At 45.0% G+C, this 144179-nt stretch overlaps 1 protein-coding gene and 4 long non-coding RNA genes across 6 annotated transcripts in view; 1 reads left to right on the top strand and 4 right to left on the bottom strand.

Moving 5' to 3' along the window:
• Positions 1 to 936: 936 nt before the first annotated feature.
• LOC129604377 (uncharacterized) lies at positions 937 to 23393 on the bottom strand. Its single transcript, XR_008695194.1, has 3 exons — positions 17626 to 23393; positions 3347 to 3413; positions 937 to 3243 (listed from the first exon to the last, which is right to left on the bottom strand). It is a non-coding gene; the product is annotated as an uncharacterized LOC129604377 (long non-coding RNA).
• Positions 23394 to 24496: 1103 nt separating this feature from the next.
• On the bottom strand, positions 24497 to 30511 carry LOC129604336 (uncharacterized). Its single transcript, XR_008695130.1, has 2 exons — positions 25736 to 30511; positions 24497 to 25339 (listed from the first exon to the last, which is right to left on the bottom strand). It is a non-coding gene; the product is annotated as an uncharacterized LOC129604336 (long non-coding RNA).
• A 221-nt stretch (positions 30512 to 30732) lies between these two features.
• On the top strand, positions 30733 to 60014 carry ajap1 (adherens junctions associated protein 1). The gene is made up of 6 exons (XM_029155898.3): positions 30733 to 31554; positions 44969 to 45720; positions 53035 to 53122; positions 53225 to 53467; positions 54316 to 54450; positions 55239 to 60014. Exons 1-5 carry the CDS (start codon positions 31526 to 31528, stop codon positions 54386 to 54388), a joined length of 1185 nt encoding a protein of 394 aa, XP_029011731.1. The 5' UTR covers positions 30733 to 31525; the 3' UTR covers positions 54389 to 54450; positions 55239 to 60014.
• On the bottom strand, positions 50209 to 83048 carry LOC114858534 (uncharacterized). Of its 2 annotated transcripts, none has more exons than XR_003786402.3 (5): positions 82838 to 83048; positions 72987 to 73167; positions 72757 to 72895; positions 71728 to 71816; positions 50209 to 50822 (listed from the first exon to the last, which is right to left on the bottom strand). It is a non-coding gene; the product is annotated as an uncharacterized LOC114858534 (long non-coding RNA). The 2 variants fall into 2 exon arrangements; XR_003786401.3 differs by having other exon boundaries at positions 71728 to 71819.
• Positions 83049 to 88290: 5242 nt separating this feature from the next.
• The window catches only part of LOC114859381 (uncharacterized), a 68944-nt gene continuing 13055 nt past the window's right edge, over positions 88291 to 144179 (bottom strand). Inside the window, exons 2-3 of the long non-coding RNA XR_003786517.3 lie at positions 91016 to 91126; positions 88291 to 89667 (exon numbers count right to left, since the gene is read on the bottom strand). This is a non-coding gene — a long non-coding RNA (uncharacterized LOC114859381). The remainder of the gene's footprint in view (positions 89668 to 91015; positions 91127 to 144179) is intronic.

Consider the following 144179-nt stretch of genomic DNA (forward strand, 5'->3'; position numbering starts at 1 on the left):
AATCAGCAGGTCTCCTACGCAATTAGCCTACTCTGCCATCCTTTAAGGTTTTCCTTCAGTTTTCCGTTAATGCTGTAATGATATTCTGTGAACTTGCATATTAAAAGTCGCCTAGCTATTAATTACTATGCAGGGGCGATCAATTCAAATGACTCATAGCTTAGAGAGTTATTGCTAGTTGGCCTTGTAAAACATATTTATTTTAAAATGGGCCTCAACATCCAGTTGATGAGAGCTTGCTGTGTGCATACAGAAGTGATTGACTATGTTAAGTAGCCAGGGAGATGTGAAAGGGTTTTTCACTAATTCTGATCATTCAGCGCTCACCTGTGACACATTTGATTACATTAATTACATTGACCTTTGTAATCCACAGGCGAAATGGGCCAATTTTGCATTGTTGGATAACTTTTCTTTATGGAGTAAATCCTATCTGCTGTAACAGCACAGACCAAAGTAAATCCAATAAATCAACACAGCCCTGTTAGCACTGATGAAGCAGCAGCAGGTTTCAAACATAGCAACATCGTCTGTTTGTGTCTAGTTGCAGCCATGTTTGATTGCTGTTCCACTTTATTTTTTATTTAATTATATACGTTGTCAAATTTTCTCTGCATATGGGCAATAAAAAGTTAGAATCATCTTGAATCGGTGAGAAACAATAATTCAATTACGCCTTGTGTTGAGGGCAGGTACACTGATGGAGAACGCATGTTTCTCTCCAGAGCTGCTTTATTAATATGTAAAGCTCATGTAAATGCAGGCTCTGCCACTTGTCACTTGAGGGGGAGCAAGAGCACCATCACAGTGGCTTTTTGCATCTGCTGCAGCTCCTTTTATTCCAGCTTTAGTTGGAGCACTGGCAGTGATATTATTTATTCCCCTCATTTAATTCCCACCCACCCACACACTGTGAAAAGGATAAGACCCACGCATAAGAAGCACAAGGGTACATAGCAACCTTCAACCAAAATTCAACAATTTGTGGCGAAATTGTGAGGACACATAATTAATTTAGCATGAAATCGTTTTCTAATGTGCAATAATGCATTTTCCTTCTGGTAACGCAATAGATGAACATAATCAATTCTCCATCCAACGCTTCCAGTTGCAGATCAGGATTAGTACCAGTGGTGAAACCTAAGCACCTATTGTTACACTTGCACATCAGCTGCTTCACCCAAACAACACCTGCCATTACACAATGCTAAGTCAGACAGTTATTACACAAGTCCCTGAGTATAGAACTGATGGATCTCATCATTTACAGAGTGGGGGGCTGATAATGTCCTACTTTTTCACATTTAGCATGCATGACCATTTAAAATATTACTTATATTATTGTCATTATATTTATATATTATTATACTGTATCTGATGGCAGTAATTACACATGACTGATAAAACCATATTTTGTTAAAGCTCATCAGCAAACAACATTAATTTGTATTACTCAGCTCTGTGGTGGCTTTGAACGGTAAAAAACAGGTCAAACCCACACATCACTTTTTCTCTACAGTATATTAAAGGAAAAAGTCCAGTTATTGCAGTTTTAACGTTTTCATTGTTTAACTCCGGCTTGTGATAAAGCTGTAGTCGTGAACAGAAAGTGGTGAGATCTTGGAAAAGGTTACATTGCTAAAAATAAAACAAACAGGGCAAGAAACACAGGTGGTAACATCTTATTCCACGTAAACAAGCTCACTGTTTATTAAGACTTATTTAGAGGAGAAGACCTTTGTCACAGTTCCAAATCAACTTTGACCCAACTAAGTTTCATGTCTGCAGATGTCCCAACATGTAACGCATGTATTCAGGTGGAACTAAAGCAGATAGAACTTACTCTTCAAATTATTACAGAAATGGATTTTGTTTATGTCTGTGAAAGACACAATTCATGGAGCATCAGTGAGGTGAAGAATTTACTCTTGATATTGAGATCTAATCAAATTTTATATGCAGATCTGAGGTAGGTAGTTATTCATGTCAAATGGGCTTTGTGTAATTATTCAGTGCATGATGTCCTGTCTCTGTGTGAGTAGGTGCCAGCTCCTCTTGCCTGTGAGGTTAACAGTGACGTGAGCTGTTGTCTCTGTTCACTGAGCCTTGTGTGTGTCAGCGTGTGAACCAGTTAGAACCAGCAGACAGCACAAGTCCTAACACTCTGCCCTCCTTGGCTTATAGCATGAGAGTGTATAATTGCTTTATCAAACTGTATTTTCCTGACACATGACGCAGTGTCTTCACATCACATCACACTCCCACAGCCAGAAAAGGTTTTAGTGATACATCATAAGATGACAAGTGCTTCACTGAGGGATCATTTTCTTCTCTCTGCAATATCCATACAATTATATATAAGTAAATGTTATGAGGCTAACAGCAACGACCTCACCGAAAGGTTGTTTTTTAAACAAACCAGTCAATTACTATATATATACTGTGTATATATATATAAGTTCTCCCACTTACAAATCATGGAGGGTTCTGAAATTCACGTTGTAGGTGTGGGACAGAATTAAAAAAAAGTTTTTAAAGTTCTATTTTGGTCTCATCTGACAACATGATCTTCGCCCAGGTCTCCTCTGGATCATCTAGATCAGGGGTGTCAAAGTGATACCGGCGAGTGCCGCTGCCCTGCTGCTTTTCCACCTCTCCCCGCCCGAGCTCCTACTGATTACCTTGACCAGATGTGTTCAGTCAATGACAAGCTGGAAAAGTCAACTGACATGCCTGATCAAGGTAATCGGCAGAGAGAGCTGGAAAACTAGCAGGGACACCAGCCCTCGAGGACTGGCGCTCGACACATGTGATCTAGATGTTCTTTGGCAAACTTCAGGTGAGCCTGGACATGTGATGACTTAAGCAGAGGAACTGCCCGTGCCATGCATGATTTGAAATCATGACGCCGTAGTGTTCTACTGACAGTGACCTTTGAAACTGTTGTGCAAGCTCTCTTCATATCATTGACCAGCTCCTCCCTTGTAGTTCCAGGCTGATTCTTCACCTTTCTCATCATCAGTGATACCCCCGCGTTGAGATCTTGCATGGAGCCCCAGTCCGAAGGGGATTGACAGTCGTCTTTAGCATCTTCCATTTTCTAATAATTGCTCCAACAGTTGATCTGTTTTCACCAAGCTGCTTGGCATTAGCCCTTTCCAGCCTTGTGGAGGTCCACAATGTTGTCTCTGATGGCTTTTGACAGCTTGGTCTTGCCCATTGTAGTAGTTGGTGTCTGGCTGACTGTGGGGTAGACAGGTGTCTTTAAAGAGCTCAGATAGGTGCTACTAATTTAGCTTATTGAGTGGAGAAGAGGTGGACATTTCTCAGATGTTGAAATACTTACGTTCCACAGTATAAGACAAATATATATGTATTTGGGGTAACAAGTGAAAAGTGGTACATAGCAACATCTGGAGAGAAAGAAAAAAAACAGTATTACAAAATTAAAATTAAATTAAAAAGGGTAGATTCTGTTTGCAAGCTGGCATGGTCAAGTGAGAAGACTAGGTTTCAAGATATGAGGTACGCTGTTGGGTCGTTAAAAGTGAATTAGCGGGAACGGTAAAATGACTGAAAGGTATTCATTTCATATTACTACTAAGTTCAGGTAAAGTTGCTTTTTTACGTAGCATAACAACCCATCCAGAACCAGTCTCTCCACAATTACTCAACCCCATGAATAATTTGCTTCCTACAAATAATTACTGTAATACATGCTACAATTCGATCTTGATCTTGAAACTAGAAACCTTTACCCTGTACATTTCTGCTGATCCTCTGGGCCAGCCCTCAGACAAGCAATACATTACCAAACGCCTACATAGAAACAACATGACAAGGTTAAATTAAGACTGTTGGACTTATCCCCTAAAGGGTGAACCTTAATTAAGGCAAGTAGAGGCGGATCAGTAGGTCAATTTATGTTTTGTTGTCCTCCAACTGTGCTGCTCAGCTGTGAGGCTGTTTCCTTTTACTGTAACTGTTTCAGCTAGTACAAACATTATATATTTAACTTCACTTTGAGAGATTTCAGATTTGAGTGCACCCAAAGATTTCCATGTCTTTCAAAAATGTTAATAATTGTTTCCCCATGAACAAAACACTTGAATCAAACCATTTCCAGGAAAGTTTTTAAGTGTATTACTTTTTTACATTCAGAAACATTGATTGCATGCCCCTGAGTAATATTTAAGGTAGGACTTAATACTTGACTATGAATCACTTAATGATTTGAAAGACCTTAAAGGTAACATGAAAATCGGTCTCTGGAGAAGTTCAGATACCATTAGAAGTTCCACAAAATCATGGCTGAATGACAATGCTCTTTAATAATGTCAAAGATTCACTCTTGTGAAGGGGTTTGCAGAGTCATTCTCTGATCTTAGTGCCGTAATAGCCACAATGAGAAATGGATTTTTAAATACAGATTATAGAGGTGCTGTGATAAATCCAGAGTCACAATTCAGCTGGGAAACTTTCACCTCTATGCAACCTGCAACTAAGTGGGGAAGATTGATTTGCTATAAAAAGGGATCACATAGTCTGTCAGGTTCTTTCATCCCACTGATCAGACTGCATGAGTATAGGATTCTTTCTTCAGGTTCACTGGACACGTTCACGGATGTTTGACAGAGTTGATACGCTCTCTGTTCCTAAAAGCAGACTAAGCAAGTTCTAACATAGGCACCTTTTATCCTCTTTTCTGGGCCAGTGTCAGGGTCAACAGAAAGGAACCTCAGTCTGCACATCTGTCAAATACTTGCATTCACATTTTGACAACTGAGACCGAGACTTAGTATTTCTGCAGTATGCATATCAGCTAAATCTAAATCTAAATCTAAAACATCTAAACTGGGACCATGGGAGCCTTTATGATTCAGTACCCCTGAGCTACAGCCTTGGGGGCCTTCACTGGAATCTTCAAGGCAAAAAATGTGAAAAGGTTTTGGTTCGGTATCCAAACTAAAATTATAATGTTTTTTAGCATTTACTTCAAAATAGTTATTTTGAAATGTATTGATGTCATTACAGTTTCATTATTAAATAGAAACTCTAGCCATGGCATTTACTTTGTTATTGTCACAAAAACACTGCCCTCTTGGACAAAAACAGATTTGTATGCTTTAGAGATGTCCGGTATAAATTCTACAATTAAATTTAAGAATTTAAGGGTGTCTTCAATAATGTAGTAAAAGTGCAGTTCACTTCTTTGCTGGCTAACAAAACCATCCACTGTGAATAAAGCCATTTGTTCAATTCTTTATGAGTGATGGGAAAGAAAGCGGAAACTGCCAGAGACTATAGGCTTATGATAAATGAAATAAGCTGAATGCATTTCCATTTAAAGCAGACAGAGATGCAAAGAGACAATTCAATAAAACTGACCCTCAGAGGTTTGCCTCAGTGAAAATGGAGACACCATTAATAGAAGAGGTTAACGTTCTAGAAGCAATTATAAGGAAACACAATTGTAACGGTCATACCTAAGCATCATAATGCGATAAGGTGAGGTGGAATATGCTGATAGGATGGAAAGTACATTTTCAAGGTTACAAGGGAACATTAGGTAGAACTCAGAGGAGATAGTAAAAGGAAAATGTACCAAGTGGACTTCAAAAGAATCAAAGATTATCAAGGTGAGTCCCTGTGCAGGGAGGACAAAATAATTACTTGTCATTAAAACACGCATTACAACCAAGAAATAAGCAAACACTGTTGATAACTGAACTTCATTTGTGTGGCTCTGTTTAATGGATTTTGTGGCACTGATAAAAATGTGTGGTGTTCATGAAGAATTAATTAGCCACCTACGGCTGAGAAGGCCACGCTAAAAAACAAGCTACAAAACAACCGGGTCTCTTGTTGGTAAAGGAGTGTTTATGGTGCTTTAAAAGAGTCACGCTTTTAACAACCTCTTCCCTTATCACTTTATTACATGTCACCCTGCACAGAGAAAAAGAAAGGTTCCTTAGGGAAAGTTAAGTTATGGCCTTGTTCTACTGGGCACAAAGTATATGAAGCAAACTGAAATATTCCTCAAATTAATTATCCGTATGGTCACATTTAGGTATTTGATGTCGGTGTATTTGTGGCCTGCTCTTTTGCAGAGGATGGGACCTGCCATGAGCTTAATCATGACAGAAACAACAATAACAATTACACAACAGTGTCAAAATGTCCACGACATGTATTAGAGTTCAGGATCCTACAGTATAACCTAATCCTCATTTGAACTGGTAATCTGAGACATCTGACAAAAACACCATATTAACAACTGACACAACTCATCTAACTGCAGTAGCAATTCATCAATTTTGTCCACACAGAGTAAAGGCAAAAATGGAATACTTAAAAGGTTAAAGTGATTTCCTTTATTCACAAATGTGTCCATTTGAGAATCTTAGCACCATATCAATTAAAGTCCCAAAATTAACCAAGTTGTAAAAACAGTTCTGCTTCACATTGCTAGTGGAGCAGATAAGGTTAGCAGATCGGAGGGTATGATGTTAGATACAGCTAAGCTCAAGGCTGTGTCAAAGTTGGACTAAGCAGTATTTACAGCCAACAGTATTTACTGTAACAGCCAACATGGAAAGACATCTGACCATAGATCTGGTTTATGCAGAGATACACACCAATATCTAAAATATTACACTTTGTATTATTTAGCATTGTCTTGACTTTAGCTACAGTAACCATGTGTGATGGCTTGAACCAATATATCATTGCACAAGCTGTAAAAGCAGTGCTCAGTGAGTACGGTGGATGTGGATCAGAAGGTTAAACTGGTCCTTCACTTACCACAGAGTAAGTAGTTCAATTCCCGATTGGATCGCTCTACACATCCTTAGGGTAGACATTAAACCCCCAGCTGCTCCTTGTGTGTTTACATCAGTTGTGAGTTTCCCTGGATAAGTATCTGCCCAGTGACTAAATGTAAATGAAATGCTAAACAACAGAGCAAAAGATTAAACTGTAGTAATTGAACAGGGATGGGGATGTTTTAAATACGTTTCTTACAATACCTTTTTCTGCAGCCACAATAGATCAATACTGTGATCCAGTCTAAGATGACAGGACTTGATAAACTTAAGAGGGATGAATGTTTAATGGTGAAAAGTACCTTTGCAGTAATTCTGATTAATATTCAATGCACAGCCTTTTCAAAATATTTATAATTATTTATAATTAAGTTATAAAAACGTAATCTTGATTCTAATGACAAACAATAGTTAGTAAGAGGAAGCAGTCGGTGTTTGTTGACAGTGTATGATGCCAAAGTGTTATTGTATTCCGACACTTGAATTAGACTTTGACGTGTAGTACATAATGTATGCTGCAGTGAAGTCAAGCAGAAAGGCGGGCACCAAAACAGCTAAAAACAAGGACGCAATAGCACAGAGGGCGAATTCCTCCACAGTTGGCTGTTCCATGGCTCAGGGCTCAGGCAAACATCTGTTGAATGTATTAAGTTCTAAAAGTGAGCCAATTACCAGAGAGAAACACAGCCCCTGGTCAGGCTGTCTTCAGCATATTTCTGGTCAGCTGTTGATGACTGCCGCTTTGCTTCTATCTCCCTCCCTCCTGCGGGTGTGATTGGCTGAGTCTGGTCCAAGGACGGAGATGTGGAGAGCTACAGCGGCAATAAAAAGCCAACCTGACTGACTCATGTTGTTTATAAAGGAATCCATGCAGGAGTGGGAGTGAGTAGGTGGACCTCTTTGTGTGTGTGTGAGCGCGCGCACTAGCTTTGTGTTTAATCTCTGGAAGCTATTTAACATTGATATATTCATATTCGGATCTGTGCTTCCAACTGCTGGGGTGTTTTAAGACTCTTCCCTCTATATAGGTGGCTTGATCCGGAAGGAGGAGGCAATTATTTTTGATTGGACGCAGATAAAAGGCTTTGCTAAATGGATATGTGCCAGGTCTGCTCTGCATTGTACCCAGTTGTTTGGTGGTGTCAACGCTGGATTATACGACAACAGGTCTCTATCTAACAAGACTGTTATGTAGTTAGGAGTCTATTTAAAGTTCCTACAATGGTGTTATACACGCTAAAAAAATATATGTCTGGGTCTGGGTTGAACAGCACCCAACGTGCACATCTAGAACAGAGATATCTATTGGCCTGGTTTCACAGAGACCAACAAAGGTAAAGTATAAACTTACAGTACTCACTGCTTGTGCAGGTCAGAATCGCGTTGGCGGCCATTTTAACTCCGGCTCAGCAACGTCCCCTTACAGACATGACATCCTCCAGTCCTGACCACTTCTCTGCAGAGACGTATATGACAAACTAATAAACAACTTCTCTCCAAGCTACAAATGTCCAGAATGGTACAGTTCTATAAATAAAAAGTCCCGAATCACGTCCCAACGTCCAAATATGTGCGTTTCGGATTCTGATCATCTAATTTCCACACAAAGCTAACTACAGTAGCAACAGGCTACTGTTGCTAGCTATCGGAAAAAACAGGAGTTTACAGGCGAACGTTTCTCATTTTCGTTTTCTCGCCTTTTTTATAGTTGAACAACCAATAAATACATGGGCGCATTAAAAGCCATTAGCTTTATTACCTTTTTCAGACATGTCGCTTTTCTTTTCCCCAGGTTGATAACTGCTCTTTTGCATTTAGGCACTATTTTAAACATAGGAATTTTCGAATTCCTTACGAGAATTTATATCTATATGCCAGAATTGAAGTAACAGATTGCAGTTTTAACTGCTGCTGCCATGGATCTACACAAGAAAAATGTGTTTGCATCAAAACAAGACAAGAACGGTGCTGTGGCAGGTAAATCTTGCTAACCTTTACCTTGTTACAATTGTATAGATTGTTTTAAATTTAAATTTTTCTGTGTCCTTGATAGTACAATTCTCAGTCAACATCTGAGAGGAATTCTCACACTGCTACTTCTCCTCCAGCATATTCTTGGGCCATCTGGTGTACGTTGACTGTTCTTGTGACATTATCCACATAGATGAAAAGGGAAATCTATGTTAATTTTCACAAGGCGGCAAGAAAGCCTGAGCCATGGAGCTGTGTTGAACCGCCACAAGAATCTGTTTATTTGTGAAGGAAATTCATCAAGTAAAGGCCCGTGGAGAATTATTCTGGTGTTAAATATACCTCATGATGCCCAGCGCTATTTACAGGTTTTAAAGAATACACCGGACTGTGAATGCAACCTACATTTGGCCCCCTGGGTTGGGTGTTTGATTAGCAGCTCCTTGTTTTCCCTTCTAGTTAGTGGTGCGATGTGCAGCAGCAGTGCTTCTCCTCGTACTAGCCCAGCAGACCTCCAGGTGGCTTCCCTCGATGCTTCACTCCATTTCTTGTCTCCACAGGCTACTTCATTATTGTGACAGCGGAGATCTATGCTTACTCTGCTGTATATTTCACCAGCACATCGCTGCATGTTTACCATCTACTGTAGGGTCACAACACTGTCTTAGCTTTATTCTACTTAAGTGAAAACAAATTGACATGAGCTTAAGCTGCACATTATTCTATGCACAAACCATATTCTTCTCGTTGCTTTTCTTTCCTCTAAACAGGAACTTTGCACAGCTACGTTTCCAAATTCCAAAAATGTCGACAAATATCTGAGCTTGCGGAGCACTGAAAGCCAGAAATGTCAACACTTTGTCGTAAAACGGCATTTGATGTACACATCTTACGCCCGCTCAACACACAAGTCAGCGTGCTTTGATTCTACTTCCCCGTAAGCATTTCACCCCTCTTTTATGGCTGTTGAGTGAATTTTTTCCACTGAACCTCCAAACTCCCAGCAGGAGGGGTTCTGTATTCCTTGAGAACACAGTCTGACAGTGATCTGTCAAAGGAGCGTTCAGCCTGATTCAGTACTGTATGTCGAGCACCTCCCATAATCCAGTGGCTATGAGACGGCATGTGCTGAAGCGGCATTTGAAGTCAGATTGAGCTTTTGCACAGCTCAGTGACTCTGCAGTGCAGGTCAGTAGACTTGCATCTTCAAACATTTGACTTGTGTCATTATTTTATATATTATTCTCCTCAAGACAGATGAATGAGAGCAATCTCCTTCAGTCCTGCAGCAGACAGACATCCCCTTAAAGCAAAGCTGTAATTAAACATTTGCTGTGTGACTGCACTGACAGGCTGTCCGGTCTGGCCTATTACCTACACATATAATCAGACACACCGGGCTCGTCGGATTCAGCAACATCCTCCTTGTTTCTTCATGTTGCCTCCGCTGGAATCCGCTGACATTTCTTTGTTTGTGTCAAGCAGACGCCCCAATCCAACTGTGCGCAACTTCCATGGGGGTGTCTGTCAACCATATCAAACTCAATTATTCCCAGTGAAGTCAGATACTTATGCCTCCACCAAAAAAGTAATTTCACACCAATTAAAAACTGCAACAGCAGAATCTGCAATCCGGTTCTGCCGACCCCTTCAATCCTGCCCGCAGCTCTGACGATGTGATACATTGAGGTCAGTCGCTAGCTGAACATAATGATCATAATGGATCTGTTGATTTTTTTCCCACAGGATAAAGTGACGAAATGGGGAAGGAACGATATTAAGAAAATCCACAGTATGTGACAGTGGGGCGTCTATAGGGAAAACAGATTGAGGAGGGGGAGGTTTCAGGAGAATAGAGAGCAGAGTGTGAAGAGACATAAACACACAGCAGCTGTTGAAGGCTATCGGTGAGATAATTAAAAGCAGCATAATACCTGTCCCTGCCCCATTGGTTTTTATAGCAAGTGTTAAACTGCCAGATTATATTTAATGGAAATTGGGTTGTCACTGTGGCCTGAAGAGGTGAAGCAAAAATTAGCAAAGGTTAGTGATTCAACTCAATAGGGCTGTGTCGTCATTAAAACCACCGTTAAAACAACATGGATGTGCATGGGAGGAAGTGTTAGTGTCTCTGCATCCATTATGACACTAAACTCGTTGGGCTCCAAAAATCCTTTTATTATGTTGTGCCAGCGGGACGTAGCCTCTTATCAAATCTCACATCCCATTGGACCTGTTACCGGGGATTTTCTCTGTGGGAATCTTATTATTGATGGTTTTCTCATTTGAATAATTTTGCAATAACAAGAAAATGAATTTCCTGTGTTCTTTGCCTGGTAGCATCGGAGCAGCTAAAAAGTGTATCAGTAGTTTTAATAGCTTGCCTGTGGTTGTTGTTGCATCACTTTGAACACAGTCTGGGAAACTATTTGAATCTTGTCTACTTGAAGATAAACTATAGCTAATAAGGGTATTTGTATTCCACTGTCACAATGGTTTTATTTGCTCATTATTAAATGCATAGTTTTCAAACATGTGTCCCTTGTTGCTCCTGTAAACCTCAATCTGTCTATTTGATGGGTTTAAATCAAAAAACACATCTCACACACTCCGTATAGGTTTTGTCACGGAGGAAAAGAACACACAGCTTTGGATTGAAACTAAGTCTCGTAAAATGATTGAAAGCAAACATAAATCAATGAAACACAGAGCGGTTCAGGCATATGCACTTAAATGAAGCATCAAACTGTCCCCAGTTACTGTAAAAGTAAACATAAAGTAGTGCTGGAGACCTGACTGAGGCCTGAGGTCAGTCAATATTTGGGATTCTGCATTGGGAACTATTAGAGGCCATTGCAAGTTTCTATCCGCTCAACATAAAACTGATGAGAGTGAGTGACGTCAAAGCGCCAGAGCATGACGGACATTAAGCTTCTGTGCAGATGAAGTGACTGACAAATGCCATCTCTGAAGAGCAGCAGACCCAATGTTCAACGGGTGTGTGGCTTGTACCATTAAGGCCAATGCTAATGACGACTCAGATGGAAAACTGCTAAATAAAAAATTACGCACTGGTTCAGTGCTTGACCTCCTGCGGTTTCTGAAAAGGCCTGTGAGAGGAGTCTACACTGTAAATATGTAATAAGATCATCAACTTCTCAGATGGATTAGCAGTTTTCTCACTAACAGAACCCAACAGCAGAGTTGTGGCAAACAATCTTGCATTTGAATTAGTTCCACCCAGTGGTGATGTGTCCTCTGTATCTCATACACACATGATTAATGCAAGGAAAATAACCATATAAAATCTGATATTCTTACAAAACAATAAGTTCTAATGATATTGCACAGACAAACAAAGACTCTGGAACAGTTTGGCACCGGATTTAGGGAAATGAATATAACTATAGGCTCAGCATGTGCCTGTGAGTTTCTAACTAATAAAACAAGTCATGCATATGCAATAGGTTTGTTTTTTGTCAAAAAGACAGTGGCTTATCTTGATACTAAGTCCTATAAATTATTCAGACAGTGATGCAGTAAACATGTATTAAGGTCAGAAATAGCAATACAAACCTTCAAATGAAAAGATTAGCAGAGATTTAAAAAAATAAGCATTTTCTTTTACCTATAACAAACTCACGCATAAACAGGAAATAAACCATCACCGGTTAATGTTAGAGCAAAATCTGTGTGTGGAGTTCCTTGCTCTGTGTATTACTGTGTCAGCCCATCTTGATATAGCGGAGATGATATGAACCGAGGAGACGTTTCACTAATTAACCAGCCACGAAATGTGGGCTTCAGAGCGCCGCGCCTGTCTGTGTTTGATCGCTCTCGTTCTCTCACAACCAGGTAGCTCCACCACAGCGAGTGCACTTGTTGTGGATTTGTATTGGCTAATTAGATTTTACTTTCCTTCCTCCTCAAACACGGGGAAGTTGTTAGCGCGCGGACAGGGTGTCCTCCTCCTTGGCGTGAAAGCGCTCGCACACGATACATCACCGATTACTGTTTTGGGTGATAGCGAAAGAGAAGTCCTCTAAAGAAGCACAAAACTGTTTCAAAGTTGTCAAAAGTAATTTCAGGCCCTGTCAACAAGCCGACACCGCTGCAAACAACGAAGAGTATCGAGTCAGCAGAAAATGAGGGATGAGACTTGAGGTGTGTTATCATGACCTTCTGTTTGGTCTGTCTCAGTGCTCAGCTGGTGGGGAAACACAGTGTGCACGCAGTTTGTTGTGGGAGTGTGTTCGTGGACTGGAAAGCTGCCGATGAAGGTGTCCATTAAAACACCCCAGGCTCTGCTTGGGCCATTGTTGAACAAGTAAGATAATAAATTTTTCTGATGTTTCCAAAAACAACATCAACCGAAAACGGGACAAAAATCAATGTGGACACACCGGCGCGACGTGGGTAAGTTGGTGGGATCGCTCTTGCGTAACAGGAAAAATGTTTTCAGCAGAGAGCGAACTATTGCATTAAGGAAAGTTAGACTACGACCATTACAGGAGCACTGGTCCAGAAAAAAGTTCTGTGGACGCAGAGCTAATAGCTAATGGTGACTGTGAGCAGGGGATACAGGGTGAGGAGCGAAAAAGTTGAAGAAGCAGGTCGGGGGGGGCGAGAGGTCTTGTTGTTTTTCGTGCTTCTCCGAAGACCTTTGGAAATGAGTTGCGTGGCCTTTAAAGCCGTGCACGTGCACAGGCATGTGGAGACACTGCACACATTCCCTCCAATTAGTCACATTTTAGCACAATAGCATTTAAAGCCATGCAACGCACCAGAAGTCACAGTGGGTTCAGTGACTGGCCCGGGGACAGATATGGCAAATACTATATAAGCTGTTCTACCTGTCATAAACTATTCACCATCAAACAACTTGAAGAGCCTATTTGGAGGTGCGGTTCTGTTTAGCCTCCCTTCAGCCTGTTATTAATATTATGTGTATTAATATTACACGCATACATTGCGGATGGAATTATCTTCACACTCATGAATATTCCAACAAGGTTACGTAGAGGTTTCCGAGCTATCTTCCACCAGATCTGACTGTTCTCATCAGCCAAACTCTCAGTAGAGATAACACACAACATCAACGTCACAGTGAAACAAAGAAGACAAAGACACAAATACAGCTCCAGAAAGACGCCGCCGCTGCGATTTTTACTGTCAGCGAAGCACATTAGCGATGTATGGAAAAAAAAGGTGCCAAGTGTAATATTCTAACAATCTAAATGCATCGTCTGTTCATAGTAACAAAATAAGCTGGAGACACTTCAGACAGACAACGGGGGGAGGGTTCTGAAGGAAATCAGATTAAATTGGCGTCTTTTGTTGATTCAAATTCATGTAAACATCTCAGCACAAATTTAGACACTGCTGGAAGAATTGTAAAGCTGCGCACGAGCGCTTATCAGAACGTTCTATCAGCTCGAATTAAGACGACGTCGTCACAACAGACCACAGTGAGAGGCCTCCATAGACCGAACTCGGTGACACTTAGACCAACGTGTCAATCAGAATACTGTAAAAGAAGTAATTAAAGCCAGGACATTTGCCTCACACAGTAGCTGCTATGTAAATACTCCCCCTCACCTCCGTGGGGCATTTAACGTCTTTTATCTCATTACCTATTCACAACTTTACTTTTTAATTTTTACTGCATTTAGTAGCATCAGACCAGCGTTTACACAGAGAAAAATAGATCAGCTTTATGTCTGACTTTTGCAATTAGCATGTTAATAGTCAGGGACAGACATTTACGATAAACACTGCTGAAGATAAAAGCAGAACTAAAAGAAAAGCGGTGTCTGGACTGAGCCTTAGATGATGAATACAACTCCAAATGAATGCTAATGCTGCTTTGAATATTCCAGATGTGCAAACCTGTTTGCCGAGCATCCAGTCACATTAACCTGCAATACAATCTCAGCAAAAGGTCAGGGACTCAAAATAAAGCTTAATTTGATGATTTTGTTATGAAGTGGTGTTGAGTTTGGGTCGAAAGTGCACTAAAGAATTTTAAGGACATAAAAAAGAAAATTGCACGCAGTTCAATTGCCAGTGAAAAATTTGAGTGTATTCCTTATTTATCATCCTTAAAAAGAGTAAAGAATCAAATTTATAAAAAGGGACGTAATTCAAATCAGATAAAAAAAAAAAAAACCTGATCTGAGGCAATATGAGTTACAGGAACTTATATTAAAAAAATCCATGCTTAAAATGCTTCTGATGACCTTGTGAAATTGTAATAAAAACATATTAAATGAAGTTTTCCGTAACAAGCTACAGTAAGTACATGTGCTGGTTTAGTGCATTAAATACTGGCTCCACCCACTCTTCCAACACTCATAACTACATCCACGCACAAGTCTGCAGCAGCGTCTTCAGTGCTGAAGCCTCACATGCAACAGGAGCAGAGAATAACCAGCAGCAACACCGTGGCCTTTAATCCACATACAGCACTCAAACCATACCTATGAACAGGCTGTCGGAGCCCTTCTGCTTTACCTGACATGTGAACTTAATTATCATCTGAAATAAACAGTCTTTTTTTCATCACGAAGCCCGTTAATTGGTGCCCCAAAGACATTTTTGGTCTCAGCTTTAGAACCAAAGGTTGTAGCTATAGATGATAATCACCTCCTCTCGCATCGTATTCGCACCCAAAGCTGACAACGTGGAAAAGTCGCTCCTGTTTTCTTTGCACATCTGTCCAATTAAAGAAAACCATGGATGACAAGTGCATTGTTGTGACCCAAGCAACATCGATAAGAAGCAGCTTGTACAGGAGCTCTGGTTCCCGGCTTCCTTAACAAACCCAGCCTATACTTAAAAGCTTGGTTTTTAATATGCTTTTGATCCTGTGCCCCTCACGAAAGTCTTTACGTTTCTAAAAGTGGGCAAATGGTGATGTGTGTCCTCCTCTTAATGAGCGCACCACACACATTATTCTCCTATGAATATTGCTCTCAGGCTGCTTGACCTGTGCAAAATAACGCCGCGGTACTCAGTCATAAAGTGATGGTAATGAGCGAATTTAATCACAGCTTTCGGCCTTTAACCGAACACGTGATGGAAATTTTAAAGTGAGCTGTTGGCCTTGGAGGAGGCGTGAAGACAAGTGCAATACCTCCGTAAACCGTATCATATTAACGGCATCATAGTGGTCAGTGAGTGCCCAGTCGCTGTCTGCATCGGATCTGCAAGATGAGTCCCATTAAAGTCCAATATAAGGCTCAGCAGACTGTGGATGCAGATTTACATAGTTACTCTCTTTATGATTTTAGCAGCTGGTTTATGGAAATGTAACCCCTCATTGTTGAAGGTTAACTTATTCCACTCAGGTGATCTCCTCGGGTCGATCGCCACCGCAGCGAGGCGGTAACACAACCGACTCTGGATTCACGCCGTGCCCATTACGCGCTCCCAGCCACACTCCCTCTAAACACAGCGTGCAGTGGACGTAGCTGACCCGAGGTCAGGCGATATGAGCCAGGACGCGCGGCCGGGCTGATGGCGTCCCACCCCTGAGCCCGGTTCTGCTCCAGCTCTGATGCTGCTCAAGTGGGATTTGTTTGCTTTTCTATAGAAAGCTATACAGTTGTGTTTACTTTGTAAAGCGCCTTAAGATAAATGGACTGAGTTGATGATAGCGTCTAATTTGTTCTTGGACCTATCGTGGGCTTTGTCTTGAGGAACCATCATCATGTGACGCCTTAAGTCAATGCGTCATTGATGCACACAACGATAAACGCGGCGCAATTCCGTTAATTGGGGCTTAAACCAAGAGTGAATAAATGTATCTATGTATCTAGAGGGTGGATATGCGAAATGTTCAACAGCTAACAATAAACAGGCCCCATGAAAGTGGCAGAACAGCAAAGCGAATGTGAATGATGGAAGCAAGATGAGAAGGAGAACTCGGAGCAAGCTGTGACAGTTCACACTTATTTTGCTTCAGAGTGTTGTATTTCAAGATCATTTCCACCTCTCTCTCCCCCTCTCTCTCTCCCTCTTCAACTCATCAGCACATTTGCATTCCTTTTGCGAAAGTTTGGCAGCCACTGACAGCCTTCTAATTCTGTTGTGAAACATCACTGTCTAAATCAAATGTGTGTTTTCTCCGTGCCGGAGCCCTGGCGCAGGACGCAGCAAGTGGGAGACTGACTCTTATATCACCAAATACCACTGACATTGACTCATGCGCAGGATGATCAATACCCGTCGAGCTTTCGCAGGACTTAAAACAAGGAAAATGTATGGAACGCTGTGTCATGTTGACAGCCGGCGGCGTGTGAGTGCTTACAGATGAGCCCGTCCTCATTAAGACAAAGGATTAGAATAATGAGCCGGGCTTTTCACTGGTGACACCTCAACAGGCCGACCCACTAAATTCAGCGCAATTATGAAAGGTGCACTTAATAAAATTTGAATGGGCCTGTGCACAAAATGGAATAATTCATGCGGCTGCTCCTGCAAGGCTTGTTAATGACGCTTTTTATCACCTGATGTGCTACGGAGATGTTGAACTTTCTAAACAGGCGCCGCTGCGATGGGGAGCCAGTCTCAGGGCCCTCAACCAGTCACCGTGCACCTGCTTTGGTGCTTTCAAAGCCAAAGTAAACACTCACGGGCTTCACGTCGAGCTGCTATGATGCATTGGAATGGCAATTTTGACGACACTCGTATGATTAAATAAATAAAATCTGAACCATCACCTCGCAGCCCATGGGACAAACCATGGTGCACACCTACTTCCTGTCCGACGGATTAATATGAAGAAAAGCTGTTAGAATAATGGATGAATGCATGAATAAACACTCACCTCTCGGATTCACACGTGTACCTCTGTGACCGCACTGACTGGTTTGCACAGTTTGTGCAGTGAAGAGAACCAGACCTTGTTTAGCCCACACCTGAGCGTGAGTGGCAGCTTTCACGCCGGGCGCTGCAAGGGAAAACACACCGGGGCTTGTTTCAACCACAACAAACAGTTTGGGTGTGAAAGCGCAGCAATGCGTCGCCAACAGACAGGTGAGGAGCCGTCGCGTGAGGCTGGGCGTGCAGAACGCAGCGTCTGATTGGAGCATAAATTCCCTGCAGACTCAGATCAGTCTCATGTCCTGTGTTCTTCGTGGGCACGTTTTTTTTAACAGTCGCTTCGCTTTCTCCAAAGCAGAACAAACAGCCACTAAATACGTGCGTTTGATGCTGCGGGTTCTAATCCGGGGGAGTTCTGTCTGTTTGACTGTAATTGTGACTGATCACCCAGAGGCGTAAACGCTACCGTTTTTATTGTTGCTCCGTTCCGGCGCCGAGCCCGAAGAATCACAATTCATTTATAAAGTACATGTCTGTGCCGGTGTCAGCGGACTCTAAATTTAGGCCCAACGCCGCTGCGTAATTTAAACAAATGGTTCGGGGCACCATCAATTGGGCATCATGGGGGCTTGAAAAGTCGTGTATTTACTCTAATATTTCACTTTTCCGCTGCGTTGAATCAGCCCCCTCCCAGCGCTCTACAAGAAAAAGTGCGAGGAAATTGAAGGCCGAGGCTGTTATGTGTAAGAATCCCCACACCACACTTCTTGATTTATTTTGTTTGTGCTCCCTCAACTCCTTCCCCTCGCTCGCTCGCCCGTCTCTCCTTTCCCGCTCGCTCGTTCTCCCTCTCCCAATGTCTTTCTCGCTCTCCCTCCACAATTATCTCTTATAGCCTGTGAGGTGATTAATGGCTTTCATTTGACGTCCTCTCCTACCCTTCGCCAAGCACCAACAAATAAAAGCGGAGCCCAACACACAAATTGTCCCTCAGAAGAGCCGTAAAACTGGGGGAAATACGGGGGCTGCGAAGACAATGAAGCAGAGAGATCTGGCCTTTGGAAAGAAAAACATTTGCCAAGGAACGGCCCGGAACGATTTCCTCTGTAGCCTCTCTCCCCAGAGAAATCCCCCCACTGCTAATCTACAGTTATTACTACTGCCAACGGCAGTCTCCAAATTAAAGAAGGGGAAGGGGGATGAAAAAACACAGATCCTTATCGTTCTCTGCTGCTGCTTTCATAGAGTTTGCCTTTTGTGCTCCGCAAGCAGCGGCGCGCGGCTCCCCGTCACCTTCCAGCGAGAGGACGCGGTCCACTCGGACTCGCGGCCGCTCTTCGAAGGAGCGTTTCTGTGTTGAAACCTGGATTTATGGCCCGCTGCCGTCTCTGCCAGCCACCGGCGCCATAAAAACCCTGCGACGGGCAAAGACTCGGCCCTCGGAGAGTTTGCTCATATGTTCGAAGTCTGCGAGAGGTCTGCGCCTTGAGAGGATTGAATGTGTTTGAAAGACTTTGGAAATCACTGCCAGGGATATACTGCACCCGACGCCAAGATCCTGGCAGCGCAATTTATTACATGAAAAATTAAAAAGGACAAAAAAAATGACTCTATCCTCACGCTGAGAATTTTAGGCAGATAATGTTAAGAACGAACTAAAAGCCCTGTTGGGCCTAAATAAAGCCTCAGTGTGATTAGCTTGGGAACTTCCAGTTTAGTTTGTCAAGATGAATGAGATGAGATACTTCAGGAACCCCTGGAATAAAGCACCATTCATTTCTCTAATAGACATCTGTCTCACGATTTGCATATTTGGCACGCTACTAACAGCTGGAACGGATCATGAACATCTCCCTGTCCAGCACCGGGGTCAGGAAATGTTCAGGAATAGTGAGTAGGTCAAAGCTTGAGAGCTACAACTCATAATTCAATTTCAACTTGAGGCAGGAAACACCTAGAAATGAAAACTCTGTCATGTGAGTTGACAGATTACACCACCGGCTAAATCTAAAACACAGTCTTCCTGCCAGTTCTGACAGCGCTGGATTCAACTCTTTTGACACCGCTTCTCTTAAACAACTGCCACGACAATTTAAGTCACATTTTGCACCCTCTGCCTTAAAAAGCAGGCGAACGCGCACAACTCTCCCACTTTTCCTTTCTCCGTTGGTTTTCTGGTTATTAAAATGGGGGTTAAGTCTAAAACCCACTTTCCTAACATGCACCAGTGAGGTCTGAATTGAAAGCACAACCCTCCACTTTCTCATCCTGAGGTGGGCCCTTTCCTTTTCATTCCAGGCCATTTTCAGCAGTCTTATCCATGAGGCTTGGTGGGAAATGCCAGCCAATGACATTCAGCTCAGCAAAGGGTACATCAGTCCATCTGCTTTGCAGTTCGCAGCTGTCTGACCACTTACCCAACCCTGTCTGGGCATCATTACCGTATGTTGGCCTGTTCCTTCTGACAAGCGGACCCTATGTGAGACAAATACAAAGGGAGCCCCGAGGTCAACCGGGGAGCGGGGGAACCAATGAGGGAAAGGACAGATCTAATGCTACACTCACACACCAGCGCCAGCGTGATGATCTAAGAGTCCTGACATACTGTCGCCTTAACAGCAGGTAGTAACCAGTGTGATGTAATCTCTATCTTATGAGAAAGGACACAATCAGGGGACAACAGCTTACTTAAAGTTGCAGGAATTCAGTCCAATTACTGAGCTCCAGTCCAATTAGCGAGTGCTAAATTAAAACCCGCACCACGGCGGCGGCGGCGTTCGGCAGAAGTGGATCTGCAATCGGCAAAGTGCGAGGGCGCAACGCGGCGCTTTACATTAAGAGGGAAGCGAAAGCAGCGAGTCAGTGAGGGGAGATATAAATCATTCAAATCACCTGTCGAGAAACCTCAAAGGAATTTATTACCAAGTGCGGAATGGGAAGGTGGCAGCAGGGGCGTCCGGGCGAGCTCTACAAACCTCTCAATAAACGGGCGTATTTTTTCAGAGAGTCGTTAGGAGCGGCACACGCTCCTGATTTTAAACAGATGCATCGAGGATAAATTAAATGCCACAGCGAGGGGACAGAGTGGAGCGGGAGGAAGGAGGACGTGAGCTGAGGCAATATCGCGGGGTGATTAAAACGGCGTCTCTGCCAATGGTTACGCTGGGAGGACGGCACATAAGGAGGAACACGGGGGTGAAGGAGGACGACAGGAAGCAGCTTCGGTCCACATTTGATATTGTTCTATTCGTGTTTTGGCACAGTGCTGATTTTAAGTGCTTCATAACGAGCTCTTATGAATTTCCGCCCGTCTGCCTCCCGCTCGGCCCCCGGATTTAACTAATGCGATTGGAGCCGGTGACGAATCTCGGTGGATCCGTGACCCTCGTTTCACCGGCGACGGCAGAAACCCGCAAAGACGACGGGGCGTCCCGGTGAAAAAGGTGCGGAGACGAGACGGGGCGAGATGAGATCAAAGCAGCGGGCCGGGGCCTCAGACGCCCACAGCGAGAGCGGCCCACGTCTGCATTCACCCGCGAGGCGCAGCGGGCGCTGGGACGGGAAGAGCAAATTATTATGTTTGTACAGCAAAATCCTTTGAATTGCAGATGAAAGCAAGTAAAACCTATTAACAGCCTCATAATACACTGCTCTTATCAAAAGCCACTATTCAGCCGCTGGCGGACAATAGTGCGGCCGGATCCGTTTCACAGATGATTGTTGCTTTTGCTCCGAGGGTCCAGTTCTTCCCAGACGTAAATGTCATATTTGCGTAGCTTGAGAAAAAGAAAAGAATGGAAAAAGTTCACTGCCAGAGTGTTTTTAATCCATGGGCTGACATTTTTTTTTTTTTATTGCTCAGCAGCGATGTGATTTACACCATCCCAGTAGCGCAGCCGGAGGAGTAATGCCATCAATTTGCCCTAATTCAGTTTCAGTGCGAACCTCTCACACTGGGCAAAGCCGTTCCCTCTGATCGTCTCACTGCTTAAGTGGCCGGCAGTGAAGAGTGGGAGTGTGCGGCACAAAGCTCAGTGTCTCAAAGTGTCATCATGGCACCGATTTAAAGCCACTGGACGGGACCGTGGGCGCTGATGGTTCGGTAGCAGTCGAAGTGAACGCGGTCCGTGCTTGTGGCACTGGAGCCGACGCTACGCGGGCTGTTTGCGCTTCCACAGTGGAATCGCATAGGAAATTAGCCGCATGAAGTGATTTGCGGCTCCAGAGGGAGCTGCTGAAGGCCCAAAGGGACGGAGTCTCCGCCGCTGTCGATTAAGAGCCGAGACGAACAGGAGGCTGAAGACGTATCCAGAGCGGACGCCGCTGCTCGGCAGCTTCGGCTCCGTCTTCACAGCGAAGCACTAACAAACCAAAACTACTGCAAAGCATCGAACGAACGGAAGCTGGAGCTGCGTCACTGCACTGAGAGGATGATGATGAGGACAAAGTACTGCAAACATCTCCCATATCCAGAAGTTGATCATCTGCTGGTGAACTAAATTTCTTATAATTTACAGCAGGAACCGTCACCTCTTTTTACTGGCCGTATTTTAGATGAATCTGTGGTCTGGATCATTCTCAGCCAGTCAAAGTTAGCACTTTATCGGCTTTTCCGCCCAGAATGCCTGGATTCGGCAGCAACTAGTCCTCTGAGCTCCCTCCCTCTCTCTCCATAGATATCTCATCCTACTTAATACCAAAGCCAACCATGTGTGATATTGGCTCTGCTGACTTTCCAATAGCCACAATCCACCCACTGCACTTCAGCAGCATTTTTCTTCCCCAGTAGTCAGGAAGCAGTGGTGACTCCGAGTCAAATTTTCTCACGAGAGGGGACCATTTTTCCTGCGTGACAGCGACGCGCAGGTGACTTGAAATAAATCAAATTAGCCTTTGTGGCCGTGCCGGTCATCACGCTCTGTTTCCTGTGATGGAGGTGAAGAGCTCCTCTGTGTGACCTGTGTTCTACCTCACCACAGAGACGCCTGTGCAGGCTGCTATGCCTTATTATAGGGGAGTTAGACCTTACTGATGTTCCTTTTGCATTAATACCCAGTTAAAGCTCACTGCACTCGGAAGTGTTCCACATTCCTCTGAACGACTGATCAAACAGGAAGTCCTCCTGTCTGGACGGGATTTCTTATGGACGTCCAGTCGCCGGCTTGAAGCTGATGCAACTGTTCCCTTCAGGCTCTCATCCGTCCGTGCCACAACTTCCTACATCGCGTGCCCCCGGATCGCGGGTCTGGGCTTCCGTCGGCGCCGCCGACCAATCAATTAGCGCGTCGCTTCCAGCGCGGTGCCGCTGCGTCGCTGTACGCCGTGCCCCGCGTCTGCCTCTTATCCGTCGGCGTTGGGCTTGTTTCCATGGCGATGACTCCGGTGCTCCCACACTCGACTTCCAGGTGGGCACCGCCGGGGTGACAATGCTCCGCTGAAGAATTTCTCATCATTACAGCTCCTCAGACAGACTAAAGGGAGACATTCTAGCGGCGAATCAACCGTCCTTGAGTGCGCTCCAATAAACTCCCATTGATATGGCTGAAAGGCGCCGGCGCCACATTCGAGGAACCGCGTCGCCTTTATGCCCGCGACTCTGCGTGTTAAGCCGCATAAAACAGTCAAAGCGGAGGGAAACGTAGTGGGACGGCGCTTTGACTGTTCGATGGATGAGACGCGGTGACATAATGGCTGACGCCGGATGCCTCAGCATCCTCTGGGCCGGGGGGATGTGCCGCTTAACCAGAATTTAGCCCCCACGGTTAACACAAATTGAACATTTCCTCAAGGTCAGCTCCCCAGAATTCACACTGCTGCACCCCCCTCCCCCTCCCCCTCCCCCCTCCCCCTCCTCATGCCTCTGCTGACAAAGCTTAAATTCGTACTTATTTATCCGTCTTCCCTTGTGTGATGCAGCTAAATGCACGGCAGCCACTAAATCCATGCACTAGCGCGGTGACGCGTTCTTGGGCCTGGGAGACGGCAGGTAGTTCCGTTCACAGCCGTGCAGCTCCTCAATTAACAAATCGAGCTTGATTTAATGTTCCTGCCACACTCTAATCATGTAAAACGCTCCTTCCCCGGCGTTGGGGTGATTTATCAGGCGCCAATCTTCCCCACTTCCGCCCCACCCAGGACACCAGGCGTCTCAAACTCAACTTTGCCGTCAGCTTTGAAGTCGAAACTCAAGGCTGTCAGTCTGCGCTTGTTTCCCCTTTGCAGGTGACGTGTGAAATGTTTATGCGAGAGCAGATGAGGGAGTTGAAAGTAGTGTATCAGGCTGACACTAGTCGTTACCGACAGGCAGAGTAGGCGAATGGGTTCATTTTTTAAATGTGCGATTCCTCTCCTCCTCCTTCAGCATTCATCTTCAAGTTATCTGTCAAGGCTTAATCTGCCATTTCTCCCTCACACGTGTCCTCCCGGAGTCTGCGGCAACAATATAAACACATTTTGTTCTCATTTGCACACCAAATAGGCCGTGTAAACCGAGCTGAATGCGAGTTGAAATGTCGCTTTCCTGTGAAACGCGTGGATTTGACGGTTCTCCATAAATAGCCCACCGGCCTCGGCCGCGGGTCTGGACGCTGGCAGGTCACCGTGGGTCCCGCCGTGCGCGCGTGGGCCTGTAGGACACGGGAGCGCGTGTCCGACGTGCAGCTCGGAGCCAGAGTCGCGCTGAGCGCACGTGGAGCGGCGCAGCCTCGGATGGCGGAAGATCAATGGAGGTGGATAATCCACAGATGCACCGTAGCTGCTGCCCCGCGCACACGGTCACGAGACCCCGCGGGCGAATAATGTCACGGAAGCAATGTCAAAAAAAAATAAACCTACAAATGAGTCTGACATGGCTGGAAAATTATGAGTTCATACAATTCTCTTTGAGTTACTATTTTACTCAGCTCCCAGAGTTTATTACAGCTCACTTTTTGAAGTTATCACGCCATTCAATGGTCATTATGAGTGGTTATCAGCCCATACTGTACGTATGGGCCGGTAGGTCCCACCTACCTACTGGCAGCGGTAAATAGGTGCAGTAGGTCGTCGTCCATAAGATTGATCACGGCTCGGATGATTTAACCAGCAGAGTCAGTAGGGGCGCTGTTGAGCGGTTGTTGTTCAGACGGGAGGATCGAAGTTTGTGATTTTGATTTATTAGCGAGCATAACTTTGCAAATAGCTAGCGGTATTGTGTTAGCTAACCGTAACCTGAACCCCCCACTCGTTATCCAGCCCTAACCCTAACCACAATAACCTCTAAAGCTGCTGAACGTAGCAACTTAGCTAGCTGCTAGCTGTTAGCGAGTAGGCAGAGCAGGCACCTACTGGCCCGTACGAATGGGCTGATAAGTTCTGATCAGCCCATTCGTTATGGCTGATAACAAGCGGGTGGGCCTCCTCTACTGTATCATTTTCAAGTGCCGCTGTGTTACATAGACGAGTGTCAGTCCTCCGTCGGCCCCTCTTTTTCTCGCTGCATCTGGGGCCCGTCGCGTCGCTCCACACCTGTCCGCGGCAGATCCACCCGACTGCGCCCGTCGTCGGCCGACTCGCGGCGCAGCTGTTCCTCGTTTGCTCCTCAGCCGAGCCGGTGACGGCGGTGACAGCGTCCCATGTGTCTCTGCCTGATTGTATACGTTGTGTAACGAACGGAGCGAGGGACTGAAATAGTGCTGAACCGTCACCACAGACTTCCTGTCGCCTCGATTTCTAAGGCCCTGAAAGGTAAAGAAAGTGAGCTTGTCAGCATCTCAACTCACATTTATCATATTAATCAGCTGCTCACATACTGTACAGAGATTTTTATGGTTTACAACCATTAAAATTATTATGTGTCAGAAATTAATGCAAACCGTGAAATACGAGGCTGACTTGCTGTAGTTGTTGTTTACTCATATCCAGATGCAGCATTATAGGTAGTTCAACTATAATTTGCTAGTTTTGCTTGTTTAATGTTTCGACTGTTTCCATTAATGTCCCTACAGGTACAAACACTGACTCTACTGTTGTATACTGTATACTGTATTCTGTCAGTGTACTCGTGTCCAAATACTTGCTCTAGCGTGGCCATTTTACTTCTTCCATATACAAATACTACACTGATAAGTACGTACCTGTGCTTGTGACTGGAGCGGTTGTAGTTTTAAGTGTATTTGATGTGATGCCGTTATCCAGGAGGGAGCTGCCTCCTGAACTGTACTCTGACAAGAGAGCAGAGGTAAATGAAAATGAATAGGAGCCACGAGGCGAAGCTTCGAGGGAGTATTACCAAGAAAATATTTAAGGTGAAGTATTTCCCCCTCGCTGGACTGTCAGAGAGCTCCATTTAGTCGTACAGACCACTGAGTGGGCACCAGACGATGCAGGTAATGCCTCTTGTTATGTGAAGCAGTCGTAGGAGTCTTGCCTTCAGACAGGACGACTCTTTGGGTGAAACGGTGGGAGGCACATCCATCAAGTCCACTCCGCTGAGTTGAATTTCCTCAGTCGTTAGTGATGAGCAAACCCTGATTCGCAAATAAGCGCCCAAGCTCACTTTTTAGGACTAAACCCCCAGCACCAGTAGATAAAAGCTTAAAGACTATACTTCACCCAATCACCCTTCCACACTTCAGCAGATTTAAAGCAGCTTTTAAAGCAGATACTAACGTTCTGAATAATAACTTTATTCGGTGTTAAGACCAGGAAATGGACAGAAAGGCCATTCAATGTCCTCTGACCTGTTTACATCGCTGTTCTCCATAAACGTCATGCGATGAAAAAATAAAGACCTTATCCCTATGAAGTTGCTCAGCTGCCACTGAAATGTTCATCCAAATGACGTTGCCATAGTAACACATCAGCTTTTTCAGTCTCATGCTCTAGATTTTCGGCGGATGAGATGTAGTGAATATGTCAGATTTCTATGACATGCTGTTTGGTTACCATGGCAAATGACGACATCAGAGGTGCAGACGTGGGCACATGTGACGGGTGGATCAGCTTAAACTAAGGACTCTTTCATCTCGCCTGACTGCTTACACAGAGCACGCGCCACGCAGTACGAAGCGGCGCACAAGCGGCCGTTATTCCGTGTGACATTTCCGACGAAATAATACAGTAAATCAAATTAAATGAAAGCCCGGAAAGGTCATCTGTTACACACGCCACGGCGTTTGCTCCTGACGCTTGTGTTCAGAACCATCCAGCCGTGAGCACGAGCTGAGGAATCAGAAAGGTCTGCGACCGCAAGAAGCGCGACAACACGCCGCGGTCACGCGACGCACGTCTCTGCAGGTGGCGCGCGGCGCGGAATAACTCCGAATCTGTGCTGACATCAGCAATTATGCTTTAACGAATGAGCCATTCATTCATTATTCATCATCTTCCAATGAAAGGTTGGACACAGAAAAGTTGGATCGACAGAAAAGGCTTCTCCACTTCAATAAACTCAGGTCCGTGAAGCGTGTGAGCGGCCGCAGACCGTTTAGGATTGGCTGACGTTTTTGAACTAGATATCAAACACCAGCAGACACGTTTAGCTAAATAAAATGATAGTAAGGACCAACATTACACCATGGTGTAAGCTTCCAGTATCAGCATTGAGGCCTCAAAAGGTCCTTGGCTCTACTTTATACTGCTCAGAACATGGGGCAGCTCGTAATACTGTTACATGAATACAAACCTAACTGTCTGTCCATAGAAATACATGGAACTCCGTGTTTAACTCAGCCTTAGATTACTAGTGTATGATCACAGTGTACACACAGTAGCTCCTCTGAGATGAACTAAAAGTAAATGGAAAAGCTGGTAGACTTTTTAAAACGAGTCCATACAGACGGAGAATTAACTCAAGTACATTAAGTTTTATAACAACCCGGCCGGTATCATCATTCTGCTGTACAAGAGCTGTGAATTACCCAAAACCACTTATGCTGCAAGATCATCACACTGTATAATTCTACCAACAGTTGCCGTTTGTGTGAACACATGTAATAAATGCCGTTTAGTTCACTTTGTTCACAATTCACAACAATAGTCATCTCAAAGTTTAAGAACTTACAGAAAACTAGAGAAGTCCCAGCTTTTTGTTGTTGCTTACTATTCGTTTAGTAATTATCAAGAAAATATATGACTTAAATAATGATGCTGAAAGTGTTTTCGTTGTGTTTCTTATGCAACCCAAACCTGGAACATGCAACCTGTACTTTTATTTTTTTTCTAACTCACGCTCGGCCAGTGAACGCACGTGAACGCACCTTCGTTAGCTCGGCACACTTGAAGTGTTCCCGCGGCCGCCGTTCAGCGCGTCTCCAGCCATCTTAGCAGATACGCGGCGACACTCAAATCCCTCTTCCTTTCCATTCGCACTCTCGTGGCGGGGTGTTAATGGCTTACACAACAGATGTTTGCTATGCTGCGTTCACGTCCACGTCCACGTGAGCTCGAGCCGCCCGCCGCTTTGGACACGCATGACGACCTGTGTCTGGAGCACAAAGCGGTCCGCACGCGCGAGCGGGAGAGAGCACGCACGCAAACATGCCACGCGGAGACATGTGCGGGAGAGGACGTGTGAACGAGGACGCGAAGAGATGGAGGAAGTGACAGAGAGAAAGAGAGCAATGACAGCTTCCATCTGCCGGGGAGCGGCCTCAGACAGAGGTATCCACTCGGATCAGGATGTATGCATACACACTAATGCAGTAATCACGGTGTTTGACACAAGTGCCCTTCAAGGCAACAATTAGTGGAGGAGGAAAGTTGCCTCATCACGTGTGGAGCAGTCAATTTCAAAAACAGCTGCAATTCATCTGATTGCGAGACGAGCGTCTGCGTAGCACAACGGCGCGCTCATCAACGCGACCCATGAAGAGCGCGAGCGCGAGCCCGCCACAGCTACGAGGCGACATCAAGCCCGAGGCGGCGGGGAGGTGAGCGTGCGGGCGCGTGAGCGCATGTCGGGCCCACGTGGGGCTCACGCGAAGCCTCTGCACCGCACTCGGCTGCAACAGGCGCGTTCATTGGTTTGACGCTTCGACCCAGAGGTGTGCGCGCGCGCGCGCGTGTGTGTGTGTGTGGAGGGGTGATCCCTAATGTTTTCACATCTCACTGTGTGGCCACATCAGCACATTCATTCCAACATAATGGGATTATGCGTTCTGTTGACGGTGGAGGTGTGCAGAAAAGTAAAAAAAAAAAAAAAAAAAAGCAAAAAGCAGGATGACAGCTTAATAGCGTTTTCATGTCGTGTCATGAGGAAACGACGGTAGAAAGCACAATAACGTTTGCATCCAGCTGGTGAATATAACCAGAAAACAGAATTAACCAGCGCTTGTGCAGTTTTCACCATGCTGACGTGAGGGATCCTGACAAGACTTTTCTACATTCTGAGATCACTTCACATCTGTTTATTCTGTACCACACTCACTGGACGCTTTATTTGGAACAGCTGCACTATCTAACACAGCAGCTCATAAATTCTGCCTTTAAATGCTTAGAATGTAATCTATATACTCTTTATATTATATTTCCTGAAATTTCTATACAGAACTATATATATTGGCAGGGATGGAAATACTTGAGTGTATTCTATTGAGAGGATTATAATAAGAACATAGAGTAATGCACTCAAATGTGACTCATTTACCTACAGTGCGATGACCTCAAAGCTGAACGTACAGCGCTGTAGAATCACCAGCCGCGTGAAGGCTGAGAAATTCTAACCTTGTACGCGCAAAGTAGAAATTCCTGGCACATCTTCACCTACTATCGAGGTGCAAGCACGAGGGAAAATAAACTGAGAAGATGAAATCTCCAGCAACACTTGCAAATCATCCAAAAACTGTATTAAAGCCGTGTAGATGCGGATGTGGCTGGACTGACATGCAGCGTGCAGGTGTGGCCGGTCCACGCGTCCTCCGCTCTCCCGGCGCCTCCCGTCCGGATCCGTCTCTGCTCTTAACCCGACTCTGACCTACTTCACCACGGATACGACCCCAAGTCGCACTAATGACGGCATCTGAGCTGAGATGTTCTGTTCTTCCCGCTGCACGTTACACAAATAGATTTGGTGGCATTTGAAGAGAGCTTTGCTGTTTTTTTCCTCATGCAGCCATTTTTAAAACATGACACTTAGGGGTTGTGGACACACACACACACGCACACGCGCACACACACACACACACACACCTGACATTATCTTTTAGCTCTGGACCAAAAAGCACAAACCTGGCAAACATTTTTTTAACTTAACTTTATCTGATTTTATATACAGTAAAAAGGGACACAACACAAAGCATCAAATCGATAAAACAACATTATGTGTTTGAGTGATGAAAAACTGATGATTGACAACAAGAGCAACATTTCCTTTCACTTTAAATCTCATTCATTTCTCTCTGGCAGGGTTTAGTGTGCAGCTAATGAGCGACCACGTTCTCGCCGCACGGGGCGTCTGCACCCGCGGACGCAGGATCCACACACACTATCATCTCATCTCATGCTTGCGCTAAGCACTAAACAGCTGCACCCGCCACTTGGCCACCAGAGGGTAACAGCCCACCTCCGCTGCCTGCGCACGCTGGTGCTTGCGCCGCGGCGCAGATCCTGAACACCGCGTCCACCGCAGCGCACGTGGCCTCCTTCAAAATGACCCGGAAACCAAAACATAATCATTTACAACGTCATTAAGCACTTTACTCGCTGTGGCTTTAATTTAGTTTGTAATGTCTGATCCCAGTTTTTTTTTTTCTGGCAGCAGATTGGAAATGCCCCAGTACAGTACTGGTGGTCTGTTGTAGCAGCTGTTACTGGTTACTGGTATTATCTAGCTTTAATGGGCGATAAATGGGCACTAATTAAGCTGCTTCAAATGCGGATGACGGACGCAAACCCCCCCCTACCTATTCAGTATATGCTTCAGGCACCTTCTACACATTTGTGTGGACTGGGGCCACTCGCGCCTCGCTCCTACGTCGCCCCACGGCCACCGGACAGCGCTGCCCCCCCCCACTGACACGCGCGCGTGTGCGCCCGTATGACGCGAGGCACTCCGGCACATGGCATTTTTGGCTTTAAAATGACGTCACGGCAGCGTGGGGCTCGGCAGGCAGGTCGTTCGTCAGTCTGAGAGGAGAGGAGCATCAGGAGGAGACGGAGCAGCCTCATCTCCTCTGTGATGGCAAGCTCCCGTCGCTGCTCTGTCCAGCAGCTCTCAAACAACTCGGAGCCCCGCGCGTCCTCGCCCCCGTCGCTCCCCCGCTTCCCCCTTTTTTCAGTTGCGCCTGTTTTTTTGTTTTAAACTTTACGCTCTCTCTCTCTCACCCCTCCGCGCCTCCCGAGACGCGACGATGAGGACCCCCCGCCAGCGGTGACCTGTCTCCTTGTCTCCTCCGTGCTCCAGAGAGCCGAGCATCCTCCACGCCGACTCTTTCTTTTTTCCAACAATGTAGGAGAAGGCGCGCTGTCATTCCAGGCGCGACGATGCAAACTGCGTGCCGCGTCTTTTCCGTCCGTGCGCCGCAGCCCCGTCGTTCCAGCCGGGGCGAAACGAGAGATTTGCGTCGAGGCAAAGTTTGAGGGCGGCTCTCTCGGTCCCCCGCTCACCTGGCCGCCTGCAGGCGCGCGCCCCGCTCCCATCGAGCTGATCAGGAGGAAGAGCATCGCCGACAGAGCAACTGGCGAGCAACTTCAAAGAACCCCTGACTATTGCGTTGGTATATTTTGAGTAGGATTTGGCACCGGCATTGGAGGAATTCGATGTGCGCAACGTTGACGGATATGGCTTAAACGATGTTCGCGTTAATGACAGCTGGAGGAAGGTCCGTCACTTGAGTGTTTTGATCAGCTATTGTCGACTTTGGCGGAGAACCCATCTAAATGGGAGGATACCTGGAGGACTGAGTCGGATTCGGCAGTCGAGAAAAATGTGGATAAAACGGAGCGTTGCGCGCAGGTAAGACGCGAAGCATTTGGAGACGTTGCGCGTAATTAGACGGTTCTGATAAAATGAGAATTGTTGTCGTTGTTTCGTGTTGTTTCACCGTCAACGTTGCCGTTCGACAACGCGTGTCCAGGTTTTTTTTTTTTAACCTGCGCCACGGCAAGTTATGAGACTCTGCTGGAATTGACGGTCGGATTACAACATGCGTGTTTGCCCGCAACAAAGGAAGAAATCAGAGAATACTGCGCAAGTTCTCCAGACGCGTCCTGTTTATTGCCGTGAAGCTGACGTTGACGGACACTAAGGCGGAGGCTTCCTGTGTGTTTTACGATGTTTGAAGGGGGAGAAGCATCTGAAAGTTCGCATCCTGTACGCTGGGGGTCGCCAGCAGAACAGCGCAAGCCGCGCACACGCTCCACGACGACGCGCGGGCCCACGCACGCACGCGCCCGGGCGCGCGCGCGCGCGCACGCACGCACGCACACACGCCACCATACCATACTCATGGCTGGGTCTGAACGCGCTTCCCTGCTCTTTATAGAGACGTTCGGTGAAAAGGGTGATTAGTCGGTGACTGTTGATGGGAAACATCCGAGTTTGAGGAGAGCGTGAGATGGAGGCGGCGTCGATGGAAATGAAACCATCACGTCCTCCAACTCCGTCTCTTTTAGGAAGTGTCCAAAGCAAAGCAGAAACTGCGCTCGGTCGTTTGTGTAAACTGGGTTTTGAGGTAACGAGGTAACGGCGCTGTGGACCCAGACCAGGAGATCCTCTTGCCACCTGCTGGAGCTCATAACCTGCCTGTTTGCGCCTGTTGCTGCCACGCGTGACACACATGCACGTCTGAGGTCAAAAACCTCGCAGCAACGCGCAGACAACGCCAGAAAGGACGATGAGGCGGGATTTAATTTAGGTCCAGCTTCTCTAAACAGAAATCCTGGACCTGCGGAGGCACAGAGAGCGTGGGCTAAATGGTAATGAGCCACTTCTAATTTTTAATAACTCGCTGCGTTTCTGGGTGTTTTTGCCAGGCGCGCTAAGAGCTCGACTGAGATGAATACAAAACAGTGACGGCGACACTGTTGGTGATCGCGCTGCGCTGGGATTTAGCCTCGCTCTCCAGTTTGGGTTGAGTTGGACTTGTTCTTTTTTTAAGTAACAAGAAGCAGAAATCGTCAGTGAGAGTGTGGAGAGAGAGAGAGAGAGAGAGAGAGAGAGAGAGAGAGCGCACTAATGCACCTTCTGGAACAAAGAACAGACCACCTACAGAAACTACATATGTGGGTGGAAACAGCAACAGCAGGGCCTGAGTGACAGCAACAGCAGTGAAGGTAGATGCAGAGATAGAGAAATAAAATCCCAGGATTGTGATGATGACCACTGTACAGTACATGTAGCTGCTCTTCATGAATTCTGGGCAAGACACACGAATGAATGTGGTTCTGAGGCAGTCCAAATAATGATAACAATGAATTTGAATCTGAGGCGTGATGGAAGAAGAGCGCCTGATGGCTACTGTAAGTGTGGTGAGTGTGAAGCACTGAGGACCGGCCGGCGGGGACTCGTTTCTCGCCGACTCGGCACCTCCGGGCTCAATCTTTCGCGGCCGCCACGCGGTCGGAGCTTCCCCGCGGTGAGCTCTCGTCTCGCCGAGGCACTGGAGATGCTATCGAGCCTCGGCGCCCCGCGGCGGAGACACCGGTCAGCCGTCAGGAGGTCTTCATCCGTCTGTGTCCACTTACAGGACGGTCGGGGAGAGGAGACGGCCGCTGCACGAATCCCTCGCAGAACGTAGGACGAGTAACAAAGAGATAAACCACAAACCACGCGAGCGCTGGAATTAGGCCCTCCCGTCGATATGCTGGTTATCACATGCTTTGTAATTTGTGTATTATCCCCCTGGAAAGCGGAGAACAATTTTATATCTGACAAATTCTGATTAATATCGCCAGCGTTGCTGCGTATTATGCGGCGCAGCGAGGTGTTTTTCTCCAGCGAGAAGCGTTCGCTCCTGCGTGATATCATCAGCCCAAAGCTGCTCAGGGTGCCTGTGACCAGGCGCCATCCTCACAGCGAGCTGTGCCACGGACTGCGGGGTGAGACGTAGCGCCACCGTGGACGGGGCCATCAGATACTCAGATATGGCTGTGATTTAGGTGCCATCTTAATAGCCTGGATGAGGGTTAATAACTAGGCCTCTCTGTGGCGTGATTAACCTAATTTGCAGTGAAATAGGCTGTGTTGCCTCTCTGAGATCTTATCCTCTGGAGATGTGTGTGTGTGTGTGTGTGTGTGTGTGTGTGTGTGTGTGCCTGCGTGTTGTAAACACTCTGTGCTCAGCAGTCTGTTAAATCCAGAAGGACTGAAACAGGTTGTCCCTGTGAAATAACATAAGAGACAAACCAGGCAGAGACGCTGCCTCGTCTGACCGTGGTGGAGATTCCACCACCAGAGCAGGGAGGAAGAGGAGGAACTGGCTGTTGCTAAGGACAGGGGTGAAGCAGGAATGAGTCACCGTTGACTGGCGTATGAATTAGTGGAGAAGATCACTGTACACATAAGTGTCAATGAGAGGACTGTAGATTTCCATGCAGCCTCTGGAAAACTAACAAGGGCTGTTTTCTCCTTGGAGCCCAGAGACTCATCTCGACCCTAATGACCACAGTGAGAACTGGACATGCAGTGGAAGCCATGACTCGGTGGCTTCATTTTAATTTGTGAATCAGCTGTTCGTTGGTTGTTGCCGCCGCCGCCGCCGTCCCTCGGCTCGAGTCGACGCTTTGGCCTCCTGTCTATTTTAAGCGCAGCATCCCTCGGCCTGATTGCCTTTAATGACCGGCCTGTGCAGGATGGGCCACATCGGACGGCGCTGGAGCCGCACGGAGCCACGTCCACCCCGCAGGGTGGAGGAAGTAGCGGCACAGAGCCCATACTTGATTCATGTAGTGTGCTTTTGCTGGATCAATACTGCCTCTACAAAGGATCAGATTTATCCGTCACGGCCCTTCCCACTAACTGGCCTCTCCAGGCGTGTGTGTGTGTGTGTGCGCGTGTGTGTGTGTGTGTGTGTGAGGCCCCTTTTCCACTATAACCCTTCATAAGCGAACAAAAGAAAACCCTGCCCCTTTCATTAATTCCCCGTGCTCGGTGGTAATTGGCCAAACACAAACTTTGACAGTGAGGGGCTGAGTTGGTTGGAGCTCTGTTGTGTTTGTTTGATGCCTTTTCCCCCTTTTCCTCAGCATTTCCACGCTCTTCATAGCCCTGTTTACAGTATCTGCGGGCCATGCACAGTGTAGAGGAGGACAAAGTGGGAGGTTTTATGGGGATGCTTTATTTTAAATTGCAGATATATGCAATCTGCGCTTTAGTCCGACCTCAGCAATGCGCCTGTGAAGCTCCTCCCAGCCTGTCAGACACAAGGTCTGTCTGCGCCTGTACGTGTGTGTTGCACACACCAAGACATTTAGAAAACATGCTGGAATATTTGCCTGGGAGAGACCGGCCCCACAGAAGCAATCCATAAATCTCTGGACGTCGTCGCAGAGCCAACTGTGGTATTTATCTCCCTAATACTGGATATCTACTGAGCAGAGCTTAACTCCTACACCTCAGAGCCTGTATTTTTCAAAGCAACACAACCACATGCAGCTGATATCCCAAATAAAACACACACGCACACACACATACACCCCGTGTTTATGTAATTCCTAATGCTGCAGTTTGATTTCTCATGAAAAAGGCGCCTCTGTATATATTTAACACAGTAAAAGGTCAAAACAAAAGATTGTTCACCTGCAAAAATGACTTCCACCTTCGGGTTCTGACTTGTGGAGACTCATTTAGTTTATGTTCAGACTTTCAGTTGGGTTCATATGTACTGTGTGGTTTAAATAGCTACTCAGAACCAAGACACTTCATTCTGCCTCTGCTCTGGGCACGGGAGTAAATCCGAAGTGTTGAATTTGGATTTATCGGAGTTAGAAAGTGTAATTACAAAAGGAATATTGTTGAAAGACTTATAATACGGGAATGATATGTCAGCGTCTGTACTGCTCAGTCCCCGGTGAGAAGCGAAGGCAGGGATTTTGAACACCTGGCCGATCTCGACGCCTGTCGCACTCCGTCAATGTCAGTGGCGTGTCTCTTGATTGGAGCGGGATCTGAGAGGATTTAACCATCACAATCAACTAATTAGAGGCACAACATGGTGGGAATAAACATTTTGCTCCTTGTGGATCTTGGCAAGGGAGCGAGACGCCGCCGCCGCCGCCATTTGCATGTGTGTGCGTGGACATGCTGGGTTCTGTTTGCCCTGTCGCTTTGTCTGAGAGCTAGAGCACACAGCACTCTTCAGATTCAACAAAAGCACGATTGCATATTCAACAGGCTGCAAATAGACACTATCAGCGGCTCCTTTTAGTGGGTGGAGGAGGAAACCTCAGCTCTACGGGTGTGCACGACATGCGGACGCCTAATTGCAAAGATACATCTCATGTGTTTGTAGCTATTAAAGAAAATATATGCATTGTCCGTTTGGTTTTGATGACAGCCTGGCGCCAGATTAACAGAATAGTTTTTATTTCTCAGGTTTTTCTACGAGTGAATTTGTGCCATTCCCTACCTGCTAATGGGCTTCAGACCATCAGTTATCTCAGAGTCGATAGCCCCATTAGTGCCACTACAACTACTGTAAAAATCCATAATACGGCAAGAAACACTCAGTTAAGTAAGTTGAGAGGAAGGACAGTCCATCATGACTTTAGCAAATGAAGGTCAGTCAATCTGAAAAGTCCCCGGAACTTTAAACGCATCACCAAGTGCAGTCAATCAACGGCTGTGATGAACCTGCCTTTGGTCGGGACCCACTCAGGAAAGGACCACCAGAGCGCTACCTGCTGACGTGCAGCACCTCGGATACGTTCACGCTCACACATATTCCAACGCCGAAGTGGCCGCGCAAAGAAATCATTACTCTGGACGAGAAACAAGCAGGAAAAAATGAATGCTTGGACAAGAAACAGCAGCGAAAGGGCAGTGGGTCAGTGAAAAACTTTGCTTTGGTCCAGTGACCCCAAAGATGTGGAGGTTACGTTAGAGGCTTTTTGTCTTGTCTCTTGAATCCAGTCCAGATGGTTTGGCACAAGCTGGAGCAGAGAATGAAGCAAAAGCAGCCATTGTGTGCGCAACTCCTCATTAAAGCCCTTTGAGGTGAAAGAAACAGAAGTGTAACAAGCGGTAACAAGTTATAGTGCAAGTAGTTAAAGGTACTGTAAATACATGGAAAAGAACCAAAAACTAAACTCAGAATGCATCCTGATGATCCATGATGATGTCATTAAACATGATGATGTAACCTTTGTAATTAATTATCAGTGAAAGTTCCCTGTCGCTGCTGACAACTGTTCATTAGGATAAACATATAATGTGTTTTGCAAAAATACTGCCAAGAAGTAACACCTGGTTCCCAACAACGACACACAGAGCGAGGATCACAGATCTGTTCTAGTTCTGAGGCGTCCGGACCCCCCCCCCATAATCTGCCATCGTCCCTCAGATCTGATCTCCTGTCACAAGGAAAAAAAGGCCGTCGCCGTCTCATCCCTGAAAAGTGAACCAGCCAGTGAAATAAAGTGCCGAGCGACGGATAAATAAGCCCAACTGGATTAGAATAAAAATAGGAGGTTTTTGTTAATGGTCCATATTGAGCCGCTGCCACGACGTGATGCCGGTTATGACTAAGACGCACGCCGCCGTCCTCGGGGACGGACGTCCTAATGCTGGTGAGCCGCCTGTCGCTGGCTCACTGCGCCTCATTAACACGCGTCACAGCCCGTGCACCGTCGGGATGAATTAAGCTTTCCTTTCAGACGAGTTTACGTTACGGTCCGACAAAATGTGAAGCACTACGTGAGCGGCGCCGCTGACGCCTGCCTGCAGTGCTGCACCGCGTCCTATTGTGCCCGTGACTGTGGGCCCGGTGCCAGCTGAAATGAGTTTTAAATGGAATAATGGAACGCGCCGTGTAGCCTCATAATTCATAAATATCCAATACGCATCCCCATTCATCAAGGCTGCAGAGAACTCCCTTCACTAGTTCCTATACCTTCTGACATTTTCAATTTGCTTTATCATTAATGCCTTATTGAGTTTATTGGTCTGGAAAGGCGGCTCTGCTGTATTTTTCATATGAATAACATATTTTGGGGGAGAAATCCAGCCTTTGTAATAGCGGCATATTCTCCTAAATGACACTTGGTGTTTCTGTCAGACTGTGCTCCATTGCTCTCCCTTGTGTGGCTTTTATTTCCTCGCGCAACTGGAGATGATTCCGGTCAATTTAGTCATTACGTCTCTCTCCAGATGACACTAGACTGTGGTTATGGTCTTCGTATAAGGCTTTAGCGATCGGCGTGTTACACTGCGGTGCTGAGGGGAAACAAGGTGAAATTAGGACACAGTCATAAAAGTCTTATTAATCTCAGTCACTGAGTGGCTCACTGTGTACGTTCCAGTTACTCCCCAACAGCTCAAAACACCCACACTTACTGATGACAGGTTCACGGGTTCACAGGACGAGATATTAATTAATACGTGCTGCGCATTACAAGGTATTTTACATTATGAGCCGTGTCTGTAGACTTTTCTCTGGATGCAGGGTTCACAGTGTTTGGGTTGTGGCTGCGGTTTGAGGGGAGTGTTCTCAGTCTGACTTCACTCCCAGCCTCCGAACTGCACCTCGAACCAACCCTTGTTCCCTGGAGACTCTTGGAACAAGCCTAAGTGAAATTCCTCCAATGAATCTGTGGGAAACACTCTTCTGAGCAGAAGACGGTGTTACTGTTCTTCTGTAAACTAAAATATGGCCGGCGATTATTCCGGGTCAGACCATTGGACCTGGGAAGGTCACAGAAGAAGTGTTATGGCGCCTTTATGTCCTCAATGTGCTGCAGGTGAAGCAAGAGAAAAAGCTCTTTGTCCTCAGTAATAAGAGCGAGGTCAGTCGTAGTCGGCTCCCGGAGGCTTCATAAGCTTGTCAATTTGACTTTATTCTAATGCGGAATGGCTCCTCCTCCATTATCACAAGCTCAGGTCCGTTATCACAGCGTGTGATGTCATTTAAAGGCTGTATATTTATTAGTCTGAGCCGGACGAGCAGAAGATGGATGTGTTTAGGTTGACAGGAGGAGATCGTTCCCTGAGATTATCTCCTGCGCTCACTAATAATGTGTCACATTAAAGACGGGAATTGGGACAAATTAAAATGAAACGCGTGTTTCAGACTGATATTTATTAACTCTTTCCATGTGCCGCCATCCATTTGGCTGGCACGACGTAAGCATGCGTTAACCTGCCCACACGTGTGACATGTTTGCACGCTGCACGCATACATACGGCGCACACCCCTCCCTCCCCCCTTCGGGGCCATTGTTGGGCTCTGATGAAGCAGTCAAAGGCGGCTTGCTTTGCCGGTGGGCTCCGATCTGCGCTCCTGCGCGTGCTGCCCTCACGGTGGCTCGTCTGAAAGCGGGAGTGTCCTTGCTCCATGGCCTGGACGTTATCCGAGAGTCTTCCACCCCCCAGAGGGCTGCGGAGCTCCTCGGCCGCTCTCTCCCCTCCTTCTCCGTCTCCGTCGCCCTCTTAGGGTATTGCAGACGCATACTCCGTACCCCCCCTCCACCCTCCACCCCATCTCTATTTTAAGCGTCTACTCCCTGGTGTGATTCGGGCGGTGCTCGGGGCTGGCGGAATCGGGGAAGGTGGAAAGAATGGAGACACATAATATGAGCTCCCGGCGCCAGCGCTAATGCATTCACCATCTATAATCCTTTAAAGTAGTTCTTACGCAGCTACAGTACCAGAGCAACTTGACAGGGTGTATGATTTTGAATGAAGACGTAAACAGCCCACGCGGCTTCTGAGGGCTTTTGAGGAAAGTAGCGACGGTGTCATGTTTAACAGGCAACTTGGATATAAATAACATCTAATACAATGATCCACGCGAGCACCCGGCGCCACAGTAAACGCTTCCAGTGTACATACATCTGACTGCGCCGCTCACGTCAAAGGGAAGATGAAGGCACTGTGGGGATGCTCCCCGCTCACCAAGTGCTGCACTCCTGATGTAATTGCTGCGTTTCATTTCCAGAAGCCCGAACCCACGTCTCCATTTGAAAAAAGGCCTTGAAGACCACCACCAGTGTAAACGCAGCCATTGTCTCCACGCCCAAGATGCTGACTCGGTAATCCTCAACCAGAGGGCTCCGCTTTGCTCGATATAAGCGTGTGGTTGAGCCTGGAGGCCTCCGTATCAGGAAGTGGCTGTGATGCAGCTGCTGCACACAAAGCTGAGCATCGGACCCCTTTTATAGTTTGTTCTTGAACGGTTTCTTGAACGCGGCCACTGGCGGCTTAGCGACGTGTGTGCTGGTTTTTGTGAACGTGCATCTGGACTGACGGCTGCAAGAAAATACTGCATAACAACTCTGGAGATGGATGTGAACATTCTCCTGTTTTCTCTCTCATTGCTGTTTAGCAATTTCGGTGCATTAACATTAAATGCACCATGTTTGTGTTGTCGTGAATCTGAATAATAATGTTTATGCAGAACTCCATCTTATCTTTAATAAACAAATACAACGCTAGAAAGAATAATCCAAGTCTGGTGAGATGCAGTCGTCCTCTGTGCTCAGAGTCTCATCTTAACCTCTTGCTGTGTCTGTGTGGGTCCACCAGGGAAACGCCGCCCACTGCAGCTCCGTGAACTGTGGCTGCGAACCTTTTTCCCCAGTGGATCTCTTTTTTTTCCCCTCCGCATGCTGTTTTTAGACGTGCGTGGGAGACACGTGGATTCCACAGTTCAGCGTGTAAGGGCTCCATCCATTCTTCCTACTCTGAAATTGTTAACTCGCGGGTGCAGAGCAGCGCCTCATCCCGGGGCAGCGAAAAAAAACAAAAAAAAAACACCCCACGGAGAGGTTAAAAATAGGCAAACTACTGATTCGGCCCAAATCCTGCCAGTCAGACAGCAGCCGCCGCCGCCGCCGCCGGCCTTTCAGCAGCGGTGGAGTCACCTTCACCACCTTTCACTGGCTGTGTTTGCTGGGAAATTATGTGTACTCAGTGGCGGCTGTTGAGGCCACGCTGATAAAAACCTCTCCCGATGGCAGCCTGGGGACACGGGGCGCGAGGACGGAAGGAGCCGTGCCTTTTTCACCTCCCTCAGGTGGGAAGCCCATCTGCTGAGGCGTCACTTCTGCAAACTCCCGAGAAGTTCTAATTAAGACCTACTTCGCATAAGTGATCACAGTGTGATGATGATGATGATGATGATGGCACAAGAAGTGGGACAGAGATACGGTGCAGAAGGCAATAATTAGGTGCGGTATCTGATTAGCTGCGGAGATAATAGTTTTGGGTCTTACTGGGTCTAACGTGAAGACGATGCTGAGTTCAAAGAGTCAGATAAGCCTTTAGCAGCGACAACTTCCATATAAATGTAAGCATTTTTAATCGTCCCCACGAGTGAATGTAACTGTTTGGCCCCTTTTTTTGCCAAGACCGACATCTTCTGATGACTAAAACATGGAAGCTTCTGAGGAACCTTTAAAGTCGGCCTCAATCGCGGAGTCGCTTCCCCGCTCTTTGTTTTCCTTGCTTAGCTGTGCAGCACTAGCACATGGTTCGCAGAATTGCTGTGCATAACAGCCCACACAGCACGGCTCTCAGCCACTTTGATCTTTCCTGGGGTGAGAGCGGAATCATCAAGCGCCGGACACTGCTCACCTTTTCAAAATATATATATAAATATAAAGAGTGTGGAGTCAGTATTTTCTTTTTGGAGATCAAATAGTGCCTGTAATCGGCATTTGAGGAGCTAATCCATGGGGACACTTCAAAACTAGGCAACGTGTCCACTTAATACTAAGCTTCTCAAAACTGAACCGAAAAAAACAATGCTATTATTTAATGCTTAAATGACTGCTACCTGACTTCATAGATACTGTACATGCCTCATACACAACACAGGGCAGCTAATGCAGAGGCTACAGTTGCATTAGCGATACATAGGCTGTACTCTCAGTAAGAGGATGAATAGGACTTGGCAACTAGATTTTGGCTGGTCAGGACTGATTTTATATCATAAGTCGTTATATCATAATGGCGTTTGCTCACGCCCTCACAAATCTAACATTCGCCTCCAGATTCACTCAGCAACAATCCTCCATCTGCACATTATATTCATCCTTTGTTTAAAAGATCAACAGTAAGATTAGCTACTGCATTTTCACAAGTTACCAGAAGCGGAGGAGAAGTCGTCTCCCACCGTCGTTCTTGTGCTGCTGCGAATGTGTCTCTGGCTGAATGAAATGCAACAACACGGCGCGTTAGATGTGGACAGCAACACCTGTACTGTTCCTATGAATGCACCTTCCAATAACCGCTCCACCCTTTGCCCAAGATCAGTATTACGCCGTGAATCTTCTCAGCATCAAAGGGCACTCCTCATTCATTTGGCTCTTTTGATGACATTGTGTTAATTGTATGAGGGTTCCAGGTGAACAGCATTGGTCCTGTGCCACGGATTCCCAAGTCGGGATGTGCTTTCATTTGCGCTGTTGTTCATTTGTGGGTTTTGGAGAGGAAAGTGGCAGGAAGTCAGATAAATACTGGTTTCAGACGCTCCGTTTGCCGTCTGTGCTATAAAAGGTCCACTTTGTAAACCTTATTTTGAAAAGCCTTCCTTTATGTGGATGTCTGCACCTTCTGGAAAGCCTTTCTGGCCGAAGGCAGGTTGTAGAAAGGTATTTATCAGCGACTCTCTGCCAAAGCCGTGTCAATAAATTGGGAAACCCGAATTATAGGCTGTGGAGTGTGGATCCCAGCCATGAAGACCCCGTGTTTAATTTGAAGAGCCTGTCAAGCGCTAATCCTTTGCCCCATGATAGTGGCATTTGAAGGAAGCAGCAGAATAAGTTGAAAGTAGATTTGCTGAATATAGTACAGCTTAAACCGGCACCGGGGAGAGAGAGAAGTCAAGCTTGGTAAACCCTCCTCCAGCGCTTTTTCGTATTTGGCCTGAGAAGCATAATCCAAATATATTTCTATCACATCTTACATACGCTGTTACATCACCGCCTTTCTACTGAAATTCTGCACTGCTTGAGTTTGATGAAGGACAGCAGAGGTTGGGATCTCACACGCACCCCCGCGTCGGTCTCAGCTTCGGCCGCGCGGCAGGAATCAGAGGCTCCGCATCAGCCCGGTCCGTGAAACAGTGAGGAATATCGGCCGACGCCAGACATGGAGAATCCAGCTTTGCCGAGCGCGTGTTCGGACGCCGCGGACTTTAGCGGAGAGCGTACGTGCGCGCGGGGCAGCGGGATTTGGCTTCGCCTGCTGAGTCTGTGAGCCGGAGCCCAGGCCGCCTGCTTTCATCTGCTGCCTGTCAAGTCCTGGGTGAAATCATCAGCCCAGCAAGTCTTAGCAAGGCCCACGTTTCAGACCGAGGCCAGAAAACAAGCTAATTAACGGGTCTCACACAGTATGTTGGCTTCCAGACTGGACTGGAGTCAGTAATGCATGTAAAGCAGCAAACAGCGAACTGCATGTATGCGACATATGGCCCCATCGTTCAGGATCAACTACTGTATATACCAAAGTTATTATTGATGGCATGATGGAGCATGTGCTCATAAAATACCAGGCTCACATTCCCACTAGAAAGCAATCTGGTGTGGTCACACTGTGAGTAGTGCTCTTTAGCAGCCATCTGTGCTGTACTTCCAAATTATACTTTCATTATGGGGAATGTCAAAGTTTATTATTGTGTAGCTCCTCAAATGCGAAAGTACAGGTCCTGGAAGAAGCTGCCATCAGGGCTCTCTGGCTGGAAAGATATTAGTTCCTTACAATATTACAGCTTATTTGTAGACAAGTAGAAAAAAAAGAAGCGGTGGATCTTTGACAGGTAAAAATTGTAGACTCTTCTTTGCACAATACAGTTATTTCAGCATCTTGCTTGTTTTGTGAACATCCACTCACACGTGTTGACAGATCCTGCAGAGCCAGGGTCTCGCTCCGAGGTCAGGGCCAAAACGCTCAGAACACAAATTATTACCTGCATTTATAACCGTCATTAATACGCCGACCTTGTCGCTGCCTTTTTCGTTGCCGCATCAGTCAACATTTACGGCTCAATTAAAACGTCGGTCCAAATTATTGAGCGGTTTCGCCGGTCCCTCACAACTTCAATTAAAGTCGGTGAGAATAATAAAATGACGGTTCAGGATCGCTCCGTAAAATCGAGCGTCCACCTCGATTCACTCGTAAACTAAACGGGCCTTTGCTTTTGTCGTCAACATCGCATCCAATCCTAACTGTTATCGCAGGACAGTCAGGAGCAGTGCGCCTTTCACTGCTGCATTCCAGTGACAAAAACGTGCGCGACAACAGCTCCAGTGACTGTAAACTAAGCGCACGGTCAAGGAGCTTGTAAAAACACAAGCCAATAATTACGCGATCATCAGGCCTCTCGGCGTTGCCTCCGAGAGTCGATGAACCCGTTCACACTTTGCCGTCCATCATCACCTCTGTGACGCTTCCAAAATGAGTCCTCCGTGTGGGCTCAAATTGGCCAAGGACAGCCGAGATGAAAGATAGCCCATAATGAGCTTTCTCCCTTAGGAATCAATGCGGAGCTTTGTCCCAGGGGCCGCTGAAGGTTGTCCGTAAAAATCACTCCGCTACGGGATCCTAGCGGGAACAGGCTGCGCCGTCTGACACTCTGCCAACTTGTTGATGAGCAGAGGTGAGGTTGATACAGTAACGAAGGGCGTTTCGGGACAAATGCAACAGCTACAGTATATGGGTGAAGATTCCTTTGATTTGCTGGTGGTGCTGTGTCATTCGCTGGCGTCTGCATGTTGCCCGCGCCATCGTTGCGTCGCATAAATTGCCCTTTGGGAATCAGATGACTTTGTGTCTGCGGGAGATAATTCGGAATATGATGATCAGCTAAACCGCGTCTGACCTTGTGTGTCAGTGTAATCATCCCTGGACTGATATGAATCTGTAACATCAAGGATAAGTGCTTCCTGCTTTTGACAGCCGAGAGCCAGAGAGTGCAAATCCATAATCTTTCGCGTGTTTTACAACATTTGCTTTGTGTGCGACCTTTACACCGTAATTTAGGAGGTGCTCTGTGAAGCTAATTATTTTCAAAGCTTAATTGAGTAGGAGTTGAAGAAGTTGCGGAGGAGAACTTCGCCAGGAATGAAGGGTGAATACAGATGGGACTCGTACAACAGGCCATTAACATAAAGATGGCGACGGCGGGAACCTGATTTGCATGGTCTGCACATGCGCCTCGCTGTGCTTGAATTGAAATGATGCCTCTCACTGACTCTCTCCCCTCTCTCCACAGTCCGTCTGCTCCGAGGCCGGGCAGCTGCATGGGGCACCGGGTGTGGATCTTGCTGGCTATGACCCACCTCACCCTGGACTTCTCCGCGTGCAGCCCCCTCAGTCAGGGCCTGGGGGTCAAACTCACGCCCAAGCCGGTGCCTCGCTCGCGGCCTCGCCTGCAGCCCCTCTGGGACATGCCCAACAAGCTACACTGGAGAACAGTGAGCCCGCTGGCCCGCCGGCTCCTCAGCCCCGTCCCCCCACCGCAAGATGGCAGGGCAGGGCTGGGGCCCAAGGTCAAGGGTCAAAAGCACCGGAAGCCAGCGCATAAAGGACAAGCGGCGTGTAAGGAATGCCGGTCGATACACTCGCAAATGGAGACGGGGGATCCTTTGGCGGCAATAGCGGAGGCTCCAGCGACTTTATCCAGTGGGAGCAGGGGGGACGTGGCGCGGTCGTTGCTTCGAGCCAGGAGGCAGCTCAAATGGGACAGCTATGACAAGTCTCAGGAGGGCCGGACTACCACGGTGGCCGAGTTCATCGACTGGGGCCCCACAGGGACAGACAGCATAGATAGCGATAACAAACCTGAGCCGAATGTAACACTGTCCACAAGGGTCTCCACTCCCACAGTGGCCACAACCACTAGCACTACAACCCAAAGGACGTTCACTGTGGTGACCACACCAGAGCCCAGAAGGTCAAGTACCACCAAGGCCCCTATCAGCTCGGAGACTGTCAAACCACCAAAGCCATATGGGGAGACACCAGGTAAGACCACAAACTGCCAATCAATCTAAATGAATGAAAGTGCGTCCTTTTTCTTTGTCTCCGTCGTCTTTGCTGATTAATTACTTCGGTAAAATACAGAGAAAAGCGCCACCCACGTATTCACTTTATTTGGCACGAAAGAAGGTGCGTCAACATATTTCAGTGGCAGACAATTTCGGGAGGTTTTCTGGGAGCTGCTTGTCCTTGCACCAGCATGAAAACAGGGCCCCGGGTGTGATGAAGGTGGCTCAGAGCAGAGGGAAGCAGGAAGTAGATCAAATACAAGGTTTTCCAGTCTTTCCTCCAAAAAATATTGTAAGACAAATGACTTTTATCTTCCGACTATTGCGCATTGTAACTATTCAGTATTTATTACTATAACATTATAACTTAGGGAAAATGCCCTTGCTCACATTGTGGCTTTCGGGCCTGAAATACGCTGCGTGGCCGTGTGTGACGTTTATGGACGGTCCCAGCGCGCTGTGCACATGCAAACCTCCCAGCCAGGCATATTACAATCACCGTTTCATTAAGTCCACGAGGAACATGGCTTTTCAACTGGCGCTTCGAGCTAGCTATTAACCTGAAGTCATGTTTAACATCTTAGGAGCCAGCACTATGTTAATTGAAGCTTTTCCATCTGATGCATTATGTGTCATAAAAAGAGAGCCAGCAAAGAGTAAAGGTGATCAAAAGTCCTTGGCCACATCCTCCTCAGGTACAATGAAGGAAATGTTTGAGGGAGTGTAATGAATATTTCTTGGTGTTTTTTTTTTTATTTATTTCAGTTCCTTCGTGATTGTGTTTTGCCAGACACTTAAATCATGAGGTGGTCGACTGAGGCGGAAATGACTTCTAGCGAATGTTCCTGCGGCTTCTCTGCAGATTGCATTAAGGCGAAAGACACTCGGGCTCTTATGTTGCAACACAGACGACAGGAAAAGTTTTAATGCTAGTGATATAAGTACAAGAGTATGATATAGTGGGGCGATCTTGTATCTGTGATTTTACAAGACAGTGTGTGATCGTTTCATCGCCTGATTCCAAATGATGGCTTTATATTAGATCCAGGAGGATCAGGCACCGACGCTATTTTAAAGCTAATGACAAAGTTTAGTCAGTTGGATGCACAGTATAAAACCAGTGAGTCTCATCACGGAAGATGAATAGAGTCACACTGTCTGCCTCGTATTAGTCCAAAGTCAGGAGGAACTGTAATGAACAAACGGATGGCATTAGTCTGTTGATGAGACGAAGCCGCTACACGTTCTTGTCTTTCGTATCCCCTCTGCTTCAGCTTTGTCTGTGCATACGTTCAACCGGTCCCAGGCTGATTAATGCAAACCAAGACGCGGGGGGGACTAAACCAAAAAAGTACTTAAGCTAGTCATTTTAATCAAGGCATGCGATTCCAGGTAACAGAATCCTACTCACCTCGCTCCTGCTTCTTCTCTTGAGTTCAGTTCAGGCTCGTTTGTCGCCTTTAGAGGGACTTTAAGGAAACGTGTGAATCAGGAGTGAGTGTCCAAACTCGGTCCTCAAGCGCCGCTGTCCTGATGGTTTTCCAACTCTTCCTGTGAAGCAAAGGAGGTCAGAGGTCACCAAAAAGGCCGCATGGACACCATGCCCGACTTATTGTCGTCGGAGAAACTACGGGGGTTGACCTCTATGTTAATACCTCCAAATATATGTTAGCAGAAAACAAGGTTCTTTATAAAGCGATTTCATGAAATATTCAGCCACCGATGCTCGAAAAATGCACATTCACCCCTGCAATAAATGGGCTGCATGAACTAATTCATGGTGACTCACCGGTACTGTGGGCAACCAACACAAACGCAGGCCATTAGTGCGCTTTGCCTCGGCCCCATATGGCGCGTGTGTATCATAACCGTAATCATCTCATGCCGCGTGGGTGTTTGTGTGTGCACATCACGGTCAGACAAAGATGCAGGCGCTGCTTTGTGGAAGGAAGCGGAGATTTGGGGAGGGAGTGAATCCGGAAGGATTCTTCACGCAGAGCAGGAGGAGAGTGACTCGTTTGTGTTGGGCTCCACCGTGGTCTGGGTTGAAGCTGGTTGGGGTCATCATTAACACTGCAGTAATGATTCATTTTCATGCCGGTAGCAATAAAAAACCTAAACAAGTTAAAAAAATGTTCTTAAATAAGGTAAATATCTAAATAAACATTTAGCACCATCACTCACACACTGACTTGTATTTACTGGCGTCTTACAGTGAGACTTTTTTCTTTTAATCGCACTGTGACATTTTGCCAAGGAGCTGGATTTGCAGCTCTGAATAGCCTGTCTGCAGCTCCTGCTGACTCAGCGTCTTTCACGGCCTGCGTCCACTGCACCGTGCAGGACACGCAAAGACGGCCCCACCAGTAATACTGAATAAAGATGTCAGTGAAGATGTCAGTGTTGATTGTAATCATCTCAAGAACGTCTGCGTGTCATCACTGCGGATGCCCGGCCTGTTTCAGTTTGGATCAGTCTAGGGTTTGATTGTCCAACCTTTAGTTGATGACAGTGCTCTGACCGTCGTACTGGAGATGTCAAAGGAGGAGGAGGAGGAGGAGGAGGAGGGGGTTGTACTGTAGCTGCGCTGCCTCCACATGCTCACTGATTGTTCCCGCTGATTGCGCTGCTAGCGGCTGTGACCCCACGTTCCACCACACGCGTATGGAGCTGCCAGCACCGTTATGAGCAAGAGGCGATGTATGTATGTTATGTGTAAAATGTATGTTAAGTGTCTCGGGAATCTATTTTTGACCAAGCGGGCTCAGTGAACGTTGTAAATTTTGACCTGTAGAGGCGAACAATCTGCCTCTTCAGCAGCGAGCGACGCACAGAGAGAGAGAGAGAGGGAGAGAGAGAGTGCACTTCTCCCACCGGTTTCCATGGCGATCCAATAAATTCACCATTACTCCCCGTATTGACTCTCAATGAAGTGGGTAAAAAACGAATCCCCTCTCTGCGAATGCTACGACCGGACTCAAATGCTGATACCCGTTGACAGGCGTGCAGAGTCAACCCCCCCCCCCCCCCACATTTACAGAAAACTCAGCCAAGAGGAGGCGAAGCGGCCAAAGCGAGCAGATGCCGTTTCACTTCCCATTTCTCTGCTCCGCTCTTTCTTCGTGGCCTGACATATGCGCCCCGAGGACGAGGAGTACAGATGTTGACTGAGATGTTGGACGCTGTTCCCTCGATCACAAATCACAAGGGACAGGGCAACATTCACGACACGACCCCTTTTTTTAAACCCAATCTAAATAAAGTTCCGTCCTTTCAGCTGCCTTTTAATTTCTGATGCTCAGCGCTGCTCGACAGGAAGGACGTTGGGAACGGGCCGGACTGGAACACACAGGCGCCCGCTGGGCTCCAGAGCCCGTTAAACCGCACGCTGAGCGCCGCGCTCAAAAAATTCCCTGTCAGCGACGCGGCAGAACTCAGATCAGGCCGCGTGATTGAAGCGGCGGCGCTGGTGTCTTTTAACACCCACTCCAAAACAAACTGCAGTCAATTGCATTTGTCTCGAGTTAACAGGGTGTTTGTGTTCCTCACGTTCCCCGACACGGAGTCGTCCTGCTGGAAAAATGTCATCATTGACGCAATGAACACCCGGTGCCCCCTTTTTATTTGGTCCAAACCAGCGGTGGCCATTGAGCTGAATAATGCAGCTGTGTCTTTGACATTGAGGAAGAAAAAAGACGTGGGGAGCAATTGTTTCTGATCCCTCCCTGTTCACAACCCCCCCTCCCACCGTCACAGCGGCCTCTTCCTCAATAAGTGTTTTCGATTGCTCGGTGACTCAGTGGAAATCAGCCTAGATTGACACTCTGACACTGACGTTAATTGGCAATTCCTAACCATCAGCAGGGCCGCCCTTTGACGGAAGCCTCACCCCCACCACCCCCCACCCCCCCATCCCGCTCAGCTCAGGTGTCTGGCTGCAGCAGAGACGATCTTAGGAGGGTCGTGGAGTGTATGAGCGTGTTTCATATGTCGGCACCAGCGTCCTTTGCGGTGTGTGGGAGCCAAGTGGCTCAACCTCCGTAAGCTGCGGCTCTGTTTTACAAATGAGGGGCCTTTCCCACATATTTCAGGAGCTTTTAAGAGAACGGTGCGTGGGTGCAGGCACCATTAGCTCTAATGGGGCCTTTTGCAGGATATGTGTGATAGAGCTTCCTGTTATAAATGTGGACCCTCCCCCCCCAACACACACACACACACACAGCTGAAGACTAACAGTAAGTCATACATACTGTACTGGCCTTATAATTAAATAGTCATTCTCTTTTTCCTCATCATTTCTCCAGTATCGCCTTATTAGAGAACTGTTCCATTTGTCAGACGACAAAGTACCTTTAGTTTAGATGTAGTCGCATAATTTACCATGTAATTCGCTAATATACAATTTGGGAGTTCAGCAAGGTCAATAATAGTGAAATGAATGGTTTCATACTAAGTGGGAGTTTGTGTTTGGATACTGTATATTATGTTGTCTGTAAAACTATCTACTGTACAGTAGATATGGTCTAAAAGTATTTATAGTATGAACATTATGATTCTGGTAAAGGGTGAATATAAAACTACACATTATTATTATAACATAATCAACAAATGATTCAACCAAAGTCAAATCACATTGTGCATTTTTCAGGTTAGTAATGTCATCATCACAACAACAACAACAACAGAGACTTTATTACGACGGCTGGTTCAGAATCAGTGAAGGGCAGACGCTCTTTAGCCTAACGCACGAATGGCTTTGCTCGACAGAAGTATGGAGAGCTGTAAACACGGTCGCGGACATTTTCTTACTCTGTTGAGCCGTTATTACAGACACGTTGGTGGAACACAGACTCCGAGTCGCGCATTCGGTCCAACTTTTAATGCTGTTTCGCTGTCGTCCAGCTCTCGGAGGAATTGTCTCTCTTCGGTGAGCCAATGCTCCAGCTAGTCCTTAAACTGGCTGCTTTCCGTTCGGCGGCACGCGGTGGGACCTTCAGAGCTGTGTCAGTGAGAGCAGCTGCCTGTGGCTGCAGGAGGACGAGGACATGGAGCCATGTGCACCGGATGCTCGATGAGGATCTTAGAACAAAACCAAAACAACGAACTGAGAAGCTGCGTAGTCATGAGAGAAACAGCAGAGTTAATCTCTATACAGTTGCTATTGATTTAGTGTATTATGTATTTACTTAGCATAGAGGTAGATCTGTGTTCCATTCAGCCAGACATTATGTGATGTAAGGTTTTTGTGTGTTACTCCTAACCAGGTTGCTCAGTTATGGACCTCACTCTGGGTTCTTGTGCTGAAGCTGGGGCTCTTTGGTTTAAAGCAGGCAGCGAGGGGCTATTTCAACCACTGTGCTCCGCTGTGACATGTTCATCAAACTGTCATGACCAGGCAGGTGAAAAATCTCATTTGTTCCATGCCGGGAAATTTGATGGGGGCTCAAATCCCGCTGCCACGGAGGTCAGAGGTCGGCGGTCCCCCTTTTCTGCGTCTGCCACGCTGTCCCTCCGCTCCTGCCGCCTTTTTGCCCGACGATCTGATGAATCGGAGCCGAACCGGTGAGTCGCTCGATGGCGAGTTCCCAACCTCGTTGCCGGGACACGGTGACTTTGAGGCAGCCAGTGGCGACCGGCAGTTAAAGATGAAAATAGAAGTGGCCCCTTGCTCTCAGATTTGTTAGCCGTGTCATTAATTGCTCCATTATCCGTGCCCCCTTCAACTTCTGCTCTGGAAACGAGGTCATAATAGACTTAGTGTTGGTTTGTGTTATTGGACCTCGTGTTCTTGGGTTAATTCGTTTCATTAAAGCGCTGTACTGTACGACTACGCATATGTTCTTTGCTCCAGTGGCCATTTGTAATCTGAGCCTAAATGCCCTGTAAATACATACAACATGCTCACTTCACCAGCAGTAATACATTCCTCACACACAGAATGAAGTCACACTCACAGATTTGCAGCTTCTGACTGAGCTCTCTGCAAATACAGTAGCTGCTGATCAAGGTCAAGCTCCTAGGATTGATCTTAGACTGATTTTAAAATATAATACTTTGAATGTCAGCCTTGCTGGGGAGGAAGACAGATTACAGATGAGATATGAGGGACATGCAGGAAGAGGACTTGCCCGATTATTATGCAATTGCTGTGGCAAGAGTCTGAAGTCGCAGAGGGAACGTGAGTGTGTCCTGGTGCAGCCGGAGACGCCATTAATCCAAGGCTGACCTGGCCTGCATGCAGCAGAAGTTTATTATCCAGGAGGTGGCTGCGGAGGCAGCAGAGGAGAGGGCTGTGTGTTTTTCCAAAATGACCGGGCACCACTTCCTTTTGAGCCTTGCTGAAGACAAATTGCCTTGGATCAGCAGCCAGGCAGCTGGCTGATGGAGAGGTGAGGCGCAGAAGGCCCACGTGGGCATTTTAATCATCACCGCTCTTCTTTTTAGGTTTTTTTTGCCCTTCTGCGAGTGTCACCTGCTGCATACTGTACAGTGTGTCATTGTGTCCTGGGCACACGCCTCCATCTCTGACACACACACACACACACACACACACACACACACACACACACACACACACACACACACACACACACACACACACACACACACACACACACACACACACACACACACACACACACACACACACGTATAAAATAAAAGGTGAACATGCAGTGAATTGCTAATACTAATCAGTTTGTTGTGTTAAATTCATTTGCTGTTCAAACACACTTTATTATATGTTAAACAGTTTTTTAATGTATGCCTTTCGAGGTTTTTACATTTTCTTTCCAGCATGTTTTAAATGTTTTAATCTCCACTGCCTCCCCTGTCAAAGTGGAGAGGCAGCCTATACAGCAACTTTTAATAAAAGGGTTTATATACCGTAGCATGTTAAATAATGGCCTCATTTAATGTTTAATTAAAGGCCTCAGGGAAAAATCTATAGATACTTTAAGATGAATGTGTAGCAGCAACAGATTCAAGACGTACAGAATCAATTTGAGTTTGTTTATATATATACGGTATATACTTCTTTGTCTTTTTAATTATAAGAAAAGTTTTAGTACTTGTAAATAACTAAGTGGACTTCGCTGTAATGGAATAATTCATATCGCCCTCAATTATGAATAGCAGTGGATGACATGGTCATCAATACTTATTCAGAAGCTGAATTGTTCTGGGTTGTCATCCTCTACTCCTTAGTGAGCGCAGCACAGTGGGTTGTGATGCAGCGTGTGGCTTCCTGCCATTAACAAGAGAATGCTCTGCTCCTGTGCTCCTCTTTTAGGTTTGGCTGTTCACCAGATAATCACAATCACTGTGTCACTCATCATGGTTATCGCAGCCTTGATCACAACACTCGTCCTTAAAAACTGGTAGGAGAGATTCCCTGACTCTTGGCACTTCCCCGCAGCCGGGCCGAAGGTGCAAGGTATGATTTTATGTTCGTTTCTTGTCTTTGGTGCGTGTTTTTGTAGCTGTGCGCAGTCGGGAAATGGCCGCCACAATAGCCATCAGCGCAAGATCCACCAGCAGGAGGAGAGCTGCCAGAACCTGACGGACTTCACGCCGGCCCGCGTGCCCAGCAAGGTGGACATATTCACTGCCTACAATGACAGCCTGCAGTGCTCGCACGAGTGCGTCCGGACTGCGGTGCCCATTTACACCGATGAGATGATCCAGCAGACGCCGGTCTACAAGACGTCGTACAATGGAAACAGGTACGAGACACCCGACTACGGTGACTCGGCACTGGACACGCGGGACGTTGTTAACACGATGCATGCGTCCACTGAATCAGTACAGTAAAAGTCCGAGCAAAGTCTAATAATATGTGAGAGAGGCCCATGCTCAACAAATTGGCTCAGCATCAATTCATACCTGATAACGCTTCATTAAAAACCTGACAGAATGCACAGCCCTCACACTGAAACGCCGGCGCGGTTCCTCTTGAGCATAATCGGCCTCAGTCGGGAGTCTGTGGGAGCAAACGCACCTATAAATTCTCTGTGACGGCGGTCTCGCTCCTCGTCCATCTGGCCGGCACCTGGAGCGCCGGCCGAACGCGATGCCTCCGCACGCTCCGGCTGCACACAGGCGTCTTAAATGCACCGGTGCTGCTGCACTCCAGTCCTTATGTAATGAATCAGTAGATAAAGTGGCAGCCGGACGCCAAGTGTCTACAACTGACAGCAATTCACGCAGAAGCAAATACTTCTATTATTGAGGTTAGATGAAACAAATCTACGTTTACCAAGCGTCTTACTGTAGTTTCGCTGGCTGTTTAGGAGCGACTAGGCAGTAATCCGGTGTAAGTAGTTAAAAGTGTCTGGATGTATTTATTTATAGTCATATCTACAGCATTACTGGTGAGATTGCTCATTTTAGGAAGAAATATGTTGTATGTATGTAGACGCCTCCATCTACTACAGTGTGATTACTTCTGTCTTTGCGTGTTTGTCCTCACGACGTTATTAGGCCTCGCAGGCGCATCTTAATATGACGGGCTATAGAACCCGTACGCGGCGTCACATGGCGCCCATCTCACCTCTCCCACGTTCCCCCTCAGGCCCTCCCCCACTGAACGACAGCTGATTCCCGTGGCCTTCGTGTCCGAGAAATGGTTCGAGATCTCCTGTTGACGAGCCGAAGGCCTTGCTCACTTCCTGTGGGTGGAGGAGGACTTCCTGAATTCACGCTCCTGGTAGGTGCTTCGCCCCGATGGCCTGAGCTTTAACCGCCCCCGATCCCTGTGGTGACGCTGCCCCACTTTGGGAATAGAAGGGAACGTGGCATATGCCTGTTATTCGTATGCGCCTCTCCGTCTTCTGTGCTGTGATGAACGACAACAAAACCATATGCCCCCTTCCAGTAATCGCTGCTTTTCCCAGACAAAGACCTCACTTCGCGTTTATGCTGGAGTTAATTCAAGCGTTCTCGCTATTACACCAGGAGCGCCTTGTTTTGAACATCTCTAAGAGAAAGGGAGCGCTTTCATTTGACTTGTGACACATTTTTATGCATGGCTAATATATGCCAGAACGGCCCGCATTTGAAATTCAAAGCGTGAAAGTTAAACACATGCTCCGGCCCCACAGTGTTGCTGGAAGCCCGGGGGAGGTGTAACGTCTGCTATTGACCCAGATTTGAAAAGGAATAGATTGCCTGCAGGTAGTGCGCTGAGAGAATAGTGCCTTGTGTTGTCTGGACACAAATTAGTTTCATTCAGCTCCCTGTGCTGTTGTCTTATCAGACGCCGAACAAGATCCTTTAGTATCGCTGCAAAACTAATGTATTTCTCGGGCGTGAGACTTTGTTACAGGTCGTCCAGGCACAGCCTCTCAGTCGCACTTTATTTAGTTGGAGCTTGTTTGTGAGGCCAGAGTTGGGGACCAGTTTCACCCGAAACCATCTTGACGTCATGCTAAACACCCTGTTTGTTTATTGCTTGGTCCCGCATTGAGGGGAAACTCTCTCTTCTTATCTCCACAGGATCCAGTCGGAAACAAGAAACACACAAAACCGCTTCTTTTGTAAAATAGTGCGATCACTCCTTGGACACTGGTGAAGATATTTATTTTTCTAGAGATGACAAGCTGAGCAGCCACAATGCTGCCAACCCACGTTTCCAGGAACATACAGTCATTTAGATATAGATTATATATAGGTATATTTACAGGATGTGTTGGACAAAGACTGTGGGCGTCACAGGTGTCTCAAGGAAAAACATCTGACACAGGAAGGAGGGACGGCGAGGAGCTGCTGCGTGTGGAAGATGAACTGTATTTATGAACAATGTGCCAATATTGCCACTATGTGCCACAACCTGGATAAAAAGGAAGTTTAAACAACGGATGGACTCGACGAGTGCTATATTTACCCTGTATCAACTCCAACTGCATTTTTCTTTTTTTTTCTTTGTTTTCTTTTTTAAGAAATGTGAAAGTTAAAAAAATGCTACAAATGTATTTGAATATGTTTTGAAATAGTTTTAAGAAATGTGTTGCAAAATAATTTAAAACATATTTATATGAAGCACTGTTCTATTGGAGAAGCGAGACGATGGAAAGAGAAACGGTATATGCTTTATTGAACAACTGATTTTAAAACATTGTTTCTATCAGTCCCATCTTAAAAAAACACAAAAAGAGTAGTTTATGTATATTTTTTTACACAGAGTCCTGTCAGCGGTCAGAAGCACCCTCTAATTAAATACACCCACCTAGCTGAGAGTTTTATGAAAGGGAAATCATGGGAATATATCTGGAGCAAGCCGATCCCAATCCTGCTCATTCTGTTAGATTCGAACCCGGTTTGGGTAAATGGAAAACAAAGATTTCTATGAATCTCACATCAGCACAGAGCCACAACAGACTGCAAGGAGCTGGACAGGACACTCACTCTGCCTCAGGTCTATCTAGCTCACTTTATGTTGGTCACAGCAGCTGTTTGGGATAAAACCTACCGATTGGTCACGATTCAGATCAAGGCTGTAATGCGAAAGGGGCGGGACAAATTCAATTAGAGCTGCACATTTCAATAATTCATGTCATAATTTGAACGAGATTAAAGAAATTACCCCTCTGCAGATATTAAATTAATCTATCTTGACCTGACTCCAAGATCGGTTCTCTAATGACGTAAAGTCTGGTTCATAATCAAAATGTGGAGAACTTGAGCCAGTTTGTTGAAGACGTAACAGAAAATGATCTGTAGTTTGAAGTAGTTCGATCTGCATCATGTTTCGACCCAGAAGAAATTTTCCCTGAATGTGCTGTAACGGGGGTCGGCTCGCTCCTTCCAGGGCCACATCCACCCAGCACGTTAAACTTCTACGCTTTCGGTACTTCGCAAACCCCAAACACTTAGTGGATTGGTGAAATAAGGGGATTATGACGAGTCAATCAGCCGCTGCTAAATTGGTTCAAACTCTCTCCTATGTGAAGGTGAACGTTGACGCTTTCCAGCACCAGTAATTTGATCCTTAACCTCAAGCTGAAAATGCAGATTGCCTCTGGGCTACGGAGGGTTTGACGAGGCCGCCTCTGAATCTACCTTTGATTTTTTTATTGTGCTGTGGGGTTGACAAAGCACAAATACCATTCTGTAATTGTAAACACGGCTGCAGACAGCAATATGTACAGGTTGGAAGGCAGTGGATCCGCAGTAATCCACACAGGTGGTTCGAAGGCTTGTACTCAATATATATACAGAAAAAAAACAAAAAAAACAGGTCAGGCTGTCCCTGCGAGATGAGCATCTGTGAACGCGATGGTCCTGGGATAAACACTGTGGTGCAAAACGCCCGCTTTTGCCCATTCACATGAAAACCACTCATGAATGACCCATACCAGTCCAGCCTCAAGTGCGCGTCAGGCTGCAGAGTCGCTTCGTTGACATAACATATATTTTTTGAATGAAGAGTGTTATCTTACTAGTCAGAGGGTTATGAAAACTTACTGTATATTATACACGTGTAAATGTATTTTCTATATATTTGCTTCTATTTGTGTACAGGTGTGTTCTATTTTTCAAGGCCTCCTGTTCTCGGGACGGCCTCAGCTACAGTAGGTCGGGGATAGTGTCTTTGTTTACATGTGTAACTACGGTATTTCTTTCAAAACACAACTAACCTTGTGCCAAGCTTCCTACCTGCACTTTCAAGCAGTACTTGTATTATATCTTTAGCTAACCAGTATAATACTTCGGTAGACACTGCAGTAGTTCAGAGACTAGAGTGATTTCCATGCGAGACATCTGAAAGTAGGAGTGGACAGGAGGAGGTGACGCGTCCACGCGTTGGGTCCTGCTGCGTTCACGGCTGGCTGGGAAACCAATGACTTGCTGTTCGCAAACATCACATCTGCATTATTACTATTTAATATTCAATGTATCATCACATGGGAAAAAAAAAAAAACGACAAACAGTGTAAATCAGTAGCTGCCAAGAAACCAACTAAACTTGATCCAGACTGAGTTGCGTTGTCATATTTCTCATTTTGTATTTGTATATACATTTTGCTATAGCCGTCCCAGAAAATGCATGATTTTCCACATACTTTACGGTCATGGCTGAAAAAAAAAACTTGGAACAATCAGGGAAAACACAATAAGGAGGAATCATGGATGTAACTTGAATCAAAATCAGCCATTTGCCTGTTTCATGAATCAAAGCTTTTAAAGGATCATTTTGATTTGTTTCACCTTTTACAAGGTACCGAATCCAAATGATCCTTTAAGCTGGCATCTAGAATGAAGTTGATCCAGATCACACCTAAACCGTTCCTATAACACTAAGAAATTTGACCCGACAGAACATCGCTCACATGGGGCTGATTGTCTCAGTTTTGGAAAACCAAAAAAATCCAATTTTTAAAATAGAAAGAAACTTTGCCACGTTTTACACACTGGAGGAAAATGTTTAGGGTTTTACTGAATTATGCCTTAAAAACCTCATTTGCATTGTTGAGTCACACATGAAAACTACACGAGGCTGTAGCTAAAATCAATTCCCCCCTGTAGACCATTTAGAAGAGGAAGAAACGTTTGCCTTTGCAGTTTGTACTTCAGGACAACTGATTCTAGATAGATACAACTGAGATACGAGGGGGTGGAATGGTGCCACTGCACGGGTCAGATCTGATCCAGGAAACAGAGCAGAGCGGGTGGAGGCAGGGGGGCCAGGGCGGCTTGTAGAGAAGTCTTAAACAGACACCAAAGACATCTTCACATGCCTTTTTAGAACTAATGACTATCTCCCAGCTCCCGTTTCTGTCTCCCTCCATCAACCCATAAAACCAGTGCTCCCTTCAGCACAAACGGGCGATCAATCAGCCGAGCTCTTCCTGTCAAGATGAAGGATGTGCCGCACATGCATTTCCAGGGACTGTGATTTGTGTTTGCATGTCCAACATGACGAGTGGAACTTATTGACACGTGTTGTTTGAATTAGATGTTGGGTGTACGTGTCCACGGCCGAGCGTCGTTTCATCCATGTCACGGGAGGCGCTCACGCGAACGGGGGAACGGCCTCATTAACTGTATCTAATCATGGCCTCTGGGTGTCTGATTAGCTGGTGGTGGTTTTAATTTAGGAAAATGGCTGCAGCGAGATGCTCAAACAGTGACATCTGGTCTGTCAAAGAAACGTTGACCCAAAGCGAAGGATGGGACGTATCTGTAAAAACTGTAGCTCCTCACTCTGCTTCTTCTCATTGTTTTAGAAAAAAAAAAAAGAGAAATCACGTACTGTGCGCTTACTGTAACTACAGCGGAGGGCTGTGACTCTCCTCTCGGGTCATGTTTTTACTTTTTTTAACTCACAAGAGCTAAAGCACTGTCACTGTTAGTGCTTATCAATACACTCAAAGACTTGAAGAAAAAAAAAGAGTAGGGAAACACTTGTTTGCAATGTCTCAATTTTTACATAATCCTCTGCCAGATGGAGACGAGCCGCGTGACCCAAATTTGCCGTGGAGGCATTTGCTTTGCATCGTCGGCCTCAGATGCTGCGCGATGCCTTCAGATCTACACGGAAGCCTGAGCGAGCGACACGGTGAGGGAATTTGTAGGAACATGAGATACGGATCCATTGTTGGCCGATTCCTGAGTTTGCAGAAGTGTAAAACGGCCCATGAACATCATTCATCCAGTCTAAGTTTAAAGGGTGGGTGACATCTTCCTGTTTTGGGGGGAGGACTGAGGTTTTCACTGTTTATTGAAGCTGACTTCATCACAATTCACACCTGCCATGAAGGAATCCGACTCGAGTTGTGTTGTTGCCATAAAAATGAAGAGTTTGTACTTTGTGACTCTTAAACTTTTTATATTTGTGTTTAATATATCAATGAGTACCTCTGTTAACTTTTGTATAAGACCTATGACTATAATATATACAAACACACACATACACACAACACACCTCCACAAAAGGGACTTCAGTCTGTCTCTGTGACGGCTCAATGTTGTATAACTTTTATTTTGTGTCTTATGAACCACATCTCTTCCTTTTGTAGTTATTGGTAAACGTTTCGATTTCCAGGTGACTTTGATTTGGTTACTCTTGTACTACTAAGCTCTGTATTTGCAAGCACTGTAAATGCGATTCTCATTGGATTCGTCCTCTGTACATTTAGTACTCTGATGTTGCTATTAATAAAATGTAAAACCAAACGGGCGCGTGCTACAGGGAGTTTGTTGGACGGAGTCCGAGGCTGGCCAGCGATCGGGACAAACAGCACAAAAATAAAAAATGTGATTATGAATTCACGCTGGGCTCTGTATGCATTTGTGAAATCAAATGACATGCTACGTCTGAAGCCAACGTGCAAGGGTTAGCTCTTCGATCAATACGTAATTATCTGGCTAAATCTCATGCATTAGCATCATTAGTGCCCACAAATAAGGTGAGTGCCGTCACACACTGGTCTATACAGAGGATGACATCGAGCTATGCTGCAAGAGAGTAGAAGTGTGGATAAAATAAATTGGGCCTTAACTGCTCTAAATCTGAACAAAGGTCATGAAACTATTTACATTAACTACATTTTTATGTGAGAATGTCAGCTGTTGTGTTTGATAGCGTCAGGTTCTTGCTCAGCTTAAGCACAAGTCGTTTCAGAGCGAAGAAATCAACCTGACCTCATGCTTTATAGACCTTATACAGCTGTAAGACCATATCTAATTATGGACTTGACACCAGTAATAAAACTGGTGTGATGATTAACTTCTCCCACGTACAAGTTCAAATATTGTCATCGCCTTGGAAAATGGCTGAGTCACGCTCGCGAAATGCAGAAGCCCGAGATCAGCGTCTGAGGCGACACGTGCAGACGACGGCAAATAAAGATCTGCAACTGTGGCTCGGACCTTCGCTTATTGGGTCTCAACCCGATCAACTGGAAATTCAGCTGGTGTATCTGCGTGCCGGCATCATATTGATATTGGCCCGATCGATTCCAGGGACCGCTGGTATAAAGCCCTCCGAAATGAGCAGTGACGTATTCACAGGGAGCCCCACGAGCTGCGATAGCTATTTTTCTACCTGATTAAGGTGTGAAATGTCTCCTCAGCTGGCTTTTCTTCCAATTTAGAGCAGTCAACCATTAATAATTGCATTGATTAAAGCTTTGTCAGCACAGCCCCAGTTTGTTTACTTGGCTGTTTGTTGAAGGCCGGGTGGAGGATCCTGTTTAACATTTGCCCAAAGTTACAACGTCATCCCAGCAGCTCAAATAGAAGAAAATCTGACACTCGCACCTAGTGGCAATCGTGATATTCCTTTCATGTTGAATTTCATTATTCGGCTCCTTGTGATGTGTGAATTTTTAGCCGCTCTAAGGGCACGGCTCTGGGGATGACAGTGTTCTAACCAAGGATGTTTCCTCCGGCATCACCATGAGCTTGACATTTGTAGTTCAGGGTAATCTTCTGGATTTCTGTGACATTTCTTACACATCTGAAACATCTCTATAGTTTCCAAACATTTAATATCTGTAATTCTATCGATTCCCATCAACCCCTACTGTAGATCAGTATATAACAAAATATAGCCTACCTACAGTACTGCGACACAAGGTACAGGGTATCTTTATTGTAGCCTGCACGAGTGATGGTGAAACTTCTGAAGTTTAAAGGCAGGGTTTTCTATTTCGGTCTGATGTAGTTCATGCCCTGAAGCTGCCTGTGTCCTGTTTTCTATCACTGTATGTATTACAGCTTTGTCCAATGGCTAAAGTGTGTTAGCCGGCACTAATAGCATTAACACCCGTTGTCGACTGTGTGGGAATCTCCATTAGGTGAACAAACGTGTCAGCGGGAAGGAAATATGTGGGAACAGGTGGAAGCTTTTAAACGATGGGGAAACTTATAAAAAAATCTACAATGCATTTGTTATTCATTCTATAATTGAGAAACCTGTTTCAGGGAAAAGCTAGTATCACAACTCCCAACAAGTTTCACAGTAGTTAGACTTGGATATAATTACAGTTTACCAAGAGCTGAGTATCAAGCAGAAGAGACGTAATGGTTTTCCAGCAGACTGCTTCACTATTACAGACACTCAAATGAACAATGCTGCTCCGTGCACCAACACCCTTTAACTGAGTTAGAACCTCAGCATATTTTCCCCATATTTTGGCAAAATACTACCAGCGGTGCAGACCATCTATACTGTACGTCCCCAGAAGCCAACATGTTTTTATGGTCCTTGCTTCACAGCAAATACAAGAGCACACACGCACATACGCAGACACACACCTGCTTTCATCGACCAAACAATAAATGTTAATTTCCCCAAGCAGCCAGTTAGCGGGTTTTCCATTTCTTTCCAATCTTGTGATCAGAGGCGTCTCTCTCATGCCTTTGTGCCTCCTCTCTCAGTCTCCGGCTTGTCGTTTTCTCTCTGTCTCGCCCTTGTTTCTTCCCTCGCGCTGTCTGCTTGTTTCTGGGATCACCTGGAGATACAGTTCTCCTCTCCTGTTTGACGAATCGGCACAGGCAGAATGAGTCCTCCTCTGTGCTCCCTAAAGCTGGGCTCTGTCCTCGGGGAGGCCTGCCAGGCCGCATTAGCATGAGGCCAGTTGGATCAGTCTGCACTGTCTGTGACAAGCCCGGAGCCCGCTCACTCTTCTTACATTAAATAGAATTATGCAGCCCTGAATGCACAGACGGCCCTGATCAATGGGGTGGATGGCACAAGCCAGCAGCTGCCAGGGAGATACTTTAGTGTGGTGAGATTAATCCCTGCTGCAAACCTGCACCTGTCAAAGACTCTGCCACCACCACGCCCACTCAAATTGATTAGCTTCTTAGCTATTCGGTGTGGAGTGGAAGGACTGAGCCACTTCTTCCTGCACCCTGGGAGGTGAGTGTCGAGCCGAGGGCATTCCGTGATGTGGGACTCCTAATGACAGATGGTCCACCATGGTTGAACTTAAAGACGCATTTGTGTCTGTTAGCTTCTAAGGAGACTAGATCTACAGAACAGAACTCTTGGTGGCACCAGCTGCTGCAGAACTCTCTTCCACCTAGAGTCGCTGCAAAGCATCTGAGCACAGAACAAATAAAACCGGGATTGTTGCCAATCTCTTAGAAGTCAGTCAATCAATGGGATGATGTGTGTTCACATCAAACCCCGGGTTTAGTTCAGAGCAACGACTGGAACATTGCATTTCATCTCTGTCTCTTGTGTGGGCAGAATGCAAACTTTTCAACCTGCACCAGTAATTCTCTGACACTTTCACTGACGCCTTGAAGTCTACAGAGAACTTCAAGACAGATTCAAGACAGCGGTGTCTGAGCCTGTGGCTCGAGCACGAAGTCCTAAAATGCTCCTCCATGCAGACGACTTGTGACAGTTAACACGGATCTCCAGGACTCCAAGTGCTGCTTTGGCAGTCAACACATCCAGACACACTGTGTCTTTGGCTTGAGAGGGAAGAATTTGCAGGCACAAAGTCCTGTCAACGTTGAACATTAGTTACAGCCTTCAAGTTGCCGCCCAAATCTGATTTTCACCCCCCCCCCCCCCTCCCCAGTGCTGAGGGGCTTTCAGTGTTTACAGTTCCTCAGATTCGTGTGAAACTGAAACTGCTGGTGAAGGTGAATGGTCGTCTGTGGCCTCTTCGTCTGTGTCCTGAGTCCTCAGCATGTCCTGAACATTTCACTAGACCTGTGGAAGTCAGCGTTTCAAGCATCAAGTCGTAAATCAAACTAAAATCACCCCTTAAAAAGTACAGGTGACGCTGCAGATGATCGCTCCATCGTTTCCACCATCTGTGATTAGAACATATCCCTCCAAGTGAAGGAAGAAAACATTTTATTGCCTTGATAACGAGCTAAGAAAGCAAAAGGGAGCACCAGAATATTACACAGCGTTTATGGTCAAATGCCCTCTGTGAAAACACACTCATCCTTAGCGCCTGCAGTAATGCGGTGTTAAATCTGCAAATGGCAAAACATTTTCGGGTGACAGACTAACTTAATGTCTGTCACTTAGAGGAGCCTGCGAGATGCTAAAGGGTGAGAGTAAGCACCGAGCGGGTGCATCCGACGTTTACCATCCCTCCTACAGACGTAAAAGGAGAGGCAGCCCTGGGAAAGCATAAAAGTGACAATTTAATTCCTGCTGCAACTGGAAGAAAGACTCCCAAACAGGCTTCAACCCGGAGCGTGGAGCTGCCAGCGGTGATTTGTGGTGATGTCACCCAGCTAAAATAGCTCCTCATTAGCACCTCTGAAGCAGGTCGTATGATTAATCGTCACCAAAGATTTACAATCCAATTAGAGAGTGTCTGGGTGTGGAACAAATGACTCACCTTTGAGGGAAACACATCAATGAAGAGCCCAAATGGGCTTTTTCAGGCAATTTTTGTGCCTTGGGCTGATTGATGCTCAAGTGGACGGGCGACGTCGGCGCGATGGCGGGTGTTTGTCAGGAGCCGAGCGTCCCTCACCATGTAAGGCGGTTTGTCATTCAAACACTCGGCTGAAGTGATTCTCCATTACAATATGTGAGGCGCCGGCAACAGAGAACGGTGCATCTGTGAGCGTGCAGGCGCACGAGTGCCCGCGAATGCATTTCTCTGGAAATGACTAATTTAGCAACGAGCGCTCCTCCGGTCTCCAGCCTAGCCTGTTTTAATAAGTTTTAATCCCCGCATTTGCATGGCTAAACATAGATCAGCCTCCACACGTCCGCATTCGATATCAACTTGAGGGAAATAAATGATTGTTTTGACTGCGTTGGGAATGTTGGTTAAGCATTCATGAGCTCGGGTCTTCTTTGTCGCTATGGCAGCCTCTCAAACACTGCAGCACCATCTATACCATGCAGTACAGTCAGTCGGGGCGCGCACGGGCTCCTGACTGAAGTGAGACCACTTCAGATGGAATTTTATTCCTCCTCGTTGGGGCCGGGCCGCTCTGTGTTCCAAAGACTGATTCAATTCCTTGCAAATGGGCTCCTCCAAGAGCGTCTTTGCCGAATTTAAGGGGAGCGCTCACGGATGCGGAACGGATGCAATAACCGCCGACTCGCCGCCTGATAGAATAGCTTTATCACACACTACTTGCACTGTGGCGCTCGAGTACTTTGTCTTGCCGGTATTTCATGAACACAGAAAAGCACAAAGTCACTAAACAGTTAAGAAAACAATACAGGCCAATGAAATGCTGCCAGTTTCATGGCATCTATGAATTGCAAGTAATTAGAAACATATTTCCATGTATTAATAGTGATTACAGATCACTTGCTTCTCTTTGTGTACCTTGAAGTAAAACCGTAATACTGCATTAAAGAGGTACTAGTACTACATCATGATATCTATCAATTATTTATCAAGATGTATGTCATTGTCAGACATCATGGTCACGGTAGGAGGTTGGTTGATGTCAGAGGGTCTGTAAATATTACATAAGAAATATCATAAAGCACCCATCAGTCGAGTTTCCATCTGAAACATGTGAATGAGTGTGTTGTTACCTCCTGCACAGACCGTCTAACGTTTAGCGCTTAGCGCTTAGCAGCAGCTCACGGAGGCAGGAGGAAGTCACCCCGTGTGGGTATTGATTTTCCTCCCCGAGAACGTTAAATGTTTATTAGCAGAGTTCAGCAGCGGCAGGGGAGGCAGGATGCCCTGAGAAGATATCCTCTCCTCTCACAGCGTACGCTACCTCCTTCCTCCCCCCCCCCAACACCACCTCCACTTCATTCTCTCCCTTGAAGCCAACACACACTGGCTTGAGGACAGCCCCGAACCACCTTCTCCTATGTTTCTCGGGGCCTCGGTCCACTTTGCTCCTCTCTCCCTGTCCCTTGTCTCTCGTCCACACAACCCTTTGATTAGCGTCCCTCAACACAGGGGCTCCGAGCGGCCGAATCCAGCTAGCGATTCAGGGGAGGGAGAGAGGAATGGGGCCAAATGAAAGCGCTGCTGCTGGATTCTCGAGCCGCCATCTGCGACTTGTTTTCTTTTAGCTGATAGAAGATGACTTCTTTCCTCTCTGGCTGAGTTCGCTTTCAACAAGGCAGAAGATGATCAAAGAGGCACAAGTGACAGCGAGAGTAAAACTCATTCTGGATCTGGCTTCTTACGCTACACACTTTACTCATATTTCCTATTTAATTTACCTGCTCATTATTTAAGCAGACGGCAGCGGGTACTTACAGCACAGCGCGGCAGTAATGAGGTGAAAAGAAGCCGCTTTTTTAAAAAAAATATATCAACAATCGCTTCCTGGACTTAAAAACGTCTACAGGTCATGTAGCTAAAAACACATCTGACCCCAGTTTCAACTTCAGAAGGTTAAAAAGGATCAAAGACGATTATTGTGTAAATATTTTAGAGAGTGGAGAAGAGAAATTGCACTTTGCTATGAGCCAAAAGCTTTGCTGTCGGTTTTGTTCATCGTAACGTTTGCTCCTGATGAGAAACAGCCACTGGGGAATGAAAGAATTAAGCCAACTGAACTCATGCACTTTGATGCAACACATTTTTAACATTGCATGTGTGTGTAAGCATCGTAAGACTATGGAAGGCATTAGGTGGATTGGGGGGGGGGGGGGGGGGGGGGGGGGGTTGATGTAGCGATGCAAATACAGTGTCTGAAACACCACAGTTGAGTTTAGAAGCATTTATATGAGTGCAACCCTTTCACCATGTACCATGTTTTATTATGAATTTAATTTGCTCCATCTCACATATTCCCATCCAGATGCTAATTGCCTGCGGGCAACAGATGAGGTGGCACAGAGTGATTATAATCACAGATAAGTTGGAGATTTTCATATTTTGCAGACAGCGTCTCGCCGACTTGACCTTTCTGCTGTTTTCATGGGACTGCCATGTTTATGATCAATAGAGCGAGCGGTTGCCCTGCTGAGGAACAGATTCCGTGCTCAGAATCTCTCTCAGCCTCCGACGCCAACTTTAAATTACACACTTGCTGAGGCTGATTTTGGACTTAGATGTCCAGTTACCAAAGCTGTTTTATTTGTAGAACTTTCAGTACATACGACTGCACAAAATGAGCATTGACGTTTATTAACTACATTTGTATTTGCTGCTGTAACCATGACAACAAAGTTAACCTTACACTACCACAGTCCTTTAAACTATTATTACTGTATGTGCAGCTGAGTGGGAAAAACCAATCACGTCAACCTCCCACTTCTACTTCTGACTCAGTCTTATCTGGAATGTCTGACTGGTACAAAATCTCCCACTTGAAAACAGAAAGTGTCAAGATAAGAGCTCCCAAAAAGGCCACAAAACTATTATTATTATTATTAGAGAACACTTAAAGGTAGATTACACTCAATTATTATTACATGTAATCCTAACCTACATAAAAGCATGTTAATGTCAAATTACTGAGAAGCCAGAAGGAGTTCTACAGCAACAGATGTCTGAGATTTAAATCTGTACTGTAGGAATTAATTAATACCGGCTTTTCAAGAATAGGAGATGATATAAAATAATAAAACAGGGTATTAGTTTGTAAATAAATAATGCACATGGGTTTAATTGAACTAGAAAAATCACACTGTATCAGAACAGTATCATCCCTGTACGAAGATTACTACGCGCTGCTGTGTCAGTGCAGGAAAGTTCCAGCTTCAAAGTCATATCAGCACATCTCATCAGTGGCAGCTGGTGAGAACATTAATTGCCAATCAGTTGATTCCAGCAGTTTGCAGGGTTAAGACCATCTCATCTGCTTAATGTCATCCAAGGCCCGGCCCTCCTCACACTGATCGAATGTTGTTTGATTACCAGCCGACTGTAGAGGCTCAATGAACTATTAAATAACTTAATGATTTGGCAATAGTTTGGCTCCAGTGAAGTGGCTCCCTGCACGTATTACACAAATGACTACCAGAGGCGGCGTACTGGCCTCGTGCGCACACACACACACACACACACACACACACACACACACACACACACACACACACACACACACACACACACACACACACACACACAGTAATTTAGTTGCTATGAACCACGGTAGCCATGTAAGCACCCTAGAGATCATAAACATTTAGATTTGCTGTTTGAAGGGCTTTTAAAGCCCATACAAGTCATTTATTTCTTCAGCATTGCCTCCATCCCCCGTGTACGAACTGTAACACTAAGCCTTTTAAACTCACCCCCCCCCCCCCAACCCCTGAGGAGCTGTCTCGCACAGACTGAACGGGAACGTCGCAGACTTTATGGATTGGTGCTGAGATAACCGCTGTTGTGACCCGCTCTGTCAACACGTTCTCGCCGCTACTGTCTCACGCCGCCGCAGCCGGCTTTATCTAACGGCTCAGGTGGAAAGCCGAAAGTTGCGGATTATTAAAAGGCAGCTGTAATAAGTCAGCGCATCTGGAGAGATGCCAAGCTGATCCCGCGCCGGGGCCGAGGCCATTTTCATCTTATTCAACAGCTCACTGTGTAAACTGTCGCCATAATGTCTGCGAGCACAGAGGACTGTGCTGGTACAGTGCATGTCTATATTTCAGCAATGATAAAACTCAGTCATCAATCATTAATCAGTCTTGAGTATTGAGGACAGTATAAATATGACTGGATGCTTTTGTCGACCAGTCAAGTTGCACATTGCACGCTGTTCTGTCAAGACCTATTTTAATAAGTTGGACTCTCGTACCAGATATCACAAAACTCCCTCTAGGCATTTTTGACAAGTAGCATTGTCCAGAGTGGGCTGTACCTAAGGCCATGGACCTTGTTTTTGACCACCACCATGTAATCATTTCATTTTCTGAATCCAAGTGGACATTTCTGCCAAGTTTAAAGAAATTCCCTCCGGGCATTTCCAAGATTTCCCATTCACAAGAATGAGACAGACGGACAGACAGACTGACGGACAACCTGAAGACAGCTGCAGGAGAACATCTACAGGTTCCAAACGTGTTGAGCACGTCATCAAGAGCATCAGGTGCCAGTCTGGAAGACATGTTTGTCCCGTCTGTCCTCAAGTCCACAACGATGAAAAAAGGCAGGTCATCATCGCTGAGGCTGTGGCAAAGACCTCCTCATTCATCCTCACTATTCTTCCGTGTGACCGTCCATCCATCTTCAGCAGGTGGCAACAACACACCATGTGCCTTTTATGGGTTTAAAACACAAAGGATGATGGATAGCTTCCAAGTTTGTTTAGCTTCCTGGGTGATCCCATTTGTTTATCGTCCTCATTTTTCACTACCTAAATATGACAGGTAATAAAGTTGCTCTTTAAAATCCTGGACTGCAGAAAAAAATCCAAGTTGGCATCGTAATAGATCCCCCACAAGCCGAGACAAATTATAGGGCAGAGATAAATAACGGTGTTTGGTAAATTTGAGGGTAATTACATTGTGCGTTGGCCAAGTGAGCGGTACGGTCTACTGTAACATACTGTAGGTCTGAATGTACTTTGTGTTTTGTGTAATTTATTGTTTCTGCTCATTCATTCAGTCATTCCATTGTGTTTGCATCTACACAAAGACACAGGCGCCCAAACATAGCGGGCTCCTAGGAAAGTGAGAATGTGTCCACACAAAGTCAAGTCAACATTAGTCAAGTCAATATCTGTCAGTACACTTCTAAAGCCCCACAATGGCAGTAGAATGAATACAGCAGCTGAATACACGGTGGCTGTCACATCACGGACCTGGATGAGGGCAGGGAGTGATGGACGGCTGTCACAGCGGCACCAGCATTAATCCTGCTCTTTATGTACGCGATATCAGCAATGGCCGCGCGGTTTCATCCCATCATTTCCTGGACTCATTTGAAACCAGCGCATTATATCAGACCTTCAGTTGCTGTAAATACTAAAGTTGTGATTGGCACAAGTGAAAATTTGGTTAATCGCCGGCTCCTCTGTTGGCTCAAAAGCCTCTGGTCTCTCTCTGAAGTGAAACATTTGAACTAGGTCACTGGCAGCGTGACTCAGAACGACCAGCTTGACGAGGAACGCTTCGAATCGCCGCGAAGACAAGGGGCCATCAGGTGCGTTTGCCGCGCTGCCGCCCTGCGGTGAAACGGGCGAAGGGCCAATTCCGCACAGTGTCGGGAAGAAACAAGGTCCACAAATGGCTCAGAGGAAGAAAGGCAACTTTTCCTTTGTCCTAGATTAGTGAAATGTGTCTCCTGTGAGTGGCCTCGTTCTCTGTTTTGGAGCCATCTTCACTTTAAGACGCGGCCAGCGAAGGCCGCGCTTGCATCACGTACCCTAACGCCCAAAGTCTGCGGATCCTCCTCCTTACATCATTCTCTAAAGACACCCTGGTACCTGCACACCTCCCCTCATCCTCCTCCTCCCCCGGCTCCCAACCTTTCGCTACAGTATTGTAATGCGCCGAGCGAGAGAAGAAAGCATTGAAAGCCTTGTTTTCAGCAGCTGCTGCGCGCGTCTCTGTTGAGTTTTTCCTAATTACCTCCCAAAGGAGCTCCGCTGCTGTCAAACAGAACGCGAGGAGGGTGAGAGGGAGCGGGAGACCACGCGGGGAATAGGACGGGAAGAGAGACAAAATGTCGGCGGGAGCAGGAAAACGGTATTACACGGTGAAAACGAGCGGGGAGAGGGAACCGGAGCGGGCGGATAAAGGAGCAGCCCGCATGCGATCTGCAGCTCAGACTCCCTCTGCCGTGTTGACTGTCGTTTCACATTTGGGAAACAGGAAAAAAAAAAAACTCCTCCATCTCCGCTAGAAAGACTTTAAAAATGCATGAAGCCACTGCCCAAAATGGTTTCATCTAATAGGGTTATGACACGGGCGCGAAATAAGCGTTTCATCACATCGTACAGCGGCTTGTGACAGCACCACCCAAGTCTGTGTCTTTCACTGGGCCTTTATCTGCAGCGACGGAGTCTGCTTCACAGCAGCTGCAGGTTTTATGAGCTACAAACTTCCTGTAAAAGGCTCCTTCGGGGTTGTTCAGACTTCATCCGGTCACCTGGGACTCAGCAAAATACTCCATTACTAGAATAGCTGATGAGCGGAATATAGAAGGAATAATGCAAGGTAACTTCAGCGGTTCTAAGATGCCTTAAATTGAATATGAGAATCTCCATTGACGAAGAAATACACACAAATAATCTGGCAGCACATTTCCAATAAAGGACGTCGGCAGCCTGTTGTTCTGATATTGCGGTTCACAATGAAATACTAAATAAATTTGTGTTTCTGAGGCACAGCAGCAAATTTAATATAAGAGCTTCTCATGATCACACGATGAATATATTCAGGTTATGTCGACCCAGTACTTTCACACGTTCAGCCAGAACCAGGTTAGTGGAGTAAGCGGGTCAAGGCTGCACAGGAGCGCGGGTCTCGGTGGACGGAAGCGAGGCCAGAACACCGGCGACCGAGACGTGTGCACGTGTCAGAGCGAGTACATGTTAACGCACTGGAGCGACTCTGCATTTTAGATTCCGTTTGTGCCGCAGCATCGTCATTCCTCACAGCGGCACAGCGTTGGGTTCTGCTGCCGCCACACGATCCAGACGGATCGGAAGATTAAAAGCAGTTATCACAAATCTGGGGATAGTCCTCGTTACATCACTCCTGCGCACACAGGACCTCAGAGGGTTATATTAAAAGCCATTTTCTGCGGCGATGCGCTTAATATGGAAGCTGTGAGAGCGGAGGGCTATTACAGGAGTGAATCAAGTAAATCTAAATTATAAGTGCGCAGGGATTTCTGTTCTCAACAGTCAAAGGGATCAGTTCTGCTGACCAAAGCCAAAGTGCTGTAGTTATTATCTGCTCGAACACACTGATGATGCATTAAAGGCACATTCCCCAGTATAGACAGTCCACTTATGAACATATGAATATGTTAATTCAAGGGCCATACAGACTATATGTATATAAAAAAAGACAAATATCACAGTGTATGTGGTAAATGATCACTGGGTGAATGATAGAAATGTTGCCTTCAGTCACAACCTCCAGCTTTGCTGCATTGGGTGTAATACATACCTGTACTGTAATCTAGCAGCGATGGTTCTAGTGAGCTTCCCCACGGAGCATATTGTCAACGAATAAATTAGCATTTTCATATACGGCCTCTGCTGGAAGCACGGAAAAAGAAAGAAAATAAACCTAATTTGCATGTCGGAACAATAAAAAGCAAGTAAATAAAGAATGAAACGATCAAATCAAAATCCTTCTCACCAGTCAGCGAACTTATTACAGCGAGAAAGAGGAGCACGAACAATAGGAGGACGCGTTCCACTCGACTCGACCATGCAGCGTGTGAACACGCGTGTTGTGGGAGACGTCCCATACAGTTATCAGTTACAGTTAAGTCACACGTCTGAATGTAGGTGTGAAACCGTGAAATCGTCAAACATAAGCTTCAGACCCTGGTGAGAAATGATATAGAGGACCACCTGTAGATTCAGCCTTAAAGGTTTGTACTGTACATTTTGCATTTACCAACATGTGACAGTAACCGCCTCAGTTCCCACTTTATAACAGTAAGTTGCTTTGTGCTGTGACTTCCTCCATTCAGTCCACACGGACACGTGCGCGGCCCATTCAAGCATCTTACTGTATAAATACATCAAGGCTCCTCACAGTGCAGCGGCCAGTGGATCCCACTAACTAAGTGGATTCCTCTGTCCAGTGTAAATATCAGACTGTGTTTAAATGGCACCTAAAGGGCATCGGTGTAAACTGTCCGGTGATCATTTACCCTGGCTTAGATGCCGCGTTTTTACCGTGCGTGAGCCGTGTCACAGAGCCACGGGTAATATTTACCCACGGGAGCCGCATTTAACACCGCTAATCTATCAGAAGGAGCCGTTTTTGCTCCCCTCGCACGTCCGTCCACCAGACAAAAACGCAGCTAGAGAATTAGGATTTGTGGAAATATTAGCCGGCTGCTGTGGGGGTTTCCCACTGCAGGAATAATGTGGATTTCTCCTTTGTGAGTTTACTCATGGAAATGAAATTGCACTGGGCAGAGGTACTTATATATTAATGTATTGAGCGCAGGGGCATTACCTCAGTGGCATATTATTTTCTCCTCTTTCAGTTCCCTCTTCCCTCGACAGGCGGCATTAGTAAATGCGTGCTGACAGCAGAGGTTACCTTGAGCGGGCCGGTGAACCTGGGGGCTGTATGTCTTCATTTACCCCAGTATCTGCAGATGCCAGGGAAAAGGGAAAGTTATTTTCTGTGTCTGGCCCGGGGGGAAAACTGAGGCTAACGATCTTGGCCATGTTGATTGTTACCTTGCTCCTAGAATAGCGCTTCACTTTTAGGAGCGAGCGCCGGGGAGCGCAGGCGGGAGGATGAGCAGGATGGGCCTGTATCACAGCACGGGTGTTTGCAGAGGCGTCGGAACCCGCTGGACGCACGCAGACGGGATGAACGCTCTGAACCCCGCCTCCCAGACAGCATCTGTGTGGACCTCTATTAATCACATGCACAATTTAGGTCAACAATGATGCAACTCCTCCCACCTCCAGTACAGCTACCTAGGGTTCGTCTGCTCTGTGGAAGGGGTGGTCCAGCGCTAACGATCAGCTGGTTTCTCCCACAGTCCGGCAGCGCTTACTGCCTCGTCGTCAACAGAGCACGCGCCTCGTTCCCCAACGCTCCAGTGGAGCTGTTCTCGTGAATCAGTGTGAGTACGGGGACAGTGATCAAGGCCCGACTAAATAATCATCAGGAACTCTCAACCTTTGTCTCACGGCATCTTTCCACCTTCTTGACACTGTCCACTGCTGGATGTCGACGCAGCACGCGGGTTTTTCCTCCGCTCGCGACTTCTCCCTCGTAGCTCGTTTCTCATTATAACAGTAAAGATAAAGAGGACGTGTGGACGCTGAGGAGCAGGAGTCTCAGCCGCGATGACGGGTTATTACAGTTAAACACCGGCTGACACTCCGTCTGCTAATTCTCCAGGCGGCCATTACGGAGGAAACTAATAGGCGCATCAGTAATCAGGGTCAAATTCATTGTCTTATCTCAGGCTGAAAACCACCTCTAGATTACACAATTACTGCGAGATGCTCTCTCCTAATATTTAGCAAGGCTTTATACCTGGCTCATAAAGGTAATAAACTCAACCAATCACCTTGAGAGCATATATGATGTATTGATACTGAGCACGATGCACTTCTAAATCCAAATGACTGTTTCATGAAGCTCGACTAAATATGAATAGAACTGTTATTAGTAATGTGGGAAGGGGTCGATCCTAGTGACGAACCTACACACGATGATGTAAATCTGCAGGTCGCCTCCGCTGACCGGAGGGTGTCTCGCTGTGAGCTCTTTGATTTTATCGATCCGCGCAGCAGCTGTGATGAGCCCACGCCGCTGCTTTAGGCACCGAACAGTTCATTTCAATAGCACAATTAGAAACAGAGTTTAAGACGCGGAAATCGGAGGCGGTCTAGTATCAACAAAGCTGAAAACTAGGTTGTTGTCAGGGTAAGTATTACTTCATTAATCATTATCACAGTCCAGACCTTCTGATGCCTTTTATAAGAATTCAATGGGCTTATTAGCAACGTGAAAAGGTTTTGTACTGTGTTGCAGATAGAGATGAAGCTTTTTATTAACTTTGCAGGAGATCATTCTAGGTTATGGATCATTTCTCTGTGTCAGACTTCACCGGTCCGCTCAGGACCCTGACCTCCACCCCCCCACAGCTCGTACAGTAAGTCGGCCCTGATCTGAGGCGCTCAAAGATCCCGGAGGAGCAGCGCTCGCAGCGACAGCAAACCCAGCGCGTCCGCAAAGGTCGGCGCTTAAGTCGTTTTGCCCAAGACGTTTGTTAACACAGAGAGCGTAAAAGTGCTGATGTCATTTTAATGGTGCCTGAAGATTGTTTAAAAAAAATGAGTCAAGGGGTTAAGCACTAGACGCTTTTATTAAATGTCCAAAGAAGCACATAAACGCTCTGTTGGAAAGCTTACATCACCTGAATCCACCCCGACGCTCTGCTGTTAAAGCGCTCAATTTATCGAATTGAGTTTAGTTTTAATTTACATCCTAATTCAACCCTGGAACCTCTGACTAAAACTCAGGGAGCCTTTATTTCTCCTCAGTCTGTAATCAGTCAGTCGCCGTTCTCTGCATACTAATTTCTCACTTCTCCAGCTGCTAAGAGGTAGGCAGCTTTTTTAAGTTTGTATCCCAGTACAAAAAAAACACAAAGATGAAAACTCTCATTTTAAAAGCTCTGCAGAATTTGCCACTTTGCTGCCAGATGCTCTGTCGCCCCTCGAGCATTTTCGACTTCGCGGAAAACATGTTGACTGTGTAACATGTAGAAAGAATCTTAAAGTCAGACTTGGACTTGCTCTTTTATCATTTATGAAATCTTATCACAAGTTACTTTTTGTGTCCTTTTGCCGACTTACTCTGACCTACATTCCCCAGAATGCCCTTTGGCAAACCTAAGAGAGCGTGCCTGACTGAATAATTCTTAATGTAGGTGGAGGACGCCACGGTGCTGCTGGAGCTTTTCCAGTTGAGAAAGCAAGAGTCGCCATTTGCTCCGAAGACGCAACCTTTCCTGATGCTGGAGCATCTTCAGCTGCTGCTGCTGGTGATACAGGTGCTGCAGAGTAAATATGCACGCACGTGTGAATTTTGCATTAGCTTCACCTACATTCACCTGGATGCATGCCTATCAAATTCACTACAGATATTCCTGACACTCGTAAAAGCGCTTCACAGTAAATGGACGCGTGCTGAGGATCACACACCAACTAAACTGTTTCCATCTACCCTAAAAAATTGTCTATTGGAGGTAAATGCTGGTGATCACGTGACCTCGTTGACTGCATACTTAGCCTAATGAACAGTTCAATTACTCAGTTTACCCATGATGCCACTGGACGTCTCTTTGGCCTGAATGTTATCTGACCTTTGCTGCTCCTCCACACAGCTTTTTTTTTTAGTAGTTTCCAAACCCAGGCTTAGATAACACCTGTGACATTACCACCGATATTTCCTCGGGCCTGAAGCAGCTCCTCCACGGCCACACAACACAATCCACTGTTTCCCCATCCTGAGCGAACCTAAAGGCAGTGAGTAGCTGACTTCTACTGAGTTTTCCCATTACGGACCACCTGCATGAATATTCTGAAGCTATTACAAACATTGTGATGTATCACTAATGGGTTTGTTTGGTGACTGATACATAGAAATGTAGCAGTTGTCATAGTAACATAGCGAAAACTATTTGTTTTGGATCCTCTTATCATTTTACAGTCAGCTGAGCATGAATAACGTTTGGAAATGTCGTGTTGTGAGCTTGACTGCGGAAGCCCCACAGCTGCAAATATACATGGAGATAAATGACAGTTTTTTTTCTTTTCCTTCCCACCCCCCACCCTCCCTTGGAAATCATTTCATTTGAATTAAAGCTATCACAAACCCAGGTTAAAGCAGCCAAGGCAGAATGGCTTTCATTTTAGCGGCACGACTGCACTGTATTTTAGCTTTTTGAACGTGGGCCTTGGCTCGTGCAGGAGGTCGAGTGCTGTTTCAGGCCGTGGCTCAACACAGTTCCCTTTTGCATGTGAGGCAGGCATTCGGTGGCGTGATAACTCACTCTGCTTGAAATAACGTCTGCATCGCTCCCTGGCTGTGCTGCCCACATGGAAAACCCAGAGGACGGTCCCTTCTGCTAGCGATACCATGCTAAACCCTCATACAACCCCTTGCCTTTATTCATTTTTTTATTTTTTCAGTGATTTTGTCCTCTTTCCTTTGACATTCCTCCCTTTCTGGTTCTGCATGGGCCCCCGAGGCAGTGGCAGGTGCACTTGGGGGGCTTCGGAGGGTTTTTTTTGCCAGGAGCTTGAATGAAGCCTTTATAAACTGGCGTTCAATGCTGCCCCTGTTTCTCCCTGCGCTATCATAGAAAAACCAGTATCATCGCTGTTATGATCTATAGCCCTCCAATCGTGGCTTCTCCCTGCCAGACGAGGGGCTCACAAAGACCTCCCGGGGGGTTGTGATGCTCCATTTCAATCACGCTCATGAATCAGACCCCCCCCCCCCCCCCCCCCCCCACCTCCACCCACCACCTCCTGCACACACTCGCCGCAGAGACACAAACTGCATGTAACTTCAAGGCAGCCGGGCTGCAGTGACAGGGAACAGGATCGACACAGGAGTCTGACACCCCAGCTTTCAGCCGTATTACTGCAGAATTAAGCCGGTGAAACGGAGAGGAGAGGAGAGGGAGGAATGAGTCAGCGCCGCCTGTCATTGTCACCGGTCTCGCCTAACACCAGGGCCGCCGTGCACCCAGAGATGCCAGTTAGCGCTTTAACATTCTGAAACACTTTTATCTAAACAAACATGTTATGCAACTGTCACCGATTGCTATGCAACAGTGATCCAGCCTATTTTCAGCCCGTGGAGGCTTTTACATTGGCTGCTCTGCTCTAAACATTCAGCGTCTTCACTGGCGAAGAAGCACCCGGACTGTGTGAACTCCCCGCGCGACTTGCGCGGAGGAACTGTTCATTTGAAGGTGCAGAAGTGCGATGTTTTCTCGTTTCCTGACTCGCGCGTTAATGCGTTAGCGCTGCTGACCACCTACAGCTGACGCAACCGGAGAGAAACACCTGAGAAGCAGCAGCTCAGGGAAGCGTTAGCATCAGACTTGAAATCTCTGTTACCCGGTCCTTCCTCTCTCTTCCCACCACACTTCTCCCACAACCTGCTTAGGAAATTATTGCTCATGAATCTGAAAAACAACTCTACTTTGATGTGTAATGAGCCAAATCACACACTGCATTCAACTACATATATCATAGAAACTCCGATTTAGCAAAATTAAATAAAAGATTGACATTTTTTGTTCATAAAGATCATAGAAAGAACTATGACAGTTCCCAGTAAAAGCCTGTAATCCTGACCTAATCTCTCAGTTTCACTTGCTTGCTTAGTCTCAACTGATTAACAATTTAAACAAACGGATCCCGTCTATGGATTCGTATTGACTCTGTGCTGCTTGGCTAAGTCGGTCTGCGATTGTCGCTGACTGAGTTCTTTGAGCGGCTCGCCCCCTGGGTTATGAACAGACAAGCTGACTATTGGCATCTGGCAAAGAAAAGAGGCCATTCGCGCTCGAACATTAGAGGAAGGAATTGAATTTAGTGAAACACATCCTCAAATGATTGGAAAGCGTAATGGCACTTTGTCCAGTAATGTTTCTATCTGGTGCACTGGCTCCACTTAGTGATCACTGTCACTGGGGTCAACTTCTACTGACACATTGCCCTCATGGTTCCCAGGTTAAGTACCGTATGGATTTCGGTAATCAATAACAATTTACTGGACAAACGTCTTGTGTGTTTTAAGGCTGGTATATTTCTATTTAAATAAATGGATTCTCCATAAATACCAGTTTGTGTGATGGTCGGGAAAGTGAAGCATTAGTCAAGGAAGACGGTAAAACAATTGTAGTTTTTCCTTTTCTCTGTTCTTTTCTCGCCATTTTATTTTGGAAGGACTTATTTTCTGAGGACGGGGAGAATACACTGTAAAAAACCATTTACGTAAAGTTCAGTGCATTCCAAGAAGGTTGGAACCTGCGTTTAGAGAATGTGGCGGCATCAGTGGAGGCTTCTCATCACGCGTCGACGTCCTGAGAGCGAAGGAGAACTTTCTGACGAAAGGTGATTCAAAGTCAATTCTACGTTCACTTAGAAACAAGCGTGGCTCTTTATCCTTTATCGCATATTCATGAGTGTCCTTTAACCATATGCAGGGGCCACTTCACAATCCGCCCTGATTGCCAATGCGGTTCCAAAGGAAAAAGAAAAAGCTCTCAGAAAGGCTTTTGTTTGTTAATTATTAATTGAAGCCAGCACTTACGCGCCGTGGTGATGATGAACACTGGCCGTTAAAAGCGCCCGCTCTCACCCGCTCATCAATAACACGCTTTCGATTCAAGACCCTGATGGAGAAACAATGCAAACAAACGCCAAACCGCTGAGCTGCCCTTTGCGCCAGCAACAACAATATCGAGTTGAACTTTCTAGGAACAAATGCCCCCCACACGCCAACAGTGATTCACTAGGATATTTTATCAAAACCACTGCCCTCTATCAAATTGGTTACCCATCAGCCATCACTCTAATTTAGTTTTTTTTTTTATATTTATATATATATATATATATATATATATAGCTCTGGCACTCAATCACTGGTGCCTCGATGGATTTCCTACTGTAAATGTACTGATCCTGCCAAAGAGTCCATTGGCTTATTAAAAAGCAGTCACGGAGGTGGGACGCAGCGCAACAAAGGGGAGTGAATGAGCAACCAGACGAGTGAATTCACTGAAGAGCTTTTGTTGACGGTGTAAAATAAAGTGTTAGATGCTCCACAAAGGTCATCGACTCACAAATGTTTTGTGTTGATGGGGGGGAAAGGATGTGAATGACTGAATAAACTAGCAGCTATGTCTTGACCCTTCGCTAGTCTCCAGCAGGCGTATTGATTTCCCTGCTCAAAGATTATTGCTGCGTTTGAACCTGGTGGGTCAGACCGTTTGATCATGAGGTTTTGTGCCTTGAAAAGAATTTTACACAAAAGGCTGTGTTGGCTATCATTATATTCCGAGTATGGACAATAAGCAATTGTAATACGGACAATGTGCAGAATTTGTACAACATTGTTTACAAGGAAAACAGGGTCTAAAACATGTTTAAATGTTCAACGGCTTCTTTACAGACTAAGGATCAGTCTGTGTCTCCGGTGTTTTTTGCAAACAATTGGACTATTATGTCCTCTTTCTTTCCTCTATCTCATCTATTGATGAAACAATAATAACTTGTCCTAATACTGTGCAGAGCTCACAACTAAATAAACATTGATACACAGACATCAGATGTTACATAATCTAACTAGTCTGGGTTCTATATTCCTAAAGGTCTTTCCATTGATAAACTGTGACAGCAATGGACGACCTGTCAATGAAGCAGCATTAGTAAATCACTAGGCAGCCCATGATGGATGATGGCCACGGTTTTCTGTATTTAATGCTCAAAGTCCCTGGCATTTATGTTTGAACTTAATTAATTGTTGACATCAACAAAACACCAACACATTTCTGAAGTGCCCTCGAGTTTCTCCAGAGTTTTGCACCCTTACGCATCCTCGTTACCGCCTGTGCTCTAAGTGGGACGAGTGTGGTCCCAAGCATTAGGCAGAAGTCGGCTGGTGGCGCAGCCCCTTCTTTAAAACAATCTCCCTCCTGACGTTTGATGGCCTGACTCGGGTCCATTTTGAGGTCTATGCACAATAAAGACTCATTTAAACCTTTCAAACTTTGCTGGATCTGTTTGTTTTTACATGTATGTACTAAAACAAGAATAGTATGTTTCCTAGGGATGCATTTTGTTACAATGTATTGTTACATTTGTTTAAGAATTATTCAGGATTTACTTTCAACTTTCTATTTACTAGAAGCTCTATATAGGGTATGTGCCCCTGCAGAGCCTCAACAGACCGTGGGACTGCACACAAGGGCCATTCATCACACCCGACTGGTGGACGTGGTGGAGATAAGTCACTTCAGAACATGGAATCCATCACAGTTCCCTCTTGTGGCTGTCGTGTTAGTGTCGTTACATGCATGTGCTGTCATAAAGTAAAGTCCTTGGAAAGAGCCCCATCACATGTAGAAGCCATGGGCCAAGCCGGTAACTGGAAATCAGAGCAGACAGAGAAACATGTCTCCCACATGGAGCCAAAACTGTGTTAATCACATGCAGCGAAGGAGCCTTGCTGCCGTTTCACGCGCTGCTACGGCTTTCTAGACGCCACAGCGCGTGCTACGTTGCTTTATTCAATCTGCAATGGATTAAGCTGCTCCTGCTCTGGCCCAAACCGCTCATTATAGCACAAACAAATGTTGACATTTTGTACACACAGCAAAATATATTTAACCAAGGGACTCATTATTCATCTTAAGATACCTAATTGATCCCAGTGATGAAACCGTGCTTTAACTCCTTGCGCATAAACTGCAAGTATAGCAAAATGCAGTAATTGCCAGACAGCAGCAATGCAATAAAATGCTTAATTGGTCTGTGTTTGCACAGTTACAGAAGAGAATCACGCATGACACTCGGCACAACGGTGCCATTTTGCCAGAAGCTGAAAGCAGCAAGGTGAGAACAGAAACTAGGTTACAATTAGAGGGTGAGCGCTGCATATAATTAATCAACCTTTACAGCACCAGGGTCAACACTAGGTTACTGAAAGCACTGAAAGAAGCTTAAAGATAAAAATGACCATGTGGCCATCTGTCACCCGGCTCCAGCCCCTTTCTGTCTGTACATTTCAAGCCTTTAATTAAACAAAAACTCATTTGTAAAATAAATTGGCTCGGCTGCGCGTCACCTTCCAGCTGATAGTGTCATGTATTCACACTGTCTCAGCTAATGAAAACAATGACTGGATTTGTTTCTGTACAGGACTCTTCAATCTGTGGCTCTGACAAAAGGAAAGACAGGGCGAGGAGGACTGCGGCTTGTGTGCCAGAACCCAACAAATAAGCAGTGCATGCTCAATACCCAAAGCAGGAGATGCCCAAGGAGAGCAGACATGTTTGTTTGCGTGCTGGATGAATGTACAAAAGTCTTTGTCATAGTTTACTACATAAATGATGATTCATGCTTGTACTGAGTGGGCTGGAGAGCGGACCACACGCGCAGCCTTATGGATCACAAACAAATGGAAACCCAGTGAGATGCAAAGGCACTACATCAATGTGTCGAGGCTGATCCCGAAAGCTGTCCTTCCACACTAAATGCTGGATAAATTCAGTTTTGTCAAATAAGCCTGAAATTGAGCCAAACATCTGCAGAACAATAAGCAGCGGGACAAGGGAGTTGATATCATGTTATTATTGTATCAAGTTTATTTCACTGGCTAAGATGAGTCCAATTCAGTTAAGTTCAGAACGCTTTGTTGGTACAAATTTAAAAGACTAATAAGATGATGATTAGTGCCAGATGTGTGTTAGGCAACTGTTGGTGGTCATTTATGCTGTTTAAAACTGAAGCACACTACTCATTATCAAGTAGGATCATGTGCTTAGAAAGTTGCCAGCACAAATTTACATCATGTGACTGATTTACATATTATTCAAAACAACTTACACTAATGGGTTTGGACAAGTGAAGGTCCTGACTGCGGTTGGAACGGTTGCTGTTGACTCAGGTTTTCAGGGAAGTGGTGGAGGGCTGTTCTTTGGTTCGGTCATCTAAAAATCTACTTCGGGCTGCTTATGAATTCCCAGCTAGTGTCTGTGGGAGCCGACAGAAATGTTTTTTCTCTACAAATGCAGCTGGTGGCTTTGTAGTTCAGGACCAAGGACAGTTCCACGGCCCGGTCGGCTCGCTCTCTGGGCGGCTGCGTTGACTTTGGGCCTCAGCCCGCGTCAACGGGCCCATTTACTTTTAGCAACCAAAGACTCTGTATGCCCTCTGACTTCACTCACCTATTGACAACACAGGGAAGCTCCCTAAAGGGCCGCGCTGGTGTATTCAGAATTTCAGCCCTTGCCAGTATTGAGCTGGGTACTGTAGTTATTTTGGCCGTCCACTCGAGAGCATAGGTCATATAAGTTGATGAAAGTTTTGGACTGTAGTGCATTTCAGATTTTGAAATAAAATATTATAAATAATAATATAATTAAACCATGACACTTATGGACTTATACATACTTTTCTGGTGTCTACTGGAACTAGTGGAAGTGACTGTTTTTCAAGCTTGCTTCCGCAGGTCTGTGTGACAGCATGCAGCGTGTGTCCATTATCCACTCTGTCTTAAATTAGTCAAGCAAGGCACTAAATTAGCTTGAACGACGCTGAGGTAGAACACGTGTAATAACCGCTGGACTATAATTATTGTAGAGCAGGCTCCGTCCAATTAAGCACATGTTTACAGAATGTCTGACTTTGATAGGCTGAGAACGACTGACGGAGACGGCGTCGGGCTCTAATCAGCGCACGGGCTTTGGCTTTCGCACCAGGTTTATACCTCGCTCCTCTCACAACAAGACGATGCACAACGCTGCACTGACAGGTTTTACCTTGTGGAAGTTGTTAGGCTTCTGAAGCCGTCTGCAGCTCGCACCGCGCTCCGCTACGGCAAGGAGGAGAAATCGTGCTGTTGTTGTCCACAGGGAGAAGCCAAATGAGGATTTAGAGAGCAGCAAGAAATACTGACAGTCTGAGACGCGTATGATCAATGCCGTCAAACCAGTGCACAAGATTTTGCAGAATTAGTTATGACAAGTTTGTTTTTTTTCAAATGCTTCTTACTTTTGAAAAGGTTTCTTGTTGTTGTGTTGTTTAATTTCAAACAACAGGTTTATATTTATCACACAAAGTCCAACATCCATATTATAGTACAGTATAGAACATAAATAGTGTTTAATGTAAACATATCACATCATTAATACATCAAGACATTTGTGTCTCCGCTCAAGCTAAACCAGCGAACATATGAGTTTGTAAATGATTGTCTGCTTTGCCATGGAAACAAATACAGAAGAATGACTAGTCCAACGGCTGAGGGGAATCAGTCTGTTCTATTAATGCAGAGCAACGGAGACACTTTGTGGCTGAACAATTAATTAGTGCAAAACAACAGATGGCGAACGATGTTTTATTACTTGGATATGAAAAAAAGGAAAACGGATGTTTAATGAGCTCGTCTTAAACATAAGGACAAAGCATTTTGCATTTGTCATATTTCCATAATGTAACATGCTCAGAGTTGAAACTCAGACATACAGTGGGATGAGGACGAACATGCTGCGCTTTTACAAAGTACTTCATTAATTATTGGAACAAGAGAAATCGATCTGATCGTTCAGCCTGTTTTTTTATTGTGGCTTTAAATAAAACTGAATATTTGCTGTCCTGAATCCTGCTTCTGCTTGCTTTACATCTGCTTTTTTTAGGGCAGGGCCTCTCGGACTGACTGACAGTCTGCATTCCTGTCATGGAGATGCAGAGTCTTCCGAAGGGGGCTTCTTAAAGTGCAGCTCTCAGAGGTGGTTTGACAGCTCTACTGAGAGTGTCGGATGACATGGCCTCGTTGGAAGTGATTTCAGTAGCTAAGTGATGGCAGAATCTGCAGATGGGCTGAGGACGACAGCCAGACATCCTTACTCTAATTACTAAGACAAGGGCTGTAGATGGAGTAAGAAAATATTTAGAATGCAAAATATTAACATCACAGAATTGAGGTGTTTTTTTAAACAATGTATGTGACACTAGCAGCTTTTCCCTCCTCAGCACTTTAAGCTTTTTGCCATGTCTTGCAAACTGTCTGGTCTCCAGGTAGCTCTGCATTGTTTTAGCCCCAATGATTCTCGGAGCTGTTGTTATTCTTTCAGACAAATCTCAACATCAGCTAATAGGGAATCTTTTGAATAACTCAGCCTTCATGCAAATTTAACGCTTACCAGTAGAGTGAGCGTCAGTGGCCACGTTTACCTGACCATCATCCAGACAGACGATGATGCTGCAAAAAACAAAAAAAGACACACACACACACACACACACACACACACACACACACACACACACACACACACACACACACACGGTGCAAACAGGCGGAGAAATCTTTGAGGATTGTTTTCACACTGGCTGAGCTCAGTCTGTGGGATTTGTAGAGCTGTGATTATTGTGGAATCCTATTTACTCTTCATTAGCTGCATAGGCATTGCAATTACGTGAGCCGGTGTGGGTGCACATGTGAATTGCTTTTTTTGCTCCGCTGTTATGGATGATGTTGCTACAGTACACAGCAACAGGGGCTTGACAGGAAGTAAATTCTCAGGGTTTAAGGGTGATAAAAAAGCCCTGAGTATGAAAAGGGCTTCATACGTCTCTTTGGTTGCGTTTGCTGAGCTGGTGCTTTCTACATAATAACTCAACCCCTATGTACTGAGCACTGGGCCATCCTGACGGAGATCATCCTACCCGTGACACGGAGGGGGGAGGGGGGCGGGGGGAGCAGGATTAGGCATGAGAGAATTCATGGAGTGGTGAAAACCACAGAATCACTTAATTGGAGTGGCCGCTTGCTCCACGATGGGGCTTTTCAAAGACAGAGCTGAGGCTCGTTGAGCCGACAGCCACAACAAAGAAGCCCTGTTAATATTCACAGAGCAACTAAAATGCGACGAGGTGTCCATCAACAGGTCAAGCAGATTCTTGTAGCCACTCGAACAGCAGAACACGAGCACAGAACGCCATTCATAAAAGTGTGATTAGAATAACAATAGCAGCCTGAAGTCCAGGGAGCTGCTAGAAACTGCAGTATTTATTACTTCTGGATTTTTTTTTCTTGGCACGTCGGCATAGGAGAACATGATGAATGTTTTATCGCATTAAAGCGTGATTGCACCCAAAACCTCGATCTTGCTTTTGTATCAGGGAGCAACAAAGGGGGAAAAACCGGCCTGTGTAAATGAAACTGTTCCTCCTCAGAAACATAATCGTCTGTAAAGGGTCATGAATAAAATGTAACAAAACACAAATTTATCATTTAAAAATGCACCTAATTTGCAGATAGATAAAACCTAGAAATTTTATATCTGATTCTACCAAATGCTGGCGATAGACTTATGTATTTTTATGTCTTGATCCTTTATCTATCAGTCCATTTATCTACACTTGAAATCAGTTAAGATATTTAGTTTTAAAGCTCTTTGTGTTGGGCTCAGACCTAAATTATTATAAAGATCCAAGAGCTAGTGACACACGTCCCATGTATTGTCTACATGAAACATGGACACCACTGGCCTAAACTATTCCACAGAAACAAACCTCTTCATGTGTCTCTTGCATCCATTTGAGCCCTTTGAAGAAAAAAAACATGCATCACTGTGTGGCGGAGCAGACAGCAGTGTCTAGTCCTGACATCTTCACTCTGGCATTTCAACAGGATTATACTGTGCTGAAGAAAATATGACGACAGCACCAACTGATGTGCTCCTAATCTGCATATTGATTGGGAACTTCATCAGGCATCGCTAATGAGCGCACAAAAAAAAAGGAAAGACTTTATAGATGAGATTGGTGATTATGATGAAGTTGCCATTCAGAATTATCCGTAGACTTCAAATCAAGATCCACACACATTTAACCATAATTAATTATGTTATTTCACTTCCACTGCTGCCTGTAGATGTTTACTAGGTGAATGTTCTGAAGATGATGTAGCTGATAAATCATCCGCTGGGTCTGCTTTCAGAGCTCTTGCTAAATGACTCGTCAGAAATTCTAAAGCAAATTATAACCATGTTAGAAAATCACTTGTGTTAATGGTCCAAGTCAAATTCCTTTAAATTTTTTTCTGATTTTTATGGCGCCCTGGCAGTTAAGCAATTTTAGGTTAATATCCCATAAAACCTAATGAGATTATGTACTTAGAGGCAAATTAAGTGAGGCCCAGTTGAGCCTTTGAAAAGTCAAACATTCACCAAAAGTCAGTAGGATTCATCCTCTGGGGACCATAAATCGTTTCATATGGTAATCCGCAGAAATACTGCAGTTTCAGAGATATTTCAGTGTGGAGCAAAGTGGCGGAGGGGACCAGCCCACACGGTCGTCCCCGGAGCCACGCTTTCAGCAGAGAAACTGAAACTGTGACAGAAGCTGCGTCTTGCATCATAATTCACACAAACAAAAACAAATAAAAATAGATGGAAATACTGACTGCCCATATCGACAAATCCCTCGGCTTTGAGGGGGGGGGCAGCAGAGATTGTACATTTTCTAAAGAATTGTAAGGATTTCTGTCGTGCGATGCTGTTACTGTGTCCTGGTTCCCTTGTGTGTTGTAATCCCACACCTATAAAAGGCTTGTTATCCCTGGGCATGTGTGTTCCCTGGCGTCCCCGAGTCAACCATGGCTGAAGTAAACCAATTAAATGCTGCTCTGGAGTCCCATCCCCCTTGACTTTCAGCCAGCGCCTTTCACTTAGCGCTCCTCCCGACTTCCCTCCCCAAGAACGGAAGCGTCCGGGCCAGTGAAGGGGTCGCTGAGGGCACCACCGCTGGAGCAGCCGCCTGATGTTAGCCAACGACAGCAACCGCTAAAGACGCGGCTCAAATCAAAGAGCAAGGCAGCTTTTTTATTCCATATCTCTTTAATTAGGATTTCTTGTAAACCAAGTCCAGCCACAGCAGCTTTGGACAGGTTTTGGAAATTATTTGTCAGGTAACGAATGTGGCTGCATACGGTGCGTTCAGTGAACCCGCTCTGTTAAACCGCTCTCCGGCCCAAGTTTCAAACTTTACGAGTTAATACAATCCTCAGATACTGAACTTGGAGACCATGAGCGCATGTTTTCTAAAGACTGCTGCAGCTGGAGCTGAAGGAATATGTTCATTAAATAAGTGAGAAATTGAATTTGCTCAGTTTGTGTACACGATTCAAGAATAATAGAGGAGAAAATGAACTTGGCATCTACCTGTTGCAACACAATTTGTTACTGCTCCCTGGAAGCAGCCTCCAAACTCTCTGCTAATGGTCTGCCCATTGATTTTCAGAGTTCACGGACCTCCCGAAGAAGGCTTCACCTGGACAAATGTGGTCACAACGCTCTTATCACTCAGCGCCTTCCAATCGGTTTACTGTAGGACTAAATAGGCGAGATGAAATTAGAGGTGGTTTACGACAGCAGCCGTGGGAGAGATAACGCGCCGTGAGGAGAGTGTTGCACCGTTCTAGTCGGTAATGTGGAGGTATGAAACTGCAGAGTGTTATCTCGGGTATATAATAGATACTTAAAGTTGTGAGAAGCGGTGAACTGGTCTTCAATAGGGAACGTCTCTAACTTGTAATTGCTACTTTCAGCACTCCCTAGTCCCACTAATACTGAGCTGCTGGAGAGGGATGAGTTCACAAGCAAAACGCTAAAGTTGTGAATTAACCGCACTGCAGACAGAACAGGTGGACTTTTACTGTGTTCCAGGTCAATATCAGAAATAAGAACATTGGGATCCCTCACTTTTGCAGCGTTTTGAAGCCAAGATGGACGTTAACAAACCGTGGGACCGTGACCAACAGCCGTCACCAGGTTACTGTATGTAGAAATGCAGGTCAGTGTTTTTGTCACATTTAATTTAATGGTTACCAGCTAAACGAATGTCCAAACCTGGCCCAAAGTCAGAGCAGATGATCTGTTCGCCATGGCAACCACTGTGCTGTGCAGCCCCAGGCCAGCTCACAGATTTGGCTTCACTGTGCCACTATAGTGGAAAGCCAGTCATTGCTTGGGCAGAAATAACTGTGACTGCAGCATCGCCACTGAATGGCTCTTTCAGCCCACACTCATTTCCTGCTATTCACATTTGTAAAATGTTGTACTGGCACTTGGCAACTGTCAATGGCATTTAAATTCCATGATAGCTGCCCACTCTAAATAAATGAAGACATATCAAAGCAAGTCACTGTCATGGTGTACTGTAATCCATCTCCTAAATTAGATGTAATGTCATTTAAAAGGTGACAGTTTTTAATCCAATTTTCATTTCAACCTCACTACCAGTTGTGAATTGTGTGATTCCTGCCTTTGTGTTTTTCGGTCACTGCGATTTTGCCTCGGGGAGAAGTTTTACGACTCATAATGAGCTCGGCCTCGTCAAACTGATGCCGGACTCGCCGTGATAAAAACTGCAACCAGGACAATTTTCTCCCCATCTCAGGGGATCGATAAAGGTCAAGAGCAGCGCGTCACCTGCGCCGGAACGTTGGCGTTTGCTGGCAAAGTGAAAACTGGGGCGTCTGACGAAATACAGCCACGAAAGCAACGTCCCACGGGGAATTAAGAAGCTGTGGTTTAATATTTAATGTCTGTGTTTACCTGGCCCGAACAACAGCCGTCAGTGAAACGTAAGGTGTTGCTTTCTGCAGCTGGGCCGCCCCGACTGAAAACAAATCTACGACTATAAGCTTTTCACGCAATCCAGCATTATTCATAACCTTGGGCTGTAACCAAACAGACACACACGCACACATTAACCTTGAGCGGCAGGAAAAAAATATACTTTTAAACGTAGCAAGCCAGAAATAATATGATTTAAAACAGTGTAAATCAACACTGAGTAAAGGGGAAATAAAGTATTAAATGCTTGCACTATATATTTATATAACCTGCAAATAATTCAGCAATTAAATGGCTAAATGTGTGAATCATTCCCTATGTTTAGATTTTTTTGCCCTTCAGGAAAAAAGCACCAATATGCTATTGTTACAAGTCTACTAATTAAGAATGTTGTTTTTTTTAAAATTTATTACCAAATGAGACCAGATGATGTCCTTTAACTGCAACGGATCACAGCTTCTGCATATCTGGATCTAAACATGGCTGTAAACACTGTACTATATACGTCAGTATACTCATATTTGTGGTAGTTAACACCTTTTCGGTAGCTGCTATCATTCCTTACGTTGAGGTTAAATTAGGGTGTATGAAACACGTGCAAGTCTTCACCCCAAGTGGCCCTCCGACAGCTACTGCCCTAATAAACTGGGCCGCTGGGCTAAGTCATGAGCTACAACAGGGAGGGGCGAAGACAAGGGATCTTTTACGTCCCCCACTGTTATTAATAGAAGCTTATTAATTACTCACTGACGTATTAAATATAGCGCAGACAACAGGCCTCGGCTCAGCTGGAAGGAGGCAGCCATGCGGCACCGGTGAACGCGGGGCTGGACCTAGAACAGCTGCTCGGGCCTAGAACAGCTGAGTCCGCGGCGCAGCCAGCAGACAGAGTCCACTCAGCCCTCGATCAGCTGCCCCGTCCTTGGCGGCAGAGTCAGAGCCAGTCAGTTCAGAGAAGCCACGAAGGATGTTCACCAGCGTTCACTTCAGGTTCTCATAGAGACCAAGGACTGAAATATAATACATAGACAGGTCTGATAAACACAGCAACATGAGCTACAGTAAGCAGTTAAACACGCCCTAGTCATACTCCAGCTCATGCTTATTCTCATGTTACCTATAGATGTGTTCATCAAGAAAGATGGTCTCCAAAATGCAAACGCAGCCACGGCCGACGACATAAATACATAAATACACACGCCGTGACATAAGTGCAGGGGCCGTGCGTTCTCGCCGCCCGCCTGCCCTGGATGCATCAGATGCATCTTTGTTTCCAGCGAGCCGAGCGTTTCCCGATGCCCCATGCTTCACATCACAGGCGGGTTTCCAGCAGCGCTGTTGAGGAACACGACGCCCGGCTCGTCGCCGGCGCGGAGCGGCGAGGACGAACGCGTCGCGGCCGACCTTTGGGGCGGCCATTGTTAGCGCTAACGGGGCGTCATTCATTCACGCAAAAAAAAAAGCACATCATATTCATGAGAAGACTTGAATTCATGTGAGAGGAGAGGAGAAGAATAAAGCATTTGAGCGCACATTACTTTGTCCCCACTTCAAGTGATTACCATCAAAATACAAATCTGCAGAGCAACTGTTTGATATTCTCCACAAAAACACTTTAAGGGGAGAAAATAAGCGTCGGCAGCGGCCTCTTTCAAAAGCTCCTCACCCACTCTGCGCTTGTACACCGCAGGCTCGCCGGTTGCCTCAAACTCCATTTCTGTAACCTTTTGTGGAATGCAATGAAGGATCAATGAAATTGCCCCGGCTGCAGCGGTGGCTGTAGTGCTCCCGCGCATCGATCGCGGGTTGTCTGAGGCTGTAGTCAATAACCTGTAGGTGCAGCCGAGGACCAGAGGCGGGACAATCAGTGCAGTCCCACAAGGTTTCCACAATGTGCTTTTCACATAGGATTGCCATTAACAGATGATTGCGTGGCTATGAAACGCTCGATAACAAATCTAAAGGCAGCTATAATGATCAAAGTTACTGCGTTGCTTTGGCCTGATGGAGTCGCAGGGTCCGCTGCGGTGCCTGTAATGGGGGCATTACACAATCTGTGAGGTTTATTGGGCCTATTAAGTTTATGGACCACTTTTTGATTGAAACCGACAGCGCTTAGTTTAGCATAAAGTGTCAGTTTGTTATTTGGTATTTTCTTTTGTATTTTAAGTCGACAAAACTTGAACGTTTCTGTTTTAAAGGCCCAGACAGAGGTTGTTTTTGTCTCATCAATCATCTATTAAGATTTAAATCATGGCAGTTGTTGGGTAAAATATTAGTTAAGTTCAGCAGAAATTGACTAATAAAAAATCAAGCTGACTTGGGGCGGCTTCCTTTAACGGGTTGGTTGAAGGTCACCTGAAGGATGCAGCGACCTCCAGCTGCTCCAGGGTCAGTATGCGTTGGATGGGGAGAGGTTGGCGGTGGATGAAGGGACCGAAATCTACGGCACATGGACCCCTGCACCTTCTGCAGAGAGAGAGAGAGAGAATAAGAGTCCATTTAAAATGGACTGATGGCAATAATACTGTATAACACAGAAGGTGTCAGACTGCACAGAAGACGTTATTTTACAAACACCAGGATTTATTAACAGGATATGAATTATTTATTGTGGCAAAGGATTATGATTGATTATGATGAGTGCTTATCGTGTCAACTTCTTTAGAATTCAGGTTGTGTTTCATTTGTATTTCATAACATCCGGAGCCATGTTCTTTCCCTGGAGTTTGTGTCAGAAGCCTCTGGTGAAGTCATTTGCATCCCTGTCACAAGTCACCCACAACTCAGCCGTTTCCCAATTGTTGATCTTGAAAAAAGTGACATCAGAGATGGAGGAAAAAAAAACGCTATCAGCAACACGAGAGCGAGAAAATCCTTGACCTTTATGGGACAAACAAAACTCTCCCGATCACCAACAAGTGAACTCCATTACTCCTCTCCTAAACAGTTGCGCGTCACCTCAGAAGTGAGATGTTGCCTCTAATTATTATGTAGCATTGTTTGTGCGTCCATGTTTAACAGCGGGTGCAATTTTTTTTCCTCCCCAGGCAATTATCTCTCCTTGTGTTTATGTATCTCACCGTTCCTTCAAGTCGTGCCTAATAAATATGTATGATTAAAGTGAGCAGGTCTTTTGTTACTTCATGTAGAACTAATTACAATTTAATGACAACTTTTAATGCTGATGAATAAAGTTGGCAGCCAATTAATCACACTTTTACGAGCAATATATCACTAGGTTCATCACTTACGTTTGGAGATGAATACATTCGTGAACAACTCTGCTGATAAACTCTCCTCCTTTTGTCATTGCCGTGTCCGAGTTAACACAAACTTTACAGTAAGATGTTTTATTTTCCTTTTGCAATTCAAGGACATTCTCTTCTCCTCCCCACTCACAAGTAGTGCTTAAAAGCTCATGAGTCTGCTTAATTATAGCACTGATTCGCCCATTTTAAGCTGAAAGTGAAGTCAAATTGCAGACAAATTGAAATTGATTGGTCCCACACTTGACACAGAAAATAAGGGCACATTTAAATAATTTCCATTATTATTGGACATTGGACAAAGCATCAGGTTTGAGGAAGTACTAAATCATGTACAGACGAACCATGCATCCCTCTCACAGACGTTTCTCTAGATGCCATTTCTGAACCACCGGGGAATCTGCTCACATCATGAATAGTTACATAAGATTTAAACTTGCGTTAAGTAGCACAACTCTTGTTGCAGACTGGGGCCATTTTACGCAGAAGACGTGGGAAAGTGTGAGTCTTGTTATCGTTTGATTGTTGTCCATGCAGCAGCTGGAATCCTATTGTAGCACATTACATCACATTAGGCCCATCCCTCGACTCGACCCATAACTGGAGGATGTGAGGATGAACAACTAAACAAGTGGCAGAAAAGTTCATGCGGTAAAATCAAACATGTCACAGATCCAGCAGGACAGATATAGTATATGAAAATAAATTAAACAAAGCTGTAAAAAAACTAATAATCAATAATCATAAAACAGTAAACAGATCTTTATCTGTGCAAATGCATTGTGTACCACATGCATCAATTTAAACCAATAACAAATACAGAGTGTTAGATTTTAGAGTTGTATTAATAAGTATTAATAATATTAAAATGGAATGAACTCTGATGTCAGACATGTCCTGCTTACTGTACATTTGTGGTTGAGGTGATTCAGCAGGGTATGAAGTTGAATTGTTGGCAGCTCCAGCCTCTGCACGTTAGCGCTGAACGCTGTGATGCTGTGCTGGCATATTTCAGGCCGACGTTAATGATGTAGCGCAGCTTGACAGAGGATGTGCAGCTCTTTAAGTGGCTTACATAACTTACAGTATTATTCTTCAGGCAGCTGCGTGTTGTGATGAGCGGTGATGCACTTGGCTTAGTTTAAAGTGTCCAAATAATGACATCACTTAACATAAGTCTTATGTTGTCATCACTAACAAAAGAGAGAAACTGTCCAACACGGCAAAAGCTTCTTTTAAGAGGCAGAAACCAGGGAATGTATTCACATTATTTGTTGGAGAACAGTTATAAATATTTAGTTTTTAGAAGCTTAAGATTAGTTACGTAACAAACCATGAGGTTACTACTGGTAACAACGACATCTATAGAAATACCATTAGTGCAAAACTATAATAAGCCACAAGTGTAGTTAACTCAAGCACACAATTCCCTTAATTAAGTGGAACTTCCCAGCTATAATATAAAAGACAGCCTCCCAGTCCCAAACCGGATCCCGCGGCACTCATTAAGAAACCCGCAAAGGACATTCTATGTGAGGAGACCCGGCTGGTACGAGGAGGCTGTACTTCCATGGCAACGCGTTAAACTGTGCAATTACATCACTCATTTCAATTTACAGGTCACCCTTCACATTATTGGAATGCAGAATGAGGCTACTGAAGGCCAAGAGTGCAGAATGCTCCTGTAGCCCTTCAGATTCAAAGAGGTTCAACTCAAGCATCACACAAACCCCAGAACTGTGTTTTCAGCTAAAACGACTGGTTTAGAGGCCACTAACGTAATTTTAGCCACACGAGTCTAATAAAAAAAACAGGTATCATCAAATAAAGAAACCCATTGTATTGGGTTTGTATGTAAACAGCTCTTTATGCTAAAGGACATAGCTACTGTAGCTGAGCAGTGATTGACTATGGTGATTTATCAGTCAGATGATTACGGACCCTGCTCTTCAATTTGAATTATCTCCGTGCTGCTGTTTAACTTTTCCCAGCGCACAGAAGGAGCGATCCGTCGCTCCCATCTGATAAACGCCGTTTCAATTCTAAACGCTCTGCAGCCGTTTCAGGCGCCTGCGCCGCTCCGTCGGCTCCGGGAGAAGTTTGCGAGGCCGCACTGACGGCAACATTTTCGGAACGCCGAGGAGGATTCTCCCGACAGCAGAGATTATTTACTGTGGAAACAGGTTCGTCCTTTTGCTGCCTTGATATTCAGGCGATTGGTGGCCGATGGCTTTGGCGTGGGAATAGTTCAGTGTGCCTGCTTTTACTGGACGCTGTCCCACCTCCATTCACCAGACAGAATAAAGTCAAAGCCTGTTTCTGTTGATCGGCTGAAGCGCATGAATGTCAATCTGAAGGACACGCTTTTGATGAGAGTTTCTGCTACACTACAAAACGGAGATTTGGCAGTTTCGCCCGAAATGAGTGGAAAAGGCGCCGTAATGGTGCTTTAAACAGAGAGTGTGCAGGTGATGTCTTATTAATGGACATTTCTCGGTGTTCTCATTCTCATTTTCCACCGAGTTTCACCCTTTTCCCTCCTTCCGTGCGGCTTTGCGCCATCAAACCCCCGAACTCGATTTGATGTAACGGCTGCAAAGTGAAACATTTGATCAAGCGGGTCCTTGAAAGCAACACAGTCCGTCTGAGGAACATATGTCAAAATCAGTCGAAATACATTATAATTAGAGCGGCCACATTGCAGCGGTGCCGCTGACATTTTTAGTCCCTCCCACTGCATTATTCATAAGCGTAATAACTCTCGCCCATATGGACGCCGTTCCTACCGCCCGTGTCGTCAACGTGGATTATGTCACTCCCCCCCATTGTGGCGCTGCTGAGATATTGCGCTGATAAATTAAGTGGCTGTGTCATTTGCAGAGTATAAATGGAGTGAACCCCAGAATAGAGGGGTCTTTCATCTTTTTTGATAAGACTGTCCTGATTACATCTAAATGCAGAGCAACATTTAGAGGACTATCAATCAAGCCCGTCCGTGACAAAAGGGGGTGGGGACTGAAGAAATTACGCTCCAAAATGGCCTCCCTCCCTTTAATTTCCTCCGACAGTGTGCATTAGCGCTCATCGCCACCTCACCGCCATTAGACTGGCAAATGATTATGGCTACTGCCTCCACCAGCGGTAGCGAGGGAGCTAATGTAGCGTTTTCATGGTGTTTTCGTCTCACATCCCGCCCCCGTGATGCCGCCTGTGCGTCGCTGCCTCTTTTAAGTGTCTTTTTAGACTTTTTCCACTCTATCAGATTCCATTCATTTTCGCTCTTCGGAGCCCCATCTGCCTCCCGAGCCCTCGGGGTGAGCCTTTAAAAAGCTGTATGTCTTTTTTGTGCTCTCCCCCCGCTAAGTACAGTAACTGGGGTCAGTCGAGCTTCAAACTAACTCACTGTTTGAGGATTCTTACACGGGGGAGGGGGCTGGTTGTAAGTGGAGCGCCTTGGCTTCACTTCCAGTCCCTATGCAGTGGTTGGGGGGGTAATAGAGGTAATAGATTTTGGCTGTCGCAGAGGGAAGTGAGCGCTCCGCTTCCTGTGCGCTAAACAAAGACGTGCGAGCGTCTGAGGTGTATCTGCGAGCGCAGGAGCTCTGATTTGCATCAGTGCGTTTCCTCTCATTGACGATGAGGTTTTGTCCCAGTTTAAATCCCCATCGCCCAATTACGGCAGAATTCGCAGCTGGATAGCTTTGTCATTTGCGTTCACACAAACGGACGGGCATTCGCAGAATACAATTACACTGTAAATCAACCATTATGCATGTATAAGTGTTTTCACGGCAGAAGACATATTTTTTATCATAGAATTCAAAGTGCATCTCCATTTATCACCAGTAAAACTAATAGCCACAATGATGGATTGCAGCAATACCGTGTCTATCACTAGGTCCTTAAGTCCCCTTACTGCATATTGTGCTGCTAACCCATATCATCTATCTTCCCCACCCCCTGCTGTGCATCACACAGCACATTTGCTGTGACCGTGGCCATACACATGCTTAATGTGGACTGGCTGTCACTTCTGACAGGGGAAGTACATATAGGAGGAAACCTGCACATGCTGTGTTGGCGTTACATGTAGGTGACACTTTAATTGAACGTTTTTTTTAAATAACCTGATAAGTCCTTGGACAGCGTCCAAAGCCTTTTGCCTCATGCCAACATCAACGGCAGCAGCAACAGCACCCTCTGCAGTAAAGTTCACTTTCACCGAGTTTGGCGTATGTTGGTGAGTGCCGTTACCAGGACGACAGGACGGATGCTGTGACCTGACCCCACCTACGCTCCCGCGAAAGCAGCGCGGGACGTCGGCAGTTAGCAAAGCAATGTGAGCATATTTAAATCCACTCCATGCCAGACTTTATATTTCAAAGCCAACTTTCCCTTTACATGACAAGTTGAACAGTACAGTTCATCCATCACATGGCACAGGTACAAAAAGTTTGAGATAGCTAAGCCGCAGTTTGATTTCTTTTGCTTTCAATCGCCCACCGCAGCTCCCATCTACTCCACCCACACCGGATTAGAAAGCGTTAGAAGCCGTAAAACTAAGGCCACATTTCAGTGGAATCCCATCACATCCATAGTGGGAACATTTTTTATTGTATGTCCTTGGATTTAAAGTGAAATCCAGCTTGGTGGCACATAAGCCCTGCTGCATTTTCTGTTCCTTAAATAGGCCAAAAACATTACTTATACATCTGTGAGTGGCAGAGTCACACAGTTCAGTCTGAAAGTCTGCCTTTCATTTCCACACTAACTTTATAAACGACGGCTCTCTCTCTCTACCACAGGCTTCAACCAGTCCGGTCTTTGTCAAAACTGTAAACACTGTAGCACACGGGGCTTCAGCAGTGACAGGATCCTTCACGTACACTCAGACAAACACTACAGCACGTACACACAACAAAGTAATGACCAGCGGAGCCTTGTATTTCTGTGGTTGTGTGTTATTGTCCAGTGGTTGCTTCATAACAAAAGTACTGTGGTTGAAAGTTACATTTTCAAAGATGCCTGCACATGTTCTGTTTAAATTAACACAGCTCTAATACAATGTAGACAATTAAGCTGTACCTGTAGGCCGTCCCAGAGGCAGTCAGAATCCAACACTGGACTGACTATAGTCAGTATTTACTTTATAGTATTTAATGCATATCGCTGTATCCAGTGGGTTTTGCTGTTTTGATACATTTATGGTTTCGTAAAGGGTCACACTTCTGTAATTGGTTTATGCATTTTATGAAAATCATTGCAAATAGATATATAATATATGTTTGTACTAATATATCATAAATATGCTTAAATTCAGCACACACAATTTGCAAAAAGGAATTGATGAGTCCCGCAGTCCGACATTTACAGTCCCGGCTGTAAATCCGTGGCTGCAGGAGCAGAATGAGCACGGGCCTGATCGCTGTAGAACCTCCAGTAAAGTTTTATTAGTCGTAGAGGTTATCGTGCTGAGCAGCAGCTGAGAACGACACCCCGATGACTTATTTGGGGCTTGGCTGGGTTGTAAGTTCTGACATAATGAGCCTTTTCACTAAAAATGTGAATGTGATTGGCTCATTGTTGCATTTACACGTTGTGGGCAGGAAGGCAACATAAACTACCAGTCCATTTCATTACTAATTGGATGAGTCACGGCTGCGTCTCACATGCCTACGTTCTTTCAAAGTACATCAAATGTCTCGATACGCACGCTCCGAGTTGTCTCTGTTATTTATTATAAATCTGACAGTGCATCGCTGAGCTATTCAGCCGTCATCAGGCTGACAGGTAGGGGACATCATTACGGCCGACTTCAAAGAGAAGGGGGGGCAACATGCCTCGCCTCAAATACAATTCCACAGGCGGTCAAAGCGAACGCCTCCAACACCGGCGAAGAGCCGCGATTTAATCAGCGCATCCATAACCCATCTCCCGTCATGTATAACAGATAAGATTAACGGAGATGGCCAACAGCTGCCACCCCGAGGTGCAACGCGGAGCCCGTGCCCTCCAGCTACACGCGGCTAACGCACTGTGACAATGGGAGAAACCAAGAGCAATGGCTGCGACTACAAAGCATGAGCAAAAAGGAGCTGGTGGGACACGCTGCCACCGGCAACAATGAGCAAATCCACTTATTACACCCAGCGTAAACTTATCGGTTTAGAATATTACAGCCAAATTACTGGTGATGCTACAGATACTGTAAATGTGAACGCTGTCAATCCATCTTGCAACATTTTTAAGAGACCTGAGCTTTCTGAGTAGCACTAAAAAGAAAGAGGACGTAGCTACACCTCAAATGTGACTTAAAGCCACCAACAACAAATGCTACCATGTTTTTTAAGGCATATTTCCTTCATCTAAACAAAGCACACGCCAGTCAAAATGTCCCGAATGATAATTAAATAACCTTTTAGTTTCATCTGTAACCTGACGAACGTCCGCCACCTGAGAAAACCTTCAATGAGCCGCAGAAGATGTTTGACTAAATTAAAGTGGTGAAGTTGTAATTAATTTGCAGCCACCTGACAGGTTTTAGCCGAGGAGCCCTGCTTGTTTACTGTACGCTCTGTATTTTCGGCTCAAAGGCAACCTGTAGAAACTACAGGTTTAATTCATACTTTTTCTGTGCAAAAACATTTACTGTAAAACCAACTAGACTAAACTATGAAAACGATGCATTCAACTGAAGAGCATTGAGGCATGTACTGTATGTTTTGGGTCAACAAGCGGTTCCGTAAGAGCCTTTTCAAAACCTGGATTGGAACTACTCATTAACACAACGTTAATATACTTATGTTCTCATGTTAGAGCCTTCTCTCACATATCACAGTGTGTGCTGTAGGTCCAGATCGCGTCGCGGCTCAGACACCTGGACATTTGTATTATTTCCTATGGTTTACCTGTATTGAGGCTGTGTGCAGGTTACAGTCAAAGCACCATCTCCGGCCCTGAACTCCTCTGTTCTTGTGTCAAGCTGCGTTCCCTACTTACAGTATTAATCTCCGGTCTCGATGTCTGACTTGGGCCCTTCATGGCAATTTTCTGTAACCAGGGCAGAGGCTCCTGGTTTAACCGGTCTCTCAGCTTTTGTTACAGCATTTGCAATAGCTTTATCGCAACACATTTCAAGTGAAGAGCATTGCATCACTTTGCATCAGGGAACTACATGTAGAGAGCCCTTACGCAACGGCAGTTGTTCTCATCATTAACCTCGTGTCTCCTAGTTGTCCTGTAAGTTATCAGCTGTGCAGGTACAGACCCAAGCAGCAGTCCTTACTGATAGACGCTGGATGAATTGAATCGTGTCCCTCCAGTGCTGCCGGCTGCAGGTGCTCGTTTAATAATCTATATTGACCGGTGGCTGCTGGGTGTTTGACTTTGTCTCCTCTGGTCACCGTCAGTTTGCTTCTGTAAAGTAGCAGCTACACGTGCTCATGAGCAAGCAGACCCCTGTGCACCAACATCTAATGATGATTTAGGTACGAACCTGGAGGGGTTCATCAGACCTTAATTTACACAAGTAAACTATAAACCAGCCTCTTCGCATTGAGCATTAGAAGAAATATTTTTTAGAGCTGAAGCGAGATGAGTTCAATATAAACCAGAGGGGTTTAGTTTGGCTCTGGATCTTCAAGGTTAAACAAAGTAAATGATCCTTGATTATGAAGTTTGTTTGACCATGTGAAACACAGAGTGGTTTAGTTGAGACACTGGTAGAAATACTGTTCGTCTCCAAAATGACTTAGTTCCGGGGCCCATTCATATGCAATACGCAATATTAGACTCCGCAGCCACTAAGTATTTCTAATCTTTCACTGTTTCAGTTTCAATTGCCCCCACAGCACCATTTCCCAAACCAGACTCTTAACTACACACACAATACTTAAGCTGTTTATATTTCCTGTAGAAAAGTGAGGTTGTGATTACAAAAGCCCATTGTTCGTACGACTCGACCGCTCCAGACGAGAGGAGGCAGAATGTTGGCGTGTTGCTCACTTTGAAGGCGTGATTGACTGTGAAGAGGGTCCTGATTGGCCTCGGTGAGAGCTGGGGCGCCGGTCGTCCCGCATATTTACAAGATGAAAGGGTGGAAAAAGGAGCGAGCGAGGGCCGCGTGGGGAAAGCGACGCCAAAACAAGGGAACATATGGGGTGGCAGAACTTCAAATTGGGTGGTTGCATGGGTTTGACTTCTTTGGCCTTGGTTCTCGGTTATAATTTAGCATTTTGACTCACTAGAAACGGTCACTGCTCTCGGGGGAATTGGATTTCTCTGTTACATAAGCACAGAGCTTGAAAATATGTACCTGCAAGTTGACTTGTTTTTGACACGAAGTACAGTATATGCACTCGAAAATAAGGAATTTTCACACAGTGGGCATAGCGTATTATTCATATATTGAACTGTGGTTTCCACTGATAAGCTAACAGATTGTGCTCCTGGACCCTTTCCTTTGCAGGAAGAGAGGATTTCCTTTTTTTTGCTGTTTGAGATTCATGGCAGGATCGTGGCATTCACTGATATGAGTCTGAAGGCAATAACTGCTGAACAGTGCAGTGTACAAACATATTTAAGCAGGAAATACAAACGAATGTAATCATATCGAGTTCCCGGATCTTTAATAACTATTTAATTGTTGAAAACTTAAGCCGTTTCTGACTTTAAACGCGTGCTCGCCTTCGCGAGGCCTCGTCTGGCCGCTCGCCACCGGTCAGTCGCACAGAAAGCCGGCCGGATGGCAGCCCCAGATAAGTCCTCGATTTGTACTCCCTGAGCCACGGGCCTTGGCCGCTCTTACAAGCTTGAACTTGAGTTCTAAATTTACTGGGAAGAGATAGAGCAGAGAGAGCCCGGCTGCACAAAGACACGTGTAATATAGATGAAACGCGCCCAACGTCCAGGTCCCCGACAGGGTTGCACGGCGCCAACCAGGTCACAGACTGAGGACAACAATGGTGCTTGTCCATGCTCTGAATGCGTCTCCTCCAGCTCCGTCTTCCCGAGGAAGCTTTTCTTGACCCGTCCCATCAGGGATGTGCCACCTGGGTGTCACAGAGATAAATAGGTCTAGCTGCACGCCAGAAGAGGCAGCTTGTCTGTGTCCGTAAGCAGAGGACAGGCACCGCGGGGAGAGTGATACTCTTCAGAATATATATTAGTCTTCCTATATTTGAAAATACTGTTACCGTAAAAATACATGAAATATTCCAATTAATGTCCAATTAGTGTCCAATGTGATACATATGTCATTGCAATTTTAGGAAATGTGTTTCTCTGATGCATTTACATCCCAAATAGTTTATGTATTTCCTTAGATACGTCAAATTTCCTAAAACAGGTACATGCTCAATAACACATTGACTTATAACACACTATAACAGATAACACAACAATCAGACGGCTGTAGGTGACTGAAGCAATGAAAAATGCTAATTAACGGAGCAACAATAAATCATGAGCGTCGATGAATTTAATATATAAGCTGCAGTCGTGTATTTGATTTATAGCGCAGTAATTAGTTGTGTACATTATTCGTTTCATTCCTATGGAAAGGTGGTGATGTTTTCCCCTCGGAGCCCTTAATCAGATCATCATTTACATTAATTAAGACCTTATTAATTACTTGAACAGTAGCAGAGGTGTGATTGTGGTGCTCTTCACTCAGAGGCTCAGATCGCTCCTGCCTGAAACTGCCAAGACAGAGCGAACAAAAGCCATTTACATCAATAGCATCAGAATCAGCTTTAGACAGAGATCAAAGATAAGAGAGACAAATGGGAGGGAGGGAGACGTTAACGTCAGGGCGTTGTTGCAGGATTCGCAGGGAGGTTTCTGACTCTTGGGTTCTAACCACTGAAGTAATGCAAGAACAAACACATGCACATGCAAAGTTCCCATGGGTTTTTGGGATTCCCCTAAAATACTACTAGTGCACAAACCACACTAAAGGAAGATGGTAAAAGTTAACTATATAACAGAACCTCTCATTTTACATTGGTTTGAAAATTATTACAAAAATAATAATAATATTTAACTAGAAAAAGTAATTTCTCGAGAAATTACGTGGGAGAGCTGATCTGCTGCCGCAACGATGACAAACGCTGATTAAGCTGCTGACATCAAAAAGTTGACTACGTACAAAAGTTGACTACGGCAAAACGATGAAAACGAGAAAACGTTGACAAAGATTAAAACGATGACAAAAGATGGCGATTAAAAAGATGATGATTAAAAAGATGACCAAGGTCATACTATGACAATATTAAAGAGATGACAAAGATGACAATGATTTAAAAGTTGACCAAGGTTAAAAGATGTCAAAGATTAAAAAGTTGACCAAGGTGCATTGTTGACAACCATAAATTAGATGACTATCTTTTTGATTTGAAGAAAGTTTTAATTACCTAACTGTGTAATAGTTTAATAACTAGTAGAAATTTACCAGTCAGAAACAAAAATCTTGCCATGTAAGGTAATGAATTACATTGGTGCTTTTATTTTGAAAGGATTTAGAGGTTGTGGGTGAGCGATTACTAAACTATAAAATAGTCATTATATAGTCATAATTTATCATTCAATAGCAAGAATAGCCCTATTAAAGCAAAAGATTTAGATTAAGCCCTTTCAGAATAAAAGCACCCTAATAAGTGTGAGTGGTTATTTGCTGAACTCTAAAATAGTCTCATTAATGATTGGTAAGTATTCAGAACCAGAAATGTTCTAATCAATCTTGCCATTAAAGGTAATAAATTGTAATTGGTGCTTTTATTTTGAAAGGATTTCGAGGAAATGTGTGGGGGTAATAGCGTAACTGTCAATTAGTCTTTAATTACCCAATAATAACCATAATTACCCATTCAAAGGCAAAAACAGTGCAGTTAAAGCTAATAATTGGCATTGGTGCTTTTATTTTGAAAGGATGTAGAGGAAGCATGTGTGGGTAATTACTAAACTGTTAATCTATCTTTAAATAGTCATAATTACCCTACTAAAAGCAGAAATACTGCTTTTAAAGCTAATTATTTGGCTTGGCGCTTTTATTTTGAAAGGATTTAGAGGAAGTGCGTGCTTAATTACTACACAATCCAATAGTGTAGTTGACTAATCAGTAACAAGCATGGAACTGCTCTGTACACTGAGCATCAGCAGTTTGACCTGTCAGTCAAATCTGCAGCTGCGCCGTCGCCATGGAGACGAAAGGCGGGAAAATCAGGCTCACTCTGCTCTGTAAAAGCAGAGTTTCACCCTGTATAAACAGGCTCGTTCCAGCTAAAACATAATAGTTATCACAAAAATTATTTCATTTTACGAGTCCCAAGGCTTCAATGAGCAAATGGTGTGAATTTTATGTTTAAGGACAAAAGCCTGTAGCCACAGTGGCAATTTCAAAATATGTCTCCTCTGTTTTTCTCCCCAGACGTCTGCGAAAAATTATCATTAGAGTCTATGGGAGAATTTCAGGATGTCTCTGCGCTTTGAGGTTGATAGCGACTAAAGTATAGGTCTGAGGGTAAAGCCAGACACATCATTAGAAAGAAGACAAGTATGACTACGATTTAGTGAAGTAATTACGTTGATAGAGTAAAAATTGTGGCTGTAGTGACAAGTTAAAGACAGAAGTTCTGTCTTAAAAAAGCGCACCTTCTCACTGTAGCTGTGACATCACGCACTCTAGCAGAGCCAATACACACTAATGGAAAAGCTGAAAATTTAACAAAAGCCACACGATATTTAAACACTCACAAGTCGAAAAGTATAGAAGATACAAAGACGCTGATTTACACTGATAAAGTTGAAAGATGATAGACGCTTTTGAAGTTAAAATGACGTTTCTACGCCAAAGTATGACGATGATAGACGCTGATGAAAAGAGGGAAGTTGACAAAAAGTTAAACGATGATTCCCATAGACGACCATTATAAAAAAACGATGAAAAAAGTTGAATAACATTAAAAGTTGAAAAGCTGAAAACATAAAAAGTAATAGCCCACATCTCCTAAAGATGACACACGTTTAGAAAGTTGAACGACGATTCTACGATGAAGCGTTAAAAAGTAGATAGCAATCAAAAAAAGGGCGGAATAAGTAGAAGAAAAATAACTAGAAAAAGTAATTTCTCGAGAAATTACGTGGAAGAGCTGATCTGCTGCCGCAACGATGACAAACGCTGATTAAGCTGCTGAAGTCAAAAAGTTGACTACGGCAAAACGATGAAAACGAGAAAACGTTGACAAAGATTAAAACGATGACAAAAGATGGCGATTAAAAAGATGATGATTAAAAAGATGACCAAGGTCATACTATGACAATATTAAAGAGATGACAATGATTCAAAAGTTGACCAAGGTTAAAAGATGTCAAAGATTAAAAGGTTGACCAATGTGCATTGTTGACAATCATAAATAAGCTGACTATCTTTTTGATTTGAAGAAAGTATTTGTAAATAATTACCTAACTGTGTAATATTTTAATAACTAGTAGAAATTTACCAGTCAGAAACAAAAATCTTGCCATTTAAGGTAATAAATTACATTGGTGCTTTTATTTTGAAAGGATTTAGAGGTTGTGTGTGGGCGATTACTAAACTATAAAATAGTCATTAGATAGTCATAATTTATCATTCAATAGCAAGAATAGCCCTATTAAAGCAAAAGATTTAGATTTAGCCCTTTCAGAATAAAAGCACCCTAATAAGTTTGAGTGGCTATTTACTGAACTCTAAAGTAGTCCCATTAACGATTGGTAAGTATTCAGAACCACAAATTTTTTTAATTAATCTTGCCATTAAAGGTAATAAATTGTAATTGGTGCTTTTATTTTGAAAGGATTTAGAGGAAATGTGTGGGGGTAATAGCGTAACTGTCAATTAGTCTTTAATTACCCATTCAAAGGCAAAAACAGTGCAGTTAAAGCTAATAATTGGCATTGGTGCTTTTATTTTGAAAGGATGTAGAGGAAGCACGTGTGGGTAATTACTAAACTGTTAATCTATCTTTAAATAGCCATAATTACCCATCTAAAAGTTGAAATATTGCTATTAAAGCTAATTATTTGGCTTGGTGCTTTTATTTTGAAAGGATTTAGAGGAAGTGTGTGCTTAATTACTACACAATCCAATAGTGTAGTTGAGTAATCAGTAATAAGCATGGAACTGCTGTCTACACTGAGCATCAGCAGTTTGACCTGTCAGTGAAATCTGCAGCTGCGCCGTCGCCATGGAGACGAAAGGCGGGAAAATCAGGCTCAGTCTGCTCTGTAAAAGCAGAGTTTCACCTTTTATAAACAGGCTTGTTCCAGCTAAACCATGATAGTTATCACAAAAATTATTTCATTTTACGAGTCCCAAGGCTTCAATGAGCAAATGGTGTGAATTTTATGTTTGAGGACAAACGTTTGTAGCCACAGTCGCAATTTCAAAATATGTCTCCTCCTTTTTTTTCTCCAGACGTCTGCCAAAAATTAACATTAGAGTCTATGGGAGAATTTCAGGATCTCTCTGTGCTTTGAGGTCGATAGCGACTAAAGTATAAGTCTGAGGGTAAAGCCAGACACATCATTAGAAAGAAGACAAGTATGACTACGATTTAGTGAAATAATTACGTTGATAGAGTAAAAATTGTGGCTGTAGTGACGAGTTAGAGACAGAAGTTCTGTCTTAAAAAAGCGCACATTCTCACTGTAGCTGTGACATCACGCACTCTAAATGACCCAATACACACTAATGGAAAAGCTGAAGATTTAACAAAAACCACACCATATTTAAACGCTCACAAGTCGAAAACTATAAAAGATACGAGGACGCTGATTTACGAGGAGAAAGTTGAGCGATGATGGACGCTTTTGAAGTTGAAATGACGTTTCTACGCCAAAGTATGACGATGATAGACGCTGATGAAAAGAGGGAAGTTGACAAAAAGTTTAACGATGATTCCCATAGACGACCATTATAAAAAAACGATGAAAAAAGTTGAATAACGTTAAAAGTTGAAAAGCTGAAAACATAAAAAGTAATAGCCCACATCTCCTAAAGATGACACACGTTTAGAAAGTTGAACGACGATTCTACGATGAAGCGTTAAAAAGTAGATAGCAATCAAAAAAAGGGCGGAATAAGTAGAAGAAGAATAATAATAATAAAGACCGAAGATAACAATAGTGTGAGAGCTGTTCAGCTTCTCATTGGACTTCTGCTGAATCTCTTCTGCTAATTTGAAGGCATTTTTAAATGCTTCTTCACGGCACAGCGGCACGTATGAATGCGTTTCCCTTTTAATAGGGAGACATTTTAGCCCACCGGCATCCTGAGCTGGAGGAGGCGAGGGCAGAGTGACGCTGCTTCACAACATACGTGCTCTGTGAGCCGTGACATTCTGTGGTGCACAGCGCTGAGTTTGCCTTCAGGTAACATTAAGTGAATTGCACAACTAAACATCAATGATTCATTTAATTGATTCAATGAATTATACAGCGTAAAATCCTTTAACTGTGTGTTCACTCGGCTGGCTCCTTGCGCAGCAAATGTGAAACATCGGTAAACACCTGCTTAACAAACCAAAAAAAAAAGGAAAGAATTGCCTTTAGTGGTTATTTAGCGTTGTAACTGTCAATAATGTGACGTTGCAGTAAGTATTGGACAGACTACACAAACAGTTGCTCCCTGAGAACGCTCTGAACCGCGTAGCTTTGCAGAAATCCAGAAGTTTTTCTATCGATTGCGACTGCCGTCAGATCCGTGTTTGTGTGCTCTCTGAAGTCCTTATAAAAGCAAAGGTGGCTGCAAAAAGGAGCAGCATTTAGCTCTGACGCCTGTGTGAAGGGACGGGGGATAGAAGATAAATAACCTCTCCTGCTATCCAGAATCACCAATTGAGAATCAACTTAGGAGATTTAATTAGGAGAGCCCCCTTGTGTCAAATCCACTCCTAAATAAGTAAAGCTTTTTCGGTTCTCCGTCATAAATCCATAAATCAAAGGGTCCATAAAGAGAATTTTTTCCCACCTATGTCTTGAAAATATTCTTTTAAGTATCGTGTTTTTGCTGCAGAAAACTCAAACGTGTCAGCATGAGTCTTTTCCCCTTTTCAGACGCAGGGTAGTGGTTATATGGCTCACTAATTAGGTGTCAGGAGCTCTGACTCCCTGGAAATCTGGTCATTTCTCAGTAGCAATATGCTTAATGCTTGCTATGCATCGCTAAACAGCTTCTTAACTGCAGGAAAATGTAAGAGGCACAGAGGAGGTCGTCATTAAACACGCAGTAAAAATCCCAGTAGTCCAGGAGAACTTTTAATACTTCTGACCCTCGCGTTCTGAGCCACCTCATAGTGTCAACATGTCACTGCCGCTATTCGGTTACTGTGCATACGTGTCTTATGAAAGTCGATGCATAGCTGCAGGCGATGGCTTTGTTTGATTTATATCCAAGAAATTTCCATTCTGGAAAAACTGGATTACTGTGTTGTCCCAATAAAAACACTAGAATGAACGCAGGAAACAGATGAAATTAAAAAAAAGTATTTGACTACATAGTTCCATTACACACACACACACACACACACACACACACACACACACACACACACACACACACACACACACACACACACACACACACACACACACACACACACACACACACACACCTGTGCATGTTCTGGTGGAGGTTGGTGTGTCAGTGGCCCAGCAGGAAGGAGTGTTCCACCAGGGGAGTAATTGAGATGGCCGGTGAAAGGCGAGCAGGGCTCAGACAACCGTCCACACAAGTTCCCTGGCTGCTGTCCAATTATGCCCAACAGCCTCCACTACCTCCTGAACTCCAATTACGGCCAGCAAAGCTTGGTTGGTCAGAGAACCTGTCACCTCGCTCCCTCCCACTAGTGCCAGCAAGAAATAGCAAAGTCAAAGACGGTGTGTTATGTCCTCTGGTGGCTCTGTGTGTGTGTGTGTGTGTGTGTGTGTGTGTGTGTGTGTGTGTGTGTGTGTGTGTGTGTGTGTGTGTGTGTGTGTGTGTGTGTGTGTGTGTGTGTGTGTGTGTGTGCGTGTGAGAGAGAGAGAGAAAGCGAGAGGTGTTTTGCACACAAAATAAAAAGTTGTGCCACATGAACCTTGGCCACTAGTCTATTTGAAACACAGAGGGACCGATGTAGAAATGATACATGTTGAAATCGATCAGCACAATAAAACAAGCCTGTGTGTCCTGATTGTCTTCTCCTTTAACTTATGTTCTAACCAAACACACACCCTGATTTTAAAGTCAAATAGGGCTTGAAATAAATCATGTGGTTAAGTGTAATCAGGTAAACAGGTTAATTTATCAGTTTTACTAGTAGTTTAACGTCACAACAGTGCAATGTTGAAAGGCTGCTGAAGAGTAAAGCCGTTATCAGTTAAACCTACAAGCCTTCGTCTTTCATCTGCATCGACTTCAGTTGTTTCAACCTCCTTTAACAGCACAATCATGGAGGAGGACATAAATTATCCGTATCCCCATATCCTCACCTGCAAGTCTCCAGGGTCCAGAAGGCCTAAAGGTTTAATGAGGCTCCTAAATATTTGATGAAACTGAAGTAACTACAGCTACAGCCGGATTATTGCTTATTCTATCTTCTAGACTGACACGGTTTCAGTTCAATTATATTGTCAGTGTTTAACACAAATATCGCCTTGTTTGCCATTTCAAATGCTCAGTTCCTTCCAATCAACACAAACCTTCAAGCTTCAATATTTCTCTATTATTACTCAATCAAAGGCCTTTTTTATTATTATTAGCCGCTTGTTAACGCTAATTATTCAAGTGCTTGGTACATCAACAAACATCAGGTAATTGAAGATGAATTTATAAACACTGGACTTCCTCAGATGAAAAAAGAAGTGTGAGTGTCAGTGGGGTAAATAAATATTATAATTACCCATAGCAACTCAATATCTGGTGCTGTCGGCTTCGTTCACTATTCGTGATGTCAAACAACCAAAAACAAAACATCAGTGCAGCGTTATCTAAATTAACACATTTGCTAAAAACACTAACTTCTTGTTTTTGTTTACACTTTATAGTTATTAACACAAACCCAAATGCTTCCTTTCTTCAGAGCAACTGTAAGTAAATTGCTGCACTGGCGCCATCCAACACTATCACACACTTGTAGTATGATCTATTGCTGGCGAATAGAATGCAACAGGGCCTCAGTGCAACATAAAACTTCTACGCACCCTTGAGACCTCTGAAGGACCTGAATGAGTCAGAAATTAACAGCAACCTTACAAATGATAAATGATGTCATTAGCATTTACAACTTTACCAAAGTTGCTTTATTGCTTTGTTTTTGTTCATGCAAACAAAGTTTATTGTTCTATTACTGTGGTTCTCTATTCAGTATCTGTTTATTCCTTTGAACAACATCTTAGTGGTTGCCCAAGACGTCTTGGGAGATTGCCATCTTTATCAAATGTAACGTTTGCTGTTCATTGTGTTATTGTGTGGTTGTGCGCCTTCCTTTTTTTCTCCCCATATTGTGGGTTTCATTTGTCCTTTGGGACTCATAACTAGTGCCAACATTTTGATTGATGCATTCATTTCCCATTTTCTGTTCGCCCCTAAAGTGTTTCTTGTTCTACTTTCATCCTCACAACGCACCCTGCCATCGGCACAAACCATACTGTTTGTACCGATACATATGAATCAAAATGGAGCGTAGTCATGACTCTGATCTGACATGAAGTGACTTGGCTTCATGAGGCTTTGACCCTTGTCATTGAAATTCAAAAACATTGATTAAATGTTACTGAAGTCACTATGTTGTAGTTCCTTCCTTCCTTGGTGTGTGCATGTCTATATCACAGACACTGTTCCAAATGTAGCGTAGCAACATGTGGTCCAGTACCACGGACAGCGCCATGGTCACAGAGTGGTCAGAACTCTGGACAGCTCCACTGCCTTCACGCACGATGCCCACAGCCTCCACTGGTCCGTTTACTCTAAAGTACCGAGGCCTCTGTGTACATAGTTATTGTAATGTAGCAATAACAGGAACATCCAGCCCGTGTAGCCCATTAAACTGCTATCCACTGAGCTGTAATGTGGTAAATGTGACACCTGTGTTCGGCAGTTTGAGATCTCCCACATTAAACGATCCTGGATGTGAGCGGATCGAAAATGCCTTGTGCCCCACATTTGGTGGTTTGATGTTGCTTTCATTTCTAAACACTGCCGCCTCTTGTTCTAATTGTTGTTGCGCGCTTTTACTCCACGGCTGGTTTGCGCACTTGTTGGCTTCATGCTGATTTGCAGAGGGAATTCCATGTAAATGCTTGTAAGACCCCACACACCTGCACATCGCATAGCGTGACTGTAAGTACCTCTGCATTCTGACAAGTGTTCTCCTCAGCAGGTCCTCCTGTAAACACATCTGTGGCTGATCCACATCAAGTAGATGGTCTGAGGTACAGGGTTCACAGCTGTTCTTCTCTCTTGTTATTGTAGCTGTTAAAAGTGCAAGGACGTTACAAATTGCAATAGTGATTCTCAGAAAAAGTGACAGCCAAGCAGAATAGTAATCAGTTTCCCTCCTCTGGTCACAGATTTTTTACGCGGGTGTGAGCCAGGCAGCTCATACTGTACATCTGGAAACATTCACTATACTGGAAGCTGCTTGGAATTCAAAGCAGAAAGATCCTGGTTCCATAAAACAATAAGGCCAATGCAGCAGCTTTGGATGACAGATGTTCCAACCTTTACTTTAACGCCGCGTTTACAGCCGCTTCCAGCTCTGGGACACGCTGCCATCATAATATTTGCCGGGAGGTTTTAGTGTGCACTAGGGGAGAGGTCACAAAGTTTTATCCACAAATCAGGTTAAAGTGCAGCATCTTTAGTAAATGTCACCATGGTGCCCGTTGTGTCTGGTCTGTGCAGACCCAGCGTTCCTGCTAGACATCCCAGCAGGAGCCTAAGTGCCTAGTTTGCCAACTGGCATATTTCTGCTTGCAGTCTGGACTGCAGCCTAATTATGCATCTTAGGTTCTTTGTTTTTGTCATAGTCACTGAGTAAATTCTCCTCTCGGTTCCCATTTTCATTTGCTTTCCGCTGATCGAGACTGACTGGCCAACTGGCGGGGATCTGCATTCATTGGTCTGATGGGCATATGCATATAGATGATGCTCTCTCTAGCAACAAAGTGACCTTTTCCGGCATCAACTCAAAACAAAGGGTAAAGCTGCCTGTTGCGGCCGTGTGCATTAAATGCAAATTTATTTTTAAAAGCTCAGAAACACAGATAAAAGCTCTGTCTGACACTACTTTGATGTCAAACCCTCTCCACAAACTTTGCTCCTGGAAACTTTTCAAAAAGAGACTCTTTGTCAGCAGTGACACCGCAGAGCCATCGTACGCTCCTAATATCAGTAACAATATTGTGGGAGCTCAGCTGTGTCACCCCGGCCGTGCGTCCCGTCTACAGTGACCTTTCCGCACGCCCCAGTGACATCCATCTTCACATTTTGATGCTTAGCTTCATTTATTCAAGAGAAATTACCTTCAATGATGCACAGTCAAGCATCTGATGCAGCAGCGTCCGCATCTGGCTGCTAGTGTGATGCACATGGTTAAAAAAATAATTACAATACTTAAAGTGAAGGGAATGTCTGTGAAAATCTACTTTACACTGGCATGAAAAGAACTTGGATCATGTTAGTATTAGACTACATAGTGAAACATGGCTGTGAGGGGTGCAGGACGGCGTTGCCAACATCTACTTCAAGTTTCTGGCTTTATTAACTGGATCACCAAAAGCAGAAAATGTGGCATTTGACTGTGACAGATGGCTTTTTGTAATTTGAATATTAAAATGTATTACATGTTCATGTATCACCTAACTCAACATATGACCGAATTAAATTAAAATGAAATTATTATAAATTATGGGTGAATCATTCGAATGAGACTCATTCACTTGCTGAAAATTGGAAACGCAATTACTGTACACGTGAGCTCTTCAAGCGTTTCATTATGTAGCCTAAATTTGTCCCAGCGTCAGTACATGGCTCTACAGGGAGTGCTGAGCATGAATTCTGTTCTATTAATGTTGCCTTTATTTCAAGTTTAAGCATGATGAGGTCTAGGACTCCTTTTGATAAAACCGCCTTATTGTTGCAAACACCTGACACTTCCAATGGCCACAGAGCAACTAAACTGCCGTAAACATGTGTTTAGAGTAATTACTAGATAATTACATTTAGGTTGTATTAGATTTAAAGTTCATTATTATGAATAGTTCCCAAAAGTTCACGCTACAGTATGTTACATATGCCGTGACCCATTAAAGGCTCACAGTATCACAACCATGAGAAAATCATCGTATGTTATGAGATAAGAAGAAATAATTCCCAAAAGAAAGAGAGAAACAACAACCGCTAAACTAAACACTACTTGGGAATTAGCGATTTGAGTGACATTGAGGCTCAGGACAACGCTTCGGTTTGTGATGGAGCACTTTTTCACCATTAGCTGAAGGTAAAGGTAAGAATCCAACAGCATGGCAATTTATTTTTGCAAATACCAAATCAAAATAAGCTTCTATTTCTCACCACTTACATTAATCTGCCTGGGCAGAGCACCTGTGTCATAATCAGATTTACGTGGCACTTGAGGTACTTTGGAGCAGTTCAGAAGCGCAGCCTCTTTATAACGTATAGCGGAAGCCAGCTGTGCCGCCAGCCTTTACCCTTCTTTCAAAAAAAACATAAATTTGAAATAAATACCAAAGCCAAGAGAGGACAAACTTCAAGGCTAGGTCTCTGGGGCCCTCTCCAATTTCCAATCACTCCGGTGTGTCCCCTTTCGAGTATGACAGCACAGGAGGTGCAATGGAGCAAATTCTCCAACACTTCATTAAAAGCTGTCCCGGCGCGGTCAGGCTTATAAAAGCCTTTCTTCCTTTAACAAATGCTAACCCTCTTTCTCTTACCAGGCTGCACCCAACGTGACAGCTCCGATAAGAAATCCAGAGACGGCGCCAGCTGATAAATAAAATACGACATATCTGGTAAAATGCTGTGGAGACAGCATTTTAGATATCAGGCTTTCTTGAATTTATGAAGGCTTTCTTAAAATGTGCAACAGAGCCGGAGAGCTATTGGTACAATCCTACAGTAACATCTCAGTAAAGAAATAGACAGAAAGCAGAGACACTGAATTAGGGAATATTTCAATCACACAGCTATAAATATCTAAATTATAGTGATGTTACAAATCAAGTCTGCGCTGTAATTAGCATCACATGCCTTTAATCGACCTATGTCACTTAGCTTATGGGGAAAAATAGTCACTCTGCGGTTTGCTTTCTCTGATCCATGTTCAGTGAGGTGCACACAGTGATACCAAAGGAGAGAGTTGTCTGAGGAGATCAGAAAGAAAATTATAGACAAGCAAGTAAAGGTTATCAGAGCATGTCCCTGTGGCTGCAGTTGCAAATATTAAGAGGTTTAAGATCTATGGGACTGTTGCCAACCTCCCTGGACGTGGCTGTAGGAGATAAATCAACTCCTTCCAGAAGGGTAGTGGGAAAAGAAGAAAGAAAAGACCCAAGGACAACTTCCAAAGACATACAAGCCCAAGGTCAAGGTGCTTTAGCGTCTGATTGCGCCATCGCTCATGTTGAGCAACAGGAGGCTCCGTGGAGAACAAAATCTACAGAGCCGCGCGGCGCAGGTCACGGGCCTCAACAGGATCTGGTTTTCCCATCAGCCCGGTTCTGAATCATACTGAACATCTGGGGGGAGCTGAACAGCTGGAAACTGCAAACTGGAGAGGCTGATGCAGCTGGAGCAGTTTGCAGTGAGTCAAACGGGCTGAAGGCAGATGCAGGTGTCACTGGGGACTGCAGAAAGTCCTTCATCTTCATCTAAACAGTGTGCAATGCAAAAAGGTTGACAAAGGTCAAAGGTAGAAAAATGTTTGTTAGGCTAATTCTTCATTTACAAGATGCATTTCTAACCAACAAGGTAAAGTCTAAACAAATGTTAGCAAGTGCAAACTGACAAAATTAAACTGGTTCCACAGCTGTTACAGTAAAAGTCAAACAATTCTCACTGTAACTAGAAGAAAGTGGTAAATTAGGTCTGGCACAGCTGGGGCATCTGCAGTAGGTCAGCTTGTGAAAGCCAATTTGATTTAAATAAAGCCAGATAAGCAGACGCCCCGGGGCACAAGGTTAAATCCCAAGACATGAATGTGAATGATGGAGGAGAGACAACATCCAACTGTAAAATAAAAAGTTCCACAAAATCAGAAAAAGGGTTGAGGACAGTCTGGGGATAAGATATGGCTTTCCAAGCTGTGATCATCTATGCAGAGAAAGGTCCCCTTGATAAATCGCTTTAAGTAGAGAAGGAGACGGAAAAAAAAAATCTGCTGACTGTGTCTATGAAGCAATCAGGCTGAATTATAAGAATCTGACAAACAGAACAGAAGAATGCAAACAGCTTAATACAGAGCATTCAGAAACAATTAAATGGGCGCTTCTTAGCTAAAAAAGACATTTGGCAGCATGCAAACGGGCAGGAGAGGAAGCCTGAGGGGGGAAAGGGGGGTACAGTACCCACTGACACGTCTTCAAGTGCTACACTAATGCTTATTTAGTCATCTGCAAACTGGCTTTAATTCACGGCCTCGTCATCATGTGCTCAGTGGAAATAAACAGCAGCTTTGCCGCCGATGGCTGTGCCAGAGTATGAAAAGTTCCCCTTCGTCGACATTAGCTCGCTTCCTCTTTGATCATGGGCTCTGACAGATCTGTGGCAGACAGCCGCCATCTTTTTATAAACAAATGAGTCATGCGGCTTGGTCTCCCGTCGCCGGAGCTCTGCCTCGAGGATGCATTCTGCAATATACGAAAAAAATAAAATAAATAAATAAATAAATAAATGAACTTCAAGGTGGGGCGGAACAGCGGCGCCTTTCTGTTTCGGGGACGGTAACGTACGCCGTCGCGTGAGATCAGTTCACACAAGTCTGGAAGCAAAACAAAGACGAGACACAAGAAAAGTGTACCACCAGCTTCAGTTTCAGACGGAGACTGAAAGCTGAGTCAAAAATAGTGTGAATGGAAGCAGCCGCATGTGGTGAGCGAGCTGAAAGGGGAACTGGCCACAACGACGGACACCTTTAGCTTCGCTTAGATGAGCTCTCGCTTTAAGAAAACAAGTGCATTTGTCCAATTAAACACACTGCACGCAATCTGTTCTTCCATTTGAAAGTATTCCGTTTGGTCGGTTCCTCGTGGGTCCAGACTGGGCTAAAGTTAGCAGACTGCTGTTGGAGAAAAGAGGAGTTGAGCTCAGTGAAAAATAAACAGCAGACTTGCATTCACTGCTGGGCGAAATACGAACGGTTACTGTATGTGACGTTTGATTCATTTTTGTTAAATAATAAAGCAGAGTTTTTGGCTCTCATTTACAGGACAAGCACAGGTGAAGAAGACCCTCCCAAGCCTCCTGCCTTTTTATTTGTCCATTTTCATGCCCCCTTTCTGTCTCTCCTCCATTAACCGCCGCTGAATCTCAAAGACAGAGTGCCCTGTTCTGTCTGCCATTGTCTAGCAGCACAAGAATACCAATGGCCGGCAGCTCAAAGCAATCAATTTCTTCAAGGTAGATCCACTGTGTGCCTCACATCAGCCTCCCTGATTATTGTCTCCCAACACAATCCGATCGATAGCAGCCACCACCTCATCTACCCATCACATAAACCCTGGCATCACACTCAAATCCCTTGGCTTTTAAAACGCTCCCGGCCTCATCGACTTCAGCTTGGAACCGGCTCCCATGGAAAACCCAATTGTTGCTCCAGAAATGATTTTTGACACAGTTATTTTGTGAATGGAGTCGTTAAAAGAGAGATTATCTGTACTGTATTGAAAATAACTTGACGGCCTCAAATGATCTCTTCAGGGCAAAAAAAAAAATGCTTTGGAATTACTAACTTCCTTGGCAGATGGAAGGCTGGCAGTGCTGCAACGGCGCCAACGTGAATGCTCAAACGGGGGCATTAAGATTCTGCCAATGCTCGGCAAATCTTCACTGATGTTCTGGGTTACCGAGGGCGATATCAAACCCGCCGAGGAGCAGAGATGGTGTTGGAACGGAGCGCAGTAACGCGACATGATGTAACAACCCTTTCCGTGATCCTCTCCCCCCGTCCTGCCAATGGAACGCGCGGCTTCGAGGAGGCGGATGGACCCGACTCGCGGCGCTTAGCAACATGTGCTGCAGCTTTTCCGCTTGCGGATTCAGCCCAGGTGTGAAGCCTTCAGAGTAAAGTAACTCTGACAGGTCAGACTATAAACTCTGCTTGTGGCTTAATTGCTAGTGCACTAAAAAGCCAATACAGCTGACCTCTGTCATTAGAGCTGCATTGATGGAACTTAACCGTGTCACCGGGCGTCCGTCCAGGCCGTCAACAAGCCTACCTGGAGGCTGATGAAGACTGATATTTAGATAGCAGAGGTCTCGACTCCATGCAAATGGCGCCCGGCTGCGCTGAATGCCATCGAAAGACTCCCCTTTTCCTGCATAGAGAGTTTTAGCGCCTGGTGACGGCTGTGCCTGGAGACACTATGTTTTTAGCGTGTGCATCATCCAGTGGTTTTAAGCTCCGTCCCCTCACGCTTTCTCGCACGCGCGTCTTGAATTGCGGCGCTTCAAACGCCGTCAGCCACCTGTTGGAGGCCGGCGGCAGCTGCCAGAATCCAAAGGTTAATCAAAAGGTTAATGATGTCGCCGTTGTACCTTTTGTTGATTTGCATATTGTTAGCGTGCGTGCAGCTGCATTAACCGAGCAGCGCGGTGTCAAGCACGTCGCTGACCTTTGTGCGCGTGTTGTGCAAAAGGAAGATGTCGACGAGGGAGAGGGAAAAATGCTTTGTGTTCAAACCACTGACGCCTTGATGTTAATATAGATGTATACAAAGATATTTTTACTCTACTGCTTTGATGCTGGCAAACACTTAAGGCGTAGTTGTGTCTTTTTGAATGTAGACATTCACGGCGTGCAGATGAATTCACGCGGGTAAATTTATGCGTGTGTTTGTGTGTGTGTGTGTGTGTGTGTGTGTGTGCTTGTTTGCTAGCGTGTGCAGGAGCGTGAAGGGGAGCCGGGCGGCCTACGGGGCGCGCCGCGTATCAAGCGGTGACATGTGGCTAGGTGAGCGAGCGCCCCATCCAAATCCCTGTTGTAACAGGAGCACGCGGGCGCCGCGAGGACGCGCGCTACGCAAACGCCAGCCGCGGCCAAACATTTCCCGCCTCGCAGCCGTCCAAGCTAAATAACCCAGCGCTGGCTGGATGGTTGCGTGCGCCCCGCGTGAAGCCTGCCAGGCGAGCGGAGCGCTTTTAATAACTCCGGCCCAGTGATGGCGGCGCTGGTGCAGCCTCACAGACGCGCTGCAGCGTGAGGCCTCCACAACGATGCACTTGACCGGCCGCCGACAGGGAAGAACCCGGAGTCAGAGGACGGGTTTGGTTGAAACTTCATAAACAACCTTCTAAGTTCTTTTTTAGTGCAGGAGAGACACCAGACGAGTGAGACCTGCGGGTTTTTAGCAGTATGTCGCATACTAATGCACGCTCGCGCCAACAATGGTACTCGTGGGCACAATCACTAATGCCACTAATGCACTTCTTCCAGCTCAAGCATCCATTGTATTCAATGTACTCCATTAAAGTCTGGGCTACATGGAAATCTATAAGGAAGCACTTAAAACTTGGGATTGTGTCCTTCACAGCGATCATTAAGTCAGAATTAATTTCGTGACTAATGAATTTCAGACTTTTTAATGAATGCTTCATGCAACACTAAATAACAAAAGGATTAAATTATTCCATATTACTTTATACAAACATGACATCATGCAGTGAATGCTGTAAAGCTTTTGGACAGATTGGACCTGGCATCAATCCAGGCATTTATTAATAACAGAGCCTGTTCCTATTAGCAATATACAGAGACAGTCAGTAGCTCTCTTGAACCTTATTGGAGTTCTATGCATTTTGGATGAAACCCTGAAAGGCGTTTGAACTACCAGCAGACGGAACAGCACGCGATGCCGCAGATACGCCTGCCTGGGCTAATTGCGCTAATAGCTCAGCGTGCCAGGATTGTGCGAAACGCCCAACGTGTCCGTCTCCTTGCAGCATATCAGATGTGAAAAGGCAGGGTGCTGTTGTGCATAGCGGCACAGATAATTACAGCGGCAGAGGACCGGGAGCCATTCATAGATAACAAGATGTCGTCTCCTGTAGCGGATGACATGTTTTTATGCCACAAAGGGAGAGGGGGATGCCATTAAGCTCGTCACCTGACAAAACAGAGTCTTGTGCTAAATTAGGTTGCCCAGAAAGAGCAGAGGGTACTGGAATGAAAACATCCGCTGTCCGCCAATGGTATTTTGCGCCCAATCCCACATTAGGAGCCTTAAATAAGGTTGAATGCTCTCTGTGTGAGACGGAGAGAAGCCCGTGTCTCCACACACTGAAGGAGTGGAGCGACCGGCAGACAGGATATTTACTGCTTTCATTTGGTTTGAGGACAGCAGCTTATTGCTTATTGTGTTCCATTATTACTGCCTCCAACCGGGGCTAATTTATTTAGATTAAACAGCACTGAGGTTTCTTTAATGTCTCTTTAAAAATATGTGTGTGTGTGGGGGGGGGGCATTATGTGGGCGAGGGACAAAATATCACTAAGATGTTGTTTTATGAAGTAGAAAAATGGAGCTTGATTACCACACTGATTCCCGAACAATGAAGAAAAATGGTGCGCAACTGCTCCAGTGTGGAAATAGTGCGACTCAGCCACATCGAACAGTTCATCTTTACAATAGCTTATGCAAATTAAGCTTCACAGGAGGGTAGGACCTGTTGTTTAGGGCCAAGTACAGGATGGATCCAGGCTAAGGCCGTGTAGGAAACCGTCCTTAGAGCCGTGCAGCTTCCAGGACCATCATCTCTTAAACATGTCGTGATGAAGGTGTAAATTCCTCAAGTATCCGGCACCATTATGTTGCATTTCTCCCGGCTCACGCTGGTAACCTGCCTTTGGGCCTGCAGGCGGCCCCCTGCTGGGACGCAGCCTTGTATAACTTCTGTAACTGGATAGATTTTTATACTTTGAACCTTGATTCACATCCCTCATTTCAGCCAGAGACAGACTTGGTGCTGCCTTCACTAACCCCTGGCTATAAATCCCAAAGTAACTGTGTATACTGAGAGCATTCAGTATGTGACTGGAAATTCAAGCCCACACACGCTCCAGCCCGACTCCAGCCTCAGCTTTTCTCACTCAGTGAATTCTATTAAGTAAACAGCGACTGGAAGCTGCCGGACTGTGAGCGTGCATTCAGCCTTTTTCTCTAAACCGTCCAAACCTGTGGGTTCTGTGAAGAAGCGTCTTATAACGCGAATATAATGTCAGCATTTTTTTTCAGCAAGGTTTTTTAAGGTGAATCAGGAGCAGCAGGGAGCGTTTAAGATGCACCATCGAGCTCTAGTGGCTGTTGGAGAGTGACCATTACACTGCAATGCCGATATGACCACAATCAGATGAAGCGCACTAATGCTGGGTTGTATCATCCCTCATGTCAGGTGAGAGGAAACTGACTTCAGCATGAGAATGGACGACTATGCTAATAAGAATAAGGGTCCAGAAGGTTATTAGTGATGTGAGCGCGACAGCCACAGATAACAGACTGACCACTGGCTTCTGCTCAATGCTTCAGAGTCTGATCGCTCTGCTCGGCTCTCGAGTGGCTGCTGATCACTGTAAGCACATTATAAATGTCAGCTCCAACAATAAAGGGGGGAGATAAACCTAAACTCATCCGGTCACGAAGCCACCGAGCCTCCTCCATCTGCTCCGCGTCACCTGCCTCCCTGTATTTTACATGTTAAGCTGCAGCTGAAGTTTATTCAAAGCCTCAGTGTCCGTGTCAAGAAATGAATTCAAAAAAGAAAACATGCACGGGCCTTCGTCTGCCACCGCGCGAAACAACGACCCGGAACTTTTTCTACAGCATTTCCTTATCTCTCGAGTTCGTAACAGTTTGTGTCTAAATATAAGAAAAACTACATGAAAATAATCCCTTAGACCCAGGAGCAGCACACTGTGCAGGGGGGATTATTGATTCCATGTCATGAATAGGTAATGCTGGGGAAGCATTTCACTCCCAAACAAAACAATTCGTCCTCTCCGGAGTGATACACTATCAGTGTTGTCAGGCTCGGCCATTTTAAAAGAGATAACAAGCTTGACAGGAACTATAATGGACTTTTTCAGCATATCAGCCCTTCTCCTAACGACATACCTGCCAAAGGGCTTTAATTTGGATCCAGACCTCCTTGCTTCAGCATATTTTCTTGTCAAATAATCAGTCTGTGCTGTTGGATGATTACGGTTTCAGTCAGTCACATTTCTCAGGACCAGCCTCTGCTGCCTTTCTTTCATATACTGTAAGTAAGTCGTCTGAACCAGACCAGAGATGTCAAGTGGTTATTCCCAATCAATGCAGGAGTGTGTACATTGATTAATGGTGTCAGAAGCCGTGATGAGATCAAATACGAGGAGCTCCGGAGGATTCAGAGTCTACAGCAAAATGAAAACACCAAGGAAGTTTGGGTTTCAGTGGCGAGATTGATTTTCATCTATTACTCTGCTCTTATGATCAGCCAAAAGTCAGAGACAAAGCTGGACAGCTTGAGTACAGTGGCAAAAATGAAACTTCAATTAATGTGACGAGGTGACGGTCTCGTCCACAATTTCATCACTACATTTGCAGCATTTCCCTCGCTGCGTGTGGGTCTGAGTGTGTGGGAGTAAACATCACACGGGTTCGAGCGGTGTGTCGGGTCACATGCAGCACGGCCCCCAGGGGGACAACATGAGAGGAGCTCCTCTCTTTACGACGCTGCACAGATGGCGGTCCCCACTAAGTGCACCAAAGCTGCTCACTTCTGGTAGGTGTGGTTAAGTGCATCACAAACACCTCTGCGACAGCTGTTAAACCAAAGGGGATGCGGGGTTTATGCCACCCACCACCTTTTTCTGGAAGTGGTGACCTTACAGCATACATTAATCTATATGTCACCCAGGGGCAAAGGACGTTCACTGGCTCCTCACCATCTGTATATTGCAAAAGCTCCTGAGATTGCCCGGTCCTGGTTAGAATGCACCGCCCCAATAAAAGTTTGTTTTGTAGCCATATGACTTATTAATGAAATAAGAACATCAGCGGGGTCACCGGACGCGGTTTGTTGTGTAGGCACAGAGAAGAATATCAAAATATAAAAGAAGAGCAGTAGAGGAGAGAAGCGAAGCAATATTGTATTAGCTGCAGGCTTTAATACTGGTGGGTGAATTTGGTTGCCGGGGCAACAAAAGCATCAAGCATTGCAGAAAGGCCTAAATGCATTTTTTATAAGATTGTGTAAAATGGGGAATAGCAGGTAAGTGAAGAGCAGGGGGCACGGCCCTCGCTTCACCACAGCAGCTCGTCGCTGTTAACAATTAGAACTGCATTAATTTACAATTCGGCAAAGACAAATGACCCAAACACAAAACAACAAAGCAATGAGAAGTCATAAAAAGCCTCCATTAATGGCAAGCTGTTATGTTGTTTTTGTCCGATGTTCTAATTGATGAATGTGCTGCCAGCGAAAAGGAAAATGGCACCTGCATTCACAAAGCAATGGATTTATTACAGCAGAGCTCTGCCACTGCAGCTGAAACCAAGTTGACTGGACTTAATGACGGTAACACGTGGTTAACGGTCAACTACTGCAGCTTTTATGCACATTTTCAGTTTGCACAATGAACAGCAGTAAGGAAACGCCTGAAGTTAAAAAAAAAACGTTCTCAAGTGGAAAAGGTTCCGTGTAAAAAGAAGCAAAGAGCAACAGATACTGATTTCATGGAGCAAATCATTTACACAGAGATGATAAAGGAACGATTCCCACACATCTGTGGTAAAACCTGGACAAAACAGGTCAATCCAGTAGCAGTAGTAGCACAAAGGCAGTGTTTCAACATCAAAGCCGGAAGTTTTAGCAGCTTCCAAATGGCTCAGCACCAGGACTGCAGATGAGAGCAGCAGGGATCCAGGCAGCGTCTGGGCCTCTCTCCGCCTCCGAACCGCCGTGGTTCCGCGCTACGCCGCTCTTTTTATGAATCCTATAAACAAAGCGGCTTTAACTTCCTGGTTAAACGCTGCGTGATCGGAGAATCCGTCTCCAGGCTCCGCCGAGCCCGGCCAATACTGTGCAACGGGAATCTGAAAGTGTCTCCCAGTGGCGAAGATGAACCTACTAATCCCTTCGCTCACAAAAGAAAGGGAAATTGCGACTCGATGCCGAAGGATACGTGTTAAATGCCTAGAGAGAGCGATGCACTCCTGCTGCACCAGAGTCCTTTAATGCCACAGTCCAGGAAGGGCGGCCTCCCCTGCGTCTGCTGGATGTCTGGATGGATGCCACTGTGGAACCTTCTCAGCTGCTTGTCTCACTAATTAACCCCCACCCCCCCACACCCACACCGGCCGCTATCGCCTGGACTCCTTTCACATCACGCCTCTCCATCGCTGCCCCTCGTCCTCTCCTGCTCTGCCTGTTCTGCTCATTTGTCCTCCCAGAGGCGAAGCTATGACATGGCCGCTGCACTGCCTAATGAATTTTATTCCCCCGGTTCTGTACTTCGGTCCTGCCTATTTACAAGCGCTCCCACAGGCCATTGAGAATCATTCGGGAGAGCCAGCTCACCTTTCTATAACGTCTGATTCTCCATTACAGTCCATGTGAAACCCCTGGGCAGCGCGCTCCTGAACGGTATCTGCTGAGGATGATGTATTTACAATGTAATGTAATTTAAAAATGTCCCAAAACCTTCTTTATCAGGAGACATTTGAGTTCCCTGACTGGTGGAAGTGTGAGTTCATGAGGGATCTGTTCCCAGCTCCTTCCTGCTGGCGGCTTTCACAATTTCTTTTAATTTTAATTGGGAAAAAAATGTGTTGAACAGTGTTTTTGCAAAAGTCACATCTACATGGATCAAAAGCATGAGTGACACATAAGTTTCTGTACCTGGGTGAAGCCATGCATTGGAGCTCTATAAACTGCTGAGACAACTGTTATTCATCCAACAGTTTTACGCCGAGAAATTTGCTGCATTTCCATTTCATAGCTTTAAGAGAAACCTAAACTCCTCCTGTTACACGATATCATCTTTAAAGCCCATTTCCTACATGAAAACAAGATGGGATCTTGCAAATCCTGTTAGAAGTCATGAGGATATGAAGTGTTTTTGTCGGAACTTTTTTTAGGTTAATATGAAAGACTAAAAAAAGCTCTGAAGCTCTGCTATATTGAACCAGTTTAGTGGAACAGATTTTGGCAGATCCTGTGTGGCGCCTGGGGGGGAACAGAACATCAGACAAATGATATATCAGACCTATGAGATGTGAGCGTCAGAAAAGTTTTTGATAAGCTCCCATTCCCTGATATATGGCTCCATCCGTGGCCTCGCGCTAGTTTCAAAACAGCATTTATCTTAAAGCGGGTTAACACATATGGTACGGTGTCATATCTGTGACAAATATACATTTGCAGACCAGGACTCAGAATTAATGATGCGTTTCAGTGACCATCACAGCTGCCAAAATAGATGCAAGTCCTCAAAAATCTCTTCCCAAGAAGAAAATGTTTTTTCATTTCAAAAAGTAAATAAGTGGATAAAACATTAGTTAAAGTTTACGTCTGAGAAAACAGATCGAATATTAGTCTTAATGATAAATTAAAGTGATTCCATTTAATGTTTACGGTATTTTACATTTAATGAGTATTTCAAAGCCTCCTGTCATGAACAGCACCATCGGACTCACTATTCACTACTAATTTCCTCTTATTTATCCAACAAAACGTCCAACATGTCTACGTTCTACTATCAACACATTTCACCACTTCATTCATGACAGGTCCTCATTATGTCCAATAGAAAACAATAGAACTGCCTGCTTGAAGTTATGTTCTCGGGTTGCGAGGCGCAGGACGATCAATGTGTCTGCCTCTGGAAATAAAAGACAAAACGCACAAACTATTAAAAGGCTCACTTGTTACAAGATGGTCATTAAACCGAACTTTCAAAAGACATTTTTGCTTTGCTTCATTCAACCTAAAGACTCCTCATTAGGCTCGACCGCATTCTGGAGCACTGGTAGGTCATCCTTATCTCCAAGGCCCAGATTTTTTAGCAGCACAACCACGGATACGTCAGTCATCTCTCTGTCACATGAAATTATGTTAACTTTTTTTTTCCTGCCGTTCCCCAAATGGGAGGCGCGGTGACAAGCGCCTGTGCTTGAGTTTTCCCCAGCACTCGTCGCTGAGACACATCTACTGTTCTCTCTCTGGCCACTTGTTTTGCTTTCATTCAAGATGAAAAAAGGGACTCCTTAATACATCCCCAGATGTCAGAAGTGCTCTTCTCTTCAACACGGCCTGTCTACCTTGCAGGCGACCGCTTGGCTGAAATTCAAAGAGCACACTTTTAGAATAATAATCAACTCACAGCGAGGTTTTGCGACGCCTCTGGCCTCGCTGATGGATGAGCTATTGGATCTGAGAGGTGACAGATGTTATCTGAATTAACACGTCCCTACCCCAAAACTTCCCCCGCTGCCTGCAAGTCCATCACACAAATATGATTTGTTGTAAGAGTGACTTTTTTCGCTTTTCATGTGTCTTTTTAATCAGCTGGTTCAAAGGGAACCCGGCTGTTGGCTGACAGCGGAGAGGAAGAGGTGGAAAAGCTGAGTGTCGTGTTTGAATCCCTAACTGACAGTGATTTAATTGAGATCTCTGTGAGGTGAATTCAAATGATGAGATTTTGAATCAATCTCGGGCTTTGGAGGTTCAAGGAAAACTAATGACATCTACAGAATATTAGCCACATGAATAACAATGATAATGTGACAAGGCTTAATTAGTGTCTGGGTCACAGGGAGAGGGAGCAACAGTGGTTTGGTGTCTGCTACAAGTGACTGCACCCGAATGAGCCTCCTTCCTCAGCAAAGAGCCACAGGTCAAAGGTTCCGTGTGTTTATGGGTTTCAAACAGCAGGCGCCTTGTGAGAAATGAGAATCACAGCACAACTTTGCTCAGTTCCTGATGCGCTCGTCTGCAGCTTCGCAGCTTCGACGCTTTTCTTCATTTCAATCCTAATTGTGCCTCATCAGGCCCCTGATTACATCCTGATAGGACTCAGCCATCGACTGGCTGCCTGCCAGCTCTAAGTTCTTTTTAATCTAATTAAAATCAATAGCTAATGTAAAAATTTATTAGCGCTAAGTCTTTTAGCAATTTCACTGAGCTTGGGCCTAAAGTAAATTAATATTGTACAATAAAATGTTTAAATACCAGCAGTGTTTTAGTTTTTTTTAAGAAATTCAAAGGATTTCTTTATTTGAAACCTCCAAAAGGGGACAATTGTAACATTAGTTACTTAATCAGCCAGTTGGAAATAAGCAGTTAAATACGGAGCTTAAAGTGGGGGTTAAACCGGCAGGCAGTGGTTTATGACGCCCTGCAACACAAAAACAATCGCCTCATTTGTCATGCTGAAATTCCTGTGGAGCCATACTTCAAATTCAGCGAGACACAAAGCCGGTATCTCAGAAACTCATTACACGCCTATTACGAGACAATTAGACAGCGGAGCGCACGTGGGCCCGTTCCAGAGACATCCGACACTCCAGGTTGGATCAAACAACGTCGTTTTGGCTCTGTAAACTGAGGCAGGCAGTAATGGGCCCTCGCCGTTCAAAATGCAAGAGCATGGGAATGTAAGAGCAGTGTGGGAGGTCCACTCCAATGATAGTTTGCTGATCTACACCAAAATTAAACTTTTAGTAAGTCAGATATCAGCAGTTTGGAGTTCCTCTGATATGGATATGATGAACTGCAGTTTCAGACGTCAGTGAAATGACTATAGCAAAACATATCTTCTGCTTGGTGTTTTTCGGGTCTACTGAAGCAACGACATTCAACAACAACAACAACAACATAACAGTCGTCTTACTCACAAACTGGCTAGAAGCTGTGGATTAAATTTCAGTGAAGAGATGGAAGCTAAAGTCAGCAGAGGGGAGCTAGTGGCCATGGGGCGGCTGCAAGGGAGAGAAGAAGAGGAGCTGCGATCAGAACGATCCCATGAAGAAGAAGACGTGAAGAAGGTGCAGGTAAAACTGGCGCAACAGCAAAGAAAGAGCGTTTGTCATCGAACAGCGTGTGTCTCTGCTGTTTAGGAACAAAACGTGGCATCCTGAGTCTGTACCATCACATTAACAAATGAATTCAGTGCTGAATAAGAGGCTGCATCCAGCATGTTGCTGGCAAAAGGCTACGGTACAAACCCGAATATTATCTCCCAGGTTTGTACAGAGGAGCAGCGTAGCCACAGGCTCACAAGCATTAAATGAAGAGTTCAGGGGAGGCTCCGAGCGGCGGGACGGCCCTTTATCTCAGCCGCCTGTGCAGATTCTGAGGTAAACGGAGGGAACAGTTCAGCGGCACACGTCAGTGGACGCTCCCAATTATTAAGATTCATCTCACATGGTGAAAGCTGACTTCATTCAGCGTTAAGAGGTGCTCAGTTTTAAATGTGCATTTAGGAACAGAAGTCCGCGGACCAGCATGACTTCAGAGCTCCTGACAGAACTTTTCTTTACTTCTCCCTCAGAAAGAAAAGCTGGTTTATATTAAACAAATGAATAAGAGGTAAACAAATAAAAAGATAGAGAAAAAATTGACTTGCTGTAGAATTTCCTCACTGTTTACATCTGCTGGCAGAGGAGGGAATTCAACGCCGCCGTTAATGAAAATCTCACTTGTGTTTATTCAGCAGCCCGTTTGTGGACCGTCTAATCCTGCGCCTAAAGATAACCCTGCTTCCGCACAAATAATGCAGAGTAGCCGCGAAGGAGACGCGGAGAATTAAACGTCGGAAGCAAACATGAGGCTCTGGCTCTCGCTAACGTTTAGCATACAGTATGTATGAAAAAACACCAAGATGATGCTAGAAACAGACAGCAGTAATAGAAAACATGTTCAACATGCAAAATAAATACGGAGGAGGCTGAAGATGTGCGTTATAAATATTAAATGAATGGCCATATGCATGCAGACGTATGGATGGAGTTGACAAACAGAGCTTTTCCTCCATGTTACAATAGAACGTTCACACATTAAACTGCACTAAAAGGCTCTAAATTCAGTAACAGTTTGTCGTTTACCAACTTTTCCACACTGCAGGACAACTATAATAATTTATGAATGAGCGGCATTTTCGTTTGGGTGTTCTTAACAAATTCAAGCCTTAGCTTTAAAAGGCACTGGGACAGTTTCCATATTACATAAGATACAGGCAGCTCATTGGAACGGAGCATCGCTGTATGTGGAGGTTCCTGTGCTTCAAAAACCAGGGCCTCCCATGAAGCAGGACTTTAAGCAGAGTGCGTGCGCACACACACACACACACACACACACACACACACACACACACACACACACACACACACACACACACACACACACACACACACACACACACACACACACACACACACACACACACACACACACACACACACACACACACACACACGTCTCTGATTTACCCCTTGACAAAGCACTTTGATGGTGATTCGCTTGTCTGTTTGCATTCACTGCAACTGTCCAGGATTTTTGTAGTCAATTTTGCCAGCGTGTTTGCATGTGGCTCTTTAAGATTGTCTAATTTCCTGCCTCAGACTGTCAGGGGGCAGAATCTAAGATGTCACGGGTAAAATTATTTTACCTCAGGACGTGGCACAGTGACTTTGCAGCTGTCACTCAGGCTTACGTCAGTTTAAAATGTAAGTGTTCGTCCTGTCCTTTGTTTTTGGCTCCATTTTGTCATATGTTGCTATAGAAACGATAGAAGGAATTTTCTTTCAGCTCAACTGAGTGAGAGGACACATCTGACTATTGCATCACATTTGCTTGTCTGGATCTTACTCTTGCAGAAATTTCCTGATGTCTACAGATGACAAAGACACTGAAAAGATTAACATCAGCATTAGATTACTGGATTTCACAAGCTTTTACGGATGAGATACATATTAAAAGAATCAAACCAGTTGTGTAAAGACGTTAAATATAGAGCTTAAACATACTCCACAGAGAAAAACACCAATATACAGTTGTAGAGCAGCTTAAACCATCCCTTTGTTGCAGCATCGCTCAAAGGGACTTGAACATGAAAGGTTAAAGATCAGTCACCTGAGGACTGTGTCATCATTATAATCTATCCAACAAATACCTGCAAAATATTCTGACAGCATCAAAGTCATGAGATCCAGATCTGATCCCAAGATGAGTGCATCAGTTATAGTCCTGCACCTTGGAGCATCGGCTCTGCGGCACAATTAACTCCGCTGGCTGAACCGTCTCGCTTCTCACTTCGCCTCTGTTTGCGAAAAATTGACAGATACAGATTGAGCTGGGAAATGATTAGTAAAGACAAAAAGGATACAAAGTTAATTAAACGTTCCAACAGATTACATTTGAGAATACTCTCAACCTGTCCCCAACTCTTGACACAGCCCTGAACTGAACATGACGGCATCAGGATCCAATATAAATACTGATTGGATCCCTGACATCCTAACAGTATTCAATTCCAGTGCTCGTGATCACGGCTCCAGCCTAGTGCATCAAATTAATTGTCTTCCCCAAGTCTCATTTCTTCTTCAACCACAATCCTCCTTCCAGCAGGACCTGTGGTGTCAGAGTAATACAAAGGAAAAGAACAGGGCTTTCATTTATTTCCCTCGTCACCAGCGACCTCGTCGATGACACTCACTTGGTCAATTATTACATCCTGAGTCAGTAATAGGCAAAAAATGATGGTGTCATATAATTTATTCATTCATGGGGGGAAATTCAACGTTTTGAGGTCACAGGTTAAACTCCTGCACAAAATGTCTTGTCTGGTTTCACTGCCTGGTGTTAAAACTCCCGTGTATTAAATTGGCAAAGGCAATTAACTGAACTAAAACATGTACCTGTGTCTTTCTTAATGCACCCGGCGCTACGAGCTTTAACACATTACTGCTTTTACAGGGGCTGCGTCACTCGCCTTCATTCCCCAATAACCAACCCAAACATCTGGCTGAAAATCATGGCTTCATTTCCACTCCTCCGTCCATGTGCTCATCAGATTCCTGATCCTTTCCAGCATTCCCGCATCATCGCATTCCAGTCCGCTTCACGACTCGTCCCCAAATCCGAACTTGATTCTGAGCCATCGCGACTGTATGTGTCACAACTCTTTTACACTCGCTCGCCACAAAATCTATAATCAGTAAAACTTGGACTCGGTTATGGCATTTTTTGCCAAAAACCAAAAAGCAACTTCAAGGGTATTTGTGCTTGAGAGGAGCCGTTAGTGGAGAACAGACAGGCTGTCTTGGCCTCGTGGCTTCGTGTGGCACGCCATTAGTCTGCCTAATTAGATAATAATGACTCTGCTTTCCATTACAGGCTGCTGTAGTTCACATGCACTCGCAGCCTCCACCTCATCCCGTGCCAAGACAAGTCAACTTGGCTGACAAAGTAATTGGGAGATCGCTTGCTCTTTCACAACCCTCTTCTTAAATATCGCCGATTACTCACAAGCGCTCGTCTTTTTGCATCGTCAGCCGGGCCGAATCCGAGACGCTGCTCCGACAGAGAGCTTCACAGCAGAACCAGAACATGTGGGGAGAGAATGTTACGCGAAACTTCCCGTCTTCAGTCTTCAAGCGCTGCATCAACTGTTACACTATGGAGAACACTGTATTCATACAGTAAATGTACAGCACTTATGATTTGAGGACACAGACACGACTAAATGCTACATTAGCATAACTTCCTCACATTAGCATTCAAGCGTGACTCTATTAATGTCATTGTCATGTTAAACAAATACAGTCAATATATGGATTTGCCAAATGCACCTTGTGCATTCATGTCACATTAGTCGCTTCTGTAAGTATTCATTAACAAGATGCAACTTCCATTTCACTTTGGCTTCTAATAATGGCTGCAGAGAAATGGGGACAACAGAGGCCCATTCCCCATCAAAACAATTTAAGGGGTTGATTTCCTGCAATGACTGCCAATTCACCTGATGGAAGGAGCGCTGCGCTTCAGCGGGCCACGAGTATGAAAAATGAGACGTCTCGGCCATTTGGAAGAAAAATTCTCCACCTCAACGCTGCGGATGTAACCTCGGCTAAGTGGCGAACAGGCGGGCGCAAGGAGCAGGTCTCATCACACAATCAAACAATCAATCATAATAAGGCGCAGAGGAGGAAATGATCATTACGCACGCGAATCAAAGGTTTCAAAAGCAGTAAATCACAGCAAATCACCAGGGTGACACTGAGTCGTCCCAGCCTCCTGCTGAATGTTGTGGTCAGTGTTTTTCCTATTTAAATGCAAATTAAGTAACAGGTTTCTCAAAGGCACAGCCCCATTGGTCAAGGTGATTAGTTTAATTAAATATTTCTATACAAAAATGCCACTTGTGATGCCAAACAAATTCTCAGCCCGAGGCAAAAAGCGTCAAATGCATACAGATACTGTTCTATTTGAACAACAAATTCATAATAGCGTTGGCATATTTGTTTATAAATACAGATGGTGCAATGTCCAAAGTAGCTTAGTAGTAGTTTTTCAGCTGCGCTAATAAAAAAAGCTTGTGTAAATAAATATGACTGCTAAAAGGTGCACAGGAAAAAAGAAGCTGGAAACGGCATTTGATAGAGCCAAAATACAAAATAGCTAAAATAATCAAAATATCTAAAATAAATCACCTACCATCGCTACCCTGTCACTTTCCTGGCCTGCACACGTTAAGAAGAGAGGAACTATTGTATGTGTAATGCCAGAGATGGCAGCCATTGACTTTTATGGCACATCTGCCGTTATAACTAAATATCTGCTGACATCTTTTCATATTTACGGCCACGGAGTCACTCTACAGTCGATCCAGCTGCAAACCTGCACATCCCACATCCTGTGGGCCAACAGAAAACACACTACATGCGGTAGCTGTACTAGATTTGCAGGTTTTAACGATCGGAATTGATGAAATTCTGATGAGTCATGCTTTTTTTTGCATCATGTTTTGCATCATGTTCCATTGCGAACTCCTGATACATGTGTTTTCTGTGCGCATTTTAGATTGAGATCAGAACTGCAAGGAGAAACAATGCCTTCGCTAGAAAACCTTATTTCATTTAGTTCATTATAAAAGAGAAGCTTTGAGTCAAATCCTGATTAGCAAAAGAAGCAGTTTTCTCCCAGCAAAGACTCCACACGCTACATTCCTTTTAGTTCAGGACACTGAATAAAAGCTGCGGAGCAGCTGATGTCAGAGCTGTTGGTCGTGTAGCAAATCTGGCCAAGGTTGTTTATTTAAAAATAAAAAGGTTTCATGGTTTTTATCCTTATATCACACACTTGAAGCCAACATTCCACTTTAAAGCTGTGGAAAGGAAGGACATGGCAAACACAAGATAGTGGAGATAAATGAACCGGCACAATGTGTCTCTGGTGCTCTCCATCTGTTTGCTGATTAGATATTAACATTCATATTTTGTTTCAAGAGGGAGGAGAGCACGGCGACTCCTGCAGAGCATGAAGTTCTACTGCCGTGCCAGCCCCCCCCCTCTTTTTGAAAACTTTCCTCTCCTGGATCCTCAAGAGATGTAATTACTGTGCAGTCAACTTGTAAGACCCACGGTCCCAGGGAACGCGTCTCCCTTATCGACCATCCCCGGTTGTTATTTTTAAACAGCTCGCATCAGAAGATACTCGTTTTGTGGTTTCTCCCTTCGCTAAAATGTGAACGACGCCATCGCAGCCAGGTGGAAAAGGGGGAATTAGTCGACAGGATGCACCCGGGCCGTTTAAAACACTGCAGGGCGATGGGTGAGTCAGAGGGAGGCTTTTTTTGTTGTTTTTTGTTTGTCTGGACTGACATCTCCAGTTAAACTATGGCTGAGAACATAATGTGCAATATCCCACGCTGATGGGCATATTGATCAGTGAGGAGCGGGCGCGCTGCTTTGCCACGCGTAATATTTTACAACCAATGAGCAGAGAGTTGACACAATCTCTTTAACGGCGCTGCAGTCAATACAAAACTGACCCCCCCCCCAATAACTTGTGCCTGTGCACGGCTCATTTCTTTCATATGGAATTTTATAATTCAGGAAGCAGAACCAGATCCTTCTGGGTCCTGCAGAGCACCTACAAAACTGTTAATGCTATATTTATTCATTACCAGGGGGTTTAAAGAAGACAATGCATGTGGTTTACATGTATTTCTATGGGCTGTCAGTCACTGTGCACTTACTGTAAAGGGAGGTTGGTGCAGTAATATCCAACACCATTGGATACAGCACACAATACACATGCACGTGTATTTCATGCACATCATGAAACAAGCATCCACTATACAGTACGATAGCGCATCAATATTTCCTCTCCCCATGAATGAATGCTTCCGAAATTATGCAGGGTGTTGCATTATGCTGATAGAAATGAGAGTTGTGGCACTTAAAAGCTCCAGCGCATGTTTTATTAATAAATGCGCGAAATACATTGGTCCAAAGCTGCAAAAGCTGCGCTGAACCCAAACTGACGCTTATTTTGTGTCAATTCATTCGACAAGGAGACATTAAAAAAACACTACTGTGGTGGAAAGTGTTTTTTTTTTTTTTTTATAAACGGGGACTGTGGAAAGGCAGCATTCACATAAAGGCTGGCTTCATCTCAGAAATTATCAGAACACATCCTGGTTTATTTGAGGCTGGAACAAGGAGCGTGCAAAAGGTAGAAAGCAATCTCCTGCAGACGTGGGCCAGAGATACGCTCGCAGTGGCGCGCTTGGGAGAAGACTTTGGGTTCGTTCCTTGATCTCGCAGCTTACATAATATAATTAAGCAGTTTAAGCTGCTTTATTGACGCAAGCACTGAACGCAGCAGTGTCATGGGGAGGAAAATCCCATCAGGGCCACCCCCTCACCCACCGCACTCCCCCATTAACTTAGAGTATGTGAAGGGGAAGGAAAAAATAAAAAGACGCTTGCGGAGCTGTGCCAGGGAGTGCCAGGAGAAATCGGTTTGTTCCGCAGCTCCGTGCTCCCGTTGGCCTGCCAACCCCACATGCTACCGGCTCCGCTGCCACACAGAAATTGCGAGGAGGTCGCCTCTTGGGTATAATTCACAGGCAGAAAAAAAGGGGACAGCAGTTAAAGTGGAGTGAATACACCGACTGCAGGATCCGTCCCATTTGATTATTGCGCCATCTGAATTATTTAACGCGAACGCAGAATAGCTGGTGGTTGTGGGTGGAGGCAGGGTATCACGGATAAACCGTGAAGGGAGATGAGGAAAAAATATAACTGTGCAAATCAAACCCTGAGTGCTGAATTTTAAAAATGAAATGCATTATTCATGAATAATCACTTCTGGCAGTGATTGCTTGAACGCAAATTGCAAGTGGTGGGAAAAAATGACAAATGCACAAGAAACACGGCAGAGTTAACACGTAAATACTATTAAGCAGCAACTGATCTTAAGCTTCCAACATACATGTTGGAAGAATCAGGTGCAGTGGTTGGATTTTTAATTTTTTAATTTAAAATAATCCCCTTTATCTCTGCAGCAAAAGAAAACCAACAAACTCTGCAGAAGAAAATGACTCTTCTCCATATGCATTCAACTTTCTGGTCCAGCAAACAGAAATGCTATGAAACATTAACCACATTATGACTATCAAAGACGCCGTAGCCACATTAGCAAGTTCAAGGAAACCTCAGTGAATCGCAGATAATGACTAAAAAAGTCATTAACGGATAATCTAACCTTCTATGGGTCAAGTTGTGACATGAGTAGATTTAATTAAATAATCAACACCATGACTGTAATTTGTAAATCATCCTCAGGATAAACACTGAGGACATTGTGCATTTGCTATTGATTGCCTTGAAAGAACTGTAGACTAGACCTTTGTTATACTGTAGCACAACAGGTACTCAAATACATACTATATACAGTAAATAACAAATATTGGGATGTTTTTATAGTTTGAATGTCAGAGAAACGTCTTTTGAGAGTGAACATTTTGGTGGAAAGTGCTGCAAAGATGTGGAACCTGCAAACCTGTGAATGGAAAGAGAGACGCACAGAACAGCAGAGAGATGACAGAAGCACTACTACAACCTGTCACTATGCTTTTACGGTGACACGATGTCCCCAATCCCAACGAGAGAGTCTGGCGCTTTAAACTGTGATCCATCGATTGGACGCGACTCTAGAAGGGACTGCAAATTTACAGCTAATTAGCCCTGCTAAGACCACCACGACAAACAAACAGGAGGCCGCTCTGTCTGGCCATCAATCTGAGAGTAGTGGACCTCTCTGGAAGTGTCTTGGTGTAAACCTTAAGAATCAATCACTTCCCCGGGGTATGGAGGGACATGTGGCGGCTACAACTCAGCGGCCAGAGATTTGTAAGACTAGCGGCTGCTCCACGGTGCCATTCAGGCAGGACGCATCATCAACCCGCGTGCTTAATCGCACAAAATAGGACAGATACAAAAGAAAGCTCCAGACTAGATTTGTACTGAGGCTGCAGAATCCTGGGTTCTGATGCGAGAACCCAACCCACATCTGGCATCACCTATATTCTACACAAACCAAACAGTGGTAAGGTCCTACAGAACTATAATCTGTGGGTTGGAGAACGGGATGTCATAAAGGCTCCAAGACAAACCTCTGTGCAAGTGTTTTGCTCAGTGACATGCTCTGCCCAGTACTTTAATCCATTAAACACGTCTGCATTCAGCCTCGCCAGTAATTCGACGCTGCGAGATATTCGATTTTATACCAAGGCGTCACTTTTAATTAATGATCTTATCGCTACTTAGCCTTGATTGCACACTTTAAACTGGTGGCATTGTGCAAGATCTCAATGAATTGCTCCCTTGAAACTTTTATTTCATCAACCTGACGGGATTCTTCTTCGTCTACTACATTTATCATGTGGCACGGTTGATTCCTTTACATATATTCTCTTTGTTCACATCCGTCTGCATGCGCCTGACTGCCGAGGGTTCTGTGCTTCTGTGGTCATCTGCTCAGACTTCCACTATTTTGTCATAACCGGTGATTTTAACAGGCACATTTCCAAAGGACAAAACAACAGAGGACCTCTGCCTGAGCTCCATTTGATTGTTTTGATCTGCCTCATGCTGTAATAGCCCCATATGCAGTTACAGGCACACACAGGAGTTGGTATTTGATATTTCTGGCAGCGCTGCCGGGGCACAGGCCTTTCGGGCGATGCCGTTTGTTTGATATGTGGTTTTGTATTGCTGCCCAAACCATCTCCGTGTCAGTCAAAAAGCAGGAAAACAAACAAGCGGTACTTATCATTTTACAAAAGCCGTGTGTGAGTCAGTAAGATTACAACCTTTGATTTAACTCCATTCCGTCTTCTGGAGGAATACACGGATCCTATTACACACACACACACACACACACCACCATCATCCAGACAGACGATGACGCTGCAAAAAACAAGACACACACACACCCACACACACACCCACACCCACACACACCCACACCCACAACCATGGTGTGAACCGCTGGTCGCTACAGATCTCAGGGAACCACCGTTGTGTTAATGAGGGGGGACAAGCACCGCTTATCCGCTTGATCCCATCATATCTCCCTTCTGTGGGTGTTCAGCTGATAAACCTCCAGTTTAAAAAGCCTATTCTCAAACGCATTCAAGAATGTTTAGCGTTCAATTACAGACCAGTTTCTTCCTTATTGACTGAAATATTGAGAAAGCAATATTGTTGATTCAACTTAATATCTTAAATGTAAATTGTATAGATGTATGTATAAAATGCCTCTTTCCGCATCTTCTAAAACGGCAGAAGAAAATAGTTTTTCACAAGTTGAAAAAAGTGGGAGACTGTGAAAGTGTGAAGTATGTGAGCCTCTTCCTGGCTGGGCCAAATGTTGCCATTTGCATTTAGATATAAATAGAATATCGATTTAATTGAAAATTCAGAGAGATGCCAAAAAAAGTGGTGTGGTGGAGCTGAGAGAAACCCAACAAACAACGTGAAGCACCTTTTGGCAACACTATGGAAATTACTTCCACTATTTTAGTTTATTAGTTAGTTTATTCTGGTCACTAGAGTTTCAACATCCTAAAGGACAATAAAGTTTAGGTTTTATGTAGCGTAACTGTTTTTAGCTTTTTAAAAAAATGTATTCATGTATTGTTTTGTTTGTGCTAATGTTTCATTCAAAGTTTTCGAACAAAAGGTTTGTTTCAAATTGCTTTCTGGGAAACTGCAGTGTTTCGTGTTAAACAGGCTTAAGGAGGCACAATCAGGCTTTCAAACAGGTTTCTTCAATTCTATGCTAAGGATTGACAGACTGCTGCCGTCTTTGTCGCATTATGATTGCACTAAAAACCTATTTTGCATTTATTAAGAAAAAGATTATCTTCAAATGTATGACACATAACAGTCAGCATCATTTAGCTAATTGATCAAAAGAGGAAATTATCCAGTCGCAATGAAACAACGTGCAACGAAACAGCTTCTCAGGATTTAGAACCCGAGATTCGCCCCTGACAAAGACTGAAACCCCTTCACGCGGTCAACTCTCCACGTGTGTGTGCACCAGAAAACATGCATTTAAATAAGCACATGAAGCTGCATTAATCATTAAGGTTACAGAAATGCTCTGATTTATGGCGAGTTGCTTTTAAGTTAAAGGATGTGGAGGCAGTTCCGTCAGCAAACAATTCAATCACTCAATGGCATTTTCTCGTAGAGGGCACAGGGACGAGGATAGGAAGATGGGGGAGGGGTTACATGCACTACAGCAGGGTGAGTAATTAACTGGCTCTCATGGGACGGCTGTGCATGCTTCCATGCTGCAGAGGGGACCAACCACAACAGAAAAGGCCACATCATTTCTTATTCATGGCGATGGCCCACTTCCTCCCGGTCTAAAAATACTTCTGAGGTCATTTGCGAGGCTTTTGCGATCAATACGTCTTCTTTGCCTCCGCCCCTGCCTTGTTCTCCCTCGTGGGATCCGCAGCGCAGGAGGCTTTGAGCACCGGGGGGTTTCGGAAGGCTCCAAAGGGCCAGAGGGAGGAACGGCAAGCGTTAAGTACATGGGGGTCTGATCAGCTGATGCGACGAGAGGTTGGAGCGTGAACAGGGGTTAGAGTCGTAAGCAGCGTTATAATGTGACAAGGCTTTCAGCGCTGAAACGACGCCTTCAAGACAAAAAGTAAAAAAAGTCTGGTAGGTCGAATGAAGTGTTAATATTTACATGGCACAAAGGGTCAGCTAATTAATGCAGACGCAGCATCAGATGTTTGACGCCCAAACTAGCTTAAATCACAGGCAAGTACGGTTTAATCAAGGTTTTCCGAGCGTGCTCAGCTCCTGCGGGGCCTCATTTGTGTGCAGGTGGCAGTGCCAGTAATGGGCATGTTTGCAGAGGAAACCATAGCGTGATCATTTTCTTGGCTCACGACTCTCAACGTGACGCCGCGCGTCACGTGTGGCTCAGCATCGGCGGTGGGCCGGCGCGTAGCGCGTTGTTGGGGGTCACTCAGGAATCAGCGGGGGGGGGTGTGGGCAGCGGGACGTCCGACGCATTCAGCGGCTAAGGCTTATTCACCATATGGCTCCAGTGGAATAAAAGATTCCACTAATTACCTCGTTCATGTGAGGAAAGCGCTGCTAATGTGGCGCAGTCACTTCCCCGCTTCAGTTGAAGGCCTGAATAGGAAATCTGAAGAGGGAACGCAAGTATATTAAGCACAGCGAGGCGCCCGAGGAGTTATAAATACACGTTTACCTTCCACCACCCTCACCTGACGAGTGGCGTCACCTCACACTCGTATTTCTCTTTACACGTGGCCAACAGAACGGCCCATCGGGTCCGGCTCCACACTGCTGAGAGTACAAGGGATCCCATTTAGGCCGTTTCCCTGGAGAGGCCACATGAACCACAATGCTTCACTGAGCAACAGAGTAAGTGAAACGTTTGCCCTGTGACAGACAATCCTCCGCAGAGCCTCGGATGCACAGCGGCACCTTACGCCGTCCTGACAACTTTAACTTCCGTTAAATACGAACCATCGGCCCGGGCGCCGCCGTGTAATTTGCACTTCCTGGGAACTGACACATATTATGATTTGTGTCCGAGGCTGTCGTTCTGGTTGGGAGCTGTTACACAATTAGGGGACGTGTCGGGCTCGTCGGCGCCGGCCGTTCCGAGGATAACAGCCGTCAGTTAATGTAACTGGCCATGGTGGCGATCATAAAGGAGGAAGGTTGCAAGAGGTCCCAGTGTGAGATAAATATTTGATGGAGATTTTAATAAAAGGCTTAACAAGCTTAATAATTTAGGGGACAAGTCTCAGCTGAACTGCACCCAGAGCTAAACGGGTGTACGGTTAATTATTCAGCCACCCACATTTAGCTCCAAAAAAACTCATCAGTCTAATAAGATGGACGACCTTCTGATTCTTCCCCAGAGCTCCCCATCAAGTGACTCATGTCTGTTTGCTGTCAGGTATTGATTCAGGATATAACTGACAGACTGATTCATGAGGTGCGTTTATTTTTCTTTTATAGAAGCAGAGTAGTAAAAAAAAAAGAATAAAAATTGGAGGTTAAAAGGCTAAATCTATCACACCCTTTTACCTCAAAGGAGGGTCTGCACAGGGAGGATTAACGTTTAGGCACGGGGACATGGTTGACTTTTCTAGATTTCTGTCAGTAGCACCACAAAAACCACTAAATAAGTTATCAGCTGATCTGGCAGCAGTTTAAATGTTCACATACTGTTCAGTTTTGTCAATACAATAAAGGTCAACTTCAGTGTTTAGACCAAGCCGAGGCAAAGTCAACAAATGTAAATTTATTCATATACGCTCCAGTCAATATCTGTGTTATATCCTTCTATATACACACGCTTATGGTGTGCATTTATTTGCTCTCAGTTCAGTAGAACTGATACATGAGGGAATGGAAGGGAACACAGTCCGGTTCAACACAAGCCTGAAGTAAAAAACTAGTCACCACAGATATGAGTGAGAGGCCGCTGAGCTCCTTCCCTCCTCTGCCTTTGCTGTACACATAAACTTGAAGCAAAAAGAGTGATATTGACAGTGTGCGGAAAATTAAAAGTGTGGCTAAAAAGGTAGGAGACAAAAGGAGCAGAGAGTGGTCGTGGTTACCCTTTGGTTAACCACCATTTATGGTTTGAAAGCGCTAATAAAACCACATGCTCCCAGCAGGAGGCCGGTGAGAACCTGAGCCCCTAAAGCACCAGTTACAGCAACGTACAGTTTGAAGAGAACGGCACAAACACTCCCCATCCATCAGTCATCTGCTTGTTTGCAGCACATCATGACTAATTAATACTTTTAGCCGGGGAATCCCAGTTGCCCCTCTACTAGAGTGATTACAATTCAGAAACAGACTCCATTACAGAACCATCTGAATTATGTCAACACCATCAATAATGCTGCTTTTTTTTCCGTTTCGCAATTACTCACAATCGTGCCGAGGTTATTTGATCAAGTCTGAACTAAATCAAGCTCTCAACATTAAGTGCCTTGTGCAGTCCACACTTGGAGCTGCTCCTTACGATCCCTTTAAAGACGTCTTAAGGCATCAGTGCATCTTCCTGCAGCCTCCCTCTGTTTCTCTTCATCACCCACAGAGATGAATCAGTAAAATAACGCAGCTCGACTAAACATTTTACACCAGAATGTGCGCTCGATTATGGCATTAAATATCCTGCAGCCCAACATAAAGGCAGGCGTTTTATATGCAACGCGTGTTTACTGCCGGTAACGTCCACCGGACCCTTCCCCTCCATCAAAAAGAAAACTTCAGCAAAGTTTGAGCTGTACATCGGGGTGAGAACACAATCCACTTTGATCACGACATCTGCGCGCCGCTACTTCTGCTGCTTGTTATGTCGCGGGAGCAGCCAAACGCTCTCAGCGAGCGCTTGTAAACCGGGACGGGGCGTTCTCCGTGTTTACCCGCCACGGTTTCCCGCCGGCGTGAAAGGGCCGCCGCTTAATTTTTAATCTCATCCTTTGAAACGCACCAGTAAAGTGGGTTCCCTAATTAACCCCATTGCCAATGCACGTGGAGTCGAGAGGCAGCCTGAAACAACACGGCCTCCGCAGCCGTGTCTGTTTTACTAAGACCTAGTTCCGTCACCTAAAACCTCAGCATTGCTACTGACAAACAACAGCATAAACATCCTCAGGGAGAGGAAAAATAGACACGGGGAGCACTTCATTCTGTTGGTCAACAGCAGAAGAACACCCACGTAAGATAAGATGGCAACGTTTATTTCGGTGAATGATCTCTCTGTTTTATCGAGGCGGTTAAGATTATTTCCTCCTTGGGTCCTGCTGCTGCGAATTGGTCTTTTTCATCTCCCCGCGTCCTCTTTCACATCCGACAGGAGAAATAACAGGCCCGAAGATAAATGCATTTGTGCCGTGCGAATGGAAAACAAATCCCATACCAGCCCATATACCTTGCGTGGGATACAATGTCATCCGCTGTCTCGTTATCTCCCGCTGAAGAATTGGATCTGTACAGTAATCACGCTGCCAGATTCTATTAATTTCGTGTTTTGGTGAGCACGATGCGGGGTGGGACGGCTTTATGTCCTCGCTGCCGCGCCGCTTAATCCGGGCGACGTAGTGAAATGTGATATTTACTCGCGCGCGTCAACCTGAAGATAAGAATAATCAGCCCGCAGCTTCTTTGTCTCACGTTCAGGTTCTGTGGTGTTGGACAAAGACACAAGAGGTGCACAACCTCATAGTTAATATCTATGGACTAACAAAGTCATTTATGAAAAAAAGGAACAAAACATCACAATATTTCAAGTTTACTGTAAAAAGATGGTGTCTTTTGTTTAAATCAATAGGTTCCCTAAGGGTTTTTGCTGAAACTTATGTTTAAAGCTAAATCACCATTACTCTAATCAGCTACTGGCATGTTATTTTGGTATTTTTGGGGGAGGGGGTGTCGTATCCGATCTCAAGCCACGAGAGCCAAGCGGAGACGAGCCGGAGAGACAAAAACACGGCTGCGGCTGTGAGGAGTCACATTGTCCGAGTTACAGCCACCAAATTATGAGCCGCACAAATCACTGCACAAACAAGCGTCTTTACGTTAATCGGCGCGACTTCAGTCCGAGCATCCGGAAGCTTCGTCCGAGGTTTTCCCTTTTTCCCCCCAAAGTGTCCAGGGATTTAAAGGATTCCCAGCCGCACGCCGTCCAATGTCACGCTGAGGACGAGGGCCGTGCGTGTTTGAGGAGTCAAACGGTGTGGTTGTGTACTGAACCCCTCCTGCTGCTGGGAAATCAGACGCCGATGACTCAACTGAAGGTTACCTTTTTATTACAGCTATAAAGCTAAAAACGAACGGAAGGACAGATACAGTGTGTTTACTGTGGCCTTTGGAAATGAGGGGAGATGCACATCCCTGCTTCCATGAACTCCAATGGAACGACAGTATCACTTCTAAAAGGAAACAAATCATCCGACTGGTTCATTTACTACAACAACAGAACAGATCGGAGTCTAATCCGTGAACCTGTCCCACTGCTAAAGTGACTTAAACAGTCAGAATGACTTTTGTTTCCACTATTGGGCAACATCTGTACATTTGCAACCTCAGACAAACAGCATTGTACAAGTGGGCTGATACTGAATTTACCCTTTTGCAGGATTTAAGCCAGTTACAGCCAGGTGATGTCAATCACTGGATGCACAGGCCTCTACAAAACATGCAGGTGTTTCGACACTGTGCCAACAGGGAGAAACAACCTACATGCTGCGCCTCATTGTCAATGCTGTTTACGTCCCCTTTTGTTTGAGCCAGGTTCACTCAATAAATAGACTTTAACCGAATTCTCTAAAAAAAAATTCTCTTCTCTTCTCTTTTTTTTCCTCTTTGCTCTTTAGAAAACTTTATGTTTAAATACACCCATTTTTCACCGACTACATCACATACTGCATCACCTGGTCCACCAGAATGTTTTAAATTTTAACAGATCTAAACTCAATATCCAATAAAGATATGCTCCTCCCTTCAACTCCACACGCAGCAGCCATTCATTCAAGCTGCAAACATCCGTGCACTGAGACGATGACGCCGCTTTTCCAGTAACTGTTCTGACATCTTATTGCAGCCCTCATTCATTTTAACAAGGCGTGCGTCCCTGGCAGTGTTGGGGAATATTGAGTGACACCTGCCACAGATACAGATCAACATCAAACAGATTCCTATTGAATGACATCTGAGACCTGAAAGCAAAACCGGAGACAAACTACACTTGGCAAGTTAATATTCACTCAGCTGCTGCGTTTTCAGATTTTCAGTCGGGGAGTGGATTCAGCAGAATGCAAAACAGCTGGGTGCTTGTGTTCACTGGCAGGTTATTGTTTCCATGTGGATGTAAATAAAGGATTCAAATGTTGACTTCCCTCGGCTCGGCCCGGGTTTCTGGTCCTCACTTCATCTGATTGTCTCCGCTTTATTTCGAGCAAATGGACAGAGCGGGTGGGGAAGGAAAAAAAAAAAGTCATCACCAGTCGCAGCGCCGCTCAACCACGAACCGTTCCTTCAATAACGTTCTTCAATTTCCATCTCCAATAAATAGTGAAGATTGTTTTTTGTATTTGCATCATCTCAAGTATTTTGTAGCACAGAAACCAATTTAAGGAGTCAATCAGTGCTGCTTTTCCATGACACTCGAGATATTATTTACATCCTGATACAAAACGCTGAATTCAAATGTTGCACCTTCGAGTTTTTTACACATCAAAGTCTGCAGGTTTTGGGGGAAAAGTGCTAGCGAATGTGGAAAATGTGTCATAAAACTGTTTGCAGAGGCTCAAGTGACACTAGAGCCCGTCCCATTTCAGCCTGGGCTCTGGAGTGCGCTCACTGGACCTCTGAAGCCCACTCCAAGCCGTCTATGGCTGCATTAGCTCCTACTGGGTAAACAGACGCGGCACCGGCAGCAAATAAACATCCCCGAACAAAAAGAGGGGAGGAAAACCAAGCATGTTGGGCAGAAAGATAAGACTATTGATCCCACAGTGGGGAGATATGATTTATTGGCACATTGACTGCATTTCACGTGTCAGCGTCTTTAATTTTCCTACATTTTTCCTTCCCACCATCACAGAGTTTCCATCATCATCTCTTACAGCGAGAGAGAGACCTACAATCAATACGGCCTATTGTTAGTGTTGTAAAAGGTTTTCAACAGCTGGGGTTTTTTTCTTCCTCCGTTTGTTCAAGTGCTGATGGATAATTAGTCAAGATAATTAGACAAGTCTTATTAGCACAGACCTCCACTGTACATCCATCATTACATACTGTACAATAATTACTACACTCTATATGCTGTTATTGTGCTAGGTCACTGCCTTTTTATCATCCTCCAGCCTTTAATTGTGTTTATTCGTTGCCAAAATGCTATTCAGATTCATCCTCTCGTGTTACTGTATTGGGTATATTTTCTATAAATATTCCCCTTGAGCCCTGGCTTGGATGCAGCAGGTGATAGCTGGCATAGCTTTAGCTGGGAAAGCTCCCTCGGTGCATCTCACCATTCTCCTGCAGCGTGTGACTAATTTCTGCCTGAGCTGACTTAGAATGTCATATTCAAAGTCAAACCTCCGGCTCTGAACAATCTGCTGCTCACCGAGACCACAGACATCCAATCCAAATCCAATTTGGTTTGTGATTGATTACCGTGCTCACTACTTAATTAGGTGGGCAGCTAGGTTAATAAGTAATGTAGAGAGATCGCAGCAATTTCCTTTGGCCTCCATGTAAACATGCTATTGACCTTTCTGACTTATACAGTCAGAACCTGTCAACCTACATCACTTACTTGTACTTAATTCCCCTAATATGCCGATAATCTGTTATTTCATCTTCAAAGTGCTTCTTTAACTCAGTGAGATTTCTCTCAGTCGTACCTCTTGACTTGTGAAGTGACCATC

This window comes from Betta splendens, chromosome 7 (genome assembly GCF_900634795.4).
Source record: "Betta splendens chromosome 7, fBetSpl5.4, whole genome shotgun sequence".
NCBI lineage: Eukaryota > Metazoa > Chordata > Actinopteri > Anabantiformes > Osphronemidae > Betta > Betta splendens.

Excerpts from the sequence above, each read along its gene's own strand:
- ajap1 (XM_029155898.3), top strand. The coding sequence starts at position 31,526 with ATGTGGATAAAACGGAGCGTTGCGCGCAG. Across the intron at positions 53,123-53,224 it reads ACACTCGTCCTTAAAAACTG|CTGTGCGCAGTCGGGAAATG; the intron begins GTAGGAGAGATT and ends GTGTTTTTGTAG. Across the intron at positions 53,468-54,315 it reads ACGTCGTACAATGGAAACAG|GCCCTCCCCCACTGAACGAC; the intron begins GTACGAGACACC and ends GTTCCCCCTCAG.